At 43.1% G+C, this 103,560-nt stretch overlaps 5 protein-coding genes across 6 annotated transcripts; 3 read left to right on the top strand and 2 right to left on the bottom strand.

The window, feature by feature from the left end:
• Positions 1 to 13,343: 13,343 nt before the first annotated feature.
• Positions 13,344 to 21,410, top strand: guca1b (guanylate cyclase activator 1B). Its single transcript, XM_061256726.1, has 4 exons — positions 13,344 to 13,547; positions 14,150 to 14,299; positions 16,247 to 16,361; positions 21,213 to 21,410. Exons 1-4 carry the CDS (start codon positions 13,344 to 13,346, stop codon positions 21,338 to 21,340), a joined length of 597 nt encoding a protein of 198 aa, XP_061112710.1. The 3' UTR covers positions 21,341 to 21,410.
• A 22,188-nt stretch (positions 21,411 to 43,598) lies between these two features.
• tspo (translocator protein) lies at positions 43,599 to 61,499 on the bottom strand. Of its 2 annotated transcripts, none has more exons than XM_061258732.1 (4): positions 61,341 to 61,499; positions 52,944 to 53,118; positions 51,358 to 51,499; positions 43,599 to 43,957 (listed from the first exon to the last, which is right to left on the bottom strand). In XM_061258732.1, the coding sequence occupies exons 2-4, from the start codon at positions 53,114 to 53,116 to the stop codon at positions 43,784 to 43,786; spliced, it is 489 nt and encodes a 162-aa protein (XP_061114716.1). In that variant the 5' UTR covers positions 53,117 to 53,118; positions 61,341 to 61,499; the 3' UTR covers positions 43,599 to 43,783. The 2 variants fall into 2 exon arrangements, with proteins under 2 accessions (XP_061114716.1, XP_061114717.1); XM_061258733.1 differs by lacking the exon at positions 61,341 to 61,499 and adding an exon at positions 59,789 to 60,173.
• A 1,281-nt stretch (positions 61,500 to 62,780) lies between these two features.
• Positions 62,781 to 68,345, top strand: tomm6 (translocase of outer mitochondrial membrane 6 homolog (yeast)). Its single transcript, XM_061257184.1, has 3 exons — positions 62,781 to 63,017; positions 67,176 to 67,294; positions 67,798 to 68,345. Exons 1-2 carry the CDS (start codon positions 62,917 to 62,919, stop codon positions 67,270 to 67,272), a joined length of 198 nt encoding a protein of 65 aa, XP_061113168.1. The 5' UTR covers positions 62,781 to 62,916; the 3' UTR covers positions 67,273 to 67,294; positions 67,798 to 68,345.
• A 358-nt stretch (positions 68,346 to 68,703) lies between these two features.
• c10h1orf74 (chromosome 10 C1orf74 homolog) lies at positions 68,704 to 70,232 on the bottom strand. The gene is made up of 2 exons (XM_061257182.1): positions 70,105 to 70,232; positions 68,704 to 69,977 (listed from the first exon to the last, which is right to left on the bottom strand). Exon 2 carries the CDS (start codon positions 69,934 to 69,936, stop codon positions 69,142 to 69,144), a length of 795 nt encoding a protein of 264 aa, XP_061113166.1. The 5' UTR covers positions 69,937 to 69,977; positions 70,105 to 70,232; the 3' UTR covers positions 68,704 to 69,141.
• On the top strand, positions 70,193 to 99,175 carry fam50a (family with sequence similarity 50 member A). Its single transcript, XM_061257181.1, has 13 exons — positions 70,193 to 70,470; positions 71,138 to 71,222; positions 80,882 to 80,981; positions 84,571 to 84,725; positions 85,050 to 85,126; positions 88,365 to 88,431; positions 91,629 to 91,690; positions 94,054 to 94,130; positions 95,939 to 95,993; positions 96,327 to 96,375; positions 96,777 to 96,847; positions 97,279 to 97,389; positions 98,902 to 99,175. The coding sequence occupies exons 1-13, from the start codon at positions 70,360 to 70,362 to the stop codon at positions 98,908 to 98,910; spliced, it is 1,029 nt and encodes a 342-aa protein (XP_061113165.1). The 5' UTR covers positions 70,193 to 70,359; the 3' UTR covers positions 98,911 to 99,175.
• Positions 99,176 to 103,560: the final 4,385 nt, after the last annotated feature.

Below are 103,560 nucleotides of genomic sequence, written 5' to 3'. Positions count from 1 at the left end.
AAGCTGGGGAAGACCCCTTAACTGCTTGGATGGCTAGCACCAATGTTTTGAATTTGATGCGAGCCATGACAGGCAGCCAGTGGAGGGAAGTAAGCAGGGGGGTGACGTGAGTATTTGGGAAGGTTGAAGACCAGACGAGCTGCTGCATTCTGGATAAGTTGGAGGGGTCTGATGGCGGATGCTGGGAGGCCAGCCAAGAGGGAATTGCAGCAGTCCAGGTGGGACAGAACCATCGCTTGGACCAGGAGCTGGGTCGAGTAGGGGGTGAGAAAGGGGCGGATTCTCCATATGTTGTTTAGGAAGAACCTGCATGACCGGGTCACCGCCGCAATGTTCTCGGAGAGGGACAGTCTGCTGTCCATCACCACACCGAGGTTCCTTGCACTGGGTGATGGCGTAAGTGTGGTATCCCCGAGGGAAATGGAGAGATCCAGATAGGAGAGGTATTAGCAGGGATGAATATCATTTCAGTCTTACCTGGGTTGAGCTTTAGATGGTGGTTGTCCATCCAGCTCTGGATGTCACTCAGGCAAGCAGAGATACGCCTTTATCCAAAGCGCTGTACAATTGATGCTTCTCATTCACCCATTCATACACACACTCACACACTGACGGCGATTGGCTGCCATGCAAGGCGCTGACCAGCTCGTCAGGAGCATTTGGGGGTTAGGTGTCTTGCTCAGGGACACTTCGACACAGCCCGGGCGGGGGACTGAACCGGCAACCCTCCGACTGCCAGACGACTGCTCTTACTGCCTGAGCCATGTCGCCCCTCTAAGAAGCACCTAATTAAGCCAAATTAATGCTTGTTAAAATTCTGAGATGGTTGGGACAAAAACCAGCATACAAGGGAGCCCCAGATCGAATTTGGGAACCACTGTTCTGGATAGACTGATTGGCCTGTTTCTGTATTCTTATATTGTCATCTTGTAGGTGGGCTGAATGGCCTGTTCTCCTCATTATTTGTTATCTGTGAGCGACATTAGTTCAGCCAGTAAGAGCTGTCTTCTGGCAGTCGAAGGGTTGCCGGTTCGATCCCACCCAGGGTGTGTCAAAGTGGCCCTGAGCACACTAAGTCTCTAACTCCCAAATGCTCCTGACGAGCTGGTCGGTGCCTTGCATGGCAGCCAATCGCTATGGTGTGTGAGTGTGTGTATGAAATGGTGAATGAGAACATCAGTTGTTCAATGCTTTTGATAAAGGCGCTATTTAAATGCCAACCATTTATCTTCCAGATGGGCTGTTCTCCTCATTATGTATGAGTACTTTTGTGTGATATTCTGCTCCATTCCTGTCTCTTATTTAGTGTCTCTCAGACTACAGTGGTGTGAATCATAGTGATCACACAGCTGACCTAATTGTCTTACAGGTGCATATGGAACGCTGTGGCCCAGGTACAGCATAGCCTGCCCTCTTTGTATAGCCTTATAATTGGGTCATATGCATAATCAAAGATACAGTCGGCTCCAGAATTATTGGCACCCTTGATGAATATGCACAAAAACTAAACTAAACTAAAACAGAATACAGTTATCGACATGAACTTTATTTTCAAACGTGTAAAGTAGTGTGCTTTATTAATGATTCAATGGAATGAAACAAAGTCTTAAATTTTCCCCTTGGCAAAAACCCCTGCCAAAGCTGACAGCCATGAGTCTTTTCCTATAATTTGTGCTAAGGTTAAGGAACACATTTGAATGGATTTTTGACCATTCCTCCATGCAGAGCTTTTCAGAATCATTGATATCCTTGGGATAGCCCCCTCTTCAGTTCAGACCACAGGTGTTTCATGAGATTTAAGTCTGGAGACTGAGAAGGCTATTGCATGGCTGTTGTTTTTACTTAATCATTTCTGTGTGGATTTTGATGTATGCTTGGAGTTATTGTCCTGCTGGAAAATCTACCTATGACCAAGACTCAACTTCCTAGCAGAGGCAAGCAGATTTTCTGACAAGTTTACTTTGTTGAATTTATTGTGCCTGTTATGCCGGGGGGAACAGAGGAACCAAAAGCAGACAGGGGTGAAGGAAAAAAATGGCAGATTTAATTGCAACAGCAGGGGCAGACAGAGCGCAGTCAAAAAACAGGCCAGGGTCAAAAAAGGCAGAGGTACAAATATCCAACAAGCAAAGAAGAGTCCAGGGAAGCAGGCAGGGGTCAAAACCGGAAATTCTGAAAAACAAGGGCAAGGACTAGGGAACAAGGAGGCTAGAACCGGGGAAAGGAATGCAGGGCTCGGGACTCAAAAGACAGGACAAGACAAACTAGTAGCTTGCAACTGAAAAGGACAGGTATAAATACACAGGGAAATGAGACAAACTAGGCGGGGCATGGGAGTGAGGGCGGTCTAACAAATGAACATCAGGTGAGACACATAGTTAAGTGATTTAAATTACAAATACCCAAAACTAGTGAATTAGTTAGTTAGTTTGTTAGTTTGACAAACATATTAGTGTGTTAGTATAATTAGTACTGTACAACTTCTATGTTAGTTGGGATTAGTATATTAGTGCTATGTACAAACATGAAATGGAGAGAAAGCAGGAAGTAAGGAATGCTAGATTGGAAGGAAGATTGAACCCCGGAACTACCGTAAACACCCGAATAGTGGGGCACGCAGACAAGGGAGTGACTGGGCTAGTAAACATTCAGACTCAGACATCACAGGGGAAGACGAGTGCAAAGACTAATGAATATAAACAGAACACCAGACATGAATATGAAAAATAATAAATTACAAGAATAATGATAATAAACAATGATAAACGAACACACAGAACACAGGAACATAACAGTGCCAATGATCTTAAATAGTGCCCCTGGACCACTGGCAGATAAACATCTTCAGAGGTCCCTTTAAGGCATGGTGTGAGGGGGGCAGACTTCAGACCAGGCAGAACGAGAGGGTTGGGTGACAGTAGGGCGCAAACAAAATGGAAAGGGCATGCACTCAACAGAGGGGCTGTATCTCCAGAGGTGGGCATGCACTCAACAGAGGGGCTGTATCTCCAGAGGTGGTGGTGTCCAACTGAGTTCAGCCCTTGCAGGAATTGGACCCGGCCCCTGTCTCTGAGAGTGGGAGGATTGATGAGCCTCAGGGCACCCCGATGGCCACATGCTCCAGGAAAAGGGAGTTAGTGATAGTGGGGGACTCAAGTATTTGAGCTATAGACAGCATAGTCTGTGCTCATGAAAAGGAGTCTTGTACGGTGTGTTGCGTGCCTGGTGCCCAGATATCCTGGAGCACACAGACCAGCTCCTGGCCAGAACAGGTAGGAGATATCCTGGAGCGCACAGACCAGCTCCTGGCCAGAGCAGGGAGGGATCCAATGGTCATGGTCCACATCGGGACCAATGACATAGGTATGGGCAGGTTTAAGGTTCTGCGGGAAATATTTGTGGAATTAGCAGAAAAGATTAGGTCTTCTCCGGAATTCTACCTGTACCACGTGCAAGCAGACCTTTGTCTGGAGGTTTAACATGTGGCTATGACTTTTGTTGGAGAGAGGGGTACAGGTTTATGGGGCATTGGGTCTCCTTTTGGGACTGGTGAGCTGTACAAGCATGACAGGTTGCACCTGAACCGGAGGGGAACCTTTGCACTGGGTCAGCGTATGCTTAGGGTAGCACTGGATTATTTAAACTCGGGACTTGGGGGGAAGGGAGGTACAGACCAGCCGGAAATGGGAAAGGCTACATATTACATTACATTAATGGCATTTGACATATGATGGTGAGAGCAATAACAACATTTTTCAGGGCAAAATTTGAGTAATGGTGGCTTGGGACAGCAGGGAGTGGGGGAGAAGATGTGTAGACGCAACAGACTGAAATGTCTTTGTTTAAATGCTAGAAGCAAAAATAAATATTTTTTGGAACTTGACACAGTTATTATTAGTGGAGGTTATGACATTGTAGGGATTACAGAGACATGGCTTAGGGATGATCGGGATAAGGACAGATCCAGTAAGAGAGTTGGGGGGCTGTTTATATAAGAGAAAATCTTAGTGTGCAAGAGATTCCAGGAATTGACACATGTCGAGTGAGGATATTTGGATGAAGCTTATTGGGGAAGAAGTCTTAACATTGGAGTGTGTTACCGACCACCAGCTTCAGATAGTAGTGTGAATACAACGCTCTCTAAAAATATAAAACAAGCTTGTCAAGGAGGTGAGACTATTATCATGAGAGACTTCAATTACCAAAATATTAACTGGAATTTGGTGGCCGGACAAGGAAAAAGTGAGGAGGAATTTTTAGATGTTATAACTGACCATTTTTTGACACTGTTTTTTCAGTCAGCCTACAAGATGGGAATCTATTTTAGATCTGGTGGTATGTAATGATTTAGGATAGAGGTAATGGAACAACTTGGGACAAGTGACCATTACACAATATATTTTAATGTATTTTGGAAAATTAAGAGGGGCTCCTCTCAGTCCAGGATTTAATTTTAGGCGGGCCAACTTTAATCAACTTTTGAAAAGTGGGGCAGGTCCAAAAGGGTTATTCCAGGGATGCACAGTGTATTCCAAAGGTGCAGGAGAGTAAGTTGAGATGGATGAATACACAGTGGATGAATACAGCTATTTGTGAGCATTTGCGAAAAAAGCATAAACTGGCAAGATACAGTGGCGGCTGGTATAAATGGGCTAAGCCCTCCCTATCTTTTGAAGGATTTTTTTTTTTTCTAATTTACCCTTGTGTAGGTCTCGTTTGTTGTCTTATTTCTTGTCAATAAATCAATTGAAGCGGTATAGTTTGAATTATATTGAAACCAAGAACAACAGCACCATCTAATGGTCATAAAAAACCTAAGGTATGACTATTGAACTGTATTTTAACTACAGGGCTACTTTTTCTCAGCCAGAATATTTCAGTGTGTGACGTGCTTTGGCAGATACAAATATGAACAATGGCGGGTACAAATATGAACAAGGTGGACTATATACTTCGCTAATCATCTCTTTTATAAGATGTCTGTGGAGACAAAATTCAAAATAAAGAGATTGGAGACCAAACGATGTGCAGCTTAGACAACAGGACAAACAACAAAATCATAAGTTTAGTGTTTCTTGGTTTGAACGAAAGGACTGGTTAGCTAACAGCAACATAATTTGCTTTTCAGCTTCCCAGTACACACGGCAAGCCATTACAGATTTGAAACATTTGTGTGAAAAGAGAAAATGCGAATTGGAAACTGATATTGGAAATAGCTTTATCTGGCATTGACAGATTGACGCTAACATAACGTTAGCCTGTCAGCTTGATGAAGGTAGCTCTGCGATGGGCAGGATCAAACTACTATATCATTAACGTTACATCAGGGCATGTTTCTACACTTGGCTGACCAGTTCTTTTTTTTTTGTCTAACACACTATGGTACATTTAAAAAATGTCAAAATGTCCGGTTTGACTGTATGTTCACTGTTTATGGAAAATAACTGCCTGATGAAATATCAAAGGCAACATTAAATGGTAAAATGGTTGGGATTTCGATAGTGCCTAAATCCAAAGAGCTGTACAATTGATGCTTCTCATTCAGCCATTCACACACACATTCACTCACTCCAATGGCGATAGGCTGCCATGCAAGGCTCCGACCAGCTTGTCAGGAGCAACATTATTGGCTGTGCAAACTGCGAGGACAGACGTGGCATGCATTAGCCAGTGTGTCATTGTAATGGCTAATAGGTGTAATAGGTAGCCTACATTACTGACGGTTCAGTTATGGAGATTTCTCTTTGTGCACTTACTATAGCAAGGCTTGGTTTCACTGCTGTAAGAGAGTTGAGGCCTATATTATAGTCCTGTAGCTCAACTGGTAGCTCAACTGCCAGGGCTATGTATTCCATTCCCACTGGTGCCAGTCATACTGAGAAATCCGTGTGCTGAATATTATTATATTCATGCTAAGGTTAAAAAAATAACTATGGTTAACCAAAAGCCCATTTGAAAGGCAAATTTCAGATCATGCAAAATGCAATCCCAATGCTTCTTTCAATAATATAGTAGGAAAAGGAAAGTTAAAGTTAAGTGCATTAAGAATAACAAAGTAGAACTGCTGTATAAGAATAAAGATATTGCTGAGGCCTTAAATGGCTACTTTGTTGAGAGTTTTACCAGGGAAGAGGTTACTAGTAGGCCGGAAGGCCTACTGATTACTCAGAATGTCTTAACCAATATTGAGATAGGGGATTAAAAAATACTAGATAAATTACAGGCCTGTCAGTCCAACTTGCATCACATATAAAATACTGGAATCTATCATTCGGGACAAACTGGAATTATTTCTTGAAAACAATAACATTCTAAGGGACATTCTAAACATGGTTTCCATAAGGGTAGGTCATGCCTGACAAATCTTTTGTCAAGTGTTTTGATGATGGCAGAGTTTATGATATTGTATATTTAGATTTCCAAAAAGCATTTAATAAGGTACACATGACAAACTCATTATCAAAATGAGGACAACAGGAATTATAGGAGTCATTTCGATGTGGGATCGGAACTGGCTACAGGATAGAACACAAAGAGTAGTAGTAGGGGCCTTATCCAAGCAGGGTATTGTGGGAAGTGGAGTCCCACAGGGATCAGTGCTGGGGCCACTGCTCTTCCTCATTTATATAAATTACCTTGAGAGTACTCAAGTTAAATATGCAGATGATTCAAAACTAGGAGGTTTAGCTAACAGTTTGGAATCTAATTAAGTAATCCAGGAAGTCTGAAACAGACTCCAGAAGTGGGTGGAAACCTGGAAAATGAAATTCAATATATAATGTTTAACTAAATTATACGCATGGGAAATCAAGATATAAGGCAGGATTACTTTATGGGAGGTACAAAATAGGAAAGTGCTCAAGTTGAAAAATACTTGGGGGTAATTGTTGACCAAGGTGTTATACTCACTATATACTCTTCTTAGACGGCACTTGAAGTAGTGAGTGCAGTTCTGGGGATGGCAGTATAAGAAAGATATAGAGGCACTGGAAAAGGTTCAGAGAAGGGCAACCAGATTGATTACAAGGACAGAATTTAGATGCTTTATCTCTTTAAGCTTGGCAAATGGAGACTAAGGTGGGATTTGACTGAGCTTTTCAATTCATTAAAAGGATTAACAAAGTGAAATATAGGTGATTCTTCAGGGTGAATTCGTTTAGCAGAATGAGATGGCACAAATAGAAATTGGCAAAGGAGAAATTCTGCACAGATATTAGGAAGTATTTTTTCACCCAGCAAGTGGTCAATGTGTGAAATAGCTTGCCAGTGCATGTAGTGGAGGCAGAAACACTGGGGGTTTAAGCAGTAGGTACACTTAGGGGTTGGAAAAGTTGAGCATTGCTGGGCTGCCATTACTACACTTTATCTAGCTATCTATATCTTAAAATTACAATGACCCACCGCTTATGCCAAACATGTTGATGGTGTGTATGGCAAAGATATTCAATTTTGGCCTAATCTGACCATAGCATTCTCTTCCAGTTATAATTCCAATTAGGTTTGGCAAACTGAAGATGCTTGATTTTGTTTATTGTCAGTAAGGGCTGCCACCCTTCTAAAGAGTTTGCTGGTATGGAGGTGCCCTTTTATGGTTTATTTAGACTTGGTGACCCAAGACACAGCCAATCCATGCTATTTTTAGTCTATAATCCTTGGGTTACTTATGGTATCTCTCACCATCTTACTGTCCATGGGGATAATATGCAATTGCATCCTCTTCCTGACAAGTTTGCAACCATTCCATTTTGTGGTGGCCGGGCTCGGTGTGCGGGAAGGAGGCAGGGCCGAGGACCGGCTGATTCAGTAGGCACACACACCTAGATGATAAAAAATTAGTTGTGCTTCTTTCCACAGTAGGTGGCTGAGACCAGGGAACCATCGGCAAAGGAGAGAGTGCTGTTCATGGTGACGCTGAAAAGCTACCGTTCAGGCTTTGATGTTTTGTCCTCCCGGGGTCCTCCTCTATGGTGGGACATTTTGGTGGCGAAACCCGGGACAGAAGAGTTCTCTGAAGATGGAAACTTCTCCACTTCTCCATTTGTCGAACTATTTGAAAGGATGACCATGGCATGCAGCTGGCTGGTTGAAGAGTGGGCATTGTGCCTCCTACCCTTGCTCTCGGGTGTGGTTGGCTGGTTGAAGAGTGGGCATTGTGCCTCCTACCCTTACTCTCGGGTGTGGTGCAATTAGTTGCCGACTAGGCTACCATTTGGGAAAGGGTGGGACTGAAGCTGGAGGGCCACTGGAAGAGACTGCAGGACCTTACATTTAAGGGAGTCAGTTGGCCCTTCGCCTACGTTCAGCAGCTCCTCGACTCCTGCCAGTGCTGTCTGCAACCAGAATGGCACACTCCCAACGATATTGTGGAGCAGGTGGGACTGAAGCAGCTTATAATGGTGCTCCTGAAAGGGGCCTGAGCTAGCAGAGAATAATCTGTCTAGAACTTGTAGGCTACCTTTAAAAATACATTTTAAAAGAAATCAAAGGCACAGATAAAATTACCATGTGTCCCAGCTAACAGGGAACGTTCTGAGAACATTCAGTAACATTATCAATAGGTTCTCAGAAGTTTCCACTGTAACATTACAAAAATAAAGTTCCTGGAACGTTCTAGAAATACATGATGTAAGAATGTTTTACCATTCATCATGCTCACATTAAAAATATCAAAAGAACTAGATTTAAAAATCTGAATTAAACAAAGCTGCCAAAAATATCTCTCACCAAATCAGGCCGAAGAGTGAGTAGGATACAGCTTATTTCCCAAGATAACAAGTAAAAAGACGGTGCCCAAAAATTCAGCAAAAATCATAGATCAATCTATAGACATAAAATATATAAACCAAAAAAGTTCTTATTCCATTATACCAGTCAGATATTTCTGTAATATACCAAGGTTTGAAATTAAGGAGAAAGTAATTTAATCTTGGACTGCTGTATTTAAAGGCAAGATGTGATTTAGGCAAGTATGATATAGTTCTGGATCATTATCACAATTGTTGTTCCAGGAACAACATTTCCATTAACCAATCATTGTCCTCTGATGTCATCAATGTGTGCCAGACAGCCATTTCAAAATTCTCCAGAACGCCTTGCTTTCCAGAGGTAAGCAACTTGCAACAGTTGTTGTAAGCAACTGTATAGTTCCCCATTTCATTTCATAACATTAAACAAAATCCTTTATTTACTGAAAATGTTTAGCCGCACCTGTTTCAGTTACTTCTGAGCACTTTAGTAGATTGCTAGCTAGCCAAGCCAGTGGAGTGCCTCGCTGAGCTAATATTAGTTAGCTTGATTGTTAGCTTGCTGTTTAGGCTTACAAGAAAGCTTGCTAATAGGTAGGCTAGACTACCTATTTAACATGACTACTGACAGGTTTACCTTTGTGAACCACACAAAAACCTGTGATTATCACATTTTCCCTCAAATCTACAATTGGATTATTCTGTGTTATTTCATGCCATGACACAAAACATCCCAGATTGTTCAGAAATATTTTCTTTAAGCTGAGTTAGAAACAGTTGTGCCTAAGCCATCCTGTTATTCATGATATCGTCCTATTGCCATATTATTGCTAGGCTATATATTAGAATATATATTATATATATTAGACAAGCAGTGTTTTTTATTTATTTATTTATCCCTTTCAATAGTTACATATTTATGTCAGTGGAGGTATGAAGAAGCCCTTGTTGCACTTTTTTGTTTGTTACACGTTTGGAACAGTGCATGAAGCCATTGTGGCTTAGGCACCCTGCATTTTTTTTATTGTTTTGAAAAATAAATTAGAATGGCTTGGAAATTAAATTATTTTTGGGTTTGAGTTGAACAGACTGTGCTTATACTGCAGATAATGGAGAAAAAAAGAATAGGATCTTACAAATAAGATGGACATGCATCAAGACATGCATATTTAAGCCAGGCCATATGACCAGTGGGTCGCTGTACTGCAAACTTGTTTCAGTGATCTTCCTGCTGGGCCAGCGTGACATTCAATCAACTTTTACTTTTCTCTAGTAATTGTTTGTTGGCTTGCGTTGTTTCTGCATTGTCCTGACTTTAATTCCACTGAGAGAAGTTGGGTCCTAATTCATATTTTAGTTTGCTCAGGCTCTGCTTGAAGACTACCAAGTGGATATCCCTCAACTGGATATCCCTCTGCTATACGCTGTTTTCCTCTGCTACATTTTCCACTGTGGAGTGCTAGGTTTTCTGATTGAGAGTTTAAAGTGAACACTATTAACTGTTCTAACTAGCAATTGGGGGGTGGGTCTAGAATCAGCTGTAAATTATACTATATTTGACTTTTAGGCTGATTTGATAAATTGGACCCTTGATGGCTTAAAGCCTAACGTGCCTAATGTTCACATCACCTCACACTCTGTGTGTAGCGTTCATATCCCCTCACACTCTGTGCGTAGCGTTCATATCACCTCACACTCTGTGTGTAGCGTTCATATCACCTCACACTTTGTGTGTAGCGTTCATATCACCTCACACTCTGTGCGTAGCGTTCATATCCCCTCACACTCTGTGCGTAGCGTTCATATCACCTCACACTCTGTGCGTAGCGTTCATATCACCTCACACTCTGTGCGTAGCGTTCATATCACCTCACACTCTGTGTGTAGCGTTCATATCACCTCACACTTTGTGTGTAGCGTTCATATCACCTCACACTCTGTGCGTAGCGTTCATATCACCTCACACTCTGTGCGTAGCGTTCATATCACCTCACACTCTGTGTGTAGCGTTCATATCACCTCACACTCTGTGCGTAGCGTTCATATCACCTCACACTTTGTGTGTAGCGTTCATATCACCTCACACTCTGTGCGTAGCGTTCACATCACCTCACACTCTGTGTGTAGCGTTCATATCCCCTCACACTCTGTGCGTAGCGTTCACATCACCTCACACTCTGTGCGTAGCGTTCATATCACCTCACACTCTGTGCGTAGCGTTCATATCACCTCACAGTCGCTCCGGGTCGTCCAACCCCACTCCTGTGATAGGATTGTCTGTGATGAATGCAGCGATATCATTTTCAAGACTGAAACTATTCAAAAACTTGGCAAGCTTAACTTGAAAGTAGGCTACCATGTTACAAAACATGTCTACAGCACGCTACCAAAAAATGCACTCATACCAACAGACAAGAAGAGAGGGCAACAGGTGATTCTACTGAAGTGAAAGTACTATCAATTTCTTTATATTTACCTCGATTTTATTGCTTTGCCACCCATTTAGTATGTAGTCTAATAGACAGACAAAAAAACTATTTCTTGCGTAAAGACCGAGAGTGACTGAAGATATCTTATAGCCATGATTTTTCTTTTCTGTGCTTAAATAACGATGCAACTATGTAACTGTGCCAAGCCAGTTTCCCCCCGTGTTGCTAACTGCAAAGAGCTTACTCTCATATTACATTCTAGATGTTTGTTTTATCAATGCTGCTAGGGCCTATATTAAGGCCACACTATCTATATTTGCCTTCAAACAACTATCTTATCTGTGACCTGCCCTGCTGTACAAGAACAATGGTGCTCCTGTCCATATTTTCTGCTTCAATCACTAGCTCAGTGATGAGGCGACTGACTGTGATCGGTACGCTTTATTATTTACTGATATTATTACAATGCAGAGTCAGAGTGACATTATTATGTATGAACCTTAAATACAGTCTGAATACAAATAGAACAAGTCCCTGGAGGATTACAGATCGAGAGTGATTATACCTTGTGTTTATGACTCATCAGATTTGCCAGACTAAGAAACTAATTTATAGTAAATGACCTTCTATACTTCTAAGGAGATACAGTATATTATTTTTAATTAAAAAAAATAAAGCAAACCCAGGAATATTGTCTGCTTGAATGCATTGACCTTGTTTGTATATTTGGCTATTTTTCAAAACCAAATATAACCAAAGGACCAGCGGGGCCAGATCTGGGAGGTGCTTTGCCCCCCAAGCGCAATTGCTGATACCCCATTATTGTCAGCAGCAGCCTTCTTTACCCCCTATTTCCAGCCAATAATACCCTCCCCCCCGCCCCCCTTAAAGAATCTCCAAAATGAACAGCAGCAGAACACTGTGGCATGTGGCAGTTGTAGTCTACTGTAGTCACAGTTCTAGCCCATAAACTGGGTCTGGGTTTGGGTATAAGCATCAATTTGATAGTCAGACTCAGCTAAAAGCCTGTGTTGCGTAGTCCAGGGATTTGTCTGCTGCTCTAACCTATATGTATATCCAATAATCCATTTACAATAATATATGTACTATTATAAAAGACCTAGGTGCTAAATATACAATGTCACAATGAATTTATTTGTCAATTTAAACATGGGACTTCAGCTAAAGTATCACTAGACACTTCATTCTCTCCTTTTTTGGGGTGGGTGGGGGCGGCCTATAGCATAGTGGTTAAGGTACATGACTGGGACCCACGAGGTCGGTGGCTCGATCCCCGGTGTAGCCACAATAAGATCCGCACCGCCATTGAGCCCCTGAACATGGCCCTTCACCCTGCATTGCTCCAGGGGAGGATTGCCTCCTGCTTAGTCTAATCAACTGTACATCACTTTGGATAAAAGCGTCAGCCAAATTACATGTAATGTAACCTAAATTCAACACTCAATTATTATTTTCAACAAACACACATAAATCTATCTATGGGGGGCAGATAAACTGCCAGTGCCCTGCTCAATGTCCTTGGTGGTGGATTGTGAGATATTTGCTGAAAGATGTCACTGATTGGTAATGTGGACATTCATAATGAAGTAGAAACTGGACAATGGGAAGCAGCAGGCACACAGGCACATCTGCAGGTGAAGAGGGAAGAATCGATCTGTATTTGAGGATCTCAGCAAGGTCTCAGTGATTAATTACTACTGGGAATCTGCTAATCCGCAGTTTGTCGCCCTAATTGATGTTGACATGAGCTTACCATGACTAACTGCTGCAGAGATGTTCTGCTCTGTTGTGGCTTGAGCGTTCCCTGACCAGAACAAGCCTGCCTCCTTCTCTATGTGGTTGTCCTGGGAAAAGTCCCTGCATTTAAAAGCAAAATATGCCTTAGCTCTGGCTAAGGGTAAGCTAAGGCTCAAATCTTTGAGGACGTCTAACCCTGAACCAGAAGAGTAAAGGAAACGTCATAGATCAAAAATATTGTACATTTGATATAGTGGAATATACACCATAGAGAGAAGAAAAATGTATGTATAAGACTGGAAAAGGTGTGAAAGTAAATCTGCTTTTGATGAAGGAGAGAAAAAAGTAAACAGCCAACTGTTTTTGAGCTTGAAAGTGAAAGTCTTTGGTTGACAAATACAAATTGGAAAAAATGGGGCAGCGCCTTAGTGAAGACTTGGACTCAGACAAGGAAATTGACGTTGCGGAATTGCAGGAATGGTACAAGAAGTTTGTGACAGAGTGCCCGAGCGGCACTCTCTTCATGCACGAGTTCAAGAGCTTCTTTGGAGTGACGCAGAACGAGGCGGCAGCCAACTACATCGAGAACATGTTCCGCGCCTTCGACAAGAACGGGGTAATCCTACATCTAGAGTTACAGAAAGCATGCAGCATCTCACAGTGTGAGAGTGATAGTGTGAACATGTTCCGCGCCTTCGACAAGAACGGGGTAATCCTGCACGGCACTAGTAGCCATCTAGAGTTACAGAAACCATGCAGCATCTCACAGTGTGAGATAGTGTGAACATGTTCCGCGCCTTCGACAAGAACGGGGTAATCCTGCACGGCACTAGTAGCCGTCTAGAGTAATCTTGATAAAAATAGATTTCAAATGAATTCAAACATTTTACAGTAGAAATTCATGTGATTATATTTAACAATATGTTTATTGTACATGAAGGTATACATTGCATTTTATTTAACTATGCATTGGCATGTACTGTACGTGTGCATGTATGCATGTGCATTACGTCCTTGGCAGAGTATAACTGTACTGATTATATTTATTGTATATCTTCTTATATTTCTTATCATGCCCATTATATTAGAAGAACGTAAATTTTTTTGCATCAATAAACAAAATTATTTACTCTGATACACAATAAAAATCTGGTTTAGAAACATTGCTGATTTCTGTGGTTGTATATAATAGAGATTTTTGTATTCCCCCAAATCCAGGACAATACGATTGATTTCCTGGAGTATGTGGCAGCTCTGAACCTGGTGCTGCGAGGCAAACTGGAGCACAAGCTGAAGTGGACCTTTAAAATGTACGACAAAGACGGCAGCGGCTGCATCGATAAAACTGAACTGCTGGAGATTGTGGAGGTGAGACACACAGAACTCAGCTTACTGCTCATGTACATGTCTTACTGCTTACTGCTCATGTACATGTCTTACTGCGTACTGCTCATGTACATGTCTTACTGCTTACTGCTCATGTACATGTCTTACTGCTTACTGCTCATGTACATGTCTTACTGCTTACTGCTCATGTACATGTCTTACTGCTTACTGCTCATGTACATGTCTTACTGCGTACTGCTCATGTACATGTCTTACAGCTTACTGCTCATGTACATGTCTGCCTTCACAGCACTGCCGGACACCTTCACGTTTGCAGGGTAGCGACACTCACTTAACAGCCTTCTAAAGGTAAAATTGGAAGTGGGTGAAGTTCCACCTCAGGACTCTGATAATAACACAACACAGCAGTCTCATGTTAAGGTCATCAATCATGTTTGTGTTCTAAATACTTTGTAACACCACCAGGGATAAATCAATCAATGTGCTTCACATAAAGTGAGAGAGAAAAAACTGCAAGAGGATAGATAAAGGAAATGAACAGTTTACATTAAAAGCAATAAAAAGCAATTACACAGTATCGGAAAGAAAACTTAAAAAGACAGAAAAATAAATCATCATATTGTCACACACTGTGACACACCCTGAGAGGATAGATGAGTCTGGACACAGGGAGATATCAAAAGTCTGGATTGCACTTGTGTTTTATTTATTCGGTCTTTTGAAGAAGGGAGAGAGAGCGAGAACAACCCTACAAATAAACTAGTCTTCAGCCGTCACACTCAGGATCAGGACTAAAAATTACACAGCCCACATTACACAGGCCTCTGCTCACATTACACAGCTCACATTACACAGCTCACATTACACAGCTCACATTACACAGCTCACATTACACAGCCCACATTACACAGCCCTCTGCTCACATTACACAGCTCACATTACACAGCTCACATTACACAGCTCACATTACACAGCCCACATTACACAGCCCACATTACACAGCCCACATTACACAGCTCACATTACACAGCCCACATTACACAGCTCACATTACACAGCTCACATTACACAGCTCACATTACACAGCCCACATTACACAGCTCACATTACACAGCGCTCTGCTCACATTACACAGCCCACATTACACAGCTCACATTACACAGCCCACATTACACAGCGCTCTGCTCACATTACACAGCTCACATTACACAGCTCACATTACACAGCTCACATTACACAGCCCTCTGCTCACATTACACAGCTCACATTACACAGCCCACATTACACAGCTCACATTACACAGCTCACATTACACAGCTCACATTACACAGCTCACATTACACAGCCCACATTACACAGCGCTCTGCTCACATTACACAGCTCACATTACACAGCTCACATTACACAGCCCACATTACACAGCGCTCTGCTCACATTACACAGCTCACATTACACAGCCCACATTACACAGCCCTCTGCTCACATTACACAGCTCACATTACTCAGCTCACATTACACAGCCCACATTACACAGCCCACATTACACAGCTCACATTACACAGCTCACATTACACAGCTCACATTACACAGCTCACATTACACAGCCCACATTACACAGCCCACATTACACAGCTCACATTACACAGCTCACATTACACAGCTCACATTACACAGCTCACATTACACAGCTCACATTACACAGCCCACATTACACAGCTCACATTACACAGCCCTCTGCTCACATTACACAGCTCACATTACACAAACCCAGCTGGTAACATAGAAAGTCCAAGCAAAGAAAGGAATATCAATATGAATCAGGAGGGGAGAAGACAAGTGTCTATGTAGGTCTCTAACAGTAGATGCTGTGTTTGGCTGTTCTATGTTGTATTGATGATGTCTGTGATAATACTGGATGATCTGTAATTGGCTGTTCTGGGATGCATTGATGATGTCTGTGCTACACAGGCCATATACCGCATGAAGAAGGCCTGCCATGGAGAGCTGGATGAGGAGTGTAACCTGCTGACCCCAGACCAGGTGGTGGACCGGATATTCGAACTGGTGGACGAGAATGGAGACGGTGAGCAAATCCTACATGCAGATGAGTTATAACTGAACAAACCTGTTCCAAAATATAAGCTTATTGGTTTCAGAGGATTGCAAGCTAACAGGTGAATTATGAAGATTATGAAGATTCTATGAATAATAAGAAGAATATGTACATTTCAAAATCAGAGGCATGTTCCCCACAAAGTGTTTGCTATATATGCTCAATATTCTGTTTAACAGAGGAATATCCTCCCTTTGCTAAAGGTGTAACACTCTGCTTTCAGCACTCAAAACTGCATTAAACCAATCATAGTAAATTACATCTTCATATCCTATATATATAACATATTTAGCTTGGATGCAAATGGGAGCATTTTAGATTACATTTATATGAACAAAATAATCTTCAAGATGCATGTACTGAATATAACAGAAGTGACTGCAAAAGTTTTAGGCAGGTGTGAAAAATTTCTGTAAAGTAAGAATGCTTTCAAAAATATAAATGTTAACAGTTTATTTTTTATCAATTAACAAAATGCAAAGTGAGTGAACAAAAAAGTGAAGAAAAATCTAAATTAAATCAATATTTGGTGGGACCACCCTTTGCCTTAAAAGCAGCATCAATTCTTTTAGGTACACTTACACAAAGTCAGGGATTTTGTAGGCATATAGTCAGGTGTGTGATTAACCAATTATACCAAACAGGAGCTAATGATCATCAATTTAATATGTATGTTGAAACACAATCATTAACTGAAACAGAAACAGCTGTGTAGGAGGGTTAAAACTGGGTGAGGAACAGCCAAACTCTGCTTCCAAGGGGAGGTTGCTGAAGACAGTTTAATGTCAGAAGTCATACACCATGGCAAGACTGAGCACCGCAACAAGACACAAGGTAGTTATACTGCATCAGCAAGGTCTCTCCCAGGCAGAAATCAGCTCTGTTGAAGAAGCACAAAGAAACAGGAAATTTTGAGGACCGTAGATGCAGTGCTCAGCCAAGGAAACTTAGTGCAGCAGATGAAAGACACATCATGCTTACTTCCCTTCGCAATCGGAAGATGTCCAGCAGTGCCATCTTCTCAGAATTGGCTGAAACCAGTGGGACCTAGATACACCATCTACTGTGCGCAGAAGTCTGGTCAGAAGTGGTCTTCATTGAAGAATTGTGGCCAAAAAGCCATACCTCCGACGTGGAAACAAGGCCAAGCGACTATGCACGAAAACACAGGAACGGTGGAGCAGAAAAATGGCAGCAGGTTCTCTGGACTGATAAGTCAAAAATAAATAAATAGAAATATTTGGCTGTAGCAGAAGGCAGTTTGCCGAAGGGCTGGAGAGCAGTACAAGAATGAGTGTCTGTATACGAACCCAGCAGTGTAGTATGAAAAACATCCCCATACCATGATTTTTGCCCCACCATGCTTCACTGTCTTCACAGTGTACTGTGGCTTGAATTCAGTACCCCACTAGACCCAAAAAAAACAATTTTACTCTCATCAGTCCACAGAATGTTACGCCATTTTAACCAATTCTGCACATGCCATTTTTTCAGTAAATTGGTGCTTTGGGGCGGAGTTTGGAAATGTTTTTGAGGTGGAAGAAAGCTGTTTTGGTGATGTTTTTTATGTGAGTGTCAAATGAGAGGGTAGAATGAATAATGACACCAAGGTTTTTCACTTCAGAGGTAGTGGTAGTGAAATAGCCGGGGATGGATAAATGTGATAGTTTGAGTTTTTTCAATAAAGCTGGTGTGGCAATGAGTATAGCTTCTGTTTTGTCATGGTTAAGTTTGAGAAAATCCTGTGTCATCCAGGTGCTAATGGCATTGAGGCAGGTGACCAGATTGGAGGGAGGGAGTGTGTGTCATCAGCATAGCATTGAAAGTTTAAACCATACTGACGTAAGATGTCACCAAGGGGGAGGATGTAAATGACGAAGAGCAGGGGACCTTGTTCCAACCATCTCAGAATTTTAACAAGCATTCATTTGGCTTAATTAGGTGCTTCTTAGAGGGGCGACATGGCTCAGGCAGTAAGAGCAGTCGTCTGGCAGTCGGAGGGTTGCCGGTTCGATCCCCCGCCTGGGTGGTGTCGAAGTGTCCCTGAGCAAGACACCTAACCCCCAAATGCTCCTGACGAGCTGGTCGGGGCCTTGCATGGCAGCCAATCGCCGTCGGTGTGTGAGTGTGTGTATGAATGGGTGAATGGAGAAGCATCAATTGTACAGCGCTTTGGATAAAGGCGCTATATAAATACCTGCCATTTACCTAAACCAGGAGAGTGGAGTGCCAGTGATACCCAAGAGTTTTTCCAACTGGGTGAGCAGTGTGTTGTGACAGACCGTGTCGAAGGTAGCAGTGAGGTCCAGCAACAGGAGAATGCTGACATGGCCTGTGTCAGCAGCAATGAGCAGGTCGTTTACGACCTTGACCAGGGCCGTCTCAGTGTTGTGCTTAGCCCTAAAACCAGACTGAAACACTTCCCATAGGCTGTGATGTGTCAGGTGTTCTTGGAGTTGGGAAGAAACTGGCCTGCCTGATCTTAACCCGAGCAGTGTCTTGTTATTGGACTTCTGTGCTGGTCATGGATTGTCCATAATGAACACCATGTTCGAGCATAGGGCAGCTCATAAGTATACTTGGTACCAGAGCACCTTAGGCCAAAGATCGATGATCGACTTTGTGGTCGTATCATCAGACCTGCGGCCGTATGTCTTGGACACTCGGGTGAAGAGAGGAGCAGAGCTGTCGACTGATCACCACCTGGTGGTGAGTTGGATCAAATGGCTGGGGAGGCTGCTGGACAGACCCGGTAAACCCAAACGTGTAGTGAGGGTGAACTGGGAACGTCTGGAGGAAGCCCCCGTCCGCGAGGTCTTCAACTCCCACCTCTGGAGGAACTTCTTGCGCATCCCTGGGAGGCTGGGGACATGGAGTCCGAGTGGGCCATGTTCAAAGCCTCCATTGCAGAGGCGGCAAGCAGGAGCTGTGGCCAGAAGGTCATCAGTGCCTGTCGGGCTGGTGGAGGCTATAAGGACTTTCAGTTGGCCTTGAGGAAGTTCTGGCAAACCATCCGACAACTCAGAAAGGGAAAGCAGGGCTTGTCTCAGGCTGTTTTCCATGGTTCTCTGCTGGAAAATGGTGGATTGCTCCCTCTGGGTTGGGAATGAGCCATTGCCCCAAGTGAAGGAGTTCAAGTATCTCGGGGTCTTGCTCACAAGTGAGGGTAGAAGGGAGCGTGAGATCGACAGGCGGATCGGTGCAGCGTCAGCAGTAATGCGGGCGTTGCACCGGACCGTTGTGGTGAAGAGGGAGCTGAGCCGGAAGGCGAAGTTCTCGATTTACTGGTCGATCTACGTCCCAACCCTCACCGATGGTCACAAGCTTTGGGTAGTGACCGAAAGAACGAGATTGTGTATACAAGCGGCTGAAATGAGCTTCCTCTGTAGGGTGGCTGCGCTCAGCCTTAGAGATAGGGTGAGGAGCTCAGACATCCGGAGGGAGCTCGGAGTAGAGCCGCTGCTCCTTCCCGTCGAAAGGAGCCAATTGAGGTGGTTCGGGCACCTGATCAGGATGCCTCCTGGGCTCCTCCCTTTGGAGGTTTTCTGGGCTCATCCAACTGGGCGGAGACCCCGAGGTAGACCCAGAACCTGCTGGAGAGATTATATATCTCTCCTGGCCTGGGAATGCCTCGGGATCCTCCAGGAGGAGCTGGAATGTGTTGCTGGGGAGAGGGACGCCTGGAATACCCAGCTTAGCCTACTGCCACTGCGACCCTACTCCGGATAAGCGGATGGATGAATGGACTGCTATTATTTTGAACACTCCCCTTTCAATGAATGAGTCAATTACTCAGAACAAGCAGCGTGCATGTCATGCCAGTTGGGTCTGTTGTTTTTCTATTACACTACTACATCTACAAGTAAAGTATTTGCCATGCATCAATGCATCAATATCACTACTACTAATATCAGTGGTTCATCAGGTTACTGATGTTGTACTGCTATTTTCTTGAACACAACTGTATGTTGAATAGATAACAAAAGAAAACCAATTATTTTACTCTGAAAATGCATTTAGAATAATTTTTTTACATGAATGACTAGGGATGGGAATTGATAAAATTTTATTGAAACCAATGCCATTATCATTTCTGCCTTTTGGGCCGATTCTTCATCGACTCCCTTCTTGATTGCTGATCAATTTTCTGTGTGGGAACAAAAAGTAGGCATACACAGGTTTTCAGCATCAATCTGTAATCTGTAATCATTTAACATGGATGAAATGAGAATATTTGTACAGCATTTGTTTTCATTTAGGTTCATTTTAGTCAAATAATTATTTTTTTGGCTGCATCATTTTTTACAATTATTTGTCTAGCTTGTCGTGGGTGAATATACCTTAGCCTAGTGGCTAAGGTATATGACTGGGACCCAGGAGGTTGGTGCTTCAAGCCCCATTGTAGCCACAATAAGAACAGCACAGCTGTTGGGCCCTTGAGCAAGGCCCTTAACCCCACATTCCTCCCATGCCTAGTCTAATCAACTGTAAGTTGCTTTGAATACATGTATCAGCTAAATAACTAATGTAATTAGGTAACTATTTGGATTTCTATGAGTATTTTCATCGTACTTACTTAGTTTCATGCTTACCTATAAAATCAAAACCGTTACCTGATAATTACACTAGTAGCCAATACGTACTAATTACTAGGTCATTAACAGCCTCTAAAATAAAACATGAGCCAATCTTTCGTTTTTTTTTCGAGGGTTTATTGACCAATTCTCATAGGCATTGTAGTACAGTCAGGTATAGTCACAATTAAGGTTATTAAATATGTTTATGAAGGTGTGCAGGTGATTCCTTCCTCTCATCCTCCAGGTGAACTCTCTCTGGATGAGTTCATCGATGGAGCCAGAAGGGATAAGTGGGTGATGAAAATGCTCCAGATGGATGTGAATCCTGGAGACTGGATCAATGAACAGCGACAGAAGGGTCCCAACTTCTGAAGGAGAAAAGAAAGATGGACAGAAAGGGACAAACTTGGAGCACGCTTTGAAAGGGACATCAGATGTGTTCTGCTACTCTCCTGTCCCTTCTTCTACTCTGCTGTACCCTTTTCTCTCCCTTCTTCTACTCTGCTATACCTTTTTCTCTCCCTTCTTCTATTCTGCGGTACCTTTTTCTCTCCCGTCTTCTACTCTGTGGTACCCTTTTCTCTCCCTTCTTCTACTCTGCGGTACCATCTCCTCTCCCTTCTTCCAAAATTGTTTTTCTATTCTTTTTCCTGACTGCATTATGCTCCTTGTTTTCTGCAAGTTATGCTACTTAAAATGTAATGTGTCTGTTTGAGTATGTTTTCTACATGTTTTGAGCATGTGTAGGTCAGTGAACATGGATGCTTGTTTGACTGCATTTGTGGGTTTGAGAGTGTACGTGGAAGCAAGTGTGTCTGTGCTTGTGTGCATATGTGTGTGCTTGTGTTTATAGTGATTTTTTTGCTGAATTACTTGTGCACATTTCTCCCCTATCATGCCCATATAACTTTTGACAGCATTTGAAAGCAAATTTACACCAATAAAAACAAACACTGCCTTGTACAAACAAATATATACACACAATAGTACAGACTAGAACATTTAGCATTAAAGTTGAAGATATATGGGAGCACTTTATTAGGAACATCTACTTATTCATGTGACTAGCTAATCGGCCAATCGTGTGGCAGCAGTGCAATGCGTAAAATCATGCAGATACAGGTCAGGAGCTTCAGTTCATGTTTCATGTTCACATCAACTACCAGAATGAAGAAAAAATGTGATCTAAGTGACCATGAAATGATTGTTGGAGGCAGACAGGGTTATCATCGAAACTGCTGATCTCCTAGGACTTTCATGCACAACAGAGTCTCTAGAGTGTCCAGAGAATGATGCAGAAAACAAAAAACATCCACTGTTGTTCTGTAGGCAGAAACGCCTTGTTAATGAGAGAGATCCAAGGAGAATGGCCGGACTGGTCAAAGCTGACAGGAAGGTGACTGTAACACAAATAACCACACATTACAACAGTGGCATGAAGAAGAACATCTCTGATGACACAATGCATCAAACCTCTAAGGCTACAGCAGCAGAATTCTTAATAGATCTAATAAATAGGTCTAATAAATACCTAATAAAGTGCTCACTGAGTGTATGTACTCATAAATAGCCTGAATCATTTGCATCTTGGGCATATTAGGCTTCTACCATGGAGTTTTACAAATGTGCAAATGAGTGAGATTAGTTTAAAGTTTAGGTTAACTTATTTTGAAACTGAAGTGAATTTCATCTTTTTTTGTTGAGTAAAGGTTTTGTGAATTTGTAAACCCACAAATAACTTGGTGTGTTTTAATTGCTTTTTGGTTTATTTTTTATTATTGCTTTAATTGCTTTTTAATAAGGGGTGGGTCATGGATGAACTTTTGTTTTCTGTGGAAATTTGGGAGCCTCCAGTGTATATATTAGGCTGTTGTACCTAGCATGAAGATTAATGCTATTTTGCAGCAGCATGTTTGCAAAATTATCAATCCCGTGAAGTGTACATTCATAAAGATTATTTGCTCTGTTAAAACTGCTCTTTAAGTTGTGATTACTACTCTTCTGTATATGATGATTATAGCATATTATACTATGCAGGTAATAATATTCACAGTGGAATAAATAAACAAATACATGGTGAGCTTCAGTATTGCATATCAGATTGAACCGGCAACCTTCCGACTGCCAGACCTCTTACTGTAAGAGAGCGGGGTCAGAGGATCAAACGCGACTGAGTTGGGTTCTAAAAATTACCCACAAGACTGATATTTTCTGGGGGCATCCCTAGAGACAGCTTGGAAAGCAAAACATTTCCCTGTGAAGACGCACACAGCTTGGCCTGCAAACATTAAAACATTTTCTAACTTTTAAAACACCTGATTAAGTGTACTCTGATCAATGTGTTTGAACAGACACACAGTTCTAATCACTCATGCTGGCCTATTCATTTTAACAGCATTAAAAATGATCCTTTAAACACTATGACCTATCATTTTAGTACTAAACAGCATTTCGAATATATAGTTTACAAACATTTACAGAAAGGGTATTTTTGCACATGATTCTCAATGTCATTGTAAAACCCCACGTTAACCTAATGACAGAATTTAGCGAGGGCCGAAGGGATTTGCATGCTTGTCCTTCTAGTGTTGCTGGAAGAATATTAGTAGGGTTAAATAGTAATGACCGCTATGCGGAGAGTCTAGATCAGCTAATGAATAAACCATGTTACAAAGACAGTAGTACCACTCTGCCTTCTGCTCTTTACTGGTCTGGGCTGACCAAGAATCTCCACAGTAGGGGCAATACATTTACCTTCGTTATCTGACTCCATTTAAGATATAATTTAGAAATTTGGGTTTGAAACATACGTGAACCTCGGGAGTGATTACACTCGACTCTTACCAGCGCCACCATTACTCAATATATGCTCCCGGGATTAGCATTATTGCTGAAATCTCAGTTCGGCTGAGAACTCTAGCCAACACAATACATGCAAAACACTGCCCTGATAGTTGTGAGCCCAGGTTGGCGTGCATTTAGAGGGCTCCTTAGAGTTAACTTGACAGGAACCGGCGTAGAAATGCCTGTGGGTTCCCTTCGCACCAAATTTCAAGAGCCATGCTCCACCAACCCTTTGTATGGGCCGAACTTGACTGCCTTTCCCAGCTTGGAAACAACCACGAAAGTATCAAGCCGCTGATCAGTCGGTCTTTGATCAATATTGTCCCCCCTGTGTATAGAGTAAATAATCATACCTAGCCTGCTTTGGCTACACACAAACACAGAATATACGTACAATATGCCGTGTGGGAAGTCGAATGCGATCTTCCGCTGCTACACATACATAGAACGTGCTGTGTGGGAAGTCGAATGCGATCTTCCGCTGCTACACATACATAGAACGTGCTGTGTGGGAAGTCGAATGTGAGCTTCCCAGATTGGTCTGTCTCCCTTGCTTTTATGCCAAATCATACGTTCGAGCCTTTCGCATAGGAGGTGTCCAGGTAGTGGGTCACGGACGCATTATTTTCCCATTAGTTTTTTAATGGTCCTTGTGACCTAACTGACCTTAAACCACTCATATCTCCTTTGGCGCCGATGGCCTGAAACTCCCCAAAGCAAGTCCAAACAGTATTGTCCTCTGTTGACACATACCAGAAGCCCCAGCTCTCAGGTTCCTCACACAGGGCAGCCCTCCCTGAGTCCCACTTTGACTTTGGATACCTTAACCACTATGCTACAGGCCGCCCCATCATATCTATGAATGATGTAGTTGGGAATCTTCATGATAAATACATTATGCTGTAAATATGTATTTGTACCTCTCATGGTAATATACCTTTTGGATAAACCTGATTTGGGTGAATTAAAGGAAAGGAGAGAAAACCCCAGATTGCTTTGTTTCTTCTCCTTATCTCCAAAATCTAGGCCTTAGTTCTTGACCCTAAAAACGGGTCACCCATCTGTAATTTACAGCCAAACTCCCACCAGTGAGACCTTGGTCAGGGAGCTAAAACTAATGGCTTCTACAGAGACAGCTTTTGCCCAGTTTCCCCTTGGCTCCTGGATAGTTATGATATCAAAGGTAGACTGTTACAAAAACTAGACCATTACATCAGTCGCACTGAACCAATCAGAATAACACTACTATTACTATATTCTAACCTGGGATTATCATGAAACATCTTTATGCCATCTCCAGTATTCCTGTGCTCAAACTCTGTAAGGAATGTGAGAGAAGGGGGGCTCCCCAGGGGGCCCAGGAAGACTCCTCCAGGAATCCTTTTCTAGCTCTCCCCCACAGGCATAGGTGCCAAAAGGTGGGGGCTAACAATGTATGCTCCGGGAGGGGGAAGTCAGCAAGCTGACCAGCGCATGACACCAAATGTTACTTACATCACTAATAAAAACATTAAATCATATCATTATTCTAAACATTCATAGTTTCAAATAAAACTGTTTTGATCAAACTTCAAAATTCCTCTAAACATTCATTGTTTTAATAAAACTGTTTTGATCAAACTTCAAAATTCCTCTAAACATTCATTGTTTTAATAAAACTGATTTGATCAAACTTCAACAGAATACAGACAGCCGTTCATGTTTTATTTAAAAGCCAGTCAATCCAGCTTTTTTATTGGCCAGTAGGGTAGTCACAGTGCTCTTCAAAACAAAAGCTCAGCAGTTGTGTATTGTCAGGCACCAGAGAGTAAAAAATTATTGCTATGTTTGTTTTTCCTCATTTGTTTATTCTTTTTTCTATCCTTTGTTGACAACTTACAGTGGCTTCAGAAAGTATTCAGACCCTTTGTTGTTGTAGATGGATAAATTGTGTATGCCCATGTACACTCAGTAAACAATAATGGTAAAGTGAAAACATTTGCTAAAACTGAAATCTCTCATTTACAAGTATTCAGGCCCTTGATGTGGCACTCCAAATTACTTTAATTATCCTTGAGATGTCCTTGAACTTGATTGGAGTTCACCTGTGGCAAATTGATTTGATTGGACATAGTTTAGAAATGCACACACCTGTGTATATAAGTCCCCACAGTTCACACTGCATGAAGTCTAAGGAATTCTCTATAGACCACGGCGATAACATTGTGGTGAGGCATAGGGTATAGTACCAAGCTTTGAGTGTTCCCAGGAGCACAGTGGCCTCAATAATGAAATGGAAGAAGTTTGGAACCACCAGGACCGTCGGGCCAAACTGAGTTGGCCGTCGGGCCAAACTGAGTACCCGGGCAAGAAGGGCCTTGGTCAGGGAGGTGACCAAGAACCCAACAGTCACTCTAACAGAGCTTTGGAAGTCCTCTGCAGAGATGGGAGAACCTGCCAGAAAAACGATCATCTCAGCAACAGTGTGACAGAGGCAGTCACAGAGGAGAGTAAGTAAGTAAGTAAGTAAGTAAATTTTATTTACAGTTAGGTCCGGAAATATTTGGACAGTGACACAATTTTCATAATTTTGGCCCTGTACGCTACCACAATGGATTTGAAATTAAATAATCGAGATGCAATTGAAGTGCAGACTTTAGCTTTAATTTGAGGGTATTTACATCAAAATTGAAGGAAGGGTTTAGGAATTGCAACAATTTTCATACATAGTCCCTTCATTTCAAGGGACCTAAAGTAATTGGACAAATGAATATAATCATAAATAAAATGTTCATTCTTAATACTTTGTTGAGAATCCTTTGCAGGCGATGACTGCCTGAAGTCTGGAACCCATGGACATCACCAAACGTTGGGTTTCCTCCTTTGTGATACTTTGCCAGGCCTTGACTGCAGCTGTCTTCAGTTGTTGTTTGTTTGCAGGTCTTTCTGCCTTAAGTTTTGTCTTAAGCAAGTGGAATGCATGCTCAATCGGATTGAGATCAGGTGATTGACTCGGCCATTGTAGAATATTCCACTTTTTTACCTTGAAAAACTCCTGGGTTGCTTTCGCAGTATGTTTTGGGTCATTGTCCATCTGTACTGTGAAGCGCCGTCCAATCAACTTTGCTGAATTTGGCTGAATGTGAGCAGACAGAATGTTCCTATAGACTTCAGAATTCATGCGGCTGCTTCCGTCTTCTGTCATATCACCAATAAACACTAGTGACCCAGTGCCATTGGAAGCCATGCATGCCCATGCCATCACACTGCCTCCACCATGTTTTACAGATGATGTGGTGTGCTTCGGATCATGAGCCGTTCCAAGCCTTCTCCATACTTTTCTCTTCCCATCATTCTGGTACAGGTTGATCTTAGTTTCATCTGTCCAAAGAATGCTGTTCCAGAACTGGGCTGGCTTTTTTAGATGTGTTCTGGCAAACTCTAATCTGGCCTTTCTATTCTTGTGGCTTATGAATGGTTTGCACCTTGTGGTGAACCCTCTGTATTTGCTCTCGTGAAGTCTTCTCTTTATGGTAGACTTGGATAATGATACGCCTACTTCCTGGAGAGTCTTCTTCACTTCACTAGATGTTGTGAAAGGGTTCTTCTTTACCATGGAAAGGATCCTGCGATCATCAACCGCTGTTGTCTTCCGTGGACGTCCGGGCCTTTTTGTGTTGCCGAGTTCACCAGTGCGTTTCTTTTTTCTCAGAATGTACCAAACTGTTGATTTGGCCACTCCTGATGTTTCTGCTATCTCTCTGATGGATTTTTTCTTTTTTCGCAGCCTAAGGATGGCCTGTTTCACTTGCATTGAGAGCTCCTTTGACCGCATGTTGTGGATTCACAGCAACAGCTTCCAAATGAAAATGCCACACCTGAAATCAACTCCAGACCTTTTACCTGCTTAATTGATGATGAAATAACAAGGGAATAGCCCACACCTGCTCAGGAAACAGCTTTTGAGTCAATTGTCCAATTACTTTAGGTCCCTTGAAATGAGGGGACTATGTATGAAAATTGCTGCAATTCCTAAACCCTTCCTCCACTTTTGATGTAAATACCCTCAAATTAAAGCTGAAAGTCTGCACTTCAATTGCATCTCGATTATTTAATTTCAAATCCATTGTGGTAGCGTACAGGGCCAAAATTATGAAAATTGTGTCACTGTCCAAATATTTCCGGACCTAACTGTATATAGTACCTTTCACAGACAGAGTCACAAAGTGCTTCACAAGATCAAAAAAATAAATAAATAAATAAATAAATAAAAATAAGTAAGAACAATAATAATACATAAAAGAACAGTCAATAAAACCAACAAATCACAAATAAACAACCATGAAATTAACGGAAATACAGTAACAAAAACGACTAGATGAACGCCTGTCTGAAGAGATGTGACTTTAGCTGCTTTTTAAAAATTTCCACAGACGCCACGTCACTTCAATTCAATTCAATTCAATTTTATTTGTATAGCGCTTTTTACAAAGGGCATTTGTCGCAAAGCAGCTTTACAGAGTTAGAAACTGGGGCCCAGTCTATCCAACAGGATCAGGTGATCAACGGTGTCGAATGCTGCACTTAAATCTAGAAGCACAAGTACAGAGATGCAGCCACTGTCAGAAGCGAGGAGTAGGTCATTGAATACATTGACCAGGGCTGTTTCAGTGCTGTGGAAGGGTCTAAAACCAGATTTTAAAACTTCCAATATATGATTGGGGTGCAGAAATGAACAAAGTTGTTTTGAAATGACCTTTTCTAGTACTTTAGACAGGACCGGGAGGTTCGAAATGGGCCTATAGTTGGACAAAACATTCACATCTAAGTTTGGCTTCTTAAGAAGTGGTTTTGATGACTCAATGAGCTCTATTGGAGTAAAAGAGTTCAGATAGGCCATCGGTCTTTCCGAGGATTGTGCATCTATGTGTTGAGTGGATGGAAGGACAGACCCTATAGGAGGGGTGGCAGAAGAATCTTGTCCCTGATTTTTAAAATTTTGTCATCAAAGAAATTCATGAAATCATTGCTACTAAACGATATTGAGACACAGGGATCAACATGATTCTTAGTCAATCAGTTTTAAACAGGTGCCTAGGATTGTTTCTATTTTCATCAATTAAGGTAGAGAAATATGATGAACGTGTTGTAGATAGGGCATGTTTATAGGTTTGTAGGCTGTCTTTCCAGGCATGGAGGAATACCTGCAATTTCGTAGAGCGCCATTTGCGCTCAAGTTGGCGTGAAGCTTGCTTGAGAGCACGAGTATGGTCATTGTATCAAGGTGCTAATTTCTTATGGCAACCCTTTCTCTTCTTAAGAGTTATGATAGTATCCAGGGTTCTGCAAAGTATGTTATTTGTGTTGTCAGTCAGCTGATCTATTGAGTTAATGCTTGTTGTGTATGCATTTTGGCTGGAGCCAAGGAAATCCCCACAGTGCAGTCTGGGAGCTCATTAATAAAAGCATTTGCAGTCCTGGAGGAAAGCTTACAGCTGAAGTAGAAAATAGGATGTGGTGACACATGAAAAACTTGTGAAATTTGAAAAGTAATTAAAAAATGGTCTGATAAGACAGGATTATTAGGCATGACTGCTATGTTTGCTATTTCTGTGTCTTAAGTTAAGACCAGATCGAGATTATGGTTATGGGAATGTGTGGACTGATGTATATGCTGATCAAAGCCAATAGATTCAGTGATAGACAGGAATGCTGATCTGAGATCACCTTCACTATCCATGTGAATATTAAAATCCCCTGCAATTACAACTTTATCTGAATTAATGACGAGGCTGGAAAGGAAATTGGCAAACTCAAGTAAGAAACCACTGTATGGCCCTGGTGGCATGTATACAGTTGCAAGGACGAAACTGACTGTTTTTTTGTCCGGATGTACAAAACTGAGAACAAGCACTTCAAAAAAGTTAAAATCAAAGCCAGATTTCAAAGTAGCAAGGAGATTGGCATTATATACAGCAGCAACACCTCCTCCACGACCCGTCAGATGGGGGACGTGACTATAACTGTAACCAGGAGGGGTGGATTCATTTAGGGCAATATATTCATCAGTTTTAAGCCAAGTTTCTGGTAAACATAGGATTTCAATTTGATGATCGGTAATTAATTAATTTACAAGACTTGCTTTAGGAGCTAGTGATCTGATATTAATCAATCCAATTTTTAGCTCAGTTTGGTTAGCCACATTATAATTAGAATGACAGATTAGCCATACAAACACCCTTGATGGGCTTTTTAGCAAGGCTTAATTTAGGTCAGGGCACAGACACTATCTCAATAGTATGAAACCTGGCCAGCAGTTCTTGGGAACAAGCAGAAATATGTGTAAGACAGAAGGTCTGCTGCCTGGCCTTGGCTCTGGTATGTCAAGAAATTCAATTTCTGAGACTATACGATACATTTCTAGAAAGAAGCACCCTGAATACCATCTCTTTTCAAAAGACCAGGCCTCCCCCAAAAGGTATTCCAATTGTCTATGAAGCCAACACCGTTTGCTGGGCACCAAACAGACAACCAGTGATTTAGTGATGTTAATCTGCTGTAGATTTCATCATCTTTGGTGATCTCCGATTGCTTCAATCGGACATCGTTAGCGCTCACATGAATAACAATTTTCAAAAATTCACAATTACCCTTAGCCAGCACTTTTAAATTTGCCTCGATGTCGGTCGCCCTAGCCCCAGGAATACATTGCACTATAGTCACTGGTGTCATGTTTCTTGAAATAGAGTCGCCAATTACCAGAGTTTTTTCAACAGGTTTCACAGCCGGTGCGTTGCTGAGGGGAGAGAACCTGTTGGAAATGTGAATGGGTTGTTGGTGCACTGGTGGCTTAAGTTTTCGACTACGTTCCCGAACTGTAATCCACCCACCTTGCTGCAAAGGCTCTGCCGGGGTGCTACCTGGAGACAGACTAACTAGTGCATCATAGAAGGATTCTATGAACTTTTCACTATCTCGAATTTTGTATTAGGTACAGATGCGAGTTTCCAATTCAACAATCTTCTCCGTCTGCCTAGCATTTAACCTACACTTATCACAGGTAAAGTTATCATTAACTGCGAAGAAATAAGTAAACATATCGCACACAGAGCACGAGACAGCCCAAGAAGGAGAGGGAAGGCCAGGGTGAGAGATGGGCGATACCGGCGCGCCGAAAACCGCCATTAGAATTTGTAAATAACTTACGTTTTATCTGCCTGTATTTATTCTGTGAGCTTGTGGATGATATAGGACGTAATCCAATGATTATTTTCAGAGTATAGTATCAAAAATAGAAGTAGTGACAGAGGGAGTCACAGAGGAGAGTGACAGAGGGAGTCACAGAGGAGAGTGACAGAGGAGAGTCACAGGAGTCACAGAGGAGAGTGACAGAGGGAGTCACAGAGGAGAGTGACAGAGGAGAGTCACAGGAGTCACAGAGGAGAGTGACAGAGGGAGTCACAGAGGAGAGTGACAGAGGGAGTCACAGAGGAGAGTCACAGAGGGAGTCACAGAGGAGAGTCACAGGAGTCACAGAGGAGAGTGACAGAGGGAGTCACAGAGGAGAGTGACAGAGGGAGTGACAGAGGAGAGTGACAGAGGGAGTCACAGAGGAGAGTCACAGGAGTCACAGAGGAGAGTGACAGAGGAGAGTCACAGGAGTCACAGAGGAGAGTGACAGAGGGAGTCACAGAGGAGAGTGACAGAGGGAGTGACAGAGGAGAGTGACAGAGGGAGTCACAGAGGAGAGTCACAGGAGTCACAGAGGAGAGTGACAGAGGGAGTCACAGAGGAGAGTCACAGAGGGAGTCACAGAGGAGAGTCACAGAGGAGAGCCACAGGAGTCACAGAGGAGAGTGACAGAGGGAGTCACAGAGGAGAGTGACAGAGGGAGTCACAGAGGAGAGTCACAGGAGTCACAGAGGAGAGTGACAGAGGGAGTCACAGAGGAGAGTCACAGGAGTCACAGAGGAGAGTGACAGAGGGAGTCACAGAGGAGAGTCACAGGAGTCACAGAGGAGAGTGACAGAGGGAGTCACAGAGGAGAGTCACAGGAGTCACAGAGGAGAGTGACAAAGGGAGTGACAGAGGAGAGTGACAGAGGGAGTCACAGAGGAGAGCCACAGGAGTGACAGAGGAGAGTGACAGAGGGAGTCACAGAGGAGAGTCACAGGAGTCACAGAGGAGAGTCACAGAGAAGAGTGACAGAGGAGAGTGACAGAGGGAGTCACAGAGGAGAGTGGCAGAGGGAGTCACAGAGGAGAGTGGCAGAGAGCTGTAGGAGAGGAAATAATAGGTTGGAAGAAGACCAGGCCAACAGTTCACCTGCCTTATCTTCTTCTGTGCAGCTCTCAGTCCCTGGAGAGTAATTAGTTCAGAACTCCAGTGTGAATACATTTTAGAATTGAAAAATACTGTCCAAAATATTAGAATAATAGAATAGAATAGAAAAGAACAGAATAATAAAATATTCTAAAAAGATTAACTATTAAAAAAAAACTTCGGTAGCCACTGCAGTTAGCAAGCTTCTGGGGGAAGGTCCCTGGTTTATGTACATGTATGTGTGCGTGTGTTGGGATACAGATGACATGAAGCCATCCAGGTGAAAGTTAAAATCACCCAGATCATGGGGCCCGGGGGTTTGTGTTTCATCACTAGGAAAGAGCTCAGAAAGCATTTCACATGGACCCAGGCACTCTGGACCAGCATGTCATTCAAATGAGGAGACAGAGATGAGATAAGGGAGGAGACCATGTTACTTTTCTTCACTTTGTGCTCAACATGGATTCACCACTTATGCATTACTGAAATGTGATAATGTTAAAGTGTAGACTTTCCCAACATTCAAACATCCCTGGAGTACCTTCTCAGAAACTGCAGTCCCCCAATGACATGCATGTTCTATTGCTGTGCCATTTCCTGGCAAATTTAAGGGTGGCTGTCTTTTTAAAACCATTTTCAAAGCTGTATTCCTTCTGCCCTCTTCACAACTTTTTTCTGGGTCTGGCACTGATCGCATCGTGCCACCGCTGGATTTGACATAGCTGAGGGCTTGAGGATTAACTCTTTCTATTCTTTCTGTTGAGTGTGCTACTGAGTCCTGCTTCGAAGGCTAGGAAAAGTTAATCCAGCACTGAAGAGTGTCTTCCAATCAGTAGGTTAATTAAAATGCTGATTTGTGGAGCAAATAACTACATAAAATTAAATTACTATACTGTAGTCTACTTGCACCTTTACAAACAGATAAAGAAAAATAATATATAAAGGACTCTCATAAAGGACACTTGCCAGTCATGGCAAAATATAACATTATATATATTATAAATAATGCAAATGCATTTTCTTCATAGTGTGCTCACAATAGCTCACAACAAGTGGCTGTTGACAGCCACCTTCATTTTGAGCAGCAAGTAATTAACGTATCTCAGCATGCCCTAAATGTATTCTATATTCAACGAGTAAATACTGTCATTGATTTTTCTCCCTTTGTCTAATTTGAGTCAGTTGGGGTTATCTGCAACCTGCGAGGGAACTGCAGTGAGAGGTTCCTCAATGAAATGCTAGATGGCAGTGTAACACAAGTTGAGTTTTTTTATTGACCACAATTTTCTCATTCTAAAAAAGATTTGAATTTAATAAATGTGAAATGAATATGAATCAAAATCATTGGTATAAGCTACACACAGATATTCAGTGGGCTATATGACACGAAAGCTTTAAACCACAACAGGCGTCACTCGCTAGCTACGAATCCTACAGCTAATTATACCTGTGATAGCTAGGATGCTAACAAATTTGATACAATATGAAAATCCATTTTATACCATTGTAGCATTTTAGCTCAGTTAATAAAGTGGTCACTAAGAATATATTAAGTGTGCTAGAGGGCAGACATTTTGTGATATCACAGGCTAGCATGAGCACACACAAAACCAAAATTATTCATTCCAACTGTCAAACTGAACATTCAGCGCCTTTATCCAAAGTGCTGTACATTTGATGCTTCTCCATTCACCCATTCATACACACACTCACACACCGACGGTGATTGGCTGCCATGCAAGGCCCCAACCAGCTCATCAGGAGCATTTGAGGGTTAGGTGTCTTGCTCAGGGACACTTCGACACAGCCTGGGCGGGGGATCAAACCAGCAACCCTCCGACTGCCAGAGGACTGCTCTTACTGCCTGAGCCATGTCGCCCCCCAAACAGAACCTTCAATATTGTGGAAATTAATGGAAATATTGAAAAGCTGTGAACAAGCACACCATTTGACATTGTGGCGTACGTTATCCAGTTTGGTTTGGTGTTGATCGACCAAAAAGAATAATAAAAAAATAACCAGGAGAATATACCAGGGGAATAATAATAAGGTGTTGCTCAGGTGTTGCAAGGTGGTTGCTAGGGTGTTGCTAGGTGGTTGCTAGGGTGTTGCTAGATGGTTACTAAGGGGTTGCAATGCAGTTGCTAGGGTGTTGCAAGGTGGTTGCTATGTGGTTGCTAAGGTGTTGCTAGGCAGTTGCTAGGGTGTTGCTTAGGCGTTACTAGGTGGTTGCTACCTTTTCAACTCTACCTTAGTCCTCCCTCCTGATTTCCCCCGCCCCCCTTTCTGATATTCCTATCCTCCTTGTCTAACCCCAAAAAATATATATATATATTTGCACTTATGATGACTATATGTTTAGAACAGCATTTCATGTGTATTTTCCTAGTTATGGATGTGATGCTTTGACTTCTGGAAGAACCTATGCACTTGTAAGTTGCTTTGGATTAAAAGCGTCTGCCAAATGAGTAAAATGTAAAATGTAAATGTGTCGCTAGGTGGTTGCTCTGATGTTGCTAGGGTATTGCTAGGCAATTGCTTGAATATTGTTTGCTGATTGCAAAAGAGTTGCTATGTGGGTGCTAGGGTGTTGCTAGGTGGTTGCTCAGGTCTTGAAACGTGGTTGCTAGGCAGTTGATGGGTGGTGGCTAAGGTGTTGTGCAGTTGTTGCCAGGGTGTTGGTAGGTGATTGCTAAGGGTGTTGCTTGGTGGTTACTAGGGTGTTATTTGATGGTTGCTAGGGTGTTGCTGGGTCGTTGCTCGGGTGTTGCTGGGTGATTGCTAAGTGGTTGCTAAGGTGTTCCTAGGTGGCTGCTCGAGTGTTTCTTGGCAGTTGCTAAGGTGTTCCTAGGCAGTTGCTAGGGTGTGGTTAGACAGTTACTAAAGTGTTGCTTGACAGTTGCAAGGGTGTTGCTAAGGTGTTGCTAGGTGGTTGCTAGGGTGTTGCTAGGGAGTTACTAGGTGGTTGCAAAGGTTTTGCTAGGTGGCTACCTTTAACATTATCCCTGTGCTACAATATAGTTTTCAGCAGTTTGATTCAAGATTAAATTATTTTACTTCATTCATGATTAACATGTGACAAACAAATTGGAAATTGGACAGAATGGCTCTCAGCCAAGGTTATGCTGCACCTGAGACAGACAGACTAAACATATTAGAATTGTTTTTCTTCTTTTATCTGTTCAAAATAAGTCACTTTGAGTGAAGAAAACTTGTTTTAAGGTGGAAAGAACTTCATAACATTATCCAAAATCTAGCGCCTCATCTTGGAAGAATGTCACTGCTTTTACATAGCTACACAATTTTTTTGTAGTGGTGGACAACATATTGGGGATGAACTGTATACAATAATTTTGTAATTATGATTATGCAGATGACAAATATTTGGTGCAATGAATATGTAAATGTGTGATCTTTTTGCTTTTTATGAAGATTTTGTGTGCACCAAACATACAGTGCATCCTGAAAGTATTCACAGCGCTTCACTTTTTCCACATTTTGTTATGTTACAGCCTTATTCCAAAATTGATTAAATTCATTTTTTTCCTCCAAATTCTATACACAATACCCCATAATGACAATGTGAAAAAAGTTTATTTGAAATTTTTGCAAATTTTTTTTTTAACTAAGAAATCACATGTACATAAGTATCCTTTCATGACAATCCCAGATCAGAATATAGTAATGTTTGGTGTTATACTGATTGTTTCAGTGCGATGGTCTAATTTTTGCAACATTATACCTAGGACGTCATAACCGTCCAGGAGCCAAGGGAATACTGTGCTAAAATCTGTCTCTGTGTGAAAGCTATTTGCCCCAACCCCCTGGTCTGGGGGAGGCCAAGCTCTAAATTTCAAATGGTCATAGACGCTAGGTGGTTCATTGCCGACCCGTTTTTAACAAAGGCCTGATTTTGTTGATAAGGAGAATAAACCAAGCAATCTTGCAAGCAAGTTTTTTGTCTCCTTTCCTTTAATTCACCCAAATCAAGTTTATCCTACTAACCTTTTCATTGCAGTTATCTACCATCCTCCAGGGCCCCTGGGAAACTTCCTTGATGAGCTAGACACCCTTCTCAGCTCCTTCCCTGAGGATGGCACCCCACTGATTCTCCTTGGAGACTTCAACATCCACCTAGAAGCCTCCCAGGCTGCTGCCTTCCTACCGCTAATCCACTCCTTCGGCCTCTCCCTGCAACACTCTCCTCCAACCCACAAGGCAGGCAATGTCCTAGACCTTGTCTTTGTGAGGAACTGCTCATGCTCCGATTTCACGGTTACCTCTCTGCATACATCTGATCACCACTTCATCTCATTCTCCCTCCCTCTTCCTCCCCATCCTCCTCCCCCTCCTCCTACCCACACTTCCTCAGCCCGCCGTAACCTCCACTCCCTCTCACCCTCTTCCTTTGCCAGCACCGTCACCGCCTCACTCCCCTCTCTCGAATCCTTCTTCAAACTCCCTACTAACTCTGCATCTGCCACCCTCCTTTCATCTCTCTCCTCCGCCTTTGACTCTCTCTGTCCCCCTGTCTCAAAGCCACCTTGCACATCCCCTCCCAGTCCTTGGATATCTGACACCCTCCGTACCTCCAGGGCCGGAAGTGGGGGAAATCCAGGGACGCTTCAGACCTCACGACTTACCAGTCTCTCCTGGCGGCATTCTCTTCCGCTGTCACTGCCGCCAAAGCAAAATACTATCAAACACAAATTCAGAACTCCGGTTCTAACCCCCGGAAACTTTTCTCTATTTTCTCCTCTCTCCTCAACGCACCGCCTCCTCCTCCTCAGTCCTCCTTCGCTGCTGATGACTTTGCTGATTTCTTCGATGAGAAGGTCACAGTAATCCGCAGATCTTTTACAACCACCACCCCCCTCACTGTGCCCTTCCCCCCCTCTAGGCCCATCCCTTCCTTTTCCACTTTCTCCCCCCTTACAGACGCTGATGTTTCTCAACTCCTGCTCTCCCACCTACACCCTACAACCTGTGCCCTTGACCCTATCCCCTCTTCTTTTCTCCAGACTATCACACCAGACATTCTCCCATTTGTCACCTCCCTTGTCAACTCCTCCCTGTCTTCTGGCTGTTTTCCAGCATCCTTCAAGAGGGCCCACATCACTCCGCTGCTAAAAAAGCCTGCTCTGGATCCCTCCATCATCCTGAACTACCGCCCGGTATCTCTTCTTCCTTTCCTTTCTAAAACCATAGAACGAGCCGCTTCTACTCAACTTTCTTCTTTCTTTTCTAACAACAACCTGCTAGACCCCCATCAGTCTGGCTTCAGATCGGGCCACTCGACAGAGACTGCGCTCCTCTCCGTCAGTGAGTCACTCCATGCCGCACAAGCAGCCTCCCTCTCCTCTGTCCTCATTCTTCTAGATCTCTCTGCTGCCTTCGACACTGTGGATCACTCCATCCTCCTGTCTGCCCTGTCAGCAACGGGCATCTGTGGCACAGCCCTGGACTGGATTGAGTCCTACCTCTCTGGTCGCTCCTTCCAGGTTGCCTGGGCTAGTTCGGTATCGACACCTCAGCCCCTCGCCACAGGAGTTCCCCAGGGCTCAGTCCTAGGCCCGCTTCTTTTTTCTCTTTACACTCGCTCCCTTGGCCCTGTGATCACTGCACATAGGCTATCCTACCACTGCTACGCGGACGATACCCAACTCTTCGTCTTGTTCCCACCATCTGATACACAGGTTTCAGTCCGTATCTCTGCTTGCCTGAGGGACATCCAGAGCTGGATGGACAACCACCATCTAAAGCTCAACCCAGGCAAGACTGAAATGATATTCATCCCTGCTAATACCTCTCCCCACCTGGATCTCTCCATTTCCCTCGGGGATACCACACTCACGCCATCACCCAGTGCAAGGAACCTCGGCGTGGTGATGGACAGCAGACTGTCCCTTTCCGAGAACATTGCGGTGGTGACCCGGTCTTGCAGGTTCTTCCTATACAACATACAGAGAATCCGCCCCTTTCTCACGCCCTACTCAACCCAGCTCCTGGTCCAAGCGATGGTTCTGTCCCGCCTGAACTACTGCAATTCCCTCTTGGCTGGCCTCCCAGCGTCCGCCATCAGACCCCTCCAACTCATCCAGAATGCAGCAGCTCATCTGGTCTTCAACCTTCCCAAATACTCACACGTCACCCCCCTGCTTACTCCACTGGCTGCCTGTCATGGCTCGCATCAAATTCAAAACATCGGTGCTAGCCTTCCAAGCAGTTAAAGGGTCTTCCCCAGCTTATCTACAAAAAATCATCAGACCCTACACCCCTGCCAGACCTCTTCGTTCAGCCTCCACAGGCCGCTTGGCACCTCCCCCTCTCCGAACCTCCACCTCACGCTCACGACTACTGTCTGTTCTGGCTCCACGGTGGTGGAACAAACTCCCCGTTGAGGTCAGAACTGTAGAATCTCTCCCCACCTTCAAGCGCAAGCTGAAGACACACCTCTTCAAGCAGCACCTCTCCCCATCCCTCCCTACCTTCCTGTGAACCTTAATTGTTGTCTTTGTGTATCGGTATTTTTAGTTGGCTAGGTAAGCAGTGTTTGGATAATTAACTTTGGTCACTTTTGCTCTGTTTCTTTGTTTCTTTGTTCAAAAAAAATAAAATAAAAATGGCTCTCGTCCTTACCTTTGTTGTACAGGTAGCAGTTGAAATTCTACTTCCCTCTAGGGTCTTTCAGCGCACTTATCCCTGGTTATGGGTATGCACTTTGTTGTACGTCGCTCTGGATAAGAGCGTCTGCCAAATGCCAATAATGTAATGTAATGTAATGTAATCCAAAATCACAAGGTATATTACCACGAGCGGTACAAAAACCTAATGTGGTTGTCATGAAAACTCCCAAATACATCTGGGAAAGACTGAGATAAAGGGAAATTGGCATGGATGTGTGTTCTCGGGGCCTTTAGGTCAGAGAGGTCATTAAACCCTGTCCAAACCATGGGAAAGGAATGGTTCCGTGACCCACCACCAGTTCACTTCCTATGTGAAAGACTCCCACAGTGCCCCCATTTGGACACTTCTGTCATTACACCCTTTACTTCGCTCCTGGATTAAGGATGGACTTTTCATGACAACTGCAACATAATAAGACATGATGATAATCTGTTTGGTATGGATGAAAGCAAGGAATCGAATGAGATAAATTTCGTACCAAATAGTTTACTAAAGCTACAATAACTTAAGGGAAAACTATATGTCCTCTCTGGTAATCATCTGTTTTTATCTTCTATCAACCCCCAAAGGTGGGGGTCTAAAATCCAGATGTGACCTCCCCTCCAGGTTAATTTATGGTACTGCTGCCTGGTTCCAACACGTGAATTGGCATAAAAGGGAGGGAGACAAACCAATCGGAAGATCGTAACCGACTTCCCACACTACACATTCTATGTCTGTGTGTAGCGGAATATCGTATCCGACTTCCCACAAATGTGGATTTTCTGTGTTTGTGTGTTGTTGACACAGGCTGGGTAAGATCATTGATTTTGTATTTCTCTTCTTAATTCCTGTATTAATTGGCTGTTGAATTCTAAGATAATGACCTACCTGCCTGTGAATAAATTCTTCTTTGTTTTAACTTGCATGATCTCCATGATACCTTTTTCTGCCTAAATTATGACTGAATACTCAGGGGGACAATAATGACCAAAGACCAACTGATGAGTCGCGTGATACTTTAGTGGAGTTCCCAAGTTGTGAAAGGCAGCTAAATTCTGCTAAAACGTGATTGGTTGTGTATGATTCTGGTGATTTGACGTGAAGAAAACCCATGGACCTTCTATGTCAGTTCTTGTCAAAGAACTGTAAGAAGCCCTCTAAATGTACGCTGACCTGGGCTCGCAACTATCTACGCGAAATCAAATGCGTGTATTGTGTTGGCTAGACCCCCAACCTCTGTGGTCTCCAAGGAACTGAGATTCAGCAATAGTGCTAATCCCGGGAGCATATATTGAGTAATAAGTATGGCGTATAAGGGAGAGTCAGGTGTACGCATGCTTAAAACCAAATTCTAAATTCTAGTTTCAAATGGAGTCAGATAACAAAGGTAAATTTATTGGCCCTATTGTGGAGATACTTTGTCAGCCTGGACCAGTAGAGAGTGGAAGGCAGAGTGGTACTACTGTCTTTGTAACATGGTTTATTTATTATCTAGTCTCTCCGCATAGCTAATATTTAACTCTATTAACATTCTTTCAGCAAGACCAGAAGGACAAGCACGCAGATACCTTTGGCCGCAATAACTTCCGTTGTTGGGTTCGCGTGGGGTTTTACAACTTGTCAGCACACCCCCTAACAATTTACATTCCTTCGTGCCTAGTTCACGGAGCAGACTCTCTCTACATTTAAGTCTAGGCTCTGATCGTACCTATATAGCAAATCCTTTAGTTGAGGGACACGGCTTGGTGTTGGCATGGATCAGAGTCTCTGGTGGACTAAGTGATGTCACTATATCATGGCATGGACCCTCTGTGTGGAGTGGATCTAGTGGTCTGGTGTTGATTGCCTTAGGGTCACCCTTATGTCTGTGCTGGTCCTCTGCCTCTTGTCTCCTAGTGATGCTGCCATATGTGTTCTGCCGGGGTTTCCCTTATCGCACACAGGCACCTCCCCCCCCACATCTTCTGCCGTCCTGCTTCTCTTTTTCAATTTTACCGCTTTTACCATTCACTGATATTCCTTTGTTTCTGCCCTGGGCTCCGGCCTGGAGCTGCAGCTCTAGCATCACAACAGACCAGACCTTCAGATTATTATTCGTATAATTATTAATTTGATTTACTAATTTATTCATGCACTTGGTGACCACTTTATTAGGTAGACTTGTACACCAGCTTGTATATGCAAATATTTAATCAGCCAATCATGTGACATAAAAGCATGCAGACGTGGTCAACAGTTTTTCAGACCAAATGTCAGAATTGGGAAGAAATGTGATCCAAGTGACTTTGACCATGGAATGATTGTTGGTGCCAGACAGGGTGGTTTGAGTATCTCAGAATCTCATGATTTTCTTGCACATCAATCTCTAGTTTTTGCAGAGAATGGTGAAAAACAAAAAACATCCAGTGAGCAGCAGTTCTGTGGACAAAAACAGCGTGTTAATGAGAAAGGTCAGAGGAGAACAGCAAAACTGGTCAAAGCTAATAGGAAGATGACTGTAGCGCAAATAACCAAACATTAAAACAGGCAAAAGGCAATTTAAAAGGAAAATCGTGAATGATGCTAAATGCAATCCCAAACGATTTTTTCAATACTGCAGTAGGAAAAGGAAAATTAAAGAGGAGGTCAAGTGCATTAAGAATAACAAAGGAGAACAGCTGTATAAGAATAATGACATTGGAGCCATTAAATGGCTATTTTGTTGAGTGTTTTACCAGGTAGGAGGTTACTAGTAGGCTGGAAGGCATACTCAGTACTAACAAGGTTTTAGCCAATATTGAGATAGGGGAGAAAGAAATATTGGATAAATTACATAAGCTAAAGACAAAGAAGGCAGCAGGCCCAGATGGCATATTCCCAAGTGTACTCAAAGAGTTAAGTGAGATAATTTTTAAACCACTGGCAAGTATTCTTAGACAGTCCTTAGAAACTGGAGAAATACCAGATGACTGGAAACAAGGTAATGTAATACCAATATATAAGAAAGGGAACTGTACCAATCTAGGAAACTACAGTCCTGTCAGTCTAACTTGTATCACATGTAAAATACTGGAATCTATAATTAGGGACAAACTGGAATTATTTATTGAAAAGAATATGATTCTAAGGGATAGCCAGCATGGTTTTGGAAAGGGTAGGTCATGCCTGACAAACCTTTTAGCATTCTTTGAGGAAGCTACCAAATGTTTTGATGATAGCAGGGCTTATGATATTGTATACCTCGATTTCCAAAAAGCATTCGATAAGTTACCACATGACAAACTCATTATCAAAATGTGGACAGTAGGAATTGTAGGAGTCATTTCAAAGTGGGTTCGGAATTGGCTATGGGAAAGGACACAAAGAGTAGTAGTAGGAGGGGACTTGTGGGAAGTAGAGTCCCACAGGGATTGGTGCTAGGGCCACTGCTCTTCCTCATTTAAGTAAATGACCTAGACATGGGCATTAAAAGTAATTTAGTTAAATTTGCAGATGATACAAAACTTGGAGGTTTAGCTAATAGTATAGACTCTACTAAAGTAATCCAGGAAGACTTAAACAGAATCTAGATGTGGGTGGAAATCTGGCAAATGACATTTAATACAACTAAATGTAAAGTTCTACACGTGGGAAATAAAAATATAAAGCAGGACTATTTCTTGGGGGGTACAAAATTGGATAGTGCTCAAGTGGTAAAAGACTTGGGGGTCATAGTTGACCAAAGCCTTTCGGGTTCTAGTCAATGAGCGGTAGCAGTAAAGAAGGCCAATAGGATGTTAGGATACATAGCCAGGAGTATTGATTATAAGTCCAAGGAAGTTATGCTCACCTTATACAATACTCTTGTTAGACCACACTTGGAGTACTGTGTGCAGTTCTGGGGACTGCACTATAAGAAGGCACTAGAAAAGGTTCAGAGAAGGGTAACCAGATTGATTCCAGGTGTGAAAGATAAGAGTTACGAGGACAGACTTAAGATGCTTAATCTCTTTAAGCTTAGTAAAAGGAGGCTAAGGGGGGATTTGATTGAGGCTTTTAAATTCATGAAAGGGATGAACAAAGTGAATTTTAGGGGATTCTTCAGGTTGAGTTCGGTTAGCAGAATGAGAGGACACAATTGGAAATTGGCTAATATCTGTATTCCGTACAGATATTCAGAAGTATGAGTGGTCAATGTGTGGAATAGCTTGCCAGCGGAGGCAGAAACACTGGGGGGTTTCAAGACCAGGCTTGATACAGTGTTAAATTTTATTTAGCTTTTAGGCAATTTAGGCATTAGGTACACTTAGGGGTAGGAAAAGGCGAGCGTTGCTGGGCTGAATGGCCTGTTCTCACCATTAGCTCATGTTATGTTATTATGTTAAACTGGATTTGCCCAGGCTGGCCAGAAGCAGACGGGCTCCACCCGGTTCTGCTCAAGGTTTCTCTTTTTTTTTTCTTCCCTGCCTCTGTCGCCGCCAGGCTTGCTCTGAGGGGTCTCAGGCCTGGGTTCTTTGTAAAGCTGCTTTGTGACCATTTGTATTTTAAAAAACGTGATGCATATAAAATGTAATTGAATAGTTAAGGTAGTGGATGACTGGCTGCTTCCTCTCATCATATACATTTGAGTAAGGTTGTGTCTCATCTCTCAGCAACATATTGGGTGATGACACCTCAAGCATACCCCTCAAGCCCTTGTCCACTTGTGGACTCTCCTGTGCCTGGAAATCCAAGTTCTGAGACTCATCATAATTTGCTGTGTGGCAAGAGATGCGTTTTAGACACCCCGGCATCGCTGATACTTCCCTTGCTAACAGTATGAGATTCAACTTAAACACACCTCTGCCAGCGCAACAAATGCAGTCATCACCTTTTATTTCACATTTAAAGTTTTTTTTTTTTTCACATTTAAAAGTTTAACAAGTTAAAATTCCAAAGTCATTCATATTTTGCTATAAGTATAAAAAACATGGAATCAGCAGATAAGCCATTGCTGTATGCTCCACACCAGTAAAGGCACCAGAAGCAGTCACGCAGGAGGCTCTAATCTCTCTTGGGTTCAGGGTTGTCTCTCCAGATACGGTAGTTCAGAGAGGTGGCCAGGCAGAGCCACAGCAGGTAAGGGGTCATGAGAAGGGTGGCTGGCTGGCTTATGGGGTACCAGGACACCATGGTGGCCCCCACGGTCCCAGTAAGAAGGACAATGTCAACCAGAGCCTGGGGAAGAGAGCGACATGGGTGAGTGCTACATACAGCACAATACATACAGTACATTACATACAGCACAATACATACAGTACATTACATACAGCACAATACATACACAATACATACAGCACAATACATACAGTACATTACAGGAATTTAGCAGACGCTCTTATCCAGAGTGACAAACAACAAAGTGCAGATCGAACACAGAGACAACTGCGAAGAGGACCTTAGAGGACAGTACGGTTCCGAGCCCTAGGTGTGACCATACAGATACAATTGGAACCCTTGAAGAATCAACTTACGAACTAGCATACCATGGTTGGCAGCTAGAATACCCCGAGTACAACAATACTATATATATATATATATATACAGTGGTGTGAAAAAATGTTTGCCCCCTTCCTGATTTCTTATTTTTTTGCATGTTTGTCACACTTAAATGTTTCAGATCATCAAACAAATTTAAATGTTAGTCAAAGACAACACAAGTAAACACAAAATGCAGTTTTTAAATGAAGGTTATTATTATTAAGGGAGAAACAAAATCCAAACCTACTTGGCCCTGTGTGAAAAAGTGATTGCCCCCCCTGTTAAAACATAACTGTTGTTTATCAAAGAGTTCAATTTCTCTAGCCACACCCAGGCCTGATTACTGCCATACCTGTTCTCAATCAAGAAATCACTTAAATAGGACCTGCCTGACAAAGTGAAGTAGACCAAATGATCCTCAAAAGCTAGGCAGCATGCCGAGATCTAAAGAAATTCAGGAACAAATGAGAAAGAAAGTAATTGAGATCTTTCAGTCTGGAAAAGGTTATAAAGCCATTTCTAAAGCTTTGGGACTCCAGTGAACCACAGTGAGAGCCATTATCCACAAATGGCGAAAACATGGAACAGTGGTGAACCTTCACAGGAGTGGCCGGCCGACCAAAATTACCCCAAGAGCGCAGCGATGACTCATCCAAGAGGTCACAAAAGACCCCACAACAACATCCAAAGAACTGCAGGCCTCACTTGCCTCAGTTAAGGTCAGTGTTCATGACTCCACCATAAAAAAGAGACTGGGCAAAAATGGCCTGCATGGCAGAGTTCCAAGATGAAAACCACTGCTGAGCAAAAAGAACATTAAGGCTCGTCTCAATTTTGCCAGAAAACATCTTGATGATCCCCAAGACTTTTGGGAAAATACTCTGTGGTCTGACGAGACAAAAGTTGAACTTTTTGGAAGGTGTGTGTCCCATTACATCTGGCGTAAAAGTAACATCGCATTTCAGAAAAAGAACAGTAAAATATGGTGGTGGTAGTGTGATGGTCTGGGGCTGTTTTGCTGCTTCAGGACCTGGAAGACTTGCTGTGATAAATGGAACCATGAATTCTGCTGTCTACCAAAAAATCCTGAAGGAGAATGTCCGGCCATCTGTTCGTGACCTCAAGCTGAAACAAACTTGGGTTCTGCAGCAGGACAATGATCCAAAACACACCAGCAAGTCCACCTCTGAATGGCTGAAGAAAAACAAAATGAAGACTTTGGAGTGGCCTGACCTGAATCCTATTGAGATGCTGTGGCATGACATTAAAAAGGCGGTTCATGCTCGAAAACCCTCCAATGTGGCTGAATTACAACAATTCTGCAAAGATGAGTGGGCCAAAATTCCTCCACAGCGCTGTAAGAGACTCATTGCAAGTTATCACAAACGCTTGATTGCAGTTGTTGCTGCTAAGGGTGGCCCAGCCAGTTATTAGGTTTAGGGGGCAATCACTTTTTCACACAGGGCCATGTAGGTTTTGATTTTTTTTTCTCCCTTAATAATAAAAACCTTCATTTAAAAACTGCATTTTGTGTTTACTTGTGTTGTCTTTGACTAATATTTAAATTGGTTAGATCTGAAACATTTAAGTGTGACAAACATGCAAAAAATAAATAAATAAATAAATAAATAGAAATCAGGAAGGGGGCAAACACTTTTTCACACCACTGTATATATACACACATATGTATACACACACATTACGAATTAAGAATGCTTTCAAAAAAAGAAATGTTAATAGTTTATTTTTTATCAATTAACAAAATGCATGAACAGAAGAAGTGAATGAACAGTAGAAAAATCTAAATCAAATCAATATTTGGTGTGACCACCTTTCCCTTCAAAACAGCAACAGTTCTTCTTGGTATACTTGCACACAGTTTTTGAAGGAACTCGGCAGGTAGGTTGTTCCAAACATCTTGGAGAACTAGCCACAGTTCTTCTGTGGATTTAGGCAGCCTCAAATGCTCAAATGTCTCTTCATGTAATCCCAGACAGACCTCCATGATGTTGAGATCAGGGCTCTGTGGGGCCCATACCATCACATCCAGGACTCATTGTTCTTCTTTACACTGAAGATAGTTCTTAATGACATTGGCTGTATGTTTTGGGTCGTGCTGCAAAATAAATTTGGGGCCAATCAGATGCCTCCCTGATGGTATTGCATGATGGATAAGTATCTGCCTGTACTTCTCTGCTTTTTGGAAGCAGTTTGGCTTTTGGCAAGGATGGTAAGCCACAGAAAGTAATTGCTGAAAGGGCTAGCTGTCCGCAGAGTGCGGTATCAAAGCATATTCATGGAAAGTTGACGAAGGGAAAAGTGTGGTAGGAAAAGGTGCACAAGCAACAGGGATGACCGCAGCCTTGAGAGGACTGTCAAGCCGATTCAAGAACTAGGGGGAGCTTCACAAGGAGTGGACTGAGGCTGGAGTCAGTGCATCAAGAGCTACCACGCACGTGTCCAGGAAATTGCCTACAAGTGTTGCATTCTTAGTGTCAAACCACTCCTGAACCAGACAACATCAGAAGCCTTTTACCTGGGCTAAAGTACTGGACCATTGCTCAGTGGTCCAAAGTCCTCTTTTCAGATGAAAGTAAATTTTGCATTTCATTTGGAAATCAAGGTCCCAGAGTCTGGAGGAAGAGTGGCACAGAATCCAAGTTGCTGGAAGTCCAGTGTGAAGTTTCCAGTCAGTGATGATTTGGGGTGCCATACCATCTGCTGGTGTTGGTCCAGAGTCCAGAGAGATTTTAGAGCAGTTCATGCTTCTGTCTGCTGACAAGATGCTGATTTCCTTTTCCAGCAGGACTTGACACCTGCCCACAGTGCCAAAACTTCTAGTAACTGGTTTGCTGACCATGTTATTACTGTGCTTGATTGGCCAGCCAACTCACCTGACCTGAACCCCATAGAGAATCTGGAGTGCCACAGGCTTATTGCCTCCATGCCACGCCGCATAGATGCAGTAATTAGTGCAAAAGGAGTCCTGACCAAGTATTGAGTGCATAAATGAAAATACTTTTCAGAAGGTCGACATTTCTGTAGTATAAATCCTTATGTAATATTATAATTGAGATACTGCATCTTTGATTTTCATGAACTGGAAGCTGTAATCATCAAGATTAAAACAAAAAAAGCCTTGAAATATTTCACTTTATGTGTAATGAATCTAAAATATTATTGAATTAAATTATGGAAAAAAATAGTTTTTTGATTTAACACATTTGAGAAAATCTCTCAACATGTTGGGTTTTTGAGTGTAGATTGACTGGAAAAAAATGGTCATTTAAAATAAAATAAACACAATAAAGTGTGCAAAAAGTAAAGGTGTCTGAATACTTTCTGAAGTATTGTGACTGACCAGCCCGCACATTTGTAAACATGCACAAACTAAGTCAAAATACTGCTATCAAGAATAAGGGTTCACTTCTTCAACCCAACCAGTAGAAAGTGAACCCACACTGTTTTAATGAAATGTGTATTTTGACCACAAAGACTTGGTTACCCCACAGCAGGGATTCTCTGTCACTGTCCCAGTTCTAGCCACAATTGCAGCTTGTAATTACACATATTTTATGGTTATATACTGTACTATGTATTATAGTGAGAGCGGTAGCTATATGTAATTGTGTTGGTTAGTACTTCCATTCAAAATAGCACATTTTAAACCTCAATATCTCACCTGTTTCAAAACAAATCTTAATTCAACCCAACAACTATGTTTAAAGTGAGAGATAATGTCATAATTGTTGGTAAAAGCCTAAAAACACAGGTAATTACATTACATTACATTATTGGCATTTGGCAGACGCTCTTATCCAGAGCGACGTACAACAAAGTGCATACCCATAACCAGGGCTAAGTGCGCTGAAAGACCCTAGAGGGAAGTACAATTTCAATTGCTACCCGTACAACAAAGATATGGACCAGGGCCTTTTTTTTTTTCTCTTTTTTTTTTTATAAAACAACAAAGCAAAAGTGACCAAACTTAACTATCCAAATACTGCTTACATAGCCAACTAAAAATACCGAAACACTACGTAAATCACAAAGACAACAATTAAGGATCACAGGGAGGTAGGGAGGGATGGGGAGAGGTGCTGCTTGAAGAGGTGCGTCTTCAGTTTGCGCTTGAAGGTGGGGAGAGATTGTACAGTTCTGACCTCAACGAGGAGTTCGTTCCACCACCGTGGAGCCAGAACAGACAGTAGTCGTGAGCGTGAGGTGGAGGTTCGGAGAGGAGGTGGTGCCAAGCGGCCTGTGGAGGCTGAACGAAGAGGTCTGGCAGGGGTGTAGGGTCTGATGATTTTTTTTAGGTAAGCTGGGGAAGACCCCTTAACTGCTAGGAAGGCTAGCACCAATGTTTTGAATTTGATGCGAGCCATGACAGGCAGCCAGTGGAGGGAAGTAAGCAGGGGGGTGACGTGTGAGTATTTGGGAAGGTTGAAGACCAGACGAGCTGCTGCATTCTGGATAAGTTGGAGTGGTCTGATGGCAGACGCTGGGAGGCCAGCCAAGAGGGAATTGCAGTAGTTCAGGCGGGACAGAACCATCGCTTGGACCAGGAGCTGGATCAAATAGGGGGTGAGAAAGGGGCGGATTCTTCGTATGTTGTATAGGAAGAACCTGCAGGACCGGGTCACCGCCGCAATGTTCTCGGAGAGGGACAGTCTGCTGTCCATCACCACGCCGAGGTTCCTTGCACTGGGTGATGGCGTGAGTGTGGTATCCCCGAGGGAAATGGAGAGATCCAGGTGGGGAGAGGTATTAGCAGGGATGAATATCATTTCAGTCTTGCCTGGGTTGAGCTTTAGATAGTGGTTATCCATCCAGCTCTGGATGTCACTCAGGCAAGCAGAGATACGGGCTGAAACCTGTGTATCAGATGGTGGGAACAAGATGAAGAGTTGGGTATCATCCGCATAGCAGTGGTAGGATAGCCTATGTGCAGTGATCACAGGGCCAAGGGAGCAAGTGTAAAGAGAAAAAAGAAGCTGGCCTAGGACTGAGCCCTGGGGAACTCCTGTGGCAAGGGGCCGAGGTGTCGATACCGTACCAGCCCAGGAAACCTGGAAGGAGCGACCAAAGAGGTAGGACTCAATCCAGTCCAGGGCTGTGCCACAGATGCCCGTTGCTGACAGGGCGGACAGGAGGATGGAGTGATCCACAGTGTCGAAGGCAGCAGAGAGATCTAGAAGAATGAGGACAGAGGAAAGGGAGGCCGCTCGTGCGGCATGGAGTGACTCACTGACGGAGAGGAGCGTGGTCTCTGTCGAGTGGCCTAATCTGAAGCCAGACTGATGGGGGTCTAGCAGGTTGTTGTTAGAAAAGAAAGAAGAAAGTTGAGTAGAAGCAGCTCGTTCTATGGTTTTAGAAAGAAAAGGAAGAAGAGATACCGGGCGGTAGTTCAGGATGATGGAGGGATCCAGGGTAGGCTTTTTTAGCAATGGAGTGATGTGGGCCCTCTTGCTGGAAAACAGCCGGAAGACAGGGAGGAGTTGACAAGGGAGGTGACAAATGGGAGAATGTCTGGTGTGATAGTCTGGAGAAGAGAAGAGGGGATAGGGTCAAGGGCACAGGTTGTAGGGCGGTGGGAGAGCAGGAGTTGAGAAACATCAGAGTCTGTAAGGGGGGAGAAAGTGGAAAAGGAAGGGATGGGCCTAGAGGGGGGGAAGGGCACAGTAAGGGGGGCGGTGGTTGTAAAGGATCTGTGGATGACTGTGACCTTCTCATCGAAAAAGTCAGCAAAGTCATCAGCAGCGAAGGAGGACTGAGGTGGAGGAGGCGGTGCGTTGAGGAGAGAGGAGAAAATGGAGAACAGTTTCCGGGGGTTAGAAGCGGAGTTCTGAATTTGTGTCTGATAGTATTTTGCTTTGGCGGCAGTGACAGCAGAAGAGAATGCCGCCAGGAGAGACTGGTAAATTGTGAGGTCTGAAGGGTCTCTGGATTTTCCCCATTTCCTCTCCGCTGCGCGGAGGCTGGTCCCGGAGGTACGGAGGGTGTCAGATATCCAAGGACTGGGAGGGGATGTGCAAGGTGGCTTTGAGACAGGGGGACAGAGAGAGGCAAAGGCAGAGGAGAGACATGAAAGGAGGGTGGCAGATGCAGAGTCAGTGGGGAGTTTGAAGAAGGATTCGAGAGGGGGGAATGAGGCGGTGACAGTGCTGGCAAAGGAAGAGAGGGAGTGGAGGTTACGGCGGGCTGAGGAAGTGTGGGTGGGAGGAGGGGGAGGAGGATGGGGAGGAAGAGGGAGGGAGAATGAGATGAAGTGGTGATCAGATGTATGCAGAGGGGTAACCGTGAAATCGGAGCATGAGCAGTTCCTCACAAAGACAAGGTCTAGGACATTGCCCGCCTTGTGGGTTGGAGGAGAGTGTTGCAGGGAGAGGCCGAAGGAGTGGATTAGCGGTAGGAAGGCAGCAGCCTGGGAGGCTTCTAGGTGGATGTTGAAGTCTCCAAGGAGAATCAGTGGGGTGCCATCCTCAGGGAAGGAGCTGAGAAGGGTGTCTAGCTCATTAAGGAAGTTTCCCAGGGGCCCTGGAGGATGGTAGATAACTGCAATGAAAAGGTTAGTAGGGTAGGATACTGCAACAGAATGGAATTCAAAACTGGATATGGACAGGTCAGAGAGGGGGAGAAGAGAGAATTTCCATGAGGGGGAAATTAAAAGACCAGTACCACCGCCACGGCCGGAAGGCCGGGGAGTGTGCGAGAAGGAGAAGGAGGATGAGAAGGCAGCGGGAGTGGCGGTGTTGTCAGGTGCGATCCAGGTCTCTGTGAGGGCAAGGAATTGTAACCTATGCACTCACAAGGCTTCCAACACACAATACATTAATACCAGCTACGGGCACTGTAACTATGGTGGTCTACTTCAAACAACATGTACCACTGGGCTGGCTGCTGAGAACCTTGCTGTAAATGCTGTCATTTAGCCATATCGAGCTGTTCTGCATCTACACTACACAATCTACAGAACTACACTGTTCACACACCTCTAAGTGCAAGACTCAATACACTCCTTCAGTTTACATGGCTGAACTGCAGCTCTGTTTTTCACCATATTTCAAGGACAAAAATAAATAAATAAAAAAACTTACCATTTTGATTTTGTGTACCCCAAAAAAGATGGGTGTCCAGGCCCAGTTCAGGGCCAGCTGCAGGCCATACAGACCTAAAGGAAGGAGGGCTCCTTCCTGTCTGAACCCTCCCAGCTCCTTCCATACCAGATACGACCCATACCTGCCAGAAGAAGGGCGAAACCAGTGTCAGAAAAGTTCACTGTCTCAAACATCTCTGTTCTGTTAGTCTCATACAAGAAGAGTTCACTGTCCCCAACTGCCTCTCTGCTCGACAGTCGCCCATACATTGATGGTCAAAAAGCTTTTTACAATTCATATCCAAGTTAACAGAAGCGAGCCTGACCTCAGAATGGTACAAAGTTAAACATGACACAAATTAAAGCAAATTTAAATAAAATGTAATTTAATTTAAATGTTTTACAGTTTCAAAATGATACAAAAGGAAAAAGGTCAATGCAAAATTTTGTGAACCCTGTCAGTTAGTACTTTGTAACTCGCCAGCACTGTGGCCATTCCAAAAATCCCGTGCGGAGGTACTTTATGGTTGATTTTGAGGTATGCTTTGGATCATTGGATTGCTGGAATACCCAACCTCAAATTCAATGTCTGGACTGTCTTTCAAACAACTGTCTGTAAAATGTTTTATATTTGGTGGAATCCATTCTTCCTTCCACTCTGACAATATTTCCGGTGCTCCCAAAAGGCTTCAGGCTTCTCAATGTTTTCTTTTGCATACATCAGATGCTTCATTTTGTGTTGAGGTCATTCTTTCTGGCAATTCTGCCATGTTAGTCTTGTTTAAATTATGTTGTATTGTCATCCTGTGAACAGCTAGACCTGTCCTTCTCTTTTTTGCCGCTCGTTTGTAGTGATGTGTGGGTTCTTCTGATCATTTCTCATCAGGTCTCGGGCCATTCTATCTGAAATCTTTCTTGGTCTTCCAGACCTTTCAACTGTTCCATTGATCTTCCATTTTAAATGTTTCTGACAGTGGGAATAGGTCTGAAACATTGAAAGAGTTTTTGTAGCCTTCTCCTTTTTGGTAGAAATGAACTATCTTTATTCTGACATCCAACTATTTAGAGGAACCCATGGTTAACACCACACAGAACAGCCACTGCAGTTGGATAAAGTTACTTTACCTCGAGGTTACTTTAGTTACTTCAGAATGGAATTATACTCACCTGACTCATTGACACCCTAACAAGTAAATCACCTTGGTCTGGGCCTTGGTAATCATCTTTTTGAAAAGGAACAAAGAATAATCCAAAATGGTTCCCAAATTTTAGCACAGAACCCTTTTTTTTTAGATATCATTTATAAACCAGTCTCATATATAACACTACCATTTACAGTTCAGGTTTGCATTCGATCACGTACAAATTCATTGTAAAAGACATTGCACCCCTGCAGTTAGTTCTTCCACATAGGCATGTCTTCACCACCTGCATGCATGCAGGAATCACATCCAACTGTCCAAATAAATATGAACTGCACTGTATATGAATGCATGCATGTAGTTAAACACTAGTTGAGCAGGTGGTAGTTAGTCTGGCGGTAAACCATGTCTCTGTAGCCTTTCCCCCGCAGGAGGCAGTGCCTACCCCATGCCTGTGTAGAGTAAGGCCCACGCCACGGGGAACGCTGCGTTTGGGGGTCTCCAGGAGGGCTTATTGAGAGTGGGGTACCAGGTCTTCACCTCTTTACGGGTAATAAAAGCTCCACAGATGCCCCCCAGGTGAGGCAGAGCAGTCAGTCCCAGCATCGGAGCCCACATCACTGGAGAAAGAGAGGATTGTTACCACATATTTCTATTTTTTTCGTACATGGCTGAAAAGTCAATCATTTTGTAAAAAAAACTATCTGTTGGGCCAAAGTTGGGTCCGGCCAGAAAATGACCAAGTGTCAAAGGGCCTATATACACTCAGTGAGCACTTTATTAGGTGTTTATTAGACTTTAATGAGTCAAAATGCCATTAGAAATCAAAATGGGACTTCCGGTGGGGAGGTAAGCAAGATGGCTGCTTAAGGATTAGCTCTCGTCGACGGTCGGCAAAATCAACCTCTCTGAATTCAAACAGCATAAACAATAGCAAAATACTTGATAATGAATGAGAGGGTAGAAACAAGGAGTCGAAAGAAAAGTAAAAATCTGAAAAACTACGTGTTGGACGTAGAAAGACTAGCCAGCATGGAGGAAGATGCCGATGGTGGAAAATACACTGTTGATGCAATTCGGGAGGGATTGGAAAATATTAGCAAAGAAATACGCGACTTAAAACAGAACTGAAGAACGACTTAACAACATCCAAAGAAGAATTCAAGGAGGAATTTATGGCAGAACTCAAAGGGAAATAAAGCAGGTGCTGAGTGCTAACGCATTAGAAATCCAGCGGGCTCACAGAGCATTAGCTCAAAAGCCGGGACCCAACTCGCCACCTAGATTCATTGCATTGTACTTTCTTCAGTACAGCACCAAGGAGATGGACCTTAAAAAAGCCTGGCAGAAGAAGATCGAGGTCAAGGGAAGACACTTGTCATTTGACCATGATTATGTGACACATTTCACTTTGTGAAACAAAGGGAATACAACGGTATCAAAAGGGCATTGAAGGAGAAAGGGATTCGGTTCCAGACACCCCTCGCTAAGATCCCAATCCACTGGGACTCTGGCACACGTACATATGACAGCCTGACGAAGCCGCACGGGAGTTGAAGAAGAGAGGATGTGCCGTGGAGGACCCGATCCGCAGGCATGCCGCCGGGGCAGAACTGGAGGGGCGATTATGGCAACGCCATGGCAACGCCACGGCAACGCGCCGGAGGGGAGGAGGGGAGGAGGGGAGGAGGGGAGGAGGAAGACCGAGAAACGGCCCAGAGAAGACGACTGCTGCAATGTCAATGGGGGACGATAAAACAGCTGGGTATAAAACAGCTCGGGTGTAAAACAGCTCAGTGTAAAACAGCTGGGTATAAAACAGCTCGGGTGTAAAACAGCTCAGTGTAAAACAGCTGGGTATAAAACAGCTCGGGTGTAAAACAGCTGAGTGTAAAACAGCTCGGTATAAAACAGCTGAGTGTAAAACAGCTCGGTATAACACAGCTGAGTGTAAAACAGCTCGGTGTAAAACAGCTCAGTGTAAAACAGCTCCCCTTCTACAATCTATCTCTAATGACATTCTCCCTTTCTCTCCTCTCTAATCAACACCTCCCTCTCTTCCGGCACCATGCCCTCTTCCCTGAAGAGGGCCAGAGTCACTCCCCTGCTCAAAAAACCTACTCTTGACCCCTTTGCTCTGAACAACTACCGGCCCGATATGAAGCAAATTATCAGCCCTTAAACATCCAAATTTAAAAAGATATAGAAAGGTGGTCGTTAGCCCCCTTAGATTTCAGCTCCAGAATAGTCAGTGAAAATGAATATAGTTCCTAGAATATTGTATCTTTTCCAGTCCCTACTGGTGGAAATTCCTGACAAACAGTTTAATGAATGGGACAAAATGGTTTTGAGATTCATCAGGAAGGGGAAAAAACCAAGGATTAGATATCAAACACTTCAGCTTCCTAAAGAAAAGGGGGGCATATCCCTTCCAAACCTGAAGGAGTATTACTATGCGGCACAAATAAGACTTTTGGTCTGTTGGTGCAAAAGGGAATACAAAGCTAAATGGAAGGATATTGAAATAAATTCAATTGATATCCCACTACAGACAGTAATTGGAGATAGGGAACAGGCCAAAACCCTTTACAGAACCTTGGTTATATTGCTCACTCCAAGAACATGGTTTAAAATCGTGAAACAGTTTAAGATAGAAAAAAGGATCAGAATTCTGACATGGTTTGCCTTCGATTCTGGATTCAAACCAGGGGTATGACCAAACATTTAAGGAATGGGCTCTCTGTGGCATTACCTCGTTCTGTACGATTTTGGAAGATGGGGGACTTATGAGTTTCCGAACCTTGAAGGATACATATGGTCAAGTTAAGCAAGATTTTTTTCAGGTACCTGTAGCTATGCCAGTATTTTTTAAGAGGTAAAGATGTCTGAGCCCATTGTGCCAATAGATGGTGTTATACAGATAATTATTCAGCCGTATAAAAACAGGTTGTGTAAAACAGCATCTAAATTATACAGAACTAAACCCACAAGATATATAAAAACAAACTGGGGAAAAATAATTAAATATTTAAATAACTGATCATGAGTGGGAGAACATGTACAGAACACAATGTAGCTTGACTAACTCAAAAATATTGAAAGAATTCTGCTGGAAAAACCTAACTAGATTTTTCATAACCCCCAAAATTAAATCTCGACAATTGGGTATAGAGCAACCTTGTTGCAATCAAAATTATTCAACCCCCATTGCACATTAGGTTTATTGGCAAAATATATAATTTCTCAGCTGTTTGCAATAAAGAAATTACACAAGAACTGTTTAAGTAGTTCAATGAAACATAATATTACAAAATATTACAAGGTTTTTGTCCACATTCAACACAAAATGCTACTTTTAATCACTACTGCTGTCTCAAAATTATGCAACCCCTTCATGACAAGCATCTTCAGTACTTAGTAGAGCTCCCTTTTGCTGTTATGACCTGCTGCAAACGCGATGCATAGCCAGACACCAGCTTCTGACAGCGTTCCTGAGGAATCTTAGCCCATTCCTCATGGGCAATGGCCTCCAGTTCAGTAATATTCTTGGGTGTGCGTTTGGCAACCGCCTTCTTCAAATCCCACCAGAGATTTTCTATGGGGTTCAAGTCAGGCGACTGTGACGGCCACTCTAGAATCTTCCATTGCTTCTTCTGAAACCAAGCCTTGGTGGATTTTGAGGTATGCTGGGGATCATTGTCCTGCTGGAAGGTCCAACGACGCCCAAGCTTCAGCTTCATCACAGATGGCATGAGGTTTTTCTCTAAGATTTCCTGATACTTGACTGAATCCATCGTGCCCTCCACACGCTGCAGGGTTCCAGTGCCAGAGGCAGCAAAGCAGCCCCAGAGCATCACTGAGCCACCGCCATGCTTCACTGTAGGCAGGGTGTTCTTTTCAGCATATGCTTCATTCTTCTTCCTCCAGACATACCGCTGATCCATAGGCCCGAAAAGTTCCAGTTTTGTTTCATCGCTCCACAGAACAGAATTCCAAAACTTCTGTGGCTTATTTAGATGGTTTTGAGCATACTGGAGCCGACTTTTCTTGTGCTTTTGGGTCAGTAGTGGTGTACGTCTTGGAGTCCGGGCATGGAGCCCTTCAGTGTTCAGTATGCGCCTTACTGGGCAAACTGAAACCTCAGTGCCTGCTGCCACCAAGTCTTGCTGCAGGTGTTTTGCAGTCACTCTAGGGTTTTTGACCACTTGCCTCCTCAGGAATCTGGTGGCAGCCGCTGATAGCTTCCTCTTTCTGCCACATCCAGGTAGTGTAGCCACTGTTCCTTTAACTTTAAACTTGCAAACTATGCTTCCAACTGTATCTCTAGGAACATTCAGTGCTTTTGCTATCTTTTTGTATCCTTTTCCTTGTTTGTGCAAGGCAATGATCTCTTCTCTGAACTTTTTGGACAATTCTTTTGACTTAGCCATATTTCTAACATGCAATCAAACGTCACTCTCAACAAACCCCTAGCCAGTCCAGGTATTTATGTGTTTTATCTCAAGCACACCTGAACTAATTAGTTGCACCAGGTGTGCTTGAGACAGGGGGTAGAATAATTTTGAGACAGCAGTAGTGATTAAAAGTAGCATTTTGTGTTGAATGTGGATAAAAACCCTTGTAATATTTTGTAATATTATGTTTCATTGAACTACTTAAACAGTTCTTGTGTAATTTGTTTATTGCAAACAGCTGAGAAATTGTATATTTTGCCAATATCCCAGACTTTCTCTTTTCTAGTATCTGGGGAATTTACCTGAGGAATTGGTAGGAGGGGACAAATATCTGATTAAAATAGTTTTAGCAGCAAGTAAGAAGGCAATCACACGTCACTGGTATTAACAAGAACAAGGTGAAATATATGCAATGGAAAGACGTACTTTTATTCTCCGGCTACAAAAGGACAAATTTCTAAAGTACTGGGAAAAGTAGGATCTCCCACGACAGCCTGTAGATGATGTGTAATTCAAAATATCACCACAATTTTTTTATTTTTTTATTTTTTATTGTATACTTATTATAATTTGATGCTGGTATTGCAACCCTGATGTTTGTATGTTTTTTTTGTTGTCTGCATTTGTAAAAAGCAATAAAAAGAAAGTTATATAAAAAAGAAATCTAAATGGGTATATACAGTGCTGTATCACAATCTGTGCTTTGAACAAAAATGACAGTCCAATTATTCAGGCTGCCATCTTCTAGATACAAAAAATATTACATTACTGTAAAATAATGAAAATATATTCAATTAAAACAAGGTGGAGATACGTTTTTTTATTCTCTTTCAACAGGAGTGGTCCCGCCGTGCACTGCCGGAAATAGGAACTAATCCAGCATTGTTTGTGCAGCCTTCCTTTTTTTTTTTTTTTGCTTTACAGCTCCTTGTAACAGCGCATGGCATTATTCACCATGTAAGAGCAAGTTATGCTTCGTTCCATGTTTGTATCCTATCTTTAAGGATAGCAAACGCTTTGTCAACGAGGCTAAACACTTTTGACAGCCAGTCCTGCAGGCTCTTCACTTTCTTCCTCTTCTCTGGATTGGTCGTGAGTGATCAAATCTTCATCGGATAAATCATCTGCATGACCACATCCTGCTGGCCAACTTTGTCAAAGCCTGCTTCATTTTCCAAGTTGACAATTTCATGCTGGACAGCAATAGGGTTCTGAAATCCCTGTGCGCCGCCCACACACTCTGGCCAAGGGTGCTTCACAACACCATTCATGGTAGCCTCTGTCACATCATTCCAGGACTCACTGATGTTGTCAGTGGCTTTCTTCACATTGTATAACTTCCAAAACACTCAAATGCCTGGCTTATCTTTGGTGTCTGCAATAAGCTGTGCCATGACCTTTCTCACATAATATGCCTTGAATGTGCAGATTGCTCCCTTATCCATTGGTTGAATCAATGATGTTGTGTTTGGAGGCAAGAACACAACACGAATATTGTCGGCCAACACAGGGTGGCTGGGTGGTCAGCAGGGTGGGCTGGAGCATTGTCTACAATGAGTAGAATTTTATTGTCAAGATTGTGATTGGCGCAGTATTTTGCGAGGAAAGGAGACCGGTAGGATGACAATCTCGAAAGAGAGCATTTCATCGGTTTAATCGTATACGGATACGAGCAATGCACTACTCGCTCACCCCTACCAGACACTAAAACACTTTGATAGACATGAATTGCACCCAGAGACAATACAGGAGTAAGACAGCAAACTAAGGGGGTACTTCCATTATCAAAAAAAATAAAAAAAATAATCATGGCCACGTTCAGCCCCGACAAAACATTAGTGGAGTGGGGATACATTATTGCTAGCTAACGTTCGCAATCCAATTGCTGAGCGACTAATAAACTACTGTTCAGCAGAAGAATACATTCACCATAAAACATAGTTCCGTTAAAAATACATTCAAGTTTGTTTTTGTGAAATTTTGAAAGATAAATGGGATAACCGTTGTATAAAAGCGTTATGGAACTCGAACCTGTGGTATATGGTGGACATTGGCACAGCTTGTAGGGAGTGTAAAAGCTCTCCGCTTCCCGCTTCGTGTCCAATATATACCACGGGTATTTATGCTGTTGGGTCAGTGCAGAATGCGGGCAGTTCATCTGGTTATACACTTGCCAAGTAAACACCACCAGTATTTCATGAAATGCTTAAATTATGTGTGTAGGCATTTTTAAAATACTGTCAGTGTGGCCATTTCCTAAATATGGGGAAAAACTCTAGTGACATCACTAGACGTTTGGCTTGAATCTCCAGGAGGTAAGGGGCACTCAAACTACACTCCTGAACGCAGAGACTGGTGTATGTAGGGCCACCCATCCAGGCGATCAGATGATACCATAAGGTTAGCATGCAGATATCAGGGAGCCTTACCTTGGCGAGCCTGAGCAATATGAGGATAGCTCTGACTTCGCCGAGTTATGGCACTGCAGCAATCGCCATCAGCCATCATTTTGACATTCTACCGGCTCCGTTGCAAAGTCCGAGCTGTCTGTTAGGTTAGTTAGGTTCCGTGATATTTGTATGCTAGTACAGAAGATGATAGAAGACTCCGATCTTTGAATCAAGGCAGTAGGCGAGTGGTTCCCAACCTTTTTTGGCTCGTGACCCCATTTTGACATCACAAATTTCTGGCGACCCCCCAAAAAAATTTTTTTCTAGAATTAGTTCTTGATCATGTCTGTTATACTGTGTTGTAAATATAGAGTAGCCAGATTAGTGCACAAAGTGACATTTTATTTTCCCTGATCAGGAAATACATGTACAGCTACAAGGCTTACCTTACCGCGGGACTCCAGTAGGCTGTTAGCCTAGCAACATTTGCACCGGTCTAAATTCATATGCTGGCTAACGCCAATAAAATATAAACTTGGAATCGCAAGAGCTGCACTGTATGATGAAGAACACTGGTTTTATATTGAAAATCGTAGCAGTTTGTCGTTGACACCTATTCTACAGACAAGGGTATGAAGGCAGTGAACATAACGTTACTTTTATCAGGTCAGAACTAACAAATTAGAGCAAATTAGATTCCCAATATGCAATATGCACTGGACGTGTTTGTTTTGAAAGGTTTTGCTCCATATTTAGGAAACTGCTACACTGACGGCAATTTTAAAAATGCCTACACGCATAATTTAAGCATTTAATCAAATAAGCGCAACTGAAAAAAGTGTGACAGTGCTCCTTTACACAGGGAAACGGTCGAATGAAGTTGAATGCTGCATTTTGCTGTCATAAAGCGACGTCATCACAGTGCGATTCTGATGACCAATTCATTTTCCTGGAACCTTGCCCTCTTTCTCTCTTCTAAGGAATTTTCCATTACCATGTCACTGCATGTTGAAATGGATCGCAAGTTTTTTACGAAAAGGGAAGGAATTGAACATTACACACCCAAAAAAAAAAAAAAAAACCCTTTGCTAGAAGTATATTTTCATTTATTCGTCATGAAAGTGCACTGTTCAGAACATCGTGAGCTAACTCGGCGTTCTCGGCGTTAACACGGTTAACACGGTATGAACACGGTTTACGTTTACGTTACTGTGGCGTCACCGGTTAGTCTCGTAAGGGCACTGCATGTGTCATGAAACTCTCGCAGGTCCATTGTCCGGATACGGATACGGTCCATTGTCCGTTTCACTGCCTTGCAAGCAACATTTCACTTCAATGTGCATCACACAGCTTAAATAACTGCCTTTAAATTATGTAGCCTAGTGTCTGGCGTAAAGTAGTCAAGTTTTATTAAATCACAATGAAACACCATTTTCCCCTGAACACTAACGTTAACATGCTAAAGCGTTAACTTAGTCTAGGCTAGTTAATAACTTAAACGTCGTTAACACTAGAAGAATAGACATCCACCGCTGAAGTAAACTAATATTGACATGAAATGGCTTTTCTGGAACTACACCGTGAACATTTACCCATTGAATAGCATAATGTAATATCACACCGAGTAACTTAGCCATGTTAGCCACTATCAAACTGAGATAGAATTATTAAGAATTGCATTGCCGGCGTTAACTTTACTGGCATAATGTCAAGAATATCAACCAACTACCAGCAACACCTTAATATAACACATTATTTTCCCGAGAAGTAAATCTTATGATACGTAGCTAGGTTTTTTTTCCACGTAATCGAGGTTGGAGTTACATTCCAGTGGAATCAACAATGACAACCACCAATCTAACAAAACGTCTGCCAACTATATATTAGTCTGCTACTGAACCTGATAGCTGCATATTTTACGTTTTGGCACATTTCCTTTCCAAACATGAAATTCATCAAACTGTGGACGCATGGAGAGAATCAAACAATCAGACTTACCTTCAGCCCTACGTAGCTCTCCCTTTTAGTCACTGCCGTCAAGCCAAACACCAAAAATGTAAACAGAGAAACTACTCCTACCTTGAGCCAAAATGCGCGTATTATACTCAGTCTGTGGTATTATTACCACAAGAATCACGATGAAACATCTGTGCACGTGACAGACGTGTACTTTCAAAATGAAAGCACTTTAATAGTGATACTGAGTTAGTTTATATCGATTGTTGAGACACTTTTCCTGAAAATATACAACGTGTAAGCACAAAAAACAAAATGGTTATTCAACTTTATTAAAAAAAGCAAATTACATATATTCAAATGGAATATTTCACAAAAATGCTAATTGCTGAAATATGCTAGGATGGAGATCCTCTGTCTAGCAGAACTGTAAATGTCTGGACGAATTGCAGAATTTCATTTTAATCCCTGTTGGAGTGTGGTCATATATTAACTGTATTTTTGAAGAGCTTTTTGAAGAGCTTTTACTTTGAAATAGAATATTTCGCAAATATGCTACTTGCTGAAATATGCTCAGAGGAAGGTCCTCTGTCTCGCGGAAGGAGGAAATGTTTAGTGGAAATACAGAATTTAATTTTACTCCCAGTTGGAATGTGGTCATATATTAACTGCATATGATTTTTGATGAGCTTTTCCTCTGAAGCGGAATATTTCACAAACTGGAATATTGCTTCTTACTGAAATATACCAGGAGGAGGAGAATTTAATTTGAACACCAGTTAGAATGTGGTCATAAATTGACCATGAATTATTTTTTGTCAACAGTATTACACTGAAACTGCAACCATGACCCCAGTGAGCTAAACTGAAAGTTCACAATCATTTAACACTTTTCAGCAACAATCCTTGCAATTTTCTCTCATTTTATAATGTACATTTCAAATGTTCACATGGAAAGCACTGATATTAAACATATTAAACTTCAATTATCAGTTGAAAACACACACATACAGTCTTTACAGGTCACGCAAGAGTTGTTTTAATTATTGCTTTTATTCAGTAATCACAGCTTATCTCACATAAAAGTTTTTCACACTAATAACGTTTTTGCACCGCATACAGGGGTAGACGTAGACAGATATAAAAATGTGGATTAGCAATGTGGCATTTATTTGCATGTGTTATTATCTGTGTAAGTAGTTTCTTGAAGAACATTGATCAGCATCGTTGTGTAGCATTAAATAGTTACTTGAGGTAGTCGGAACGAGTTTCTGGCTGAGCTTCCACATAGTCAAGTGTTTATAAATGATACGAAACTAAAATCAGAAATAATAATAGCTAACATATTACTACTACCCTAGGCTACATATCGCACCAACTAGTTCACGTTGTCTGAATATACTGTTTTTTAAATTACAAATTAATTACGGATTATGTAGTTTACTAGTTAGTAAATAGTGAGCCATTTTGGACACAGCCTAAATCAGTCTATACTCCAGATCAGTGTGTGACGGTAATGCATCCTTTGCTGTTTCACCGCCGTTGTACAATACCGAAGAAGAAGACTATCACGCAAGGTTAGCGAGGTTCCAGTTTAGCTTCATTTTCCTTGCGAAATATGGGTGGAGTGGGTAAGAAGCCAACAGCGGGCCCCTCTGGTGTCAAGGATTGGATCTCCACTGCGTGCCGCTTTGCCATGGATCGGAATGATTTCAGGAGGTAACTCTTTAAAACAGGTTTGCTGTTATCCGTCTGTCCAGGGGGAAGTTTATTTTCTCATGTGGCTAACGTTCGCTAACTCAGGCCCTGTGGCCGGGCTATGGCTAGCCCATTGATTTCGCTTCAATATGAAAGCCAGTCTGGTAGGGTTAGCTTCTTGATTCACACGTGTGTATGCATTTTAGCTAACTTCGCTACATTTTGACCAGATGCTCAGTTGCGCCTTCACGTTGAGGTCATGTCAAACATTTTATTTCGTAAACTCTTCATCGGCTTCCCAGTTCAATTACCAAATTAATTAATTTACCAAGTCAGGTGGTACTAGCGAACTATGGATTAACAGTAAGTAGGCTAGCTGGAAGTTTTGTAGTGCAGAATATTTTGTATTTATTAGTTGTATGGATAAATGGCTATCAGACCGAGGAACGAACGCATCGGTATCCTTTGTTTGCGCCACTAAAATGGCAAGCTACACAAGGTTCTGTGATATTACTGTAGCCTAGCTAGCTATGTTATCGGTACCAATCGACCTCGCCTACCTCGTTAGCTAGTCCTAGATTGATAAACCATATTTCTTTTATCTAATTAATTTGCAATGGATATCTATATATTGTAGTGGGATTACGTATTTTTCAGTTTGCAAGCTAGCTAGGTGTTGAAGAATCGACTGGTCTTTCCTTTGACCCCATTCATTCAGTGTACGCACCTTGCGGATAAAGGGTGATTTGTGTCAGAACGAAAGCCCTCTGAATTTTCTTACTGTATCTGGCAAGTCTCAACGGTAAGAAGTTTGCTACTCCGCCGCACATCAAATGAGTTTCAGCTGCACAAAAATAAAAGGCAGGATTACTTTATGGGGGGTACAAAATTGGATAGTGCTCAAGTTGAAAAAGACTTAATAGTAATAGTTGACCAAAGCCTTCCAGGTTCTAGTCAATGTATGGAGCAGTAAAAAAATAAATAATAATAATAAGTCCAAGGATGTTTTACTCACATTATACAATACTCTTAGACCACACATGAAGTACGGTGTGCAGTTCTGGGGACCGCACGATAAGAAAGATGTAGAGGCACTGGAAAAGGTTCAGAGAAGAGTGACCAGATTGATTCCATGTATAAAATATAGGAGTTAAGAGGATAGATTGAAAATTCTTAATATCTTTAAGCTTAGTAAAAGGAGACAGAGATTTGATTGAGGTTTTTAAATTCATTAAAGGGAAGTGAATTATAGGCGATTCTTCAGGGTGACTTTGATTAGCAGAACGAGAGGGCACAAATGGAAATCTGCAAAGGATAAGTTCCGTACAGATATTAGGAAGTATTTTTTTCACACATCGAATGGTCAATAAAAATTAAGATCATGCTAATGACCTAGGTCATGAAATAATTAGGAATAGAAGTTTGGCCAAAATGGATTGGATATGGTGCGCGCCTATTCTGGATATTACATTACATTACATTACATTATTGGCATTTGGCAGACGCTCTTATCCAGAGCGACGTACAACAAAGTGCATACCCATAACCAGGGATAAGTTCGCTGAAAGACCCTAGAGGTAAGTACAATTTCAACTGCTACCTGTACAACAAAGATAAGGACAAGGGCCATTTTTTTTTTTTTTTTTTTTTTTGAACAAACAAACAAACAAACAGAGCAAAAGTCACCAAAGTTAACTATCCAAACACTGCTTACCTAGCCAACTAAAATACTGATACACAAGTCACAGAGACAACAATTAAGGTTCACAGGGAGGTAGGGAGGGATGGGGAGAGGTGCTGTTTGAAGAGGTGTGTCTTCAGCTTGCGCTTGAAGGTGGGGAGGGATTATATAGTTCTGACCTCAACGGGGAGTTCGTTCCACCACCGTGGAGCCAGAACAGACAGTAGTCGTGAGCGTGAGGTGGAGGTTCTGAGAGGGGGAGGTGCCAAGCGGCCTGTGGAGGCTGAACGAAGAGGTCTGGCAGGGGTGTAGGGTCTGATGATTTTTTGCAGATAAGCTGGGGAAGACCCTTTAACTGCTTGGAAGGCTAGCACCAATGTTTTGAATTTGATGCGAGCCATGACAGGCAGCCAGTGGAGGGAAGTAAGCAGGGGGGTGACGTGTGAGTATTTGGGAAGGTTGAAGACCGGACGAGCTGCTGCATTCTGGATGAGTTGGAGGGGTCTGATGGCAGACGCTGGGAGGCCAGCCAAGAGGGAATTGCAGTAGTCCAGGCGGGACAGAACCATCGCTTGGACCAGGAGCTGGGTCGAGTAGGGGGTGAGAAAGGGGCGGATTCTCCGTATGTTGTATAGGAAGAACCTGCAAGACCGGGTCACCGCCGCAATGTTCTCGGAAAGGGACAGTCTGCTGTCCATCACCACGCCGAGGTTCCTTGCACTGGGTGACGGCGTGAGTGTGGTATCCCCGAGGGAAATGGAGAGATCCAGATGGGGAGAGGTATTAGCAGGGATGAATATCATTTCAGTTTTACCTGGGTTGAGCTTTAGATGGTGGTTGTCCATCCAGCTCTGGATGTCCCTCAGGCAAGCAGAGATACGGGCTGAAACCTGCGTATCAGACGGCGGGAACGAGACGAAGAGTTGGGTATCGTCCGCATAGCAGTGGTAGGATAGCCCATGTGCAGTGATCACAGGGCCAAGGGAGCGAGTGTAGAGAGAAAAAAGAAGCGGGCCAAGGACTGAGCCCTGGGGAACTCCTGTGGCGAGGGGCCGAGGTGTCGATACCGAACCAGCCCAGGCAACCTGGAAGGAACGACCAGAGAGGTAGGACTCAATCCAGTCCAGGGCTGTGCCACAGATGCCCGTTGCTGACAGGGCAGACAGGAGGATGGAGTGATCCACAGTGTCGAAGGCAGCAGAGAGATCTAGAAGAATGAGGACAGAGGAGAGGGAGGCTGCTCGTGCGGCATGAAGTGACTCACTGACGGAGAGGAGCGCAGTCTCTGTCGAGTGGCCCGATCTGAAGCCAGACTGATGGGGGTCTAGCAGGTTGTTGTTAGAAAAGAAGGAAGAAAGTTGAGTAGAAGCGGCTCGTTCTATAGTTTTAGACTAGCTAGTTCCTCCTTTGGCCTGCAGCCCTGCATAGTGTGCTGCAGGATCCAGTTTGGACAAGTGGCCTTGTCTTGTCGCACACCTGGGGTGGGTCCGATTCCACTTTAACATATTCCCTTCCCTTGAGGGAGGTATTTCCTGACTAAATCAAACTAAACAAATGCTCTGCAAGGAACCCAACCGAACCCCACTTGGCATGGTGGGATTCCCCCTTGAAGCAAGGGAAGGGAACATCAGGTAGAAAGCATAAAATGTAGAATTGAACACAGCCTTGATCTATCCCTGTAGAGTTTTGGGATTGTAATATAGAACTGGGGCAGCTTGCAAAGGGGGTGTGTATGAGGACCCTTTTCTGTATGTACAGTACTGAGGAAAAGTCTTAGACACCCCTTTTTATACCATTTTTTTGTTTACTACATTAGTGTCTCAGTAGAAAATAGCATATTTTACATTTCCAAACATTCATTTTCCAAAAGATGAAATGTTACAGTAAGTGTTAACCTAAAGTAATCAAACATTTTTCAGATAAAAACTTGATTGAGGCTGTCTGGGATTACCTGGAGAGCCAGAAGCAAGTGAGAGTCAAAGTCTGCAGAAGAACTGTAGCAAGATCTCCAATGTCCAATTTACCAGCCGATTTTGTTATAAAACTGCTGGACACTGTACCTAAGAGAATTGATGCAGTTTTAAAGACTGCATCAGTTCAAGGGTCATCAAGGGTGGTTACAACAAATACTGATTTGATTTTGTTTTAACCGTTCATAATACATTTTTTGATATTTCCATGACATTATTTTTTAAAGCATTTTTTCTTAATGGAATTTTTTTACATGTGCCTAAGACTTGGATGGAACTACATTATTGCAAATATTAAGTATTTGCTGTACAAGATTATTGATTTAGAGTGCAATTAACGGTAAAAGACTCCCAATTTCTGTGGATTATTGCCTCACCCAATTCAGAATGATGTTCCGTACAGAAAAGGAGTAGCAGAGCTAGCAAAACCAAAAAATATTATAAATAAATAAAAAATAGTACTTGTATTTACTCCGATTTGTTCTAATAAGTAACCAATTACCTGCAAATTGTTTTCTACCCCTACAGGAACCTGTTGGTGAATTTGGGTCTGTTTGCAGCAGGTGTTTGGGTGGCAAGGAATTTATCTGACTTTGATTTGATGTCTCCTCAACCAGTCGCCTAATGACAGCTCAAGACTGTATGCTGTGAGTACATGGTACTATCCCAATATGTCAGAGAATATTGCAGCTAGGCGGCATGGATGGTGCAGTGGGTAGCACTGCCGCCTCACAGCAAGGAGGTCCTGGGTTTGAATCCCCGTCGGCCAGGGCCTCTCTGTGCGGAGTTTGCATGGGTTTCCTCCGGGTACTCTGGTTTCCTCCCCCAGTCCAAAGACATGCAGGTTAGGCTGATTGGAGAGTCTAAATTGCCCATAGGTATGAGTGTGTGAGTGAATGGTGTGTGTGCCCTGCGATGGACTGGCGACCTGTCCAGGGTGTATTCCTGCCTTTCGCCCAATGTATGCTGGGATAGGCTCCAGCCCCCCTGCGACCCTGTTCAGGATAAGTGGGTTAGGATAATGAATGAATGAATATTGCAGCTATGTGGTAGCTGTTCCCAGACTCATTGCAAAAAGAAGAAAAAAGAAAAATGATGGTTAAATATCTGAGTGTACAATAATTTATCTTCTCGTCCTGTATGTTTTCAGGTGTTTGTGACCAGAATTCTACACCACAGCTGCTGACAGTCATGGGACCCCAACCGTAAATGCTGTGTATATGGAATTGAAGACACCCACTAAATCAGGAGTCACCAACCCTGTTGCTGGAGATCTACGTCCTGAAGGTTCCCAGTTCAACCTAAATTTGGTGGACCTGATTCTACGAATTAGCAGCTCAATGAGATCTGAAGCTGTTGAATAGGTGCACTTTGTTAGGGCTGGAGTGAAAACCTATAGGAGGGTATAGATCTCCAGGAACAGGGTTGGTGACCACTGCAATAAATATTTTTATTTTTTTTAATTTATCTTTTGCAAACAGTCTCCTTGTTGGCAATGACTCATTTGCTACACACAACTGGTTTCTCATTTTCACTTAATTTATAAATTTACAAAAGAAACGTGTAAAACAAAATAAAGTGAGTCATCCATGCTGTGCACCTTGCTTGTGCAGGTTTAGCCATAGCTGTTCATCTTTTGCTCAAAGTAGGGCTTTTGCATTTTCTGAAATAACCAATAAAACTGACTTTCATATCATACATGACTGTTCTCCTCTTCTAAGGTCATTTCGCTCAGTTCAAATAAAAGTATTAAAATACAAATAAAAAATGTCCCCATATATTCATATTTGCAGCAAACAATGATTTAGATTTTATAATTATTCATCACTAATTTCATGACTTATAGTGTACTGTGATTCAGCTTTAGGACAAAATCTGCATTACGGGTTGATCCTTAAGTTGGGAGCAGCAAACAGAAAATGGCATTGAAGTTCAGTCTAAATGGACGACTCGGGCAACACTTCTGGATGTACATATCTCACCTGACTGACTGAGTTGGCATGTCACATTCTGGCTCATTTAAGGGACAAGCAGTGGAGAGATGAACAAAGAAATCTCAAGACCATAAAGTTTACATTTATTTGTACAGCAGGACAAAGATGTACAATTGCACAATAGAGCACCAGAGCTGATTGTATGATTGTTATGATTCTAATTGCTCTGTGAAGGTCATTAGAAATCCAAGGTGACAGTGACCCATAAATTGGATCCAAATACTGAGTGAGTATTGTAAAGGGCATGGATCCCATTAAAGTGAACTAATTTGTTTCTCAATCATCATTAAAGTGCTAAACACCGATGTATGCACTGGAATGACAAGGACAAAACATTGAAAAATATTGTCTCAAACAGTGGAATTTGCAACACCCTATTTAAAGTATCTCAATGGATTACCTGGGTGAATGTTTCTGTAACACAGCCAGAAGTTCTGGCTGAGACATTAGGTAATTATTCCCTAAAATAATTGTTCTGAAATATTTGGACATGAAGTTGATCAGAGGGACACGGACGGCAAACAGACCATTTCTGTGGAAACCGTAAGTGCCGAGAAGACGGACTGTTGACCGAATCGCTCTTGCAGTTTTTCTGTCCACTTGTCCAATAAAGGCCTCGTCTCTGGTATCAGTAGCTGAGGGACACTGAAGGATGAGAATGTGTTACTGTAACCCCCGGCAACAGTATCCCAGGAAGCTGTTGCCTTTGTGACCACCAGCGGCACCATGGTGAGGCAGTTCTCAAAGCTACTCTTCTGCTGAAACCAGTAGGTGGCAGGGAAGCCCAGGAGAATCCCAAACACAGAGCACAAATTCCATCCGACACACAGCTGCTGTCCTACTGCAGGGACCACAAGGCTGTCCCTCGGCAATGTTCGCAAAGTACACAGAATTCCCTGTATTGGTTCCTCAATGCCACTGTATTCCACGCTCGCCAGGGCGGGTTGGTCCCTAGATTTCGACACGTCTATGACGGCAACATTCTTCTTCAGAAGCAGCTCTTCCAAGTGCTGGACAATCAGGTCTAGGTTGATAATAAGGACATTATCGTCGATTGTAACTATGCGGAGTGCATCTGTAACGAGACCCAATGCTCGCAGCTTGTCAAGGTATCGCTGTACCTGATCTGGTCCTGCCGAGTTAGTGTCATACACCATTGCAGGCTTCAGACCTGAATCGACAGCTAAGACTTGGACAGCAAGGTTCAAACACAAAGACACCGACAAGAATTTCTTCTTTCCTGATGTCAAAAACTGTCTCGCGGCAGCAACAAAGCACTCTGGGGTTGCCATCATTGACACCAGCACACATCGGCCCACGACCCAAAGAACTGCATCTGTACAAGTAGAACGGGGGAGGTTGCGTTAGTTGTAGACCACCAACCAAAAACATTATAGTAGTAGCTAAATAACGGCGTAAATACATTCTATATGCTAAAGAATGAGACAAAATGCACACGATACCTGCCGGGCACAGACTGTCCTTTTCACCACGATGAGAATACAATTCCAGCAAGCCGGAATCAGAAGTGTCGAGCAATCAGTAGAGGCGGGTGGAGAATGCAATGACGACATTCGCCTGCGACTTGTTGGGTTACGTTGACGGTGGAGTGCGCATGTGTATGGTTTGGCCTGAACAGTGAGGTCTGTTTTCGCGACTTCAACTTTTGTTTTTCCATAATTTTGAGCGTTTGGAAGTTTGTTTCGAACAGACACGCTATGGCTCAGTATAAGGGAGCAGCCAGCGAAGCTGGAAGAGCGATGCAACTGATGAAAAAGCGAGAAAAAGAGCGAGAACAGCTGGAGCAACTCAAACAAAAAATTGCCGAGGTAACGTTAGCTAACGTTAGCCGACTCTTGTTAAATTGACAGTTAAATTCTTGTTTCTTTAGAAAAATCTTCGTTAGTTTAGCATGTAAAATAGAATCCAATGTTGATTTTCTAAATTGAGGAAATGTATGAGCACTAGCTAATGTTAGTTAGCTGAAGGAGAATACCCAGTGTATTCAGCCAGTCGACCAGTCATAAGTTTGTATGTTAAATATGAATACCTAGTGTGTTCAGTCCATCGATCAGAAAATGTAGGTGAGGGAGTGACACGACACTTTCCTCTCAGCCTCATTAGGATGTATCTTGTTTGTACTATCAGTATCAACACGTGACTGTCAAGATGTGAAACTATCATCCAAAACTAGCATGCAGTTGGGCCATCCAGCTCAAGTAGTAACTAGTGCTCAGTACAGTGAACACTACGGCTGAAGCCCTTCCTTTTTGGGTGACACCAAGGCCAACGGTCACCATGCCGTCGACTTCACCTCTGTCACACAGGGCATCAGGGATTGGTGCTTCAGCTAGAGGCACCCAACCAGCAAACCTGTTTGATATATTGTAGTTTTTATAATCTCCCTGTGATATTCCACGTATTAACTCTTAAACGGTGCAGCTTCGGTTGGGCTCTTGTTGTCTCTGAGTGGAGAATATCCTGTCTGTTTTCTAGGACAATATGGTGAAGTCCAACATCGATAAGAAGTTTTCTGCCCATTATGATGCTGTGGAAGCGGAACTGAAGTCCAGCACTGTGGGTAAGCAGCTCTTTAATTATCCATGCAGCAGATCCTCTCCTACAATACTATAAAGGTTTTCCTCATTGTAAAGGCATTGTGTTTGTTTGTCGCTGGTACTGAGTGGTTGAGCAGTAACCCTGAAGCCCTGGCAGACTTATGCCCTCCTTCCCTGCAACCCTGCTCTGCAGACCCCCTGTGATTGACAGCTTGTTACAGAGGTTAGACTCTTAGGCAGGGACACACGACAGAGCCGCGGGAAGTCTGAGAACAGAGCGGTCTGGTGTGCTCTGGTAGGGAGTGATCTGTCCGAACTCACTGACCATGTTCACACTGCCCTACCTTCTCATTTGCATTCTTTGCCTCAGTGAATGCGAAGCATCATTTAGCCTATAGGGCATGTATTGGACTATAGGCAATATAATCAATTAAGGTATAAGATATAAGCACAGTATAAGGGCTGTTGATGCGGTCCATACAGAAGCACAACTCACAAATCGCTGCTGGAGACTCGTTCTGATTATCCACCTGGGCACACGCATGCAGGTTCTAATAGCATAGGCTATGCTACTGGCAATCAGTTAATGTTTTGAGAGTGCTACTCTTTCTCAGTCCCAGTGCTTTCTTTTTGCCAAACTAACACTGCAAAGTCAGGGTCCATTAAAGTTGTTTATATCTTTTCAAACTACTTGTTAATCTAGTTTTACAAGCAGTTTGTAAATCGCATCACGTGGATACACTCCCTATCATATTCCGCAGAAGTCCTGGGAGGCAACTGCAGAATTGACCTTTATTTTTGGAGTAAAAGTTTGCAAATACAAACTGGCAGCCTTACTAATATTAGTAAACTCTAGTATTGTGCTGAATAACTATGGCATGCATGCCTAGATCTGCTAAGTGCTGGTGGCACTTATAGGCAAAAAAACAACAACAGACAAGTGGGCTGCTTGTATGGGCTCTGTTTAAGCACTCAGAACCAGCCTGTCTTCGGCTTCTCCATGCCCCTTCCCCCATGTCAGGACACTGCTGGCTGCTCATTCACTTGATGGGAAAAACAGTTTTTTTTTGGTCCCATGGCTGCTGCAAGGGCCGACCACAGCCGAGGACACACGCACACACCAGGACACACCAGGACACACGCACACACCAGGACACACCAGGACACACGCACACACCAGGACACACCAGGACACACGCACACACCAGGACACACGCACACACCAGGACACACGCACACACCAGGACACACGCACACACCAGGACACACCAGGACTCACCAGGACACCAGGACTCACCAGGACACCAGGACTCACCAGGACACACGCACACACCAGGACACACGCACACACCAGGACACACGCACACACCAGGACTCACCAGGACACACGCACACACCAGGACACACGCACACACCAGGACTCACCAGGACACACGCACTCACCAGGACACACGCACACACCAGGACTCACCAGGACACACGCACTCACCAGGACACACGCACACACCAGGACACACGCACTCACCAGGACACACGCACACACCAGGACACACGCACACACCAGGACACACGCACACACCAGGACTCACCAGGACACCAGGACTCACCAGGACACACGCACTCACCAGGACACACGCACACACCAGGACACACGCACACACCAGGACACACGCACACACCAGGACACACGCACACACCAGGACACCAGGACTCACCAGGACACACGCACACACCAGGACATACCAGGACACACGCACACACCAGGACACACGCACACACCAGGACACACGCACACACCAGGACACCAGGACACACCAGGACACACGCACACACCAGGACTCACCAGGACACACGCACTCACCAGGACTCACCAGGACACACGCACACACCAGGACACACGCACTCACCAGGACACACGCACACACCAGGACACACGCACACACCAGGACACACGCACACACCAGGACACACGCACTCACCAGGACACACGCACTCACCAGGACACACGCACACACCAGGACACACGCACACACCAGGACTCACCAGGACACCAGGACTCACCAGGACACACGCACTCACCAGGACACACGCACACACCAGGACACACGCACACACCAGGACACACGCACACACCAGGACTCACCAGGACACCAGGACTCACCAGGACACACGCACACACCAGGACACACCAGGACACACGCACACACCAGGACACACGCACACACCAGGACACACGCACACACCAGGACACACGCACACACCAGGACACAAGCACTCACCAGGACACACACACTCACCAGGACACACGCACACACCAGGACACACGCACTCACCAGGACACACGCACTCACCAGGACACACGCACTCACCAGGACACACGCACACACCAGGACACACGCACTCACCAGGACACACGCACACACCAGGACTCACCAGGACACCAGGACTCACCAGGACACACGCACACACCAGGACACACCAGGACACACGCACACACCAGGACACACGCACACACCAGGACACACGCACACACCAGGACACACGCACTCACCAGGACACACGCACTCACCAGGACACACGCACAAACCAGGACACACGCACACACCAGGACACACGCACACACCAGGACACACGCACTCACCAGGACACACGCACACACCAGGACACACGCACTCACCAGGACACACGCACTCACCAGGACACACGCACACACCAGGACTCACCAGGACACACGCACTCACCAGGACACACGCACTCACCAGGACACACGCACACACCAGGACACACGCACTCACCAGGACACACGCACACACCAGGACACACGCACACACCAGGACACACGCACACACCAGGACACACGCACACACCAGGACTCACCAGGACACCAGGACTCACCAGGACACACGCACACACCAGGACACACGCACTCACCAGGACACACGCACACACCAGGACACACGCACACACCAGGACTCACCAGGACACCAGGACTCACCAGGACACACGCACACACCAGGACACACCAGGACACACGCACACACCAGGACACACGCACACACCAGGACACACGCACACACCAGGACACACGCACACACCAGGACACACGCACACACCAGGACACACGCACTCACCAGGCAGACTGTTCTCCAAGGGTCAGCCAACGCTGATGGTCGGCTTGGTGTATTCCCTGCTTGACAGTGTCTACTCTATGTTTCTTACAAGAATTTTTGCCCAATACATTTCTTGTGAGACTGATTACATGTCATTGAGGGCCTACCATGTTCAATAATAATAGTTATTGCTAAATAATAATAATATTTTTATTATTCTTATTATTATTATTCTTATTATTATTATTATTATTATTATTTCATAAATTTGGGTGCGAGCAGCATGGCACTCGGCAGTCACTGGCAGATCGATATGTCCCAACAGACACGCTGGACCCTGCCATTAACCTAGGGACCAGTCTGACAGACCAGTGCTTTGAGCAATATGAGAATAAAATGTAAGAGGTTGAATGAATGAGGCGCATGGCCTACTGAATATGGAGTGTTTGACTGCATGCTATATCCCCACAAACTGGCCAGTGCTTTTAAATACTGATTGTAGGGGGCATCAACCTGAACAGTTTGCCCAATTTGCATTAGTTTTCCAAATCCAAAATTGCAATGTATTCCTTGAATAGGATTCATGCAGCTTCACAGCTTGGATACAAAAACTGCCCTAGTTTATACATTTCTTAACCGATTGACCATTCAAATTTTGTATCATTCAGAATGACATGCCTGATAAGTTGATGTGCGTTGCAATGCTATGATTAAAATCGAGAATTCATGAAGGAAATTAGCAAAATGTATGCATTGCAAACAACGAAACTTCCTGTAGTTTCTACATTTCTTGCCCCATTCAAATTCTATTTAATTCAGAATGACCTTCAGACAAGAAGATATCAGTTGCATATTTTAATGAAAAAGCGTTCACTAGTTACAGCTGATTTAGTAAAATTTGCCACGCCTACAAACATTTATTGATGCCTGGCGACCATTTTGTCATGAAATGTCAAAGTCTTTGTCATTCTTTTTGTATGTCAGACTGTTTCGATTCTTTTAATACCTATTTGGTGAAGGTGGGTTCAACTCAGTGACCAGTGTATGAAAGTAGGTTTTGCAAATGAGTAAAAATTGCAGAAAATCTAAATGGCTGGCAGTGTTGCTTCTTGAGGCAAATTTGTTCGGCTGGAGGATGTACTTCAAATGATGTATCGTACTCATTTTCCATTAATCACAGCCAATGATACACTCTTTGAAACCTGTAAATTTGCTATAGTGCCCCCTAATGGCTGATTACAAATTTTACGCATTCCTAGCAAGTCTAGAGGTCAATAAATCATGATGATTGGCCATTTCTAAGTCTGTCAAATGGCAGCCATGTTTTTCCTTGGAAGGACCTATAGCAACTTTTAAACAGATGGAGTCAAGAACATTTCAACATGATTGGTCAAATGGTTCAAGAGATAGAGGCATTTAGACATTTTTGATTGTTATAGCGCCACCTATAGGTGCAGTGATGCCAGATTTGGGGGACGTCCACGTTCGCATATATCTACCTATTTCGTTAGGATTGGACAATAAGTGCTTGCAGTTTTAGTCAAATTGGCCACGCCCATACACATATCATTTATCACCGGAGGCAGAATTTTTGACAAACTTTCTTTATGTACCTTTGAAAGAGAAGCGTCCCCTGAACATAAAAGTGTTCATGGAGATTAAAATAGCAAAAAAAAAAAGAATTTCATCATAAGCGCACCACACACTGATCTTATGCCAGGACTAGGGCTGGAGGTAAAGATGAAGAGGATGGCCCAGTAGAGGAACTACACAAGCTGGAACAGCAAGTCAGGAAGTTGTTTGAAAGTAAGAAAGAAGCTGAAGGGGGACAGGGGTGTACATGAGCATCTGACCAAAAGAACACCCACATTGTCAGACATGCTCGCATCCTAAGGAAACAAAACAAGATACGAGCAACATGAACACGAAACTGCAAAGTGATGATACGGCTAAATGGAACACCCGAAGAAGCCAAAACAGTTATGATAAGAGAACTCAAAGAATTAGACCAAGACAGATAAGGAACTATAAACTCTTGCCTGCTTGTGCTGATGCCATGGATTATTTCTTTATGGAGAGGTCGTTGATTCGGATTGTGTGGGGAGCATTTGCAGGTGAGAAAGGTGAGGAATTGGAACGGATGAGGGGAGCTTGGTGTGGATTGTTTGTGGCTGTGTGGGGAATGAGGATTCTTTTGCACAGACAAAATGGGAACTGTGAAGACTTGAACTATAAAAACAAATGACAGATCGTGATAGGGACTATTCGTTCCCGTTCACAGACAAGGAGGAGTCTAGAGATATAGGTAATGATTGTGTGGGTGATAATTTACGCAGACGATATCGTAAAAATGAAAATTTGAACATGAATTGTATGAGATTGAAAATTATATTGACCCGGAAAACCACTTTTATAATAACATCAAAAACAATTGTGAGTACTATACAGATGAACAATTCAACAATAATGTGAAAAATGTGACTAAACGCACACCTACATAAGCATCAATACACACAGCACACAGGTACATAAACACGGGAAAGAACTGGCTTTTACCACTGCATTTACCTGCTTGTCAAACTTGAAGGCGGAGCCGAATATCACACCAAGGTTTCTAACATAGGGTTTCACAAGAGTGGACAGGTTGCCTAGGCTGTTGGAGATCAATTTGATGGAGTCAGGGGGGCCGAATAGGACAATTTCGGTCTTGCTTTCATTCAGCTGCAGGAAGTTTTGTGCGATCCAAAACTTGATTTCCTCAAGGCAGTCCATGAGACTGTTTAGATTGCATTGGTCGTTTGGTTTCAGGGGGAGCTAAAGCTGTGTGTCATCTGCATAGCAATGGAAGGAAATGTTGTACTTTTGAATAATTTTACCAAGGGGAAGCATGTAAAGAGAACAGAATGGGACCGAGGTTGGAACCCTGTGGGATCCCGCAGGAGAGACTAGCTGGGGGAGAGGAGAAATCGCCAAAGTTGACAGAGAAACTTCTATTGCTAAGGTAGGATGTGAACCAGGACAAGGCAGTGCCACCAACACCAACCCCGTACTGGAGACGGTTAATTAAAATGTCATGATCCACTGTGTCAAACGCTGTGCTGAGGTCAAGAAGAATCAGGACGGCACAGTCACCGGAATCGATAGAGAAGAGCATTGGACACTTTCAGCAAGGCAGACTCTGTACTATGGTGGACCCTAAAACCTGACTGAAATCTTTTGAAGATGTTATTTTTGTGTAGGTAGGGCAGCAGTTGACAGAGAATGACCTTTTCAAGAACCTTTGACAAAAATGGAAGAGATTGGTCTGTAGTTACTAGGTGAGGTGGGGTCTAATTTTTTTTTTTTCAGGATGGGCTGGACCACTGCATGCTTGTAGCAGGTTGGAACACTGCCAGTGGCCAGAGAGCTGTTAATTGTAGAAAGGATGCTAGGACCAGCTACGTCCATGACAGCCTTCAGGAGAGCAGTGGGGACAATATCAAGGGTGCAGGTTGCAGATTTCAGAGAAGAAACAGTCTCTGTAAGGGAGGGTAGCGTAACAAATAACATAGTTAATAGTTAGTACTCAATAGGACCTTGGAATTATGAGAGTTGTTGGAGATGAGGTCAGAAAAGTATGTTTTAACTGCTTCCTGATATTTTAGAAGATTGTCCCTCAGAATTTTAATGTTAATTTAAAGGTTATTATACTTCCACTTCTGCTCTGCCCTTCTGCACTCCCTCCTTAGGGATCTGGTGGTGCCAGGGCAAACCTTTAGGTTTAGGCTTTTTCAATTTAAGGGGGGCAACAGAATCCAGAATAGAGGAGCACGTGGTGTTAAATAAGGAGATAAGTTCCTCAGTACTGAGATGGGGAGGAGAAGCCTCAACAGTGCAGGTATTGGGAGCAGCTATGAGGGCCTTGGAGAACTTACTGGCAGTCGAAGAGTTAATGTAGCGAGAGCAGCGTACAGGGAGATGAGATTTAGTAGGTGAGAAAGGCAGAATTGAATCAAATACAACAGCACTATGCTCAGACAGACAAGCATCAATTATTTCCATATTATAAATCAGAAAACCAAATGATAAGACTAGATCGAGTGTATGGCCTGGCTTAAAAGATTCAACTAGATGCATAAATTCAATAACAAGAGGCTTAGAGGGACAGCAAAATGAATACTAAAATCACCAAGAATCAGGACTGTATCAAAGTTGGGCATGGTATTTGAAAGAAAGTCCGCAAATTGTGAAATAAACTCTTTATGTATTCTTGGCAGACGATACACCAGAGGTATTAAAATTGCATTGTCCAGGCCTACTTTAATTAACTGCACCTCAAAGCTGGTAAAATGATCAGAGTCCGGAGGGTCTTGGTGTGCTAAAAAAGTTAGTCATCAGGACATAGTTCAACAAGTGGAGCAAGCTCACCAACATTAAGCCAAGTTTCCATCTCCAGCAAGAAATCCAATCCATGGACGGTAAAAAAGTCATTAAGAATAAAAGTCTTATTGGATAGAGATCTTGCATTGCATCTTACATCATGTAAAAACAAAAATGTTTGCAATATTATTTAAAACTAAAGATATCTTGAATCAGAACTCACTATATATATATATTGTATTGTTCTCTAATAGGTCCATGCATTACCTACTGTGTGGAGCTATGGGGAAACACATAGAAGACCAACACTAGTCCAGTTTTCATGCTACAGAAGAAAGCTATAAAAATTGTAAATCGAGCTGATTATTATGAACCAAACAACAAATTATTTCTTGACTATAATGCTTAAAAGCTAGTTGTTCTTAAAACTACACAGATAATGTACAAAGCACAAAATAATATGCTTCCTAACTGTATTCAGAGGCTGTTGTTGTTTGAAATTTATGAATTTAGGGGAGTAGTTATGTTTTAAAAAACAAGAGTGAGGACAAATATAAAGAATAGGTGTATATCTGTGAATGTGGTTAACTTGTGGAATATTTGTGACAAGGAATTAAAAATGTGTCATACGCTTTTACAAATTTTTAAAATAAGGTGTTTTGAACTTTGGTTTTTGTTTCTATCATGTTTAGTTTTTTGTAAGCCTAGTAGTGAAAGGGTTGAATACAGTCATGGACAAAAGTATTGTTCTGTCAGATAATGCTCAGTTTCTCCCAGAGAATTGTTGCAATTACAAATGTTTTGGTTTTAATATCTTTATTTGTTTGGCTTGCAATGAAAAAACCCCCAAAAAATAGACAAAAATCCAAATCAGATATAATTTTACACCTAAATCAAAAAAGGGCCGGACAAAAGTATTGGCACCCTCAACTTAATATTTGGTAGCACAGCTTTAGAAAAAATAACTGAAAACAATCGCTTCCTGTAACCATCAATGAGTTTCCTACACCTCTCTACTGGAATTTTGGACTACTCTTCTTTTGCCAACTGCTCCAGGTCACTCAGATTTGAAGGGTGCCTTCTCCAAACTGCTTTTTTGAGATCTCTCCACAGATGTTCTATGGGATTTAGATCTGGACTCTGGCCACTTCAGAACTCTCCAGCGCTTTCCCTCAAACCATTTCTGAGTGCTTTAAAGTGTGCTTTGGGTCATTGTCCTGCTGGAAGACCCATGACCTGTGACAGAGACCCAGCTTTCTGACACTGCGCTCCAAAATTCTTTGGTAGTCTTCAGATTTCATGATGCCATGCACACAGTCAAAGAGTCCAGTGCCAGAGGCAGCAAAGCAACCGCAAAACATCCTGGAACCTCCACCATATTTGACTGTAGGGACTGTGTTCTTTTCTTTAAAGGCCTCATTTTGTCTTCTGTAAACATTGCGTTGATATCCTTTACCAAAAAGCTCTACTTTAGTCTCATCTGTCCAGTGACCTTTGGTATGCATTATTGTACATTGGTTGACAACATATACCATAAAATGGTCGGGCAACTGAATGTAAATTATTTCCAATGGTTATGAACAGTTATGAACCAGGCATTAAACATCAGCTTGTTGAGTATTATAAGAAATCAGGTTTTTATTATCATAAATCAGTCCGCATCTGTCTTACAACCGTAGCTTTTCAACGACACGTTGTCACAGGAGCTATGATAGTGGCTGCGTTCGTTTATTTGCTGTCTTGATTGTGTGGAACGATGGGGTTTTGGAGAAATGGCTGCTGATGTCAAGTTGGCTAACGTTTGCTATCTTGAGCGCACGTCTGGGCTCAACACTGATTAGAACATATTCATTTTTTTCTGTTCGCCACGAATGTTAGCTAACCGATAAAAGGTAGTGCATGGGTGATGGGGAAAACACAGAGAGAACAAAAGTTGACAATTATTTGCCTATTATAATACATTTTAATCAATGTAATATTTGTTCTTAAAATAAATCACAGGTTAGCAACAAATCAGCTAGCTGGCATTGATGGCATCCATTTGTACTAAAATGCTGTTGGTGGGGAACTAACTGGATGGTAATTTTAAATCGTTCAACAGTTTGCTGCAAACATAGTTGGGCGTGAACATTTGCTATCTGAAACGCATGTCTGGTGTTAATGTCTTTGTTCAACCTTACAGTGTTTGGCTGGATTTGTTCTTTCCGCTACAGGTCTGGTTACCCTCAATGACATGAAAGCCAAGCAGGAGGCCCTGGTGAAGGAGAGGGAGAAGCAGCTGGCCAAGAAAGAACAGTCAAAAGAACTCCAGCTGTGAGTCACGTTAGGCTGTTATGTCAGGTGGCATTTAAGATGAAGTGCTGCGGCTTTTTAAAATATCAATACAACACATTGCATTACTTTGTATTGAAAACAATTGCTTGAAATTTTATTTTTAATATAAATTGTAAATTGTACTTTGTTTGGAGTTACTTTCAAACATATGGGAAAACTACAGTACTGTGCAGAAGTCTTAGGCACCGTAGACTTTATTATACAGATGCTTATTTTTTTGTGTGTGTTAAGAAAAGAACACATTTGAGATTTCAGTTTTAACACCGAATGGTGGTCACAAAAAATATTGATTCAGTTTTTAACTATTCTGCCAAATTACTAAAATGTAATGTAAAATGTATAGTATGTTTATTTAGGATCTTTCACTGAATAATTTTTGAAAGAATCTTATCTGCACAGAATGTTATACAGGTGCCTAAGACTTTTGCACTGTAGTGTATATAGTTTTATTTCATGACATTTTCTCATGTTGCAATGCTTTTTTATGAAAGGCGGACTATACAGAAATGTCTTTCCTTGCTTTGTCTCTTTCCACACAGGCCATTTAGCTACCTGTTTAACTGACATTATTCCTGTCTGTATGTAGTTAGCAAAGTTTATGCTAGTGCTAACACCAGATTTCTGTCTGGCTTAGGCTGATTGCAGTATTCTGTAGCATAAACATGCATATTCACAAATGCATCTATTCATTATCACTTTTTTTTATCAGACATCTCAAGTGTTCTGAAAGTCTGGGAGTCTTTTAGATAGAGCTCACTGTTCAGGAGAGAGAGAGAGAGAGAGAGAGAGAGAGAGAGAGAGAGAGAGAGAGAGAGAGAGAGAGAGAGAGGAGAGAGAGAGAGAGAGAGAGAGAGAGAGAGTGAGAGTGAGAGTGAGAGTGAGAGTGAGAGTGAGAGTGAGAGTGAGAGTGAGAGTGAGAGAGTGAGTGGTTTTTAGAATAACAAAGTGAGTGAGTGAGTGAGTGAGTGAGTGAGTGAGTGAGTGAGTGAGTGAGTGAGTGAGTGAGTGAGTGAGTGAGTGAGTGAGTGAGTGAGTGAGTGAGTGAGTGAGTGAGTGAGTGGTTTTTAGAATAACAAATACAGACAGCAAGGTATTGGGACAGAAGTGAACACGTACACAGGTTACCAGTCTATCATAGTAATGACTGAGCATGTTTGTTTTATAATACACTATGCCTGTAATCTTTATTGTGAAATGATTGGTACCCCTAACAACTGAATTGAATTGCCTTTATTGTCATTGTAAATTTATACAATTAAATTATTATTGCCACTCTTTGTGGTGCAGTTTCAAAAAGAAACACAGAAGGTACAGATGATAATTGACCATCACAAGTCTGGCAATAGGTACAAAAAATACATAAACTGTTTAACGTACAATGTAGGACTGTAAGGGCAATAATATATTTACAGCACAAAATCTGTAGTTTGCCAAATGTGAATGAATTATGACTGGAAGAGAGTGCAGTGGTCAGATGAGACCAAAACTGAATGTTTTGGCCATACACACCATCAAAAGAGGCATGCATTCAAGGAGAAGCACCTCATACCTACTGCCAAATGTGGAGTGCCAGTGGGTACTATTTAACATCATTGGCACAATTAATTCAACAAAGTACCTGGAGATTTTGCCAGAAAATCTGGTTATCTGTTAGGAAGCTGTGACTTGGTCCCCTGTGGATTGACCTCAAGCATACATCAAAATCCATGCAGAAATAGCTGAGTAAAAACAACAACCATGTTCTTCAATGGCCAGCTCAGTCTCTAGACTTAAATCCCATCAAAAACCTGTGGTCTGAACTGAAGACCCAAGGATATCAATGATTCGGAAAAGTTCTGCATGGAGGAATGGTCAAAAATACCTCCAAATGTGGAGAAATCGTGGAAAGTAAAAGAATTTCCATAATTTAATTGAAAAAGTGAAACTTTCTTATATTCTAGGTTCATTATCCATAAAGTTAAATATTTCAACCCTTTTTTTGTTTTAATCTTGATAATTACGGCTTACAGCAAAATCCACAAAATTTCTAATACGGAAATGTCGACCTTCTGAAAAGTATGCTCATTTATATGTATGTTCAGTTGACTGGAAGGGAAAAGTGAAGTAGGAAAAGGTGCACAAGCAACAGGGATGACTGCAGCCTTGAGAGGATTGTCAAACAAAGCCGATTCAAGAACTTCACTGAGTGGACTGAGGCTGGAGTCAGTGCGTCAAGAGCTACCACACACAAATGTGTCCAGGAAATGGGCTACAAGTGTCGCATTCTTAGTGTCAAGCCACTCCTGAACCAGAGACAGCGTCAGAAGTGTCTTACCTGGGCAAGGACCCAGAGTCTGGAGGTAGAGTGGAGAGTCACAGAATCCAAGTTGCTTGAAGTCCAGTGTGAAGTTTCCACAGTCAGTGATGATTTGGGGTGCCGTATCATCTGCTGGTGTTTTATCAAGTCCAGAGTCAACGCTGCCGTCTGCCAGGAGACTTTAGAGAACTTCATGCTTCCGTCTGCTGACAAGCTTTATGGAGAAGCTGATTTCCTTTTCCAGCAGGACTTGGCACCTGCTCACAGTGCAAAACTTCTAGTAACTGGTTTGCTGGCCATGGTATTACTGTACTTGATTGGCCAGCAAACGGAGCCCCGACCAAGTATTGTTGCTGTACTCAGTCTTACCATGGTGTATGACTTCTGAAATTAAACTGTCTTCAGCAACCTCACCTTGGAGGTCTGGAGTTTGGCTGTTCCTCACCCCAGTTTTAACCCTCCTACACGGCTGTTTCTGTGTCAGTTAATGATTGTGTTTCAACCTACATATAAAATAGATGACCATTAGCTCCTGTTTGGTATAATTGGTTAATCACACACCTGACTATATGCCTTCAAAATCCCTAACTTTGTGCAAGGGTACCTAGAAGAATTGAGCCTGGTTTGAAGGCAAAGGGTGGTCACACCAAATACTGATTTGAAATTGATTTTGAAAGCATTCTTACTTTTTTCACACTTGCCTAAAACGTTTGCACAGTACTATGTATATATGTATGTATATCTGGTTTTCATTTTAATCATTATCAAAGCACACTACTTTACACATGATGCAAAGTAAAGTTTTTGTCTATCCTTATGAAGGGTTCCAATAATTCTGGAGCTCACTGTGTTTTTTGTAATTAATGAAAAATGTATTAAATGTACTATTTTGTGTGTATGATGTATTATGGTGAGATATAGGCCGACATTGGCTCAGGTGGTAAGAGCAGTCATCTGGCAGTCGGAGGGTTGCCGGTTTGATTCCCGCCGAAGTGTGTCGAAGTGTCTGTTGGCAAAACACCTAACCCCTAAATGCTCCCGATGAGCTGGTTGGTACCTTTGCATGGCAGCCAATCGCCGTTGGTGTGTGAGTGCGTGTATGAATGGATGAATGCGAAGCATCATTTGTACAGCACTTTGGATAAAGGTGCTATATAAATTGCCAACCATTTACCATGGTTGACTTTGATATTTTACTCTGGTATTGTGAGTGATGCCGATCCCATGATTAGCAGGTGCCGACACAACACCGCACTCTTCTTTTCACTGCAGGAAGCTGGAGAAGCAGAAAGAAAGGAAGAGGAAGGAGGAGGGAAAGAGAAAGATTGCCAGCCTTTCTTTTAACCCTGAAGACGAAGATGAAGATGATGATGAGGAGGAGGAGGTGGAGGATGATGATGACAGGCTGGATGATGAAGAGGAGGACTGTGAGTGCTTCCCCCAGTTTGCAAGGAACCTAGTGATGCTAGATGGCTAGTTAGCAGACATGAAACCAAGAAAAGTTTGTACATAATTTGGAGTATACTGCTGACTTAATGCCAATCATGGGTCATTCTGTAAGACTGTAACCAATCATGCTGTTCTACGGTACTGCAGCCAATTGCATGCCATTCTGCAACACTTCAGAAATTCATTCACTGTTTTGCACGGATGCCAGCCAATGTCTGGACCATAGAGTGAATATGCTCATATAATTGTGAAGACAAGCAAGGCCTTTGTAGCGGTGTGGTAATGTCACCATATTTTTACAGATATCCCAATGAAGAAGAAGAAACTGGGGAAGAATCCCGATGTGGACACCAGCTTCCTGCCTGACAGGGACCGAGAGGTCAGTCATCCTAAACCCATCAGTTATCTCTGCATCAGTTATCTCTGCAGCTGTGCCATTGTACAGCCGTGGTGCGCTCTATGGATTTGTCTCAAATTGCGCACTTGTGGTACTACAATGCATTAAAAGTAAAATACTTGGTATACAAGAACATCAAATCTGTTAATCTGAGACGCACTTGGACCATAACAAGAAACGCGTCCGGTCCAGGTTAGACTAGCAGCAGTGACTGACAGCAAAGTTGCGGCAGAAAAAACTTATTTGTTACACTGATTTGTGGTGAAAAGATGTTTTTATTGTTTATCGGTAAGCCGATGAATGTTAAGGTTAAGATGAGAGGGGATGTGATATTTGTGGCTAATGTTAGTCATCTCCAGCCAGTGACATTAGCTAACATATGCAGTTTTGTCCCCTCAACACAGCTGCATTGTATTTTGTGCGAGACACCTTACATTCCCTTATTATCATTTTTTATTTTATTTTATTTTTTTTGCCAACCCCGGTCCTCGGTGTGCAACTGCATCAAACCGATTCCTGCATCAAGGTCTGTCAGCACAGAAAATCCAATGACTACTGTAACGGAAAGTGTGTTTGGGACTTGATCACATGGCCGTTAATGTCCACACTTGATTTACACACTTACTAGTCCGCCGCAAGTCGACAGTTTCAGACGTGGCCTGTGAGCATGAGCATGAGGAAGTCACGCATTCCTCCTGCTTCCCGCTGACGAGGAGCAGTGAGGTGGTGGCTGCCGTGGTCACAGTGCTCGGTGTTTAAAAGGCAGACGTGAAAAACATTTTCTAATTGGCACTATACTTTGTGATCTTTCACAGCCCAAGCACGGTTCCAATGTCAAAAAACACAAGAAAAGATATTGAAAGCAAAAATTTTGCCATTGCTTTGGCATAGTTTACCGTTACATAAAAATATTTCAAATCGTTTAGAAACCTGTATTGGCATAAAAGTAAAATAATTACACCAGTCACCTATTGTAAAATAGCCCAGTGTTATCATATCATCTCAGGCAAATATAGCGTGACCAGAACATTTTGAGTGCACAACCCCATCTGTAACAAAGTTCTTAACAGCAGCATATTTAGAGATTTCATGCCAATCAAGTCTGTCAGGCAGAAGCCATAGGGCAGAGTGATAAAACATTTTAACAGATGCATTTTATAAAATGACACGCAATCGACCAGCATGCCTGGACGTAAACTGCAGGGATTTAACTCCAGACGTCTGCTACTGTGAGATTACACTGCACAATGTCAATGTGAATGTAAATCTTTAATTTGGCTATTAGGCTATAATCTGATTTACAATGTTGACATTTAACTATTAAGATGGCCCAAAATAAAGTTTGAAAATGCAATAAAATTTTTCAGTACTCCAGTTAAAAACAATTTTTTATTTTATTTCTTTTTTTTTTTTTTTTTTTTTTTAAGATACACGACCCCTAGTGCTAAAAAATGGAATGGTATCCATTTACACAAACTGTCACATCCCTAATCTGCATCACTCAACCCCTTATTGGATACTACCCCTATCCCTGTCTAACCCCCCCCCCCCCCCCCCCCCCCCAAAAAAAAAAAAAAAAAAAAAAAAAAAAATTGCACTTATGATGACGACTATATGTTTAGAACAGCAGTCCAGGTGTATTTTTCTTGTTCTGGATGTGATGCTTTGACTTGTGGTAGAACCTATGCACTTGTAAGTCGCTTTGGATTAAAAGCGTCTGCCAAATGACTAAAATGTAAATGTAAATACAATGCTGTCGCATGATTGTGTACTTCCTGCGCCTACCCACGTATAGTATAGCTGTCCACAAGCTTGGTAGCTGTAGCTAAAAAGGCTAGCTACCTGACTAGCTAGCTACACATTTTTTTTACATGGGCATAACCTATTTCTAAACAATCCCACTGGTCCTGACCACAATCAGCAATCCCATTGGTCCTGACCACAATCAGCAATCCCATTGGTCCTGACATTGTTTCCCAGTGTTTCTTGACATTGCGTTATATGATGCTTCTGTGCAGAACAGGCCTTCACGCTTTGAGTTCTATCACTACAACACTTCAAGATTCACGCTTTTAGTTCTATCACTACAACACTTCATGATTAACGCTTTGAGTTCTATCACTACAACACTTCAAGATTAACGCTTTGAGTTCTATTACTACAACACTTCAAGATTAACGCTTTGAGTTCTATCACTACAACACTTCAAGATTAACACTGAGTTCTATCTCTACAACACAAGTTTTGAGAATAACTGGACTTGTTCTCGTCTGTTCTCGTTGTGCATATTAAGCGGCTTATATTTATTAAAACGTATTCCGTGAACAATACTATGAAAATGGTGAAAACTCGGTGACAACACTTCTGGACTTTTCCTAAAGCCACGATTTTGTTATTTACTGAAAAATAAAGACACATTCTTTACACGGAAATCACTGGAAGTCATCTTTGATGGAGAAAAGGTGCAAAGGGTTTATGTGTAAGTGAGAGACGTGTAAGATGGTTGCACAGTAGCTTGTTTAAATGTGAATGTATCTTCAATAACCTATTTTACTTCATAATTTTTTTTGTGTATATATGAAACATTATTTCATTATGTTTTTGAGAGAAATGTAAATCAAACTAATTCTGAGTATAATGAATTGAATTCACTGTGAATTAAAAGGAATGTGTACTGAAATTTTAGAATTTAATTTATGTAAGACAAAAACTTTGCATTGGGAAGAAAAATATTTATTATTCGACTTCAAGTCTCCTGGTTGCCGTGATGGCCCCACACTTCAGATCATAAATGATTCTGATAAAAGATAAAAAATTATCTGTATCTACGTTACATGATCTGTATCTACATGTTACATTATCTGTATCTACGTTACATGATCTGTATCTACATGTTACATGATCTGTATCTACGTTACATGATCTGTATCTACCTTACATGATCTGTATCTACATGTTACATGATCTGTATCTACGTTACATGATCTGTATCTACATGTTACTTGATCTGTATCTATGTTACATGATCTGTATCTACATTTTACGTCTTATGACTATAAGGTTTTCACTTTCACAATTAATTATGTCAAAATGGCATCAATGCATTACATCAAGATAATAACTATTTCTACCTCTTGCAAAGAATTTCTGTTGTGCAGAATTTTGCAGTGTCCTCTCATTTGCAGAGAGATTAATGTTTTTGCTCGTGTGTCTTGTTTAGGAAGAGGAGAACCGTCTGAGAGAGGAGCTCAGGCAGGAATGGGAGCGCAAACAGGAGAAGATAAAAAGTAAGAACCTGCACAAACCTACATTTGGTTTCCATCGATTACCATTGATTACCTACATTAGCATATACAGCAATAGATTACTTTAGGTTGTTGAGGATTATTTCTGATTAAATCACATTACCATACATTACTGTAGCGTTTCACGGCTTGCCTTGTGCTGTTGCTCATCATGTATTAGATAACACTGATATGAGCTGCGCTCCATATCTGCAGACTGGCAGCATTTGCCAGTAAAACGTCACATGCCCCTGTTGTATGAGTAACAGTGATGCATCGCAGGATGCATTTCATTGACTCCATTTGCATGTTTTATTATGGGAATTCTCATCTAGAGTGACATACTATACAGCTTTTTACAGTCCCCTCCAAAAGTATTGGAACAAAAAGGTCCATTCCTTTGTTTTTGCTATACACTGAAGACAATTGAGTTTGAGGTCAAAAGCTGTACATAAGATGACAGATCTGAATTTCAGCTTTTATTTCCTGGTATTATTATCTAGATTTATTAAACAACTTAAAACATGTCACCTTTTGTATCAGACCACCATATTTATAGATGAGCAAAAGTACTGGAACATGCGACTAACAGGTGCTTCTAGTTACCCAGATGTGTCCTGTTAGATTGTCTGGTTAAACAAGAAATAGTTCTGAATGTCTACTCTTGGTTTTAGCCTTGGGGTTTGCCTGTATAGACTGCATTTGTGTTAGAAACCAACTTGATGAAAAGAGAGCTGTCTTTGGAAGAAAAGCAAGCAATTTTGAAGCTTAGAAAAGAAGCGAAATCGATCAGAGCGAGGATAGACCTGGAATGTCCTGAAAAATAAAGAAACCGTTGGTTATCTCAATCAACCATTCGAAAAAGGCTTAGAGAGCAGCAATATAGAGGCTATACCACAAGATACAAACCACTCATTCGTAGAAGGAAGAGATTACAATTTGCAAAGAAGTACAGAGATGAGCCACAAAAGTTCTCGGACACAGTTTTATGGACTGGTGACACCAAGATTAACCCCTACCAAAGCGATGGAAAGGCCAAAGTGTCGAGACAGAAGGGATCTGGTCATGATCCAAAGCATACAAGGTCATCTGTGAAGCACAGTGGAGGAAGTGTCATGGCCTGGGCTTGCATGGCTGCTTCTGGAGTGGGTTCACTAATCTTCATTGATTATGTAACTCATGATGGTAGCTGCAGGATAAAGTCCACAAAAACTTACAGAGAAGTGCATCCAAACTAATTGGGAGGAACGTCATCATGCAGAAATACAATAACCCAAAACACTGCCAACACGACAAAGGACTTCATTATGGAGAAAAACTGGAACGTTTTAGACTGGCCAAGTCAATCACCAGACCTTAACCCAATTGAGCATGCATTTCACCTCCTGAAGAGGGGATTGAAGGGAAAGCCCTCCGAATCAAACAACAACTGAAAGAGGCTGCCGCAAAAGCCTGGACAAGCATCACAGAAGAAGAATGCAACAGTCAGGCAGGCTTGATGCAAGCAAGGGATACCAAAACTACCAAATTTTAAGTGTTATTTACTTTGGGTGGTCTGATACCAAATGTGCTATGTTGTAAGTAGTTGAACACATCTTGGTGTAAATTTCCAGGAAATGGTAAATGGTTGGAATTTATATAGCGTCTTTATCCAAAGTGCTGTACAATTGACATTTACCCATTCATACACACACTCACACACACCAACTGCAATTGGTTGCCATGGAAGGCACCAACCAGCTCGTCAGGAGCCTGGGGGGTTAGGTATCTTGCTCAGAGACACTTCTACACACCCAGGGCGGGATCGAACCGGCAATCCTCCAACTGCCGGATGACTGCTCCTACCGCCTGAGCGCCCCATACTAAATATTCATCTTTTTATTTCAACCCCAAATGTATTCAGTGTGTTGCAGAAACAAAGGAATTTGCCTTGCTGTTCCAATACTTTTGGATGGGACTGTAATATCCATTTGTGCAGCTGGCTGTGTACTGAGGCAGTGCAGTTTGAGTACCATGCAGAAGGGTGTGGTGCAGAAGGGTGTGGTACAGAAGGGTGCAGTACCGTGCAGAAGGGTGTGGTGCAGAAGGGTGTGGTACAGAAGGGTGCAGTACCGTGCAGAAGGTTGCGGTACCGTGCAGAAGGGTGCGGTGCAGAAGGGTGTGGTGCAGAAGGGTGTGGTGCAGTACCGTGCAGAAGGGTGTGGTACAGAAGGGTGTGGTACAGAAGGGTGGGGTACCGTGCAGAAGGGTGCGGTACCGTGCAGAAGGGTGTGGTGCAGAAGGGTGGGGTACCGTGCAGAAGGGTGTGGTGCAGAAGGGTGGGGTACCGTGCAGAAGGGTGTGGTGCAGAAGGGTGGGGTACCGTGCAGAAGGGTGTGGTGCAGAAGGGTGGGGTACCGTGCAGAAGGGTGTGGTGCAGAAGGGTGCGGTACCGTGCAGAAGGGTGCGGTACCGTGCAGAAGGGTGCGGTGCAGAAGGGTGGGGTACCGTGCAGAAGGGTGTGGTGCAGAAGGGTGGGGTACCGTGCAGAAGGGTGTGGTGCAGAAGGGTGGGGTACCGTGCAGAAGGGTGTGGTGCAGAAGGGTGGGGTACCGTGCAGAAGGGTGCGGTACAGAAGGGTGCGGTACAGAAGGGTGTGGTGAGAAGAGTGTGGTACAGAAGGGTGTGGTACAGAAGGGTGTGGTACAGAAGAGTGTGGTACAGAAGGGTGTGGTACAAAAGGGTGTGGTACAGAAGGGTGTGGTACAAAAGGGTGTGGTACAGAAGAGTGTGGTACAGAAGGGTGTGGTACAGAAGGGTGTGGTACAGAAGGGTGTGGTACAGAAGGGTGTGGTGAGAAGTGTGGTACAGAAGGGTGTGGTACAGAAGAGTCTGGTACAGAAGAGTGTGGTACAGAAGGGTGTGGTACAAAAGGGTGTGGTGACAGTGTATGTTCTTTTCCTTTCCTACTCTTCTACGCTTTACTGGGCTGATGAGCTGGAGCCTGTGCAATACTCTCAAAGTGCAAACCTCCTTCAGGTCCTCTTTGTTGAATTGCACCAGGCAAGATCAAATGAGCACAAAGTATATGAATCCAAAACAATTGCATATCTGACCCGGGTCTGAACCATTGCATATCTGACCCGGGTCTGAACCATTGCATACCTGACCCAGGTCTGAACCATTGTAACAAAATGCTGCTGTGATTTCTGTCCTTGCAGGTGAGGAGATTGAGATCACCTTCAGTTACTGGGACGGCTCCGGTCATCGCAGGACTGTCAAGGTGCAATACTTGTATTCCGGGCATAGATGCATTATGTAGTCCTAGCTGCTTCACATAGTGCTTCCTGGTGATCGCTATTCCTGCTCTCTTATGGAAGAGCACAGACCTCATCTGAAAAGGGCCGTTGTGCATGCAGGTTTTTATTTTAGCCTAGCACTAACACATCTGATTCTGTTCATCAATGTCTTGATTGAAGACCAGGATTCGTTAATTAATTGAATCAGGTGTCTTATCGATTGGGCTAAAACAAAAACCTGCCCCTACACCTGCCCTTTTCCGATAGAGTTAGAGTCCCCTGTCATGGACACACAAAGTCGTAGCTGCTTCACATTATGTTTTCATTACATTACATTATTGGCATTTGGCAGACGCTCTTATCCAGAGCGACGTACAACAAAGTGCATACCCATAACCAGGGCTAAGTGCGTAGAAACAACAAATGAACAAACAACAAAGCAAAAGTGACCGAACTTAACTATCCAAATACTGCTTACCTAGCCAACTAAAAATACCGAAACGCAAAGTAAATCACAAAGACAACAATTAAGGATCACAGGGAGGTAGGGAGGGATGGGGAGAGGTGCTGCTTGAAGAGGTGCGTCTTCAGTTTGTGTTTGAATGTGGGGAGAGATTGTACAGTTCTGTCCTCAACGGGGAGTTCATTCCACCACCGTGGAGCCAGAACAGACAGTAGTCATGAGCGTGAGGTGGAGGTTCGGAGAGGCTGGGGACATGGGGGGAGGCTGGGGACATGGGGGGAGGCTGGGGACATGAGGGGGGAGGCTGGGGACATGAGGGGGGAGGCTGGGGACATGAGGGGGGAGGCTGGGGACATGGGGCGAGGCTGGGGACATGGGGGGGAGGCTGGGGACATGAGCGGCGAGTGGGCCTCGGAGGTCATCCGTGCCCGTCGGGGCGGCAACCCTTGAACCCGCTGGTGGACACCAGCGGTGAGGGAGGCTGTTAAACTGAAGAAGGAGACCTTTAAACTGAAGAAGGCGCAAGGCGATCTCAAGACGCAGCCGAGGTGAGGAGAGGGTCCGGTTTGGAGAATTCCATCTCTGCTTTTTGCGGATGACGTGGTTCTGCTTGCTTCATCGGACCGTGACCTTCAGCACGCACTGGAGCGGTTTGCAGCCGAGTGTGAAGCGGCCGGGATGAGAGTCAGCACCTCCAAGTCCGAGGCCATGGTTCTCTGCTGGAAAACGGTGGATTGCTCCCTCCGAGTTAGGAACGAGCTATTGCCCCAAGTGAAGGAGTTCAAGTATCTTGGGGTCTTGTTCACAAGTGAGGGTAGAAGGGGGTGTGAGATCGACATGCGGATCGATGCAGCGTCAGCAGTAATGTGGGCCTTGTGCTGGTCCGTCGTGGTGAACAGGGAGCTGAGCCGGAAGGCGAAGCTCTCGATTTACCGGTCGATTTACATCACAACCCTCACCTATGGTCACGAGCTTTGGGTAGTGACTGAAAGAACGAGATTGCAGATACAAGCGGCTGAAATGAGCTTCCTCCGTAGGGTGGCTGGGCTCAGCCTTAGAGATAGGGTGAGGAGCTCGGACATCCGGAGGGAGCTCGGAGTAGAGCCGCTGCTCCTTCACGTTGAAAGGAGCCAATTGAGGTGGTTCGGGCATCTGATCAGCGCCTCCCTTTGGAGGTTTTCCAGGCTCGTCCAACTGGGCGGAGACCCCGAGGTAGGCCCAGAACCGGCTTGAGAGATTATATATCTCTCCTGGCCTGGGAGTGATGCGTTGTCAGAGATGCTCCTCTGTGTACCACTGTTGTAATGTGTGGTTATTTGCGTTACTGTCTCCTTATCAGCTTTGACCAGTCTGGCCCTTCCCCGTTGACCTCATCAACAAGGCATTTCGTCTGTAGAACTGCTGCTCACTGGATGTTTTTTTTGTTTTTTTGCACCATTCTGAGTAAACTCTAGAGACTACTGTGCATGAAAATCCCAGAAGATCAGCAGTTACAGAAATACTCAAACCAGCCTGTCTGACACCAGCAATCATGCCGCAGTCAAAATCACTGAGTTCACATTTTCCCCCCATTCTGTTTTGCTGTGACATGGGAACATTAGCTGAAGCTCTGGACCCGTATCTGCATGATTTTATGCATTGCACTGCTGCCACACGATTGGCTGATTACATAATTGCATGAATAAGTAGGTGTACAGGTGTTCCTAATAAAATACGCAGTTAGTGTGTGTATGAAATTTGTGGACAAATGAAGCTTATTTTTATATTTTATCAGCAAGAGTGATGCAACCTTTGCAATAAATGATTCCCTCAAGGCTAAATCAGAGGCACTAAAAAGGTCTTCTGAAAAGAGACATTCCCTTCTAAATGTTTTTTGGTATGCAGATGAAGAAAGGGAACACCATGCAGCAGTTCCTGCAGAAAGCTCTGGAAGTCCTCAGGAAAGACTTCAGTGAACTGAGGTAAACCCCTCAAGCTGTTACACACCACCTACTTACACACACACACACACACACACACACACACTCTCTCCACACACACCCCTTCAGCTGTTACACTCTCCACACACACACACACACACACACACACACTCCACACACACCCCTTCAGCTGTTACACTCTCCACACACACACACACACACACACACCCCTTCAGCTGTTACACTCTCCACACACACTGTGGTACCCCGCTGGTAGAGAGAGAGAGAGAGAGAGAGAGAGTAAAATGGTGGAAAAAATTAATTTATTATAATTTTTTCTTTTCCTTTTTTTTTTTCTCTTTTTTTTTTTTTTCCCAGTGCCGGTGCCTTCAGGGCACTTTAGTGTCCAGGACAAACGAAAACCATTCCCTTCTCATAGACGGGAATCTGAGCACAAAAACGGTAAAAAAAAAGGAAACTAGAAAATAAGTCCGTGCTCAAAAAATGAGGGAATTTCAAAAAACGGTAACCGGTGAATTAGGGCGGACTTCAGGCGGCGGGGTTCACTCGCTCGTCTCCGCTGTGGGGCCGTGATCTCTCCGGGGTGTCCCGGCCTCGGGAGTCCGCTTCCCGCCTAGGCGTCTAGGAATCAAATGCACAGGTTAGTTGGCTTCTAGCCGGATTGACGTGCTCACGTGGCGTTCGCTCGGTTGCACTGGCTCCGCGGGTCTCCTCTCGTTCGCCCGTCAGCCCCGCTCTGCTCCCGAGTTCGCCCTTTTGTAGGGTGTTGCTCTCCCCTCCAACTCGGTGCAGCTGTGCCGGGTTAATTGCGAGAGGTTAGTGGCGTGCATTCCGCACGCGTTTCGGTGGTGCTAACCTTGGTGCTGATTCCTTTTCCGGCGCGGCTCTCTCCAAGGTGCCGGTCCCTCAAATACGTCCACGGGAAATATTCCCCGCGAATTACTTTCCCCAGCTCCTGGCGCCGTCGCACAGCCCGCCCCTCTTCAGTGGTGTACTGATCCGTGATCGGGCCACCACAACACACACACACACACACACACACACACACCCCCCCCTTCAGCTGTCACACTCCACACACACGCACACACACACACACACACCTCTTCAGCTGTTACACTCGACCCACACACACAGGCACAAGCACACACACACACACACACACACACACCCCTTCAGCTGTTACACTCCACACACATACAGGCACACACAGGCACACACACACACACACATACACACCTCTTCAGCTGTTACACTCCGCCCACTCACGCACACACACACGCGCCCACACACCCCTTCAGCTGTTACACTCCACACACACACACACACACACACACACACACACGAACACTCCCCTTCAGCTGTTACACTCTCCACACATACACCCCCTTCAGCTGTTACACTCTCCACCCACACACACACGAACACACACCCCTTAAGCTGTTAAACTCCACGCACACACACACACACACACACACCCCTTCAGCTGTTACACTCCACACACACACACACACACACACGAACACTCCCCTTCAGCTGTTACACTCTCCACACATACACCCCCTTCAGCTGTTACACTCTCCACCCACACACACACGAACACACACCCCTTCAGCTGTTACACTCCACACACACACACACACACACACACACACCCCTTCAGCTGTTACACTCCACCCACTAACAGGCACACACACTCACATGAACACACACACACACACACACACACCTCTTCAGCTTTTACGCTCCTCCCACTAACACACGCACATGAACAAACACACACGCACACACACACACACACATTCAGCTCTTCTACAACATTGTTCTTCTAGGTCAGCTGGAGTGGAGCAGCTGATGTACATCAAAGAAGATCTCATCATTCCACACGTAAGAACCCAACACACCCCAGTTACAACAAAAGACTTCACCCGTCTTCCAAACCAACACACTCCCAGTCATAGCTAAAGACTTTTTATTTAATTTTTTTCTGACACTCTATCTAAAGCAACTTATGGTTGATTCGGCAAAGCAGGAGACAATCCTCCCCTGGAGCAATACAGGGTTAAAGGCCTTGCTCAAGGGCCCAACAGCGGATCTTATCGTGGCTACACAGGGGATTGAACCACCAACCATAGCTAAAGATTTTACCCAGACTGCGTTTGACCCATGACTGGAATTTTTTTTAATTTTCCCCCCTGAGATTTCTTGTTTCTCTTTCAGCATCACAGCTTCTATGACTTCATTGTGACAAAAGCCAGAGGCAAAAGTGGTGAGTTATTCATTGAAGTGTTGTATTAAACCCTTTCATGAGGGCATTTGGTTTTAAAACGCTGTGTAGTTATGGGATACGTATCGTCTCAATAGCATAAAACTACTATGTGTGTAAATTCTGCCTGAACTTTCTTAAACTTTCTGAAAAGCTTGTTATCATGAAAATGAGAAGATTTGCAATAAAAAGGCAACTGAAGACAACATCATTTCTAAAAGAATCTTATTCCAAATAAAAGCCAGCTGTTTTTAGTCAAGGATGTTTTATCATTGCATTGGCATGTATTTTGTATATATAAGCACTCAAAATGTTGACATCTTTGATAGTTAGGCTAACCCCACATAACCTTGTCTGTGAACGCTGCGTGCTGAATAACTAGAAATGGGCTCTTCTGACTACAGGACCGTTGTTTAACTTTGATGTGCATGAGGATGTGCGGTTGCTAAGTGATGCCACAGTGGAAAAGGATGAGGTGAGTACTTATACAACCTTCCTTCCCAGTGACTGCATGGTTTTTTCACTCTGTTTTCTAAAACTGTAGTGTAATTTGTGGGAAAAATGTGCTGGGATGTTGGTGGCCCTGTAAGAATGATGAAGAATGACACGGCAGGGTTCCAAATGCACATGGTGATGTCACAGTACAGCCAGCTTATTAATGCACATGGTGATGTCACAGTACAGCCAGCTTATTAATGCACATGGTGATGTCACAGTACAGCCAGCTTATTAATGCACATGGTGATGTCACAATACAGCCAGTTTATTAATGCACATGGTGATGTCACAGTACAGCCAGCTTATTAATGTGCATGGTGATGTCACAGAACAGCCAGCTTATTAATGTGCATGGTGATGTCACAGTACAGCCAGCTTATTATGAGCCTGTTGCATTCCCCTGTTTAGTCTCATGCAGGCAAAGTGGTGCTGAGGAGCTGGTATGAGAAGAACAAGCACATCTTCCCCGCCAGCCGCTGGGAGCCGTATGACCCAGAGAAGAAATGGGACAAATACACAGTGAGTGGCTTTTTCTCTGCTCTGTCTTGCTCGTCAGTTTTCTACACTGCCCTGCAATAGGCTAAGTTAAATAAATGCTCTCAAAGAAACTCTGGGCCCTTTCTGCAAACATTACTAACTACTAAGAGTGGGAATCCTGTATTAAAGTATGTAAAGTCATTTACATCTAGGGCCCAGTCACACAGTACCCGTTTCCTTCTGATAAACTATCAGTGACTCAGTGGAACAGTTTGGCATTTCTGTGTGCTCAGTGTTGTCAGTGTGTGGAACAGTTTGGCATTTCTTTGTGCAGTGTTGTCAGTGTGTGGAACAGCTTGGCAGGTCGTGTTGTAGACGCAGAGATCATTTGGATGCTGGAGTCCAGGCTTGAAACAGTGTTGGATGCCTAAGGGCTGATTGTCCTTAATGTAGTCTTATGTGCTAGATCATTTATGGCCACATTCTGTGATATAAACAGTAGCTGATAAATGCATTTGTCTTGTAGCATTTTATTGTAGTTTAGAGTAAATCGGCCATGGTGCATATAGGGATTGGCTGATTGAGCCAGGGGTAACTGGTGGCAGCACTGTTATTAAATCTTCTACTGCCGTAGCCTATCCTATAGAGGTTTGATGCGTTTTGTGTTCAGAGATGTTCTGCATACCACTGTTGTAATGTGTGGTTATTTGTGTTACTGTCACCTTCCTGTCAGCTTTGACCAGTCTGGCCATTCTCCTCTGACGTCTCACTAACAAGGCATTTCTGTCTGCAGAACTGCTGCTCACTGGATGTTTTTTGTTTTTCACACCATTCTATGCAAACTCTAGAGACTATTGTGAGTGAACTCCAGGAGATCAGCAGTTTCTGAGATACTGAAACCACCCTTGTCTGGCACCAATAATCATTCCACAGTCAAAGTCACTTAGATCCCATTTTCCCCTATTCTGATGGTTGATGTGAACATTAACTGAAGCTCCTGACCTGTATCGACACGATTTTATGCATTGAACTGCTGCCACGCAATTGGCAGATCATCTCATGAATAAGTAGCTGTATAGGTACCTAATAAAGTGCTCAGAGTGTGTATTTCAGGTCTTTTTCATTATACCATGAATGTCCCCACAAAACATAATCAGTGACCACTTTATTAGGTAGACCTGTACACCAGCTTATGAATGCAAATATATAATCAACCAATCATGTAGCAGCAACTAAATGCACAAAAGCATGTGGACATGCATGCGGTTAAGCTGAAAATGTCAGAATGGGGAGGAAATGTGATCCAGTGACTTTGACCGGGATAGGACTGTTGGTGCCAGACAGGCTGGTTTGAGTATCTCAGAGACTGCTGATCTCGTGGGATTTTCATGCACAACTCTATAAATTGGGATAGTGGATAGGCTACAGCAGCAGAAGACCATAAATCGTACTACAATACCGAATAACTTGCTCACTGAGTGTACATATGTTAGATTTCTTATTTGTTTAAGCCGTATGCTACATGACCAAACACTTTTTTCTTTTCTTTTTCAGATCCGGTGAAGAAAGAAAACAACTTTGTCATTTACCCTTGACATTTATATTAGCCTTGAACATCTTTGTCCTTTTAAAACGTTCCTGTTACTGTTGTCTTGATGTAGTTTGATTCTTGTAAACATAAAACTCAACGTTCACAAGTCCTTTTAGACAGGAAAGTACATGTATCCCTTGTCCTTTTTTTTTTTTCTTGAATTTTGTCTGTGCCAGTTGAACATGGGCGTGGACCATGCTGTTGTGACATAAATAAATCATCACATCGTTTACATTGCATGGTGTCGCGTCTTTGGGGATCTGTTAAATTAAATGTCTAAATTCACAGTTTACTGACCGTTGTCTTAACACAGCCGGAAATGTTTTTATTTTAAGCCATACAAGATAATCTGATTTTTTTTACCTATTTATTGAAGCTGCTTTCCGTGGCAACAATGTGTTATAATCCAGAAAGTGTCATTTTGGAGAAGTGCTCCTCTAGTGTGAATAGTGTGGCTCAGTTTTTTATTTAAACGAGTACATTTGTGGGCACCAATTTTATCAAGCATGTGTGCAAATGTACAAAATTGAAATACTTCTAATGAACCCAAGATATTTATTGAATACGTAAATATACTGTAAAATATAAATCATTTAATTAGTTACTTTAACAAAGATTACATGATTAGATGTTGAATCCATAATGTAATGTACACACAGACTCACCACATATACACCAAGTGAGGTTGATAAGCAGGTAGCGTGTGTACATTGTAGCTAGAGATTCAAAGGAAAAAAATAAACTAGTCTTGTTAGTACTGTGAGTCAGCTGTATTTTGTTAACACATTTCACAATATACAGTGAGCCCCATAACATTTGACAAATCACTTTATTTTTTGAACACGATGTCATACAGTGGGAGCAATAATTATTTGATCCCTTGCTGATTTTGTAGGTGTGCCCACTTACAAAGAATGGAACTGTGTAGAATTTTAATCATAGGTACATTTTAACATTGAGACAGAATATCAAAAAATAGTCCACAATAACAACATCATATAAATTTTATAAATTTAATATCATATTTTCACATGAAATAAGTATTTGATCCATAGAACAATAGGACTTAATACTTGGTGGAGAAACCTTTGTTGGCAAGCACAGAGGTCAGACGTTTGTTGTAGTTTTTCACCAGGTTTGCACAGATCTTGGGAGGGATTTTGGTCCACTCCTCTTTGCAGATCCTCTCCAAATCCTTAAGGTTCCGAGGCTGTCGCTTGGCAACTCGAAGCTTCAGCTCCCTCCACAGATTTTCGATGGGATTTAGGTCTGGAGACTGGCTAGGCCACTCCAGGACCTTAATATGCTTCTTTTTGAGCCACTCCTTTGTTGCCTTGGCCGTATGTTTTGGGTCATTGTCATGTTGGAAGACCCATCCACGACCCATTTTCAGTGCTCTCACTGAGGGAAGGAGGTTGTCGCCCAAAATTTCCTGGTACAAGGCCCCATTCATCCTCCCCTCGATACGGTGAAGTCGTCCTGTCCCCTTAGCTGAGAAACATCCCCAAAGCATTACATTTCCACCTCCATGCTTCACAGTGGGGATGGTGTTCTTGGGGTTGTACTCAGCATTTCTCTTCCTCCAAACACGGCGAGTCGAGTTGATGCCAAATAGCTCTATTTTGGTCTCATCTGACCACATCACCTTCTTCCAAGCCTCCTCTGGATCATCCAGGTGTTCTTTGGCAAACTTCAGACGGGCCTGTACATGTGCCTTCTTCAGCAGAGGAACCTTGCACGCGCAGCAGGATTTTAATCATTCACGGTGTAGTGTGTTACTGATGGTTCTCTTCGTGACTGTGGTCCCAACTGCCTTCAGGTCAATAACAAGCTCCTCCTGTGTAGTACTGGGCTGATCCCTGACCTTTCTCATGATCATTGATATCCCACGAGGTGAGATCTTGCGTGGAGCCCCAGACCGAGGGAGATTGGCGGTGACTTTGTGTTTCTTCCATTTTCTAATAATAGCTCCAACAGTTGTTAACTTCTCACCAAGCTGCTTGCTTATTTTCTTGTACCCCATCCCAGCCTTGTGCAGGTCTACAATTTTGTCCCTGATGTCCTTAGACAGCTCCTTTGTCTTGGCCATGGTGGAAACGTTGGAATCTGATTGATTGTGTGGACAGGTGTCTTTTATACAGCTACATAACGATGTAACGAGTTGACACAGGTGTTTTGGGTAATGAGTTGAGATTAGGAGTGCTTCTCAATGGAAAACTAACTGGTCTGTGGGAGCCAGAATTATTGCTGATTGGTAGGGGATCAAATACTTATTTCATGCAAAAATACGATGATAAATTTATAAAATTGATATGATGTTGTTATTGTGGATTATTTTGTGATATTCTGTCTCTCAATGTTAAAATGTACCTATGATTAAAATTCTACACAGTTCCATTCTTTGTAAGTGGGCAAAACTACAAAATCAGCAAGGGATCAAATAATCCCACTGTATTGAATAAAACCATTCATGCATGGATAAAGTGCACAATCATTTTTTATTAAAGCGGATTTTTATAAATTTTGATTTCCCCATGTAGAAATTACTGCACTTTTCATATGTAGTGCCCCCCTTTCAGGGAACCGTAATGTTTGGGACAAATTGCTTCACTGGTATTTTTAATTAGTCAGGTATGTTCAATCACTTCCATAGTGCAGGTATAAGAGTGTTTAGTACCTAGTGTTTGATTGCCTTTGGAGTCTGTTGTTGGGGTTGTGTCAATGAAATTCATTATGAGGCTGAGAAAAGAAACCTTAGGCTTTCCAAAATAAATAGTCTGGAACATCATTAACAATCAAGTGAGCACTGGTGTGATCAGGGGCCTGGTGTGATCAGGGGCCTGGTGGGATCAGGGGCCTGGTGGGATCTGGTCCACAAATAGGATTACTAAGTTAGTCCGATAGCGGCAATGAGGAAAACCCAGACCCTGTCCAAATATGGAACATGACTGAAGCTGTTCCAGGTTTTACTTTGTACAATTGAGTTAGTGACCCTGCTTTGTGGAACAGGTCCCAGTAATCACTAAGGCTCTGGTAGGCCAAAGAAGAAACACCCCTGAAACACCTGTTCAGACCATGTTGGGCCCTTAACCCCACATTGCTCCAGGGGGGATTTACCCCTGCTTAGTCTAATCAACTAAGTTGCTTTGGATAAAATCAGTAGAAAAATAACTCATGTAAATATGGGGGTGTTATATTTTGGACATGTATCGCTGCCACGGGCTCTCTTGTCTTTATTGATGATGCTCATGGCAGCAGCAGAATTCATTCTTAAGTGTGCAAAAGCATCTTATCTGCTCATGTTCAACCAAATGCCTCCAAACTCATTGGATGGCATCTCATCATAGAGCAAGACAACATTCTCTAACATTTTTGGTAAGAAGGTGTAGGGGTCCTCGCACGGGACTCCAAATTATGTAGGGTCCTTGCACGGGCCGCCAAATAACGCAGGGATTTTACTCTCTACGAAACCGGGGCGCCAGTTAAACGTTGTGTTGCAGTATAACTGCGAAAAGTAATCAGTCTCATAAAATTACTGTTATCAGAAATATCCAACCACAAATATAGTATTTCAATTAATAATTAAAATAACCAATATTAATGATTGAACATACCGATAACCTGAAGGTTGGAAGTTCTTCGAAAGACTGCTTTAACTCGGCTCTCATGTCTATGCGATTCCAAAACGGACACCGGGGTTTAATAAAATATATTTATTAAACAAACATACAAACACATAACAGATAAACTAACGGGAAGTTAGTAAGGAAATTTAGTTTGGTATGTGTGTGTGCGCGTGTGTGGCGCGCGCAAGCGCGCGTGTCGCTAGAGTTCTGGGTGTGGTAATGAGTTAGAGTTAGCTGTGAGAAGGGACTACTTGCGTAGTTTTACTCTATATATGCGCAAAAGACGGCGAATCAATTCACGTACATATATATGTAGCTAACCAAACACATTACAATGGTTGGATGGTAAATATTGAAACACAGATTCACAAAAACAGTTAAGACTAAACTAAACACTGGCTATGCCTGAATGTTTGTTTTCTTACTGAGTCCATACGCATTGCTGGATCCAAAAGACATGCTGTCCTTGTAGAAGCGGCGATGGTGCTGTGAATGGTGTCCGGGAGAGATGCGCAGGCTGGGGTGTTCCCGTCTTAGCAGCGCGTTGTCGTCTGATCCGCTGGTCCTTTTCCAGGTGTAAAAGTTTGTTGCTGTTTCGTTGTTGGGCTTTATTGGGGTAAACTGATGTAGCGTTCCGCGTACAACAATTTCCACTCACTATAGGCCACGTAGTTACCGCGAGGTAACGGGGTGTGTCCGTAGGCCTGGTAGTGCGCTGTGCAGCATTCAGCCTCTGTCCGAGTCTCGGAGCAGATGAGCTGAAGCGAATGGCCAAAAAGGGTGCGTCGAAGAGAAGAAGCAGAAGAGGCAGAAAAAGCAGAAGAGAGATCCCAAGAACGTGTCTTGCTCTTATACGGGACCGTTTATTGCTCCCGCCATTACGGGATTGGCTGAACCAAGTTAGACGTCATTCGTGGTGGACGTCGCAGAATTTTCCTGTGGGAATGTGGAAGTTGTAGTCCCTACATCCCCCCTGTGGTCTCAGGATGCGGCTGA

Source organism: Conger conger, chromosome 10 (assembly GCF_963514075.1).
Source record: "Conger conger chromosome 10, fConCon1.1, whole genome shotgun sequence".
In the NCBI taxonomy this organism is placed as follows: Eukaryota; Metazoa; Chordata; class Actinopteri; order Anguilliformes; family Congridae; genus Conger; species Conger conger.
The sequence above is the reverse complement of the archived record's forward strand: the minus strand, read 5'-3'. Positions and strand labels throughout refer to the sequence as shown.

What these genes read in the sequence shown, in the direction of transcription:
- tspo (XM_061258732.1), bottom strand. Translation starts at nt 53,116, where the DNA reads ATGTGGGCTCCGATGCTGGGACTGACTGCTCTGCCTCACCTGGGGGGC. An exon ending in TTACTCTACACAGGCATGGG is followed by an intron (nt 51,500 to 52,943) that starts GTAGGCACTGCC and finishes TTCTTCTGGCAG; the next exon opens with GTATGGGTCGTATCTGGTAT. An exon ending in GGGTACACAAAATCAAAATG is followed by an intron (nt 43,958 to 51,357) that starts GTAAGTTTTTTT and finishes TCTCTTCCCCAG; the next exon opens with GCTCTGGTTGACATTGTCCT.
- c10h1orf74 (XM_061257182.1), bottom strand. Translation starts at nt 69,936, where the DNA reads ATGATGGCAACCCCAGAGTGCTTTGTTGCTGCCGCGAGACAGTTTTTG.
- guca1b (XM_061256726.1), top strand. Translation starts at nt 13,344, where the DNA reads ATGGGGCAGCGCCTTAGTGAAGACTTGGACTCAGACAAGGAAATTGAC. An exon ending in GCGCCTTCGACAAGAACGGG is followed by an intron (nt 13,548 to 14,149) that starts GTAATCCTACAT and finishes CCCCAAATCCAG; the next exon opens with GACAATACGATTGATTTCCT. An exon ending in AACTGCTGGAGATTGTGGAG is followed by an intron (nt 14,300 to 16,246) that starts GTGAGACACACA and finishes TGTGCTACACAG; the next exon opens with GCCATATACCGCATGAAGAA.
- tomm6 (XM_061257184.1), top strand. Translation starts at nt 62,917, where the DNA reads ATGGGTGGAGTGGGTAAGAAGCCAACAGCGGGCCCCTCTGGTGTCAAG. An exon ending in GATCGGAATGATTTCAGGAG is followed by an intron (nt 63,018 to 67,175) that starts GTAACTCTTTAA and finishes CTACCCCTACAG; the next exon opens with GAACCTGTTGGTGAATTTGG.
- fam50a (XM_061257181.1), top strand. Translation starts at nt 70,360, where the DNA reads ATGGCTCAGTATAAGGGAGCAGCCAGCGAAGCTGGAAGAGCGATGCAA. An exon ending in CAGTCAAAAGAACTCCAGCT is followed by an intron (nt 80,982 to 84,570) that starts GTGAGTCACGTT and finishes TTTTCACTGCAG; the next exon opens with GAAGCTGGAGAAGCAGAAAG. An exon ending in GTCATCGCAGGACTGTCAAG is followed by an intron (nt 91,691 to 94,053) that starts GTGCAATACTTG and finishes TTTGGTATGCAG; the next exon opens with ATGAAGAAAGGGAACACCAT.